The sequence below is a fragment of the Podarcis tiliguerta genome, assembly GCF_965153285.1.
Source record: "Podarcis tiliguerta genome assembly, chromosome: 11".
In the NCBI taxonomy this organism is placed as follows: Eukaryota; Metazoa; Chordata; class Lepidosauria; order Squamata; family Lacertidae; genus Podarcis; species Podarcis tiliguerta.
Window position 1 is genome coordinate 44,946,743 of NC_139544.1, and position 144,179 is coordinate 45,090,921.

The 144,179-nt window shown below is 43.9% G+C and overlaps 3 protein-coding genes across 6 annotated transcripts; 2 read left to right on the forward strand and 1 right to left on the reverse strand.

Annotated features, from left to right (window-relative positions):
- The first annotated feature begins 822 nt into the window (after positions 1-822).
- PRKAA1 (protein kinase AMP-activated catalytic subunit alpha 1) lies at positions 823-36,778 on the forward strand. Of its 4 annotated transcripts, none has more exons than XM_083402950.1 (9): positions 823-994; positions 17,961-18,102; positions 19,864-19,957; positions 22,237-22,381; positions 26,167-26,254; positions 27,404-27,628; positions 28,568-29,051; positions 29,617-29,743; positions 31,668-36,778. In XM_083402950.1, exons 1-9 carry the CDS (start codon positions 892-894, stop codon positions 31,910-31,912), a joined length of 1,653 nt encoding a protein of 550 aa, XP_083259076.1. In that variant the 5' UTR covers positions 823-891; the 3' UTR covers positions 31,913-36,778. The 4 variants fall into 4 exon arrangements, 3 of the variants coding, with proteins under 3 accessions (XP_083259076.1, XP_083259078.1, XP_083259077.1); XR_014502793.1 differs by having other exon boundaries at positions 851-994; positions 29,617-31,358; positions 31,524-36,778; XM_083402952.1 differs by having other exon boundaries at positions 872-994; positions 22,237-24,154; positions 24,666-26,254.
- A 2,398-nt stretch (positions 36,779-39,176) lies between these two features.
- Positions 39,177-66,012, forward strand: TTC33 (tetratricopeptide repeat domain 33). Its single transcript, XM_083403206.1, has 5 exons — positions 39,177-39,514; positions 40,513-40,742; positions 55,462-55,543; positions 59,326-59,457; positions 63,673-66,012. Exons 2-5 carry the CDS (start codon positions 40,522-40,524, stop codon positions 64,027-64,029), a joined length of 792 nt encoding a protein of 263 aa, XP_083259332.1. The 5' UTR covers positions 39,177-39,514; positions 40,513-40,521; the 3' UTR covers positions 64,030-66,012.
- Positions 66,013-67,508: 1,496 nt separating this feature from the next.
- Positions 67,509-87,043, reverse strand: PTGER4 (prostaglandin E receptor 4). Its single transcript, XM_083403002.1, has 2 exons — positions 85,048-87,043; positions 67,509-71,219 (listed from the first exon to the last, which is right to left on the reverse strand). Exons 1-2 carry the CDS (start codon positions 85,876-85,878, stop codon positions 70,638-70,640), a joined length of 1,413 nt encoding a protein of 470 aa, XP_083259128.1. The 5' UTR covers positions 85,879-87,043; the 3' UTR covers positions 67,509-70,637.
- Positions 87,044-144,179: the final 57,136 nt, after the last annotated feature.

The window sequence follows — 144,179 nt, forward strand, 5'->3', positions numbered from 1 at the left end:
ATTCTGTGGGAGCGAGTCCCATGGGGCAACATGCTGCACGAAGGAGTGGATTTATTACGGTCTTTTAGTTGTGCATGTGCTGAAGCAGACTATATATATGCACACACATATACCGTATATCATAGAATTGGAAGGGATCTCAAGGGTCATCTAGTCCAGGGATCTCAACTAGATCATAAATGACAGAAGGCAATTATATGCCTTTCCCCACCGCCATGCACTCAAGTCGGTTCATAGCCCAGGAACCGAATTGTTGAGCTTAATTAAAAGGCTTGCGATCCAAATAGCATCTGCCTGCGAAACAAGTCCCCTTGAATTCAACCAGGCTCACTCTAGACTTTCTGTCGTTTCCTAATTTCCCAAACAGGAAATTACATATCCTCCAACATTTCACCAATGATAATAGGGACTTCCAACATACATAAAAACATAATAAAACATTACAAAAAAACACAAACACTGATTGCCATTAGTCGTCTGGGGGTCGGATAACTCCATACCTTCCAACATTTCTGCAATGAAAACAGGGACATAAAGCGGGACGTTCCGGGATCCTATCAGAAACCGGGGCGGCTTCTCTAAATCGGGGACGTCCCTGGAAAACGGGGACACTTGGAGGGTCTGGGATTATTTGGAATAATGATCCCCCCGAGGCCTGCCTGCCTATGTCTCCCCACCCGCCTCCCGCCCCTAGGTAAAAGCGGGGTAAAAGCAAGAAGCCGCGGAGTCTCGCTTCTGGGCTTTCGAGGCGGGCGGGCGCTTGTGTGGTTGAGGCTCCTCGCACCCCGCACAGCCTCGCCTGAGCTCCTCTCTCCTATTGGCGAGGAGGGAGGGCGCCGGGCCGCCTCGCTCCCCCGCTCCCTTGTGCGCAGGCTCGGCTCTCGGCGCAAGATGGCGGCGGCGGATAAACAGAAACATGAGCACGGGCGGGTGAAGATAGGGCACTACATCTTGGGGGACACGCTGGGCGTGGGCACCTTCGGCAAAGTCAAGGGTGAGCGCGGGGCAGGGAGGGCGGAGGCGGCAGCGGAGTGGACCCCCTTCCCGGATCATTTGGGGTCAGGGTGGCGGGGGAAAGGGGCTGTGTCCTTTCCACCCCAAAGGCTGCTGGCGCCTTTTCCTAACGGGGAGAATTTTTTTTGGGGGGGAGAGGCGATGGTGGGAGGGGGCGTTGCTTAGTAACCTGGGGAGGGGTTGCATCAGTGGTAGCTTTGCCCCCCCCCCCAAGTTTTGCAAAACGGGGCTCTCGTTTTTTTGGGGGGGGCGGGAGGTAGGGAAGAAGGTAGGTTGATTGCACCTTTCAGTCTTCCAGCTAAATATCAGGATTGGGTGTGAAAAGACCCACCCCCCAAAAAAAATCTGCCTGCAAAACCTCCCAGCAACCCATATCTTAGGGCTCTGCTAATGCAAGATGGTCTATGTTGCCTATCCGGATGCAAGTTCACTTCTGTGGAAGGGAGGGTGTAGGATTGCAAGGCTTTACCGCGCAGGGCAGCCCCAAACCTGTGCATGTTTACTCAGAGGTAAGAGCTCAAGTCAGTTCAGTGAGGCTCTGCTCCCAGAGTTTAGGATTTGTGTCCTGACAACCTGATCCTTAACAAACTTACTGGCTCAAGTCACAAGGTCCCATTGAATTCATTTGGGTTTCTGGGTTGCAGGCAGCCTTGCAGTTGCAATCCACTGCACTTTATAGACGGAAGTAAGCCCAACTGACTCTGATATGACTTGCTTCCAAGAAGTGGTATGTTCATTTATGGCTTGGATGACTCATAGGAGTGTCAGCTTGTGTTTTTTCCTAATTAGTTGATGTGGAGCAAAAGTGTGTAGTTTTGTGAACTCACCTTCAGACTTCTTTTCTGTTACTGTCACCTTGCAATCCCTCCTGCTGCTTGCTTCCTTGTTCTTGCCCTAACCAGTTTCAACCAGTCCAGGGCTGCATGTTTTTTTTCCTTCTCTCCTCCCATTCCCCATAAGCAGCTTTTGCTGAGATCTATCCTGAAAGTGATATGTTAAAATAAGAGTTTTGGTAAATATGGTCAGGTAGAGAATTGTGCTCTGTCTGGAAAACTTTACAGCAGTAATCAACAGTCTAAATTCTTTCTAAAAAGAATAGGCTAGTTATGAGTGCTAAAGCCAAGGTGATTGATGTGTATACATGGAATCTCAAGTTCATGGTGTTCTTACTAAAAGCTGGCAAGGGTGGAATTTGTTTCTCTGTTACTTCTTGCCAAAAAAAAAAAAAAATCCCTCTAAAATCACCATTGGAGATATTGCTAATGGGGTCTTGGATCTTACAAGCCAATCTTAATCATGTTTACTTAGATGCAAGTCTCAGGGGCTTCACAAAAGAAATGACTTGGAGGAATAAACAAAACAGATACCGCAGTAATTAACTCAGCATCATAAAATAATTATGCACATTAAAGTAATAAAGACAAGGTAGGTAGTTGTACATTTAAAACTAGCTGAAATAAATGAGGATTTGGTTTGTCTTCAGAATCCTAATAGTTTTGTAGTCTGGCAGACTCACTTTGGGAACATATTCTAAAATTATGGTGATGCCAGAAAGTGTCCAGCCTCATCACCCACTTGTAACAATTAGACAATGATTTGGCCCTTGGGATTGTACTTCAGACTCCTTTGCTCCTGCTTTGCATGCTTCAGTTCCCTCCCTTGCTTCCCGGTTCCTGCTTTTGCATTTCAGCCAGGTGAGCTAGAAGTCATAGTGAGGGTGGGGATCCGGAACATAGGAGTGAGGGTGTGATCCCAAGGAATGGCCCCAACAGCCAGACCATGGTTAGCTGTTCATCAAGATGATGGATTAACCCAGGCATCGCTTTATTTTGATAAAAATTAACTTTATTGCATCACATTCCTCTTTCTTCAAATTGTGGGTGGAGTGATTTGCTTTCCTCCTCAAGGGTGTTTTCAAGTGGAAACATGGAGAGATTCTCTTCCTATAAGGCTAATCAGAGGCTATTTTGTTGTCCCTTGATAGCTTTTCATAACATATTACCTCTTGAATTTTGACTCAATGTAGCTTTCTGTAATGCTGGTTGGCTTGGGCTAGCCCTTATTTAACCTCCCATTAGGATGATACCTGGAGCAGTGCTCCTCCTGAAGCTCATATGGGGGAAAATGTTTCCTCAAATATAGTGGCCCTGCTGATTTCATGCTCTGAAGGTAATCTGAGCTAGTATCTTGAATTAGTCAGTCAAAGTGTAGGTGATCCAAAGTGATAATCACCTGGTTCATACATCACTTTAAACCACAGTTAAGCTTAACTACGGCTTAAAGCATGCTGGTGTACATAGGGAAAAAATTGCTGCCTTTTCATTCCTCCATTGCTCCTGTGCTATCAAGAATTAAGCCATGTCTTGGGTTAATATATCCAAACCCAGGGTCATGGTTTGTTTGACAGAGACTAACCATGTGCATCGGTTCAGATGTCTAAGCCAAACAGTGGCTTAGCTCTCAGTTGCATGGCAACCATAAGGTTAGCTATATTTAAAAGTGATGTGCTAACGAGAGCAGTGTGTCTTCTTTGCATGATTCCGGCAAGCAATTGGATGGTAGAATTTTGTATCTGTTTGCACCTTGGGTAGAGAGCGCTACCTCTACAGGAATAGATCTTGGAGGTTGCAAGAGCCTAAGTGACTGTGGCAAACCATTTTCTTCAGGGACTGGTGGCAGACTGCTTACCAGATGCAACTGAATAAATCTTGCCCAATTGCACATTAAAGTTTTGTTTGCATTAGTAAGTAGCTGTGATCTGTTGGCACCTACTATCTGACAAGAAGAGCTTTCCGCACAGCAGATGATCACTCTTCATTTGCGGGGACAATGTAGAGGAAGATACTCTTTACTGTTTGTCCAAATGTTCTGTCTTGAAAAAGATAAGGTGCAGATACCTTTTCCAACTGCTTGCTAAAATGACTTATTGACCTACTCTGCAGAAGGTTCTGCGTGTATTTGCAAGCAGCGTTAAAAAGCTGTTAATGGATCTTCTTACTGTTGCTAAATTGCACAGAAATATTCAAAACAGCAGTTTGCTCTTTATTATGTTTGGTTTTTGGACTTGACAGTAAACTTTGAACTGGTACTGTTTTGTTGATGAGCGCTGACTGACTTTCTAGGCTGTCTGACAAAGTTCTGTGTCACTTGGTCAGAAAGCATTGGCCAAATAAATGGCTTTGCCTAATTTGGACCCGTGTACTAAAGTGGAATACTTTGTAATCAGTGCTGTGCTAACAGAATTGTAGACATTAAGACTGTATAATGTGTATCAACCAAGTTTAGGAGCTAATGAATTGTGATTTTTCTAGAGGATCTTGTAAGGCAATTGCTAAAAGTAACAATTGTGATGGATTAGGTGATTATCGAAGATGAACATAAAATCAATGTCCTAACCCAGGTTGTTTCTTTTCTTTCTCATTCAGTACTTGCTGTGTATCTGCAATGTGCCGTAGCTACTCTAGTCAACAAGGCCTTGCAGCTTGAACCTCCCATGCACATTTATGTAGAAATTTGGAGAAGTTTGATGACACTTATTTCCAAGAAGGTGTGCATAGGGTTGCAGACTTAGAATAGTGTTTGGCAACCTATTTTCAGTCTTTTCATGAAGTTACTAAAAGCAGGTATCCATTTGTATTCCGGATATATGCAGGTGGGATTAGTTTGATGCCATTAATAAGTCAAATTGGCAGACCTGTTTTAAAACAAACAGAACTGGAACAATGTCTGTAACATGCCCGCCTTGTAGCTTTTAAAATTTATTTTAAAGGTGGTATAAGCTGTTAATGCAAACCTCAGTGGAGAAATTATCTCTCTTGCAGCAATTGCTCTGTGGGCAGTTCGAAGAAATATATTAAGCATCTGCTGTTTTGCTTACTGCTGTCTGAGACAGGATTTTCAGTCGGATGAATCACTAAATGTACGAATCAAAATGCCAATTTCAAATGCTGTTCCACCATCTCTGACTAATACTGGCAGTGCTGAATTGACATAAGAGGGGAGAACGTTGGTGTGGTAATAACTGGGCAAGTTGTTAGTTCTCTTGTGTAAAGGATCACTGAGGGGGCCTTTCTGAAATGTAAGTGTGTGTTGAGGTCATGCATACATGTATGTGTTTGTGGAACTTTTTAGCCTGTCTTTTCCAGCAGGCTTTCAAGCATTTTTATTTTGGGGCTTGAACAGCTGATGGAATCAGAATCATCACGTGAATATTTGGATAGCATGTAGCAGATGCTTTGTTCTTTTCCTGTGTATCTTCACAGGAAATTGCAGCCCAATTACATCTGGGTGAGGTCTTGTTCCGTCTTGCAAAGAAGAAAGCAGTTATCGGCAAGGAAATAATTTTCTCCCACATTGCACAACCGTTTTAATTCAGGTCTTCTCTAAAATGAGAATTTCACTGTCAACCCAGCCCATGTTAATTAGAGCTTGGCAATTACTTAAGTTCTTTGGCCCCAAACTAAATCTTTAGGAGCACTGAGCACCTTCAGGGAGGTGTCCATTGAGTTTTTAGTCCTGTTGGGCCTTGCATGACCGTTATATAGCACTACATTCACTTACAGCCTTAGAAACTTGGATAGAAAATTATTCGCCACATGGCTCCTGGAACCTAGGTTACGGGCGCAAAAACAGAAAGTCTAGTCGCCATTTTGTCCTTTTTACAAGATTGACTCGGGCTGTGGCAGGGAGAGCGGTTCTTCCTACTTTGGAGTTGGACAGGGAGGCATTTCTGACCACTGACCACTGGTCCTGTTAGCTAGGGATGATGGGAGTTGTAGTCCCAAAACATCTGGAGGGCCGAGTTTGCCTAGGCTTGAGCTAGAATCAGGCATGTCCAAAGTCCGTTTCAGGGGCCTAATTCGGCCCCTGCGTCGGTTTATTTCCAACTTTGGGGGTAAAATCATAAAAAAGCTCAACAACTTCAGTCCAAAAAAGGTTAACAACTTTGGTTGGCCCTTGAGGGCCTCATGGCCCTTCACTTCATCAAATCTGGCCCTCTTTGAAAAATGTTTGGACACCACTGAGCTAGATGGACAAATGATCTGACTTGCTATGGCAACTTCCTGTGTTCCTAGCAGCCTCAGAACATAACTGGTAATAAAGTTTTAAAGACAAGATCATCTTCCTTCTGAGTCTATTATTTTCTGTTCTGTACTCCATATCGGAGGTGGCCAGCTTAAAGTCTGCAGGCCATAAAGTGCCTGAAATAACTTTATGAGGCTCCCAGCAGTCCTGCCAAATTTGATTCAAGGTGTGGTTTAAGGTCCCCCCTCCCCCTTCTCTCTCACAGAAAAAGGAGCAATGCTCAGTTAAGACAAGGGACAGCAGCAGATCTACCGTATTTTTCGCTCTATAAGACGCACCAGACCACAAGACGCACCTAGTTTTTGGAGGAGGAAAACAAGAAAAAAAATATTCTGAATCTCAGAAGCCAGAACAGCAAGAGGGATCGCTGCACAGTGAAATCAGCAATCCCTCTTGCTGTTCTGGCTTCTGGGATAGCTGTGCAGCCTGCATTCCCTCCATAAGACGCACACACATTTCCCCTTACTTTTTAGGAGGGAAAAAGTGAGTCTTATAGAGCAAAAAATACGGTACTTGGTGAGCAGAGCTTTGGGGAGGGACTTTTGATCCTTTGCAATCCTGTTGATGATCTCTCAGTAGGGTGTCTGCATTACGTTCCTGTGAAGTTACTTCTGGTTGTATCAGTTTTGCTCAAGACCCTTATCATATGCGTGTGGGTTGGTTATTTAACCCCTGTGCTCTAGGGTAGCACATCCCCTGAGAGTTCAGAAGCTGCCTATCTGCTCCGTCCCCTCTATACTAAAAGCGATTTCAGTTTTTGGAATAATGGTCCTCATGTGATACCATCCACATCCAAGAGGGAAGTGTCAGCAGGTTTGGGGAGCCCTGAGATTTGCAGAAGTACACGTCTGGGTTGGGGAAAGGGGCCCTGTATGGTTCAAATGTGCTCAGTGGACATGGAATACTGACTACTTATACGGGGCAGGGTGGGAAAAAAATGGGAGGAAGGGGAATAGAGTGGAATATCCCGGACCGGCATGTTGTATACGGCAAAATTTTGTTGCACATCCCATTTGTCTTCTGTAAAGTGATTGCCTGGTGGGTAGATGCTATCTCCTGCTGGTGCTTTCACACACAGCCTGAACCTGTGCATATTTACCTTGAGGTGAATCCCACATGTGTACATGTGAATGCAACTTTTTGTAGAAACGTGGAGTCCGTCCTCACCCCAAACTTCCAAAGGTTTCACATTGTGAAATAAGCTTAGAACCCACTGGGGCAGAAAAGAAAATAATCTGATTATTTTATTGCCCTGCTAATCCCTCAGCATGTCAGCTTTCACAGCGGATGAATTGTAGATGTTAAGGAAATAAATGTTTATAGACCTGAAGGTGATGGTCTCTGTTCCATTTGGTAGGGAGGCTTGTTCCAGGAGGGTACATGATACTTACCTTTCCTGTTGTATCTCAGTTTCATTGCAACATCCTCCCTAGAGGACTCTACCTTGCCCTTAGGGAAATGACAGAAGCCAATGCATTTTGCCCGACCTTTGAAATTATTGACATTTTAGCTGCTAGTTTTAGAGTGAGCTGACAGCCTGATAATAATTATCGTTGTTACTGGTTTTATTGTATGTGTTTATAGTCTCTACACTGCCCTGGGCGGTTGCATAACTGGTAAGGTGATCTATAAAATTAATAATAACCTGCTTGAGTTGCTGAAGAACCGTAGCTCACATAGAAATCCTGACTGGCTAATTCATTTTTTCCCCTCCCAAAGGCCTCTTGCTATCATCGTTTATAGCATGCTGTGCTGTATGTTTTATGTTTCATAACAGTGCAAGACCTAGTCTTCTCAAGGCTACTATTTTGACCCGGGACAACAGTACTGCTATGTTTTGTGGTTCTTGAATCATATTCTGCCCACGCTTTGTTATGAGAAATAATACTCATGTTCTAGGATTTCTGTTTTCTCATCTAGTTGTTACGCACAGCTTTTAAACTTTTGTTGAAATTGGGCTTCGTTGTGCAGGCCATGTGCCAGGCTAAACATATTCTCCAGAGCATCATAGAATCGTGGAATTGCAGAGTTGGAAGGCACCACGAGGGTCATCTAGGCCAACCCCCTGCAATGCACAAATCTTTTGCCCAATGTGGGTCTAGAAACCCACAACCGTAAGATTAAGAGTCTTATGCTGTACCAAGTGAGCCATCCCAGTATCAAATCAGACTTTGTTACTGTGCTTTATGTATGGTATGATGAACTGGGAGTAATGTGAATACAGTTCAGTGCTAACTTTCCTCCTCTGTTTAAACTTGGACACAATACCTCTGAAAACTGGCTGTCATAATTCAGTCCTCAGAATCTGCAACTCTCTGGTTCAACCCCCCTTAATCCAGGTTTAGGCCATTTTAAACCACTTGATTCATGTTTTTAAATAGGTGGTGCCCACGGTGAGCTATTAAAAACACACAAAACACCTTCCTGGTGGGCAGGCTTCAAAATCTTCCCTGTTTGTCCAAATCTGTTAGACAGCAATCTGAATCCCATTTACCTGGGAGTAAGCCACAGTGAATTCAGTGAGACTGACATCTGAGTGGACATAGTTAGGATTGCAGCCTGTCAGTATACACCAAATGACCAGCACAGGCATTTGAGACCAGGCAGGCTAGTAAAAATAAAAACGATGACTAGTAACCTTTTGTGAACTTATTAGGCACGCTAGCTGAACTTGCTTCACTTTGGTAGTTAGAATTTTGCATCTGAGTATCTTGTGTTCTGATTTTAGAGAAAAGCTGTGTTTTGTGTCCTTGCTTTGTGTGGGAAATAACTTGATGGGATAAGGAAAGAAAGTCTGCTTTGCCTTTTCTTCCTTTCCCACAGAAACCAAGGCAATGCTATGAACTCTTCAAGCTTGCTTTGAACTTTGCAATTCAGTCCCAGAGGTGGAAGCAGCCAACTGTCTGTCGCCAATGAATTTTTCGTCGGGTCCTTTGAACACTTTCTGCTTACCAGAGATTCTTGTTCTCGCTCTTTGTATTAAAAGCAGGCAATTTAGCAAATTTAGTTTGGCTGCCTGGCTTTCCTTCAGGTTTTCCAGAAACTGAACAATAAAGCTAAATTGCTTTCTGTTTGAGAAACTGTAAGAAGAAATTGTGAAGGTGAAGAGGGAGGAGGTACCAATGATCAAAGAGTGACTAGGCACTCTTTGTTTTTTCCCTTCCTTATTAGCAGTTCTCTCCCCCTCCCAATAATATTTTATTAAGGTTTTTTCATAATACAGTACAAGAAAAGTAACCTAAATAGAAATAGAAAGAGAAAGAGAAAATAAAATGCAGAGTCCTCTCTTAAAGGTCGATCTTAACCCTTGTCTCACATAGAAAGGGGTGAGCTTTCCTTTCTTCTCCCAATCGCCCACCCTGGGAGATCTTCCCTTCTCTGCCCCTCATAAAGGGTCCTTCGCCAACCATCCATCACCTTCCTGTGTATATAATCCCAATAAAACTCCCAGAGTAGAGGACACCAAGAAAAACAAGGGCGGGAGAGAGATGAAGGAATATAAAAAGAATAGAAGCAAAAGGGAAAACAGAAAGAGAGACAAAAAGGACTTCTGATTTTCCATCTGTCAAAGCGTATTAGCAGTTCTGTATAGAAAAAGATATTCCCTTGCAAACGTTTCACAGTCACCCTTGGAAAAAAGCTGCTTATTGATTTTAAGGCATTCTCTATTTATCTAAATATTTGGCCATGCTCTGGCAGTTGCAGCTTCATTTACCAGTGCAGATAATCTATGTAGCATATTTTTCATGCGATCATGTCATAACTTCCTCATACATTTTCTGTCTTGGAATAGGGAGGCCAAGTGCAAATGATTTTTTTTTTTAATCAGGGGCGTTTGCAGAGGAAATGAGTGACTTATCTCAGGACTTGATAGTAGGTCCTCTAGAGAGTGATCTTGTCTGTAAATTAGGCTGCGCCATAGAGCTCCTACCAATAAACTAGAGAGCCCAGCAAGAGATCAAAGTTTGTGGTTGGCTTGCTGCTGTTCATGCTTAAGGGAGAAGCAAAAGGGAAAAATCGGCATTCACAGTAAACGATTGTCCACTGCAAACCAGAGTTTACTGTCCATAGTTTACAGTGATGTGCAAATTGGGCATATGAGCTTTGTAGCTCTAAATTTCAGTTAGACAAATGTTTTTAAATCTTTATTGTGATATGCGTTGAATTCTAATTGTGGTACAGTGGTGCCCCGCAAGACGAATGCCTCGCAAGACAGAAAACCCGCTAGACGAAAGGGTTTTCCGTTTTGGAGGTGCTTCGCAAAACGAATTTGCTATGGGCTTGCTTCGCAAGACGAAAATGTCTTGCGAGTTCCTGTGAGGTTTTTTTCCTCCCCCCCCTTTTCCTAAGCCGCTAATCAGCTGATCCACTAAGCCGCTTATCAGCTGATCCGCTAAGCCCGCTAAGCCGCTAATAGCGCTAATCTGCTAAGCCGCCAATGGGCTTGCTTCGCAAGACGAAAAAAACCGCAAGACGAAGAGACTCGCGGAACGGATTCTTTTCGTCTTGCGAGGCACCACTGTATATATTTTACGTGAGCCTCTATGTTGATTAACATACAAGGCTTTGGGACTTTTTTTGTATCGCAAACAGACACACAAAATATATACACCTCCATGCCAAACACTTGGATGCGTGCATGTGTTCTCAAACGGGAAAATTGAATTGGTTTTATGTTTGACTTGCTAGCGTCCATACTCTTTATTAGGGAGGGGCCATAGCACAACTGTGGAGCGTATGCTGTGCATGCAGAATGTCTCTCCTTCAGTCCCTAGCATCTTCGGTTAAAAAGGGATCGGGCAGCTCAGCCTCCCAATGTTTTGGACGATGGCCTCCACCAGCCCCAGCCAGCATGGTCAAAGGTCAGGGATAATGGGAGTTTTCATCCAAAACATTTGGGAAGATACCATGCTAAGGGTGGCGGAGGCAAGTGTTGATATAAAAAATCTCTTGACTGAGATCCTGCAGGGTTTCTGTCAGTCAGAGAAGGCACCTGCTGGACACATAGCAATCTTACATCAGGTTGTTCAGAATTGATTGTAGCCTTTCTTTTCCTATTCTTTTCTAGTAGAATATTTATCAAATAGGTCATGCCGTTGAATAGAATCTAGCAATATATTGGGGTTGGGAGGGAATGCTGCACATTTGATGTTTTGGGGAAACTTCCAACATGTAGAATAGGTACTGAAAGTTAGGTCAACCTTATCTTCCATTGAAATCAGCAGGAACCCTATCCCCGTTTGAAACATTGAATTCAATGGAAAACAAGCACATCTAAGTACCATGTTCTGTGTGTCCTTGAAAACCACAGTACTTCAGGTAGAACCTGTTTGTTCTTTGAGTGTTTGCCAAATGTGGGTAAGCTTTGGAGCATTTGCTTTCATACATGATACAGGGTTTTATGTAGAGGAAAAATTAATCTGAAAGGCATCAATGCGTCTCTCTCTCTCTCTCTCTCTCTCTCTCTCTCTCTCTCTCTCTCTCTCTCATGCTTGCACACTTATGCTCCTGCTACAGTTGCTCCCCAGAACTCCCAGGGCATGTGTATGTGTGTATGTGTGTGTGCAGTAAAACACAATTTTAGGTGTTAATCCTTACAGGCAAAATGCTAAAAGCCTAAAAACTATATTAATCATGGGTAATATGATTTCTCAAAAGTTTCTGGGAATAAAAAGGTTTTTCAAAGGGAAAGCAGAGCTAACATGATGAATTTATTTAAGAACTTAACACAGCAATGGCGCCACTTGCTGAAAAGACTTTGCTTCCTCACCTTAACTCTCCACACTGAAAGCATATTTTATATAGGTGCTGAATGTATCAACCTGCCTCAGACCATTTTTGCATGTCATGGTAAGCCATAAACCATAGTTTGCTGTGCACAAACAAATCTTCCTTCCTTTCTTCCTTCCTATTCACTCCAATAAGAAACAAACCACAATCCCTGGCTTTGCATTTTGCATCTAAATCTTTTGCCACTAGTGACTTTACCAGTTGTGGTTCATTGGAGCAAAACAAACCGTAATCCCTGGTGTGCACATAACACAGTTAGCACAGAGGAGAGAAAAAGTTCTGGTAAGATAGTTCATTACCTCTGCAACATATAATTATGGCTTATTGTGACATGTGAATGAATCTCTCCTTGTAACTCAGCATTGTGGTCTCCTGAGATCTCAGTTGTGGTATCACAGCACCTTCAGACACCCTCTTGGTCATCTGTCCCGTCAAAAATAATTAAACTGAAGATTGGGTTTTTGGTGCATTTTTTAGTTGTTTGTTGGTGGGTTACCTTCTGTTGGTTTTGGAGTGTGTAAGTTTTGCCATTGTTTGGGGTGTGGTTTCACAGCATCACCAGTATTGCTTTTGGGAAATGGGTATTTTGTGATGCCCACAACAGTTTCTTAGATTTCCAAATGTGCCCGAGGCCCTAAAAGTCTGGGGACCCCTGGTGTACTCTGACACGGAGTGGCTCTCCAGAGGTCTTTCCCAGCACCTACTAACTAAGGTATTTTTCACAGTAAATGTTAGGGATTGAACACAGAGCCCTTTTGCATGGGAATCATGTGCTCTTTTTACTGGGCCACAACCCTCCAGTGTTGTTGTGATGTGAACACTTCACAATTTCTTTCTCATGCTCCATTGCACTTGTTTGCCGCACAAGGCTGTGTCATAGAGACCCCCTGCGCACACCTGCTGACTCTGTAGCAAAACATATACTGAAGGTAAGCTGAAACCAGGCACAGGCATTAAAACCTCACTGGGAAGCCTTGCCTACATATTCCGGGACATAACATAGTTAAACATCTAGATTGTTTGGCTTACCTCCCTGTGTGAAGATGTGTTAATTGATGCTAAATTATTAACAGAACCACCATCCTAAAAGAGGGGCAGTGTCATCTCTTAATGAACTAAGTGTTTCAAAATGTGCTGGAAGCTTTATGTTTCACAGAACTCCTGTCTAAGCAAAATAAGTGGTCAAACATTAAAAGGAAAAAAGCAATAATAGATTTCAATACCTTTGAATAGTGCACTGTTTTCTCTGAGTCATTAAGGACACAGTATCTTTCTCCTTGGTACACTGTGTTTTTCATTTGGCACAGACTTTGGCTTAGCATTATGTGCAAACCAAACTATGCCTTAGCACAAGCAAGCAAACAATGGATTTCCAGAGCAAAGATCATGATCGCCGTGTCTTCCCTGGCTCCTGCTATACTACCCGGGGCTAAACCATGGCTTGGGGTTGTGGTACATCTGAGCCTGGGCCTGTGGTTTGCTTTGCTGCAGAGAAACCATACAGTTTAACCAAGGTTTGTTACTGGTTTGCCACTCATGGTTTGTCTGCAGCAAGACAAACATCAAATCCTGGTTTGGGCATTAGGTTATGTCAAGCCATAGTTTAGGACTGGGTAGCGCAGCAGGATCAGGACTGAGGGAAGAGCTCAAGTGCTCTGATCTTTGCTCTGAGAACCTGCACGTTAGCACAAGCAAGGAAAGCCATGGTTTGGCTTAGAGTTACATGAGAACTGGCCAGTGTTCAGCTAGTAATGTGCTTCATTTAACTACTGAGGATTAAATAACTCCCAGGTTTCTTGAATGAATTTTTTAGCATCTACTCCTTTGCTTCCCTTTAACTAAGCTTCACATTTTACAATTCTTTTAAATGTTTCTGTGTTGGGTTTTTCTGGATTGTTTTCCATTTCCTAACTTGTTACTGCCTCCAGACATCTTAACTGTTGTGTTAGTCAGACACTGCTTTTGATTGGAGCTGGGGGCACTGTTATACAGTGGTTCTGCTCCTTTCTCTTCGGCCGTGCCCAGAAAGTGGTGGTGGGGAATGAGTGTTCAGACCCCTGGGTTCTCACTTGTGGGGTGCCTCAGGGGTCTGTCCTCTCCCCCATGCTTTTCAACATCTACATGCAGCCACTGCGAGAGATCATCAGGGGGTTCGGGTTGGGTGTTCAGCAATATGCGGATGATACCCTGCTCTACCTCTCTTTCAAATCAGAACCAGTGAAGGCAGTGAATGTCCTATGTGAGTTTCTGGAGGCGGTTGGAGGATGGATGGCGGCTAACGGATTGCAGTTGAACCATGACAAGACAGAAGTACTTTTTGGGGGGGACAGGGGGCGGGCAGCTGTGGGGGACTCCCTTGTCCTGAATGGGGCAACTGTGCCCCTGAAGGAGCAGGTCACAGCCTGGGAGTCATTTTGGATTCACAGCTGTCGATGAAGGCGCAGGTCAATTCTGTGTCCAGGGCAGCTGTCTACCAGCTCCATCTGGTATGCAGGCTGAGACTCTACCTGCCTGCAGACTGTCTTACCAGTGTTGTGCATGCTCTAGTTATCTCCCGCTTGGACTATTGCAACGTGCTCTATGTGGGGCTACATTTGAAGGTGACCCGGAGACTACAACTAATCCAGAATGCAGCAGCTAGACAGGTGACCGGGAGTGGTTGCCAAGACCACATAACACCAGTCTTGAAAGACCTACATTGGCTCCCAGTACGTTTCCGAGCACAATTCAAAGTGTTGGTGCCCATCAGATGTCAAAGAGATGATGATGATGATGATGATAATGATGATGAGGATGATAGGTCTTGATACCAAGGTTTGAGGCAGGTAACATATTTCTTATTCTGCTCTGTTGCTGGTTCTCAACATCTGGTTAGAGTAAAAATGTGCTGCTTCCAGAGTGTGCAGAGACTGAGACTTTGGTGAGTCACTAGAGAATTGACTTCTAAAGCTGAGGTTACCTGAAGCACCAGTTTCGTGTCCTTACAGTCCTGTTGTGTTTTTATTTGCATCTAGATTTTAGTTTTGCCCAGGCATTTTGATAACCTCTTGGTGTTTTTTTCATGACTGTTTCTATTCAACAGTAATGCCCCCCTTTATAAGACAGACTGTTCTTTCAGAAACTGAGGCTTTCTGGTTGATTTGTATAATGAACGTTGGAAGGTTTGGGAGTTGAGTTCTCTATCATCTTCGTGCAGCTAATAGCGGCAAGTAACTGTATATAATTTATGTGGATTTGCACTTTCCCATTCCATAAAGACGCTTAAGTAAAACATATATTGACAATGAAGGCTTCCTGATAGCATTGCAATTATATATCTCAAAAACTGCATGGAAAATGAAATATTGTGAAGACTGGAGAAAATTGAGATACATGATTGAATGTGTATAATGTTTGTGGAGTAAGAGGAATACAGTATAGACTCTCCATGCTAATCTCTGTGTTCCAAGCTGCCAACTTGATATGATATGGAAGATCGCTGATCAGGATCTCCCAGTTTTTATTGATTTGCTGTCCCACATGGCTGCTTTGAATACCAGGGGTCATTATAATTTACCCTTTCACATTGACAAAACTGCTAGTAGCTCTGCAGAGAAAAATGGATAGGTGCCATATGAGTTTAAGTTTCACCCCATAGAGCTAATAGCTTTCTTTTTGGGGGGGGGGTCCTCTGTGCTAGTTTGTAGGTACAGTGGTGCCCCGCAAGACGAATGCCTCGCAAGATGGAAAACCCGGTAGACGAAAGGGTTTTCCGTTTTGGAGGTGCTTCGCAAAACAAATTTCCTATGGGCTTGCTTCACAAGACGAAAATGTATTGCGAGTTGCAGCGATTTTTTTCCGCTCCCCACCCCCTTTTTCTAAGGCACTAAGCTGCTAATAGCCTTTTAGCAGCTAATCCGCTAATCCCTTAAGCCTTTAATAGCCGCTAATAGCCGCTAAACCGCTAATAGCACTAATCCGCTAATCCGCTAATGGGGTTGCTTCGCAAGACGAAAAAACCGCTAGATGAAGAGACTCACGGAACGGATTCTTTTCGTCTTGCGAGGCACCCCTGTATGTGATTTAGATTAGAAAATGACACCACCATCTCCACTTCCCAGATCTTTGAAGTAGTCCTACGGGACTGCTAATTATTAGATGGAAAACCACCAATAAACCCCTCCCCTCAGTGGAAAGACCATACTCATTCATTTCCCCCTGTAATTCTGCTTTGGCCCTTTGCACAAAGCAACTTGCATTTGTTAGCCTGTGGGATCTGGCATGTGGGGCAGAATGGCTGCAGTCCTGGTTGATAATCGTGACATTTACTGAAAAAAATATGGCATGGTTAAGTGGGATAGTCACCTGTTTTTGACCAAAGAGAACCAGAGATAGCAAATACGTTGTGCTGCTGTTCTATATTTATTTAGATTTTGTACCCACCCTTCGCCACAAGGTGCCCGAGTGGGTCACAGCAATGCAACCTGCCTCCCTCAATTCAGTATTACAATTAAAATTTGCAGTCAGCATCATAGGGTAGGTCCTACAGATACATCTCTCGGGCATCAATGGCAAATATTAAGTACACTATAGAAGCTTTACAGTGGAAGTTCCAGGTTCACCTCTGTGAACCACCTCATAGGGCTTGCCATAGAAAATGCCCTCCCCCAGGTTGTTCCCAAAAACTTCTGCCAGTGGTGAAGCTACCAAGAAGGCTCCTTCTGCCCATTTTAACACCCGAGAAAGTCTGTAGGGCATTTCAGATATTTGGGGCCTGTGCTGTTTGGGGCTTTAAATCCATCACTGAATTTGGCTCAGAACTGGCCTGGCAGCCATCACAACTGATCTAATATGTCTTCCCACTCTTCCTTTAAATGTTTGTGGAGGGGCATGGTCTTAAATAACCATTTCCTATATTTAACCATAGGACTATACTGTATACTATACTGATGTGACCCTTCCAATCCTGAAAAAATAAATAAATTCTGGAGAGCATATTTACAACTTTATTCAGCGTTGGTCAGAACAAAGAAAAAAACATGACTGCCTGCTTCGATGTCTCAGGCACAGAGAGAGAAACCAAAGCAATAGACAAACAGAAACTTCCTGTCAGCAGGAAATACGTAGGCTGTGACTCACAACAGCCTGTCCCCTTTTTAAGGTGGAATGGAAATATCCTAACATATACCGCCTCCAATCACCTCCTTTCACAGCAATGAAATTTATGACCCTCCGCACCTCTCCCATAACAACACACAACTGTTGCTAGTTTCAACCATAGACTGTCTTGTGACCCTGTTTGCAAGGTACATTCTCTTGCCCTTTTAAAAATTGCTCCTCCGAAGCAGTCTTGCAGCCAAGTCTGTGCAAGTTACTGTCCCACAAAAGTCTTTTGTTTTATGACCCCATCTTTTCCCACTGGTGCCTTCTATTTGGGTTTTGGTTTGTTTTTGCATATCACTCGACCCTCTTGCTGTTTACAAAAGCTTCTCTGCTTGATTGATTGGCAGCAATTCTCACTTGCCGGGTCATTTTTCTTCTTCATTTGTCTGGAAGGCAGTATATAGTAAATAAGAAGAACTGTGTGCGAATGATCAGGAAGCAAGGTGTGTCCTGCTGAATAATTCCTGCAGAAGTAACCAGTGTTGCTTGCCTTTGTTCAGGTGAAGTCATCTGAAAGAAGCCCCCTCCCCCAACCTCTTTTAGGGTAAAGGCACCTGATACAGCATCAATGAAATACAGTCGTACCTTGGGTTACATACGCTTCAGGTTACAGACTCCGCTAACCCAGAAATAGTACCTCAGGTTAAGAACTTTGCTTCAGGATGAGAACAGAAATCGCACGGCAGCAGTGCGGCAGCAGCAGGAGGCCCCTTTAGCTAAAGTGGTGCTTCAGGTTAAGAACAGTTTCAGGTTAAGAACGGACCTCCGGAACGAATTAAGTACTTAACCTGAGGTACCACTGTAGTCTATGAGAGCCCCTTGTTCCCTGGAGTTTTTTGAAGCAATATTTGCCAACCCTGGCTAAACTTACTTTCTTTCTTTCTTTCTTTCTTTCTTTCTTTCTTTCTTTCTTTCTTTCTTTTTTTCAGTTGGCAAACACGAGCTGACTGGGCACAAAGTGGCCGTGAAGATCTTGAACAGGCAGAAGATTCGCAGCCTTGATGTGGTGGGGAAAATCCGCAGAGAGATTCAGAACCTGAAGCTTTTCCGGCATCCGCACATAATCAAGCTGTAAGTTCACGGATGTTTCCGTTCAAGAATAATCTCTCTGACGCTGGGTGTTCCTTGAGAAATGGAGCTCTCCCGTTCAATGGGCAAAATGAATGTTGGCAGGTTTTCTGGTGTGATTCTTGTTTCTTCTTTGTGCTATAAACCAGTCATGGCAAGCAACCATTTATAACTCACAGGGAGCTGGAAGGCACTTGGCTAAAACGTCGAGTGAAGGCTTTTTTAGTCGCACAATAACAAGGATGGAAAATAACTCCCTTGGGGAAGTCAATGGAAGCAAGGCTTGAATATGTGTGGGGGGGGCTGAATTTTAGTACTAGGTAATGCAGTTGCCCCATGGCAAGCGGTTAAACGTCTACCTATTATGGTGTGTATCCTCTTCTGACTACCTGCTTGTGTTGCAACTGCAGTAGGTCTTAGGAGCCAATATCATGATTTTTAATTAAATGTATACCCCACCTTTCTACAAATGTATACAAGGTGGCTTATGCAAAAACGACACAGTACCAAATAAGACAAAAGTGCAACCTATAAACAAGACAAAGTGCAATCTAAAAAGCAAAACCAGCAAGCAGCAGATCACACCGTAGAAGATCAGGGGCCATAAGACTCTCCTCTTTTCCCTTCCTCTGATTCCAGTTTCTTCCGCAAGCCTTATCCAGGGTTCTCTCTTTACCAGGGTTTGCAACCAAGATCTGAAACAGCTTCCAATGTTAAGAAGGGGTTTCTTTAGCAGTAGCACTCAATGCTGATGTAATGCACCATCACGGTTAAGGCAGAGGGAGTCCTGTGAGGTATGGCAAGGGTCAGGGAGATTAATAATAATAATAATAATAATAATAATAATAATAATAAAATAAATTATTTATACCCCGCCCATCTGGCTGTGCTTCCCTAAACAGGGCTGCCTTCAGATGTCTTCTAAAAGTCTGGTAGTTGTTGTTCTCTTTGACATCTGGTGGGAAGGGCGTTCCACAGGGAAGTCGCCACTGCCGAGAAGGCCCCCTGCCTGGTTCCCTGTAACTTGGCTTCTCGCAGTGAGGGAACCGGCAGAAGGCCCTCGGCGCTGGACCTCAGTGTCCGGGTAGAATGATGGGGGTGGAGACGCTCCTTCAGAAATATTGGATTGCATGATCCTGAGTTCCCCTAAAAATCTTGTAACCATGGTTCAAAATACCGGGAGTGGTATATTTGCATTGCTTCTATGTGTCTCATCCTTTTACAACACACAGTCCATCCAAGGTATAACCTAGTTGATCAAGAACCTGCTTTCTCAGAATCTCCTCTCCTTGTTTTGATGGTGTCCCTAGCTGTGGAAGCTTTGGCCATAGTCAAGTCAAGTCATACTGCCTCTTGGGTGATGTGCGGTAAATAGACTTGGTGGTTGAAATGTTTCCCTAGCTCCAGACAGTAGTACTTCATATTTTCTTTGGTCCAGGATAGTCCAAAGCAGTCCCTGAAGACTTTCAGGAGTCTGGGGCATCAATCAAAGCTACCATGGATTCCCTCCAGGTGCTCTGCATTTTTTACTGACTCAGAAAATCCTGTGATAGCTGCATGTGTAAAGGAAAGGCCTGAGGCAAATCTTTCGCACTCTGAATGTGAAAGTAAGCTCCATTGAACCTGATGAAACTTCACTTCTAGATAAGCACATGTATTATTTGGTTGCTCATCCATACACACCCTTTAATTGGAAGAGCTGCTCACTTTGTATGGCTCAAGTAAGTGTATACAGTGAGTAAAATAATATATTTTCTTTCTCAGGTACCAAGTTATCAGCACCCCATCCGATATATTCATGGTGATGGAATATGTTTCAGGAGGTGAACTGTTTGATTACATCTGTAAAAATGGAAGGGTAAGTCTACCCAGTTTTTTCAAAGTCCTCCCTATATTTTTCAACCTTGGGTGGACTGCTGTACAGAATTGTGAGTTTGTTGGTTCAGACTAGATATTTAAAGCGAAGTATGTGAAAAGTATACTTCACATTGGAGTAGTCTGCTTATATGAACTTTCTCTGTTCTAGAACATTGCAGTTTCACAGTTCATGGAACAGAGCAAGTGACTGGACTGTTCTCTAAACCCATGTTACATCATTCCCACAATCACTTTTATGAGCCATGTCTTTGTGCAAAGCAGCCCACCTTGAGTTCTAGGACCCAGTCTCTGGCTTCTTTAGAAATGGCATCAACTCTGGTACTGTGTAGATCAGTAGTGGGTGATAGGATGCATAAAATGTACACATACATGTAAAAAAATACCAGTAGTGTCGTCCCCCCATTTATGTGGTTAACTTTCGAAGAAAGTATCCACAATAAGTATTTCTGATCATTAACACCACTCTTCTAATAGTAGTAGTATTGTATGCCAGTGCTTTTTCATAGAATTGTACACTTGGAAGGGACCCCATGAGAAAGGCATTTGACTCCCTGCATTGCAGGAATCACAGCTAGTCACAGACCAATGACCATCCAATCTCTGTTTAAGAACATCCAGTGAAGGAGAGACCCATCACCTTCCAAAGTATTTTTTTCTCAATGTATATATTCTCCTGGAAGCAGATGCAGAATAATGGACAATGAACTGGAAAGGAGAATGACTGGCATTCCCAGTGAATACACTTAGTCATGTATCTGTGGCTGCAACTTTTTCCTTCCCTTCGTTATTGATATATTTGTATGACGGATGAATGGTTGCACACTGGTAAGAAGCGGCACGGAAAGGAATTTGGATAGGCTTCAGTCTAGCTTGTAGCTTCAAGGATCAAGGCTGATCTTTGGACTTGTAACTCACTGGTAAGAGTACATGTTTTGCATGCAGAAGGTCCCAGGTTCAAATCCTGAAATCTCCAGTTAGACGTGTGAGGCCGCCTTTGCCATGAGACCCTGCTAGCCATATTCAGGCAGATAAAGTCTGGGCAAGATGGGCAGTAGTCTGACCGTATATATGACAGCTTCCATTGTGTTTTCCTTGTGCTTATTTGAGCTCCTGTGAGAGCAAGAGCTTTTCCATTGGTTTCATGGGGGTGGCCTTTAAGTATCCGTTGCCATTGCAAACATGGAGCTACATTCAGTCGAGATGCCCGGGTTCATATGAGAACTGGTCTGATGAAGCTTTGTGTGATCTCTTTGATCTTGGTCTAGTCAGTGACAAAAGGCGTCAATACAGTGGTACCTTGGGTTACAGACGCTTCAGGTTACAGACGCTTCAGGTTACAGACTCCGCTAACCCAGAAGTAGTACCTTGGGTTAAGAACTTTGCTTCAGGATGAGAATAGAAATTGTGCGGCAGCGGCAGCAGGAGGCCCCATTAGCTAAAGTGGTGCTTCAGGTTAAGAACAGTTTCAGGTTAAGAACGGACCTCCAGAACGAATTAAGTTCTTAACCCGAGGTACCACTGTATTTATACTGAACCAGTTTTTTTACTCAAAGGGATGCTTAGTATTGTTTTCAAAACCAAACAATGTTTGGCACTCTTTAGAATGCCACCTTAAGCGGGAACTGATGGACCTCTGGTTTTCTTATCAGAACGATTGATAGCTTTTCATATGTCAAGTTGCATTATTACTTCTTCACTAGAGAAACAGCAAAATCACATATTAGCATTGCTAAAAGTGTGTCGCAGTTTCAAAAGAGTTTGGTTTAGTTGGGGGTCGGAGAGGTTGAGGATTTGTGTGTGTGTGTGTTGACATTTTAACCCATGTTAGATACCCTTATTAAGTAAAGTCAACGTGACAAAGCATCTAAGAAGCTGTTTTTCTGAATCCTGAAACATCGGTTTTGACACAACTAAGCTCTTCAAGGACCAAATGGTTTTTTTCCTCTTTTTTTGGAGACAGCAAAGTTCTTAATCTAGCTCCTGCCACCACCACCACTAAGTAAGCAAGACTTATTTAACTTTTCCAACTTCTTTTGTACCCCAGCATTTTTCTCCCCACCCTGTTTTTGAACAAAACAAAACGGAATATATTTGGCATCCTAATGCCACAAAGCTGACATGCTCTGCCATTAATAAATTGGAAATGCTCAAGTGTCTTGCAGTATCTTTGTGTGTTTGTTTGTTTGCTTGTATGTGTGTGTGTTTGTTTAAAAATGTATCCCTTTCCTTGTTTTTCTCTCTCCCTTCCTCTCTTGTTAGCTTGATGAAAAGGAGAGTAGACGTCTGTTCCAGCAAATCCTTTCTGGTGTGGATTATTGCCATAGGCATATGGTAGTACATAGAGACTTGAAACCTGAAAATGTACTGCTTGATGCACACATGAATGCCAAGATTGCCGATTTTGGTAGGTTTCCTTTGATGAATGTCTCTTATTTTTTGGTATACAATGAACATTTATGTAGTACTGAGTTCCTGGTGCTTGCATTGAACTCTGGTACTAAACAGAGATCTGTGTCTTGTGGTACCAAGGTGTTCCTTTGCCTATTTAGGAAGCAAAAGAAAGAAGGGTTCTTAAGGTCTGCCCTCCCAAGTTTTTTGTAGTTAACTTCTAGAATGCATTGATTATTTTCTTTCTTTGGGGGGGCAATTCTTTTTGTTGGAACACTGCAGAAAAATGCTATCGAGGCTCTGCCAATTTAGGAAACATTTAACTCAGTACTGCTGCTGTTTGCATTATTATTTTTTAATTAACAAAATACATTGTTTGAAAATTTCAGAAAAAATGTTAACTAAAACAAATAAGAACAAAACAAAAAAAATGCCAAACGGTGATTCAACAGCTCAATAATTAGTCTCCCTCACCAGGTGAAATTGGTCTGCGGGATGTTTAATTCTATATAGACTAACAGATGTGGAAGATTAGCTCCTACATCCAGATGATGCTCACATTTTGTATCTAAAAACCTCAGTATAATATACTTTAATGAAAACCAGTGGCATTAAAAAACAGCACTGCAGTGCATTCTGTATACTTGCCTATTGCTGTTTGAAATCAAATGCAAACTGTTTACTTTGGATTTAAATTCGAACGCTCAACATGCATCTTGGTGATTAAACCACCCAAGAGGAAAAGCAAATGTCTTACTAAATCCTATTTACTCTGCCTTCTTTTCTGTTTATATGGGATCAAAGCCCATACTTGCTTTGACCAAGCTTATGTAATGTGAATTTGCAGCCCAATCCTGTGCTTGTTAACTTGGTAGTAAGTCCCACAAGTTCCAGGAGGACATTCCAAGCAACCCTTCATAAGCATTGCATCCTTAACAGTGCAGTCCTATGCATGCTTACTCAGAAGTAACCTCCCACAGTGGGGCTTACTCCCAGGTAAGTGTGTAGGATTGCACCCTCCGTCTTCCCTGCTTCACTATGTGAGTTGGCACCTTACCATCAGCCGCCCACTGTGTCAGCCTGCAGTTCCTTCTTCCTAGTCCAGCCTTTTAGTGAAGAACCTGTTTTCTAGACAGAAGAGCCTGCCCCCCTCACCAATCCCTAAATATATCATATATCCATGCTATTTGCATGCTGCCTTGGCTTTTTAAAAACAGAGTCTAGAGAAAGCAAATCCACAAACACCTGCTCTGTGGATTGTCCTTACAAATAATTTGTGGCATATAAATTTGAATATATGGCTGCATAATCCTGGCCTTGGTTTTGTTCCCATGGTGTTTTAGCACCTGCTCTTGTAAACAGCTCTGAGGTCTCTGATGAAAGATGCTAAATATTTAGGTATTTCAAAGGTACGGTATAATTGGAGGTTCACTATCTTGCCACATCTTTCCTCTGTGGTGGACTGCTACATCTCAAGGCCCAAACGCTTTGGGACAGCAAGCAGCTTTGCTTACTTATTTTTAAAGTAGAATGTCGTTTTAACTTTCCAGTATTAAATACGGTTTAGAACAGCATTAACACAAGGAGCTGCCTTCTCCCAAGTTGGATTGCTGCCCAAGTGGCCAACTGCATCTGCTCTCCGTGGCAATGGCTTTCCCAGGCAGATATCCTACCCCTTTTTTTTGCTGGAGAGGCCGGAAACTGAACTTGTAGACTTCTGCATGCAAAGCATATTCTCTGTTGCTTAATGTATGGCCCTTCCCCTTCTGCCAGCCCTTTGCAAATAAGAGTAAGTAATTTGCCTGTGGTTGGCTTTAAGGGGAGATGAGCTGTCCTTCTCTGGCTGAGGTGGGGAAACTTTTTGGCTCAGTGGGCCAGATCCTTATCTGGCCATAGCCCTGCAGGCCAACTTTGACCGGAGGGCAGGACAACCCACCCGCCAATCACAGAACAGCATCATGCCGTAGGATGATTGACAGGTAGGTTGTCCTGCTAACCTGCCAAAACCCCTTGCATAGTGGTTCCCAAGGGCCCAACAGCCAGCTGGCTGTGGAGGGCTTGGAGACCACAGCACAAAGCAGTTTGCATGCCCTTTGCAGCTGATCTGGCGGGCTTCAACTTTACCACCCGTCAGCTGCTGCTGGGCAGTAGAGCCAAAGCCTGCCTTCCCGTGCCACTGTACAACTGGGAACTACACACCTGTGGACTGGCGACTGCATCTCTACCTGCCCCATACCTAACGTCACATATGACGTCAGGTGTGGAATGGGTGAGTGCGGTTTGGGGAAATGGCTACATAGGTACCTCAGGTTACATACGCTTTAGGTTACAGACTCCGCTAACCCAGAAATATTTTCTCGGGTTAAGAACTTTGTTTCAGGATGAGAACAGAAATCGTGCAGCAGCGGTGCAACGGCAACAGGAGGCCCCATTAGCTAAAGTGGTGCTTCAGGTTAAGAACAGTTTCAGGTTAAGAACAGACCTCCAGAACATAGCTATCAACCTTCCCCTTTTTTGTGGGAAATTCCCTTATTCCAGCGCTGTTTCCCGCTGCTTCCCGCTGCTATCCCGGATTGTTAGATATCCCGTAGACTTTCCCCAGGACAGGTGAGGCTGCTGATCCCTTATTTTCGAGGCTGCTGGTCCCTTATTTTCCAATCTGAAAGTTGACAGCTATGCTCCAGAACGAATTAAGTTCTTAACCCGAAGTACCACTGTACTTTGAAACCCTGGTGAGCCGGGTTTGGCCCATGGGCCAGAGATTCCCCACTTTGCTGTGCTACAGAGATGATCCTGCACATTTGTGCTGTGCCACCATTGCACGTCACCTTAGCAGAGCTGTGCCTTTTGATCTAATTATGCACACTTGAGAAGCATGATGTTGTCTGGGTTGTGGCTACCGTTGCCGCTCGCTTCCCAGTCTTGTCCCCTTCCTTCCTGCAGAAGCGAAAACAAAAATAAGCTACAACTTGCAAGTGGTTGAGGGGTCATGCTGAAGTGGTGGTGCGTCAACTGAAGGAGACTTAGCAATGAACGATAGCAGCATGATATCTTTGTTCTTCTTTATTTGAAGGGTACATGAAATAGCATTTCCTCTTTATGGGTCCAGTGTTAAGTCATACTCAGAGTGGGCTCATTGAAATCATTGGACATCAGTGGTCTACTCAGGGTTTGCCTTATCAGTGGTCCTCCAGCTGTTTGGGGACTACAATGCCCATCATCCCTTGCCACTTGTCCTGTTAGCTAGGGATGATGGGAGTTGTAGTCCAAAAACAGCTGGAGGGCCAAGTTTGGCCTCCACTTAGCTGGATATCATCCTGTGATTTGAAGTTTGGATGTGGCATCTATAAAATATTCTTGTCATTAGTTGCGATTGATTTTCTTATTAATTATATTAGCAAATTCTTAAAACTGATGCAGAGAAACATTTCCTCCGTATCTTCTGGGACACAGCTGCTGTTTTGTTTTCTTAAACTCCCATCAGAATTCTTGGTCTTGCCACATTCTGGTACAAGCCTCAAAATAGCCAATTCAGTTTTCCCTAAAACTTTAGTTTGGGGGGCAGGGTGGGCCTCATTTACCCTGTTGTGTATAATTTCTGTTCAGATTACAACCATAAAACCTATTTCTTTACATTACTGTATGTTTGGTGTCACCACTTTATTTTTTCTGCCTGTAATTTATAAGCCCAGGTAACAGTGTGCAGGTAGGCCAATAATTTTTTTAGCACTGTGAGAGGCTTTAATGTATGTTAGTTGTCTGGGGCTCATCCTCTTCATTTGAACTTTTGTGCATTTTCAGGCCTCTCAAATATGATGTCAGATGGAGAATTTTTAAGAACAAGCTGTGGTTCTCCTAACTATGCTGCTCCAGAAGTAATTTCAGGAAGGTAGTTTCTCTTCTTGGATAAATGTATAATATGTATTGTCAAAAACAAAGCCCTGCTCTTCAGTGTTAAAGCCGCAAGGTAGATTGCTGAACTTCCAGGTTTGGAAACTTGAAATATCTGACTTTAGTGACTTCTTTTGGTTCCTTTCAATGCTTGTTTTGTATAAGACCTTCTCGGGGGGTTGGCATTTGGACTGTCAATAATAATAAGTCAAGATCTGAATATGAGCCTTTAGCTGCACTTGCAGCCATTCCATTTCCCCCTTTTACACAAACCATTTTGTCCAAACTGGGAAAATACAGTTAATTGAAAGACTTCTGGCTTGTTTATGTGAAAGGAAAATGGAGGGGCTGCATGCATGCTAACTTGTATCCTCCATGGAGTCGTGCTGCAAACAGGGGCATCACTACAACTTATTAGAGTGAAGTAGGAGCAGGATAGCAGTGATGTTGGGGATGCACAGGAGCCATTCATTGTGCACACTGCTGTACCCTACCATTCCACTGCCCTAACCATCCACTTTGTTAGGAGGGCAGTCCAACTGGTACAGTCCAACAAGATGCAGTCATCCTAACGCTGCCTATAACTTGTCCAAGTGGTTAAAAAACCCAACAGTTTGCCAATTTTAGTCATTCAGCTTTGCTGGAAATATGCAAGCTCTTGGCTTTAATGAAGATGATAAACTCATCTCTTTGGGGCATGCTTGGGAAAATAATTTCAATGTCTTAAGAACAAGGTGACCATGATCCTACAAGGGTTTTCAGGCTTTGCCATATGAATTTAAATTATTATAATGTGGTTTTGGTTTTATCAATTCTGCCTTAGTGGGAAATATATTGGTTGATATTCCTAGCACTGTGATGCCAACAGAGGCATCCATTTGTAGAAAAAGCAGGGAGACAAATAGTAGCCATGGTTATGAATAACCAGGGCTTGCTTCTAACCAGGTTCTTGACATAGACATGGTGGCTAACTAAAAGTTCACCACACTTTTTTTGGTCCATTTTATAGCAACAGTTAAAAGCATATTGAATTTTACTGTTGTGTCTAGTATTTCCATTAATTGCTGAATGACTGACAAACCAGATCAAGAAGTGCTTTGTGTATGTGTTACCTGAACAAAATTTAATTATGAGCTTCATTTTTCAGGTTATACGCAGGTCCTGAAGTGGATATATGGAGCAGTGGCGTTATTCTCTATGCTTTGTTATGTGGAACGCTTCCATTTGATGATGATCATGTGCCAACTCTTTTTAAGAAGATATGTGATGGTATCTTTTATACGCCTCAGTACCTGAATCCAGCAGTAATTAGCCTTTTGAAACACATGCTGCAGGTGGATCCCATGAAGAGAGCTACAATCAGAGACATAAGGTATTTTTCACTTGAAGTAAAAAATAAAATATAGACCAGGATGCACCCCTTTTAATAAATTTTTATGCTAGTGTATTAAAAATTAGATTTAATACAACCTTCATTTTAATTTCCTAGAGGTTTGAATAACTTCCTACGCTCATGCTTCAAAAACAGTATTTGCAGGATTCATTTCTTTGCTTTCGCATTGTTTTTCTTAGTTATAGTAATGTATTAAGTCCCTACCGTATATTTAGCTTTGTCATATGTTGATTTTAATATTAGATTTCATTGTAATTCAAACGTTTTGCAACCACCATTCAAGTACAGGAGAATAAGCTTTAAATAACAGGAAAATACTCATATTATAAAATATGTAGAAAAGATTAAGTCAGTTTTAAATCAAGTTGTGAACAGAGTATTGTATCTTATTCTAGCTTCACTTTTAAATATCTGTCAGAGATTATAAGTTGTATTCTACATCAGTCATACACAAGAGTAGACCCACTGAGATTGGTGGACATGACTAACTTAGGTCCATTAAATTTAATCTGAATTTAATCTAATCAGACACAATTCAATATGAGATGAAGGCAGCAATGCTGCCCCACTTAGAATGGGGAATAAGCCCCGTTTGAATAGACTTGGTTAGGATTGCAGTGTAAGAGAAGTGCTCATGTTTAGACTCTGTAAGAAGCATTAGCTAGAAGGCGTATGTTGGGTGGAGAGAATACTAAAAAGGCTTATATTGTAGCCTGATAACTACTTTGGCCACAGTTGCAGCAATTATCACAGCATTCTGCTGTGAGCCGCATCAAATTCCACCTGCAAAGTGCGAACTGAAAGTTCTTAAGCTGCTGAGTCAAAGTAAAATCCGTACTTGCAATGATTTGTTGATAAAAGACTTTCTAGCTAATACACCAATTAGCTCTTGAAATGACTGGATCGTTTGGCATCTAGGGAACACGAATGGTTCAAGCAAGACCTCCCCAAGTACCTCTTTCCCGAGGACCCGTCTTACAGTTCAACGATGATTGACGACGAAGCCTTAAAAGAGGTCTGCGATAAATTTGAATGCACAGAGGAGGAGGTGCTGGGCTGCCTGTATAACCGGAACCACCAGGATCCTTTAGCGGTCGCCTACCACCTGATTATAGATAACAGGAGAATAATGAATGAAGCGAAAGACTTCTATTTGGCTACGAGCCCACCAGATTCCTTTCTCGATGATCACTTCTCCCGCCCCCACCCCGAAAGAGTGCCATTTTTAGTGGCTGAAACGCCAAGGCAACGCCATACGCTCGACGAGCTAAACCCACAGAAGTCCAAACATCAAGGGGTCAGGAGAGCTAAGTGGCATTTGGGAATCCGGAGCCAGAGTCGACCCAACGACATCATGGCAGAAGTTTGTCGAGCAATCAAACAGCTGGATTACGAGTGGAAGGTGAGATGATTCCTTTCTGTTAACAGGCGGTGGTTTGAAAAGGAAGTTACAAAAATAGACTTAGGGTTGAATCCCAACTCAGTGGACTTGTCATGTCCATCTTCATTGGCATCAATCTATCCATTACTGTTTTGGGAGTCCCTTAATTAATTTATTTTTTAAAAGGTGGGATTTTAACTTTCAACTATGTTTCCTATGGGACGCGGGTGGCACTGTGGGTTAAACCACAGAGCCTAGGACTTGCCGATCAGAAGGTCGACGGTTCGAATCCCCGCGATGGGGTGAGCTCCCGTTGCTCGGTCCCAGCTCCTGCCAACCTAGCAATTGGAAAGCACGTCAAAGTGCAAGTAGATAAATAGGTACCGCTCCAGCGGGAAGGTAAACGGAATTTCTGTGCGCAGCTCTGATTCGCCAGACGCGGCTTAGTCATGCTGGCCACATGACCCGGAAGCTGTACGCCGGCTCCCTTGGCCAATAAAGCGAGATGAGCGCCGCAACCCCAGAGTCGGCCACGACTGGACCTAATGGTCAGGGGTCCCTTTACCTTTACCTTTATGTTTCCTAGGTGGTGAATCCATACTACTTGCGTGTTCGAAGGAAGAATCCAGTGACCGGCACGTATTCCAAAATGAGCCTCCAGTTATACCAGGTCGACAGTAGGACTTACCTACTGGATTTTCGTAGCATTGATGGTATGTCATGTCGATCATTTGCCAGCAACCTCTTCCTTATCCAAAGTGCTGCTAAACATTTATTGTGCTTAACCTGCCCTCAAACTTATGAGGCAAACCACTATTATTCCGCACGTGGGATCTGAGGATAGCTTAAAAACACCATGAGATTTATTGCAGCGGGTTTGATCCATTAATTCATTATTATTACAGTGGTACCTTGGTTGTCAAACGGCTTGGCTCCCAGACAAATCGGCTCCCAAACCCCGCAAACCCGGAAGTTAGTGTTCTGGTTTGCAAACGTTTTTCTGAAGGCGAATGTCCGATGGGGCTTCCACGGCGTCTGATTGAGTGCAGAAAGCTCCTGCAGCCAATCGGAAGCCGTGTCTTGGTTTTTGAACTGTTCCGGGAATTGAACGGATTAAGTTCAACATCCAAGATACCACTGTATTATTAATTCAGACTTAATAGTTACTTGTTACCTGGAGGTCTCCAAGCAATTAGTACTAGTAACAAAACAACATAATTTTAGTTCTTATTAAAAACCTGGGGAAAGAGATAAATTTTCCCTGCTACTCAAAAGAGATCAACAAAGGTGACCATGCCTGGGGAAATCCTTCCACAGAATGGCAGCCACCACCGAAAAGGCTGTCTCATTGTCCCTACCCTCTGAGTCACCCTTGGTTTAAGCATCTGGGAAAGCCATTCCAGAAGAAATTGGGGTCCTGAGCTGTAAAGAGCTTTGAGCTTTCTTTTCTTCCTTTTAGTTTTAATGCACATAGTCAAAGGCTGCCGCAATGTACACAGAATCATTCAACAATTAAAAGAAAATATATTGAATTGATACAAAAAACTTAAAACATTTATATTATCAAGACATTACCTACTCTAAACAGATCTGTAAAAGTACCTTAATATACAAGTTAAGACATTAAACAACAAAATTTATAAGCTAAAATTATCACATGGCCACTAATATATTAAAAATAATGTTAATTAATACAGAATTAAAGCAATCTGTTCACCTCAAGCCTGTCAGCAGTTGTGCCGCCACATTCTCTACTGTTGCCACATGTGGAGGTGAATACTGGCCATGACTTTTCATGGAGGAAAGGTACCAGGGTATCATAGTGATGATAGTTGTATGAGAGACTCCGATTTAGAGATGGTATACATCTAAGGACCAGATACTGGGGGGCGAATGGAATGGTTCCTGGCTGGCCACTAGTGGAAGCAGAATGGTAGGGGGAGATTGAACAGCAAGGCAGTTCTTATGGCCCCATTGAGTTCATAGGATTACTTCCAGAACCAGATGTCAGCACTTCTTCCACTGAACCACAATGGCTTCGCCTGTGAGCTGTGACCATAATAATCCACACTAAGAGCCAGTGTGGTGTAGTGGTTAAGAGCGGTGGACTCGTAATCTGGTGAACCAGGTTCGCGTCTCCGCTCCTCCACATGCAGCTGCTGGGTGACCTTGGGCTAGTCACACTTCTTTGAAGTCTCTCAGCCCCACTCACCTCACAGAGTGTTTGTTGTAGGGGAAGAAGGGAAAGGAGAATGTTAGCTGCTTTGAGACTCCTTAGGGTGGTGATAAAGCGGGATATCAAATCCAAACTCCTCCTCCTCCTCTTCTGTTAATTCTCCTCAACCTCTCAGCGGCTTTTGATACCATCGACCATGGCATCCTTCTTGAGCGGGTGTCTAAGTTAGAGGTGGGTGGCTTTGAGGTGGTTGCTGTCCTGCCTGATGGTTAGTTCCAGGGAGTGTTGCTTGGGGAGTGTTCTTCAGCCCTGTGGAGCCGCCTTCTTCCTCTTCTTCTTCTTCTTCTTCTTCTTCTTCTTCTTCTTCTTCTTCTTTTTGGTGTTATAACAGCTTCAGCTACCTCATTTGTCATTGTACAGTGTCACTGTGGCTCTTAAATTGTTTTCTTTTCTTGCACCAGATGAAATTACCGAAGGAAAATCGGGGACTACCACTCCCCAGAGGTCAGGCTCTGTGACGAACTACAGATCTTGTCAGAAGGATTTGGACACTGAAGCTCAAGGAAAATCCTCTGATATGTCTCTTACCTCATCGGTGACCTCTTCCCTTGATTCCTCTGCAACCGAGTTAACCCCAAGATCAGGGAGCCACACGATAGAATTTTTTGAGATGTGTGCAAATCTTATTAAAATACTTGCACAATGATTTGTAAGATTGGCTTTTTTTTTTTACAGCAATAAGCATGCCTAAAAAAAGAGGAAAAAAATCATAGTCTGATGCTTCCAGTTATAATCAAGTTGTAGTTAACTTCGGCGCTGAGAAGACTAGCCACATTGCAATTTGCACAGGAATTGAACATACATTTAAAAGCAGTCTAGACCTCTTAACGTAATGAAGCAAATTATGATTAGACAGTCACTGTTGTGATAACAGGTACAAAAAAAAAATATGACAGCCTTTTCCAGCAAGAGTTTATCTTTCATTGTACGCACATTGGGGCTTCATGGAGTATTAACCGTGTGGATCATTTTTGTAGTATGTATTTCTATTGCTGATATTATATACCTGTTACAGTATAAGTGGTCACTTTCTAGATGAGGGGTGACTCTTTGGATCCCAGCCTTCAGCTGCACCCTCCTCTGTCAGTATAAGCGTTCTCTTTGTCAAACAGCTCTTGAAACTTGTGGCACTGGTCTCAGGTTTTTGGCAGCCAGTGATGCACTGGGATGAAAAAGGCTAAAGCAACTTCTACTTTTGCTAGTCAATGTGTTGGCAGATGCAACTAGGTTGTACGCAGAGTAGACCCATTAAAATGAAAGGACTGAAGTTAGTCGCATCCATTGATTTAAAAGTGTCTACTCTGAGTAAACCTTAGTTAGAGGCAACCCAATGTCAGAAACCTTATGCATTTGAATTCTGCATAAAGCATAAGAGTGAAAATTGTAACGCTAAATAGAGTCCATCAAAGCAGTGTTGGGTTAGATATTGTGATAAGAGTGGAAGAAATGGGCCGGGATCTAAAGAATCCCAGAACCTGTTTTTGAGTCTGAGGGTGGTTTTAGGCGTGACTTTTCTTGAGCAGCTACTGCATATGCCACACACATGTTTCAGAAGCATTTCAGGGACCTCTGTTTAGTTGGGGGAGCAATTCAGAATTCTCACCGCACTTAGTGCAGGCTCTTTCTCTGAGCCTAATCGGATGCTTGGATCTTGCTTGTGGGATTTAGTCAAGAACTGCAGAGAGCAGGGATGGAAAATCTTAGCCCCATGGACTGGATGCAGCTCATAACCAGAGTTCATCCAGCCCGTGGGTCCCCTCTTGACCATCAGCTGCTCTGTAGGGTGGGAAAAGGCCTTTGGTGTTGTGCAAAGTCTGCAATTCCAGCTCCTTCCTCTGCAAATAGATCTGCTGGAATGTGGCCCCCAACAGCTAATGTGGCTCTCAGCCCCCCAAAATATTATCCACCCCTGACTTAGGGAAAGGGGCTCTCCAGCCTCTGGTGCTACCGATCTTTAAAGTCAAGAATATACTTGGTAGGTTCACAACTGTGTAGATTCAGCGACCCATGTGTCATACCGGTAGCTAGTGAACAGCTTCCTGCATGCTACTTACAGGATGTGGCTCCTGTGCCTGCACCCAATGAGCATGTGGCTCATCAGACAGTCCCAAGCGGATTGGTGCATGCAGTTCTGGAATCTTGCACTGAGAATTCCTTGGCGCCCTGTTTTCATATGGCTTTCATATACCGATTTTTGGCAGATTACTCTTCTGGTAATGGCCTGTGTTGCATAAATCACTTTTTTTACACAACTTTTTAAATACTGAATTCAGATTTCTAAAAAATAAGTAGCTTTGGTTCAGTTTTGAAATGTACAGGAACCTCTTGATTAAAAAAAATGAGCGAGCAGGTTTGGCTGCTAGAAACTTAAGTGTGCTTTTCAGTAATGAACTGCAAGTGTTGACAGAATGGCCAGCAACAGCAAAAAGCAGCTGGGTGCGCTGTGGGTTTTTTAAATGTTTATTTGATGAATTTACTCCAAAGAACACATTGATTTAAATGTTTTTTTGTGCGTGTTTTTTTAAAAAAAAGAATTGCAGAAAGATATGCCAGTGGAAATGCTACATTTTTCCAATCATTGCCCAGTGCAGACATACCAATCATGATCAACACATAGTTTGGTCTGTTGCCTTAATCCTGGTTAGGATTTCAAGCATACCAAACACACAGTGAAGCTACATCTTAGCTTGCCAAGCTAAGTCCCGCCCCAAATCATAAAGTACAGAAGACTTGCCTTTCACCTTGCAAGCAGGTAGTGGAAACTGCCTTGCCTATGGTGCTTTGCAGGTGTAGCACTTTCACCATGGTTAACGCAAACTGTTTTTGCACCTTAGTTTGTAGCCAATCCTTAACCATGATTTAGGTCAGCCTTCCCCAAACTGGTGTCCTTTCAGATGTTATTGTACTATGACTTTATTATCTCTGACCATTGTCTCCTGGCTGGGATGATGATGGGATTTGGAGTCGATAACAACACCCAAAGGGCATCAGGTTGGTTAAGTATGATTTAAGTGTTCAGAGTTAAGGAAAACACAACCATGTTAAGTGTTATGTTTGCTGCACAGTACCTGCAGATCACAGAAAACGGATCTCTTATTCATTCATTTTGGTGGTAATCTTCCAAACGTATTGCGCCAGCAATAAGTAGAGAACCACCGAAGGGAGCATCCTGTTTGAACTGATACAATATTAATCTGGATCTGCTAATGGGAGAATTTATAACAATAATTTCTCAGCGTAATGAGCTGAGATATGAACAAGCCTTTTATGCTGCCTCTTCGTTCCTTGCTTTGTGATAGGAGCAAACCAAACAAGAAGCCTTCAATTAATTACAGTTTCCTGTTTTGTATGAACAGAGAAACCATGGCTAACAGCTTCAGAACAAGGCACCATTTTCAACCAAATTTAAGCAGTGGTTTAATACCTGGCCTGTTGGGTTATCCATAGTTTTCCAATTAGGACAAAATGGAAAACTATACTTAATGGAAAGCTTCCTGATTTCCTTGCTAGCTAATGCGAAGGGGCTTTGTAACACTTGTTCACAGCTTGCCTTTAAACCAAGGTAATGATTGTCCCAACATAGTCAATATCTGCGCTTGAATATGCACTGAGTTAGAATAAACATGCAGCTGCTTAAGCCCACATCTGCTGCATGAATTCACGCACTGTCGACTGTCGGTAGTTTAACTAGAAGGAAGTCGGACCATTGCATGGCTTATGATGGTGTCAAAAGCCCATAAACTCCAGCTACTTGGGAATCTTGCCATGCCCTGGTCTTTCAGAGCTAGATACATCGAGTGGTCCTCTCACATCACATTTTCTGCCTATTTTCAAACAGTGACATAACTTTCCAGAATGCAGCAATGTCTTTAGAGTGGAACTTGAGCAGTGATCTGTAATTTGTCCTCCCAAAGGAGAGAGAGAGAGTGTGTGTGTGTGTGTGTTGTCAGAAGGGAGGGGGCTTTAAAGGAACAAGGGGTATGTACTGCTGCTGTGATGCCGTAAGAGAGAGAGGTTGTCTTGGGGGACCAAGCAACAGTCCTACCTTTTATATAAATACCTTTTATGTCTAGTTCTGCTGCACCTATTCAGTAATTGTGATTTTATTTTTGCTGTTGTTAATAGTGCACTTGGCAAAATGATATGAACACACTCTTCCCTGCCCCTGCCCCTTTATTTGCTGGGTAGCTTTCCTAGGATGTGTTCAGAAACCAACCTGAAAGCTCTCTTTGGCAAACGTCAGACAATAGTGGGCACAAGCCATAAGCATCGCTGCTGCACATCGTCTGTCTTATCTCTGTGGGATATGCAGCCCAGTTGTATGCATGTTTCTATGGAAGTCCCACTCAGTTCAATGGGGCTTATTCCTAATTCTGCTTGCGTTAGGACTACAGCTTCGGTGAGACTCCTATACAAGCTCCATTGAGAGGGATGGGACTGGGAAGATATATGCCAGCAACATCTGTGGATTGCACTCCGTGTCTTTGCACTGGGAACAATATATGTCATTTTTGGTTTTGTGCTACCAGGTTGTCTGGGTTGTATCCAGTGTTAATTCTTACTTAAAGCAGAACCATTGAAGTTAATGGGCATTAATTTGGGTCCTTTAATTCTAATGGGTCTGTTCCCAAATATAACTTGGTTGGATACATCCTTTATATTATCATGGTCCCTAGAGCTAAATAAATAGCAGAAGGGTACCGTTATTTAATCTTAAATGGCCAGTTTTAATTAAAAAAAAAATAGTTTTTGGCCACGAAACATTCTCTTTCTATTCCATTCTTTTAAAAATAACTTTCCCCTGCCTCCCCAAAGTGCAGGCTATCCAATGTGTATTATTCAAGCAAAAAAGCAACCCTTTTTCATAGTGTTTTGGTTTTTTTACACTTACAGTAAAATATTGATGTTGTAATTACTTCTTTTTTTGTGTGACCCTGTGAGGTCACCTTAGAGTTGACTTTTCTTAGTGGTATGTTAGGATAGGGCAATAGATGGTCATGCAACAAGAGGAACTGCTTTGTAAAAGAGACAGCCATGGAACTGTGAAGAAAAAAAAGGGCTTTCTCAACAGCAACTTCAAAAATAAAGTCAATAGGGAGCATCATGTTAATTGGCCAAGTACCGTCAAATGATTTGTTTTTACTGAAATTCATAATCAGTTGCGAGGTGTGTGTGTGTGTATAAAACTGTCCACGTGCAATGTAATTTAACACTGGTGAGAGGGTAGAAGTCCATCTTTGTGGTGCAATATTTTCAAAAGACCAACTTTTGTATGTGTTCTGACATTTTATGTGTTTCAGTACAAGCTTTTGAGATACTTTCTTTTGTCAATTGATTTTACCATTGTATAGCTTATGACATGGATGACCACCTTCTCTTACAAACAAGATGTGCCTACTTCTATTGCGGATTTCTTTTTTCTTTTTCGGCAATACTGAATGAAACAAAAATGCTTGTGATAGCTGTATATGACTTGTTACTTTTAATAAACATTAAATTGTATGCAAGTAAATCTGTGAAATGTATTTGTGTGCACGGTGTCCTGGCTTTCTTTTTGCTTTATTATGGTTTATTATGTTTACACATCAACAAAACACACACACACAAATTATACATTTACATCATTTACCACACAAGTACAAAGTCACCAAAAAAGAAAAATAAATTTTCTTAAAATACTTCTAACTTCCCGTTTTCTCTGTACTTCATTTCTTGTTCTTTAACTTTTTGCATAAACCTATCCACTCATTCTATAATAAAGTATTCTTTCTCCTATATCATTATTTTTTACTTAGTACAGCTACAGAGGTTATTCAAAACCAGCAACTGAATTCAGACTATCACAGTTGTTCTTAAGAAATGTTTTGCAATAAAGACTTGTTTTGAGTTGTCTTAATTTTTCGGTTAATTTGGTCAACACTGTATAGTCAGCTAATTTCAATAACCAGTCTGGCTTTCCTCATCTCTATAGTCTACATTGACATCTTAACCCTCTGGGAAGCTGTTAAACTTGGATTTTCAAGTGGTAAAAGTATAAAAACTACACCAATGGAATTCCACTTCACTTCTGCTTAATATCCACCATGTGCTTTTCTTTCCCGAAAGCCCAAAGCAGTGAATTGAAATTATCAGTACAACACTATCTGAACAGCCCTTACAACAATATAGTTAACAATAAGTAGAATGTGGTAGCTATACTGAATTAATATAAAAACTATTTTAAAAAATCACAAATGGCTATTAAATAAATGCAACAGTAGCCATTTATTTCAACTTCCTGAGCATTTGCTGGGTTTCTAGACATTTGTCAGATTTTTTAATAAGGTCATCAGTCATGTCAGACAAGGTTCCCTGAAGAATGTCCATTGCTGTTGCGATCAGTATATTCTAGGGGATGGGTTTATGAAACCAAGTGAGGTGGCGTGAGACGTGCAACCAGAAGATGTGCTGCCGTTTCAGTTAGCTGCATCCTTTGTATTGCCCGCCTTGAGAGCATTTGTGCTGAATCATTTTGTCCATGGAGTTTTCTTGGCAGGGATACTGGAGTGGCTTGCCTTGATACTGGGGTGGCCCTGCACGGCATAGCACATAGATTCTCTGAGTTATTCAAGCCCCTTTGCCATGACAAGGCAGTGAGACTTTTGAGAGTCCCATGGACTGCAAGAAGATCAAACCTATCCACTCTTTAAAAAAAAAAAATATTAAGGATTTTCTTGGTCTACAAAAGTATGTGCAATCTCTCTTTTTTTTTAAGTAACATTTTTTACAGGTCAGTTTTGTTTGTTGAGACATTAGGAAGAAAAGGGGGAGAGAGGTGGAGGGGGGAGAGGTGAGTGGGGCTGGGGTCGAGTGGCGATGTTTCTATTTTACTTGTGGGGTTTTGAGTCAGCCTCGCTTGTACAGGTTCTTTGCTCTTCACTTGTGTCATAGTTGTCAACCTTCCCTTTTTTTGTGGGAAATTCCCTTATTCCAGTGCCGTTTCCCGCTGCTATCCTGGATTGTTAGATATCCCGTAGACTGTCCCCAGGACAGGTGAGGCTGCTGATCCCTTATTTTCAAGGCTAAAGGTAAAAGTAAAGGGACCCCTGACCATTAGGTCCAGTCGTGACCGACTCTGGGGTTGCGACGCTCATCTCGCTTTATTGGCCAAGGGAGCCGGCGTACAGCTTCTGGGTCATGTGGCCAGCATGACTAAGCAGCTTCTGGCGAACCAGAGCAGCACACGGAATCGCCGTTTACCTTCCCGCCGGAGCGGTACCTATTTATCTACTTGCACTTTTGACGTTCTTTCGAACTGCTAGGCTGGCAGGAGCAGAGACCCAGCAATGGGAGCTCACCCTGTTGTGGGGTTTCGCACCGCCGATCAACCTTCTGATCGGCAAGTCCTAGGTTCTGTGGTTTAACCCACAGCGCCACCCGCGTCCCATTTTCAAGGCTGCTGATCCCTTATTTTCAAATCTGAAAGTTGACAGCTATGACTTGTGTTGCTTTGGTGGTGAGAGGAGTTGGGGTTGGAAACCTCTCCATTCTGAAGGAAATCAGCCCTGAGTGCTCACTGGAAGGACAGATCGTGAAGCTGAGGCTCCAATACTTTGGCCACCTCATGAGAAGAGAAGACTCCCTGGAAAAGACCCTGATGTTGGTAAAGATGGAGGGCACTAGGCGAAGGGGACGACGGAGGACGAGATGGTTGGACAGTGTTCTTGAAGCTACGAACATGAGGTTGACCAAACTGCGGGAGGCAGTGGAAGACAGGAGTGCCTGGCGTGCTCTGGTCCATGGGGTCACGAAGAGTCGGACACGACTAAACAACAACAACCCCATCAAGCTACCACTGGCGCACCAGGGCTCTGCTGCCTTCCTTGAACTACAACACCCATCATGCTCTTGGGCGGAAGGGTGCGATTCTCAGTTCCGCCGGCTCCTGTAGAGTTAGGAAGGTAGATAAAACATGCAACGGCGAAGGTCGAGCGGCGCCGCTCTATCATGGAAATCTTTATGGTCTCTCCCAGCCCTGAGAGGAAAGGAGAGAGTCGCGTTAGAAGCCCCTGCGGGAAAAGACCGTCAGGGGAGAGCGAACGCCTTCCTGAGTTCTAGACCGGAAGTGGACCGCCATAGACACTGGTTTCCCAAACCGGCCGAGCGCGGCTGCTTCCGGTTCTTCCCTGCCCCCGCTTCCGGGGAGCTGAAAAATCAGATGTGACCCGGCTCGGACTGTGACAGAGCTGTAGAGGGGAGGGGGCTTCAGGTAAATATCGCCCCCGCTCTTCAGTTGGGGATTATGCCTCCGCTCCTCCCCCTGTATTATTATTGTATTATTATTATTATTATTATTATCATTTATTCCTTAATGACTGGAACTCAAGGCGGCTTACAGATAAGAACCGCTAAAAGCATAGCGCTTTGGGGCGAGGCGGGGTGTCATTAAAAAGGCAATTAAACATGGATAGAATATTCTCAAGGGAGAGAAATGGCTGCCCGAGCACCTTGTTCTCTGCCTCCTGAAGGAGAAGCGCCTTCCTAAGCCTTCCACTTTTCGTCTCTGGTTTAATTTCTGTGAGGGAGGTTGAGGAGGCAGTGGAAGTTTGGAGGTGCAGGCATCTTCCCCCCCCCCTCCACCCCATAATAGCCATTGCCATTTACTGATACTTCACTGCCACTGTATTGCACCCCTCTCTGGTAGATGTAGGGACAGAGCTGGCCCACCCATGAGGCAAGGTGAGGCGACTTGGACCCCCAGCCAATCCCAGTGTTGGTCTTCCTTTCCCTACCCCCTTGTTCCTGATGTAGATCTTTCCCTCACCCTTTCAGCCTTTGCTTGAAAGGTGGCCCAAATACCCTTGTAATAGTCGCAATTATTATTACATTTGATGGAACCTACCCTTTGGTCCGTGCGCTGGTCCATGGGGTGACGAAGAGTCGGACACAACTCACAACCCTTTGGAATTCCCTCCCATTAATTATTAGATGGGGCAATACCTCTGTTGCCATTATTATTATTATTATTATTATTATTATTATTCCTAATGTTATTATCAATGCCTACTGAAGACCTTCCTCTATTGACAAGTCTTTAAAGTTTGCAAGGCTGATGTGAAAGTCACACCATGGCCAGAATTCATTTGCACAAATCAGTCTCTTTTGAGCAAGTTAACCTCTGTCGCAACTAATTTCAGTTGCCATTTGTTATGGTTTGTGTTAAAACAAAAGGGTGCCAATAGTTGAAATTACCTTTTTTTCCAAAAGCTTTCTGAAATGGCTTCCTTTGGGTGGAAGAGGAAGATTGGTGAGAAGGTGTCGAAGGTAACATCTCAGCAGTTTGAAGCTCAGGCTGCTGATGAGCAGGATCTTGCTGACAGTGATGAAGCTGAATGGTTCCATGACACTAAAAGAAAAAAGGGGCTTCTCCTGGAAGACTGCGTGGCCAAAAGTAAACATCTGAAGGATGAAGGTGCAATTTTGGCTGAGAATGAAAGGTAAAGATGATGGTTTTGAAAAATTTAAATCTTATGATGGATTTTTTCAGGTGTATAGGTTGTGTTGGCTGGGCAACAAAACTTCCTCTCTGCTGTGTGCCACATAAATCTGTTCTGAGGGTCCCCCCAACCCTCTGGAGCAGATTTCAGGAGGGCGTGGGGCCAGAGTGGGGAGAGGAAGGGGAGGTTCCATTGTACGGATCTAAAAAATATTTTTTTTGCCATGATCTAGTAGTACCCACACACGGGTGGCGCTGTGCGTTAAACCACAGAGCCTAGGACTTGATGATCAGAAGGCCCATGACGGGGTGAGCTCCCGTTGCTCGGTCCCTGCTCCTGCCAACCTAGCAGTTCAAAAGCACGTCAAATGCAAGTAGATAAATAGGTACCACTCCGGCGGGAAGGTAAACGGCGTTTCCGTGCGCTGCTCTGGTTCGCCAGAAGCAGCTTAGTCATGCTGGCCACATGTCCCGGAAGCTGTACGCTGGCTTCCTCTGCCAGTAAAGCGAGATGAGTGCCACAACCCCAGAGTCGGACACGACTGGACCTAATGGTTAGGAGTCCCTTTACCTTTACCTAGTAGTAGTAGTGTTGACTAGCCACTAGATGGTGGTAAAGACCTCTTTAATACAGTGTTGTCTGAGGATTAGAAATACAGTGGTACCTCGGGTTAAGAACTTAATTCGTTTCAGAGGTCCGTTCTTAACCTGAAACTGTACTTAACCTGAGGTACCACTTTAGCTAATGGGGTCTGCCATGCCGCCAGAGCACAATTTCTGTTCTCAGCCTGAAGCAAAGTTCTTAACCCGAGGTACTATTTCTGGGTTAGCGGAGTCTGTAACCTGAAGCGTATGTAACCCGAGGTACCACTGTAGGGTCAATTTTAAATCTATTTCTTGATTAACGAGATCTTTGAAAAGAATAGAAAGTCATCGAGATAGGTGGCCTAGAAATAAATTGAGAGAGTTATTTTAGCTGCTGTGGATACATTACGGACCTACATTCTAACCTCACTTAATGGAGTTCACACATGTAACCTGAGACTTCTACACAGAAATCATTGCTGCACTTCCCTCTTCAAGGCCTTCCTGGTTCTAGGAGACAGTGGGGTGGGAGATGGTGGGGATTCAACCAACCCACCCCTTGGAAGATCACCCTCTTCCTCCACTTCTAACATGTCCTGTGCCCTCACTTATGTCTCTGACTGCTCAGACCCTTCCCCTTCCCCCCCATCTTGCTTCCTGCTTCGCAGGCGGCACCAAACTCCATAAATTGCTGTCCTCCTGGGTCAGTCTTCTGCCCCCTCTGCATCCATCGCACACCCATCAGAGCCCTGCCAGGACTTCTCTCTAACACCCATGGGCAGGGAGTTCCAACATGTATGTGTGGCCACGGTAAAAGATTGATTTCTTGCAAATGTGGAATTTATATTATGCGGCATTTGTAAAAGTGCCAGATCCTTAAATCTATGTGGTCAGGTGGGCACAGATGGGGTGAGGCAGCCCTAAGCCTTTGAGGGCTTTATATCCCTATAGTAACACTTTAAATTTGTCCCAATAACATATTGGCAGTCAGTGTACATCTCTGAGCAAGAGCATCTTGTCAGTGATCATGCTGCACCATGGTTTTCAGACTAAGCTCAATGGAAGCCCCACATATAGTGTGTTGCGGTAATTGTTGGCCTATTGATAGACATAAACGCTGTTAACAGCTTTGCTTCCTGTGTGCTTTATTGCTGCTCAGGTTATTAAAAAATTATCATGGAGGTCAGAGCTGTTTAACATTATGCAATCAGTTTGTATTTGATATAGGAACAGCGTAAAGAACTTCATTTTTCTTGAGATCTGAAGCCATTATGGTTGCTAATTCCAAGCACGTGTTTCCTTCCGTAGAACGTTATGATACCAATAAAACATTATCTCTTGGCTTAAAGGTACATTAGATGCCGGATCATTTGAGAGTAACGAAATTATGTTCTTTCCTGGATACCAATTACTTTTAAGTGTGGGGAACATTGACAGAGTACAAAGTTGTTCGAGTTGCTTAATCAGTTGAGGAAGCTGACACTTCTTGCACAAGTGTAATATGAAAATGTGATATGAACCAAATAATCTCTGGAGAAACGTACTTGCTGTTTAATAGCACATAATAATGTTATGCAGTTAAGAATATGCAGTTGCATGCAGGCTTAAGTGTAGCTTAAGTTGCAATTTCAATAGGATACTGTGACTTGGATCCCAAGTGGTTAAAGCAATCTGGGCAAGCCACTCATTAGAAGAAATGTTACTATGCTTCAGAAAGCAGAGCCCGTGTGTCAAGTTTTGCTCCTATCTACTCCACACAGCGCGGGTGGCGCTGTGGATAAAAGCCTCAACGCCTAGGGCTTGCCGATCGAAAGGTTGGCGGTTCGAATCCCCGCGGCGGGGTGCGCTCCCGTCTTTTGGTCTCAGCGCCTGCTAACCTAGCAGTTCGAAAGCACTCCCGAGCGCAAGTAGATAAATAGGGACCGCTTACTAGCGGGAAGGTAAACGGCGTTTCCGTGTGCGGCTCTGGCTTGCCAGAGCAGCGATGTCACGCTGGCCACGTGACCCGGAAGTGTCTTCGGACAGCGCTGGCCCTTGGCCTCTTTGAGTGAGATGGGCGCACAACCCTAGAGTCTGTCAAGGCTGGCCCGTACGGGCAGGGGTACCTTTACCTTTTTACTCCGCTATATGTTGGAGAACTTTCTCTCCTGACCCACCCCACTTCATTGGGTGCTCTTTGAAGGAAAACGTTGATGATATCTGGAGTAGAAAATGCCATACTACTTTCTACAGAAGATGGAAGTAGATTTAAGATGGAGTGCCATTTTGAGTGATTATTCAGACCTTGTGATCTGCAGAAGCAGGGAGAACAGGCCTGTTAGATTGTTGTATGCAAAGAATACCAAACTGGGCCAGCCCACAAGGATAAGATTGGAGCAGTACTGTAGTCATACATTTGCCTAGAAGGAAACCCATTGAACATATTGGGCTTTGCTTTTGAATACACATAATTCTGGAGATTCTACAGGCCGTACAAGAAATCTCATTTCACTGTAATTTGTAGAGCATACAAAGGTTTCCATCAGAATAATTTATGGATTTATCTTTTCTGATTTTAATAGCTTTCATTATCAGAATGAAACTTGAGTTGAAAATATCAGGCTTTGGACATTAAGTTTTTATTTAGTGTTCTTACAGGAAAACATGGAGCACTTTTAGAAACAACTTGAACATCCTCCACACATCAGCAATTATGTTTGCACAGATTGTTGCAATGGTAACATATATTTATATACATTTTTTTATTTTGCTTAGTTACCAAAATATTTTATTTTATCCCCCAGTGTGTATGTAAATCTCTCACACACAAAAAGTGCCTTGTGTCTTGTAGAGATTTCTGTGCTTGGAGACTGAAGAGGTACGGCCCAGGAAAAACTTTACTATGTCATTTTTACCAATTGTGTAGACTCTTTCTTTCTTTCTTTCTTTCTTTCTTTCTTTCTTTTTTCCCTGTTCATTTACATTTCATTCCATAAAAACACAGCATTAGCAATACCAACAAAGAGCAGTGATGTACAGATTTTTGCATATGTTCTAAATCAGCTGTACAGTATCCATATTAATCATAATGCTTTTTGGACCCTTGTTTCTTTTGAATAGCAGCCCACTTTTACCTCATGGCAAACATGGGGAGTTGTTGTTGTTGTGTAAGTGATATGGCGTAAGGATGGTAGTTTCAGGCATTAAAAATCTGTAAGCCTGTAAACTGTAAAACCTGCAAATTCTTTCTATGGCATAAAATGGGGAGACTGCACAACCTTTGGCGCTAACATCACTGGAGCCCACTAAGCTAGTACATTATTTCTGAAGGCAAACCTGGATATTATATGTGGCCTCTTACATGTCCAGAGAATGCTTGTAAGTGTTTGGGAATTGTTTCCTATACTAGATGATGAGAGATCCCGTCACCTAAGATGTTTCAGAGCAGCACTTGATTAATGAACAGTAATTGTTCATTAGGAGACTCAACCCCCTGATTATTATTTTGATAACAAGTCTTGGTTGTTTCCAGCTTCCGTGATTCTAAGGAAGAGTAAGAATGAGCTCATGCGGTGGGTCCCCAAAGAGCATTTGTCCAGGGTAATAAAGCACAAATGCAACAATTGCTTCTAAGGAGAAATGAAATGCACTTGCAGTGCTACTGGTTACCATGGCAGTACAGTAGTAGAATATAGTCGGGGGGAAATACCTTCTGGGAACTAAGCTATTAAACGTATACAAAAGAGATGAAGGGTGGGACATTTATTTGTGGGTCATCTTTGCAAAGCAGCTGTCCTTGCCCCCGGCCATTTCTTGAAATCAAGAACGAGCCATCTCTCTTTTCAGGAGAAATTAAATGACCAAATCCTCTGTACAGAAGTAGAAGTCACTGAATCGCACATAGCTTTAAATTGCCTGATGATGCCCAAGACAACCATCATTACTGAACAGGAAATGAGCTAAGTGGGAGTGGGGGCATATGTATCTTTCAGAAAGAAGTGAGTGTCATTGTCCAGTGAAAGCCAGGTGTCCCGTCCCCCCCCAATACCACACTTTAGTCTAAACCAATATAAGTTTCACAGCTTTTCTGCAGGGCCCTGGGGATAGAATTCAGGGTCTAGGGCACAGGCTCTCAAATTATAGTCCACAGACCCCTGATGGTCTGCCAGCTCCATTCAAGTGATCTATGGAAAGATTGTGGAGCAATCAGGAGTGTCTGTCCCCTTAGGTGGAAGGAGAAGGGCTGTATCTTAGTGGAAGAGAATCTGCTTTGCATGCAGAAGGTCTCAAGTTCAGTTCCTGGCACCTCAAGCTGGGTGGGGAGAAACACCTTTCTGAAACCTTGGAGACCCTCTACTAATCAGTGCGAATCATCCTGCGCCAGATGGACCCAGTAATCTGACTCTGGATGAGAAAGCATCCTATCTGTGTTGGGCCTCGCATTTGAATCTTCTCCCTTTTTCAGACAGTAGAGGCCATTGTTGTGACTGGCCAGGGTTACACCATCAACATTGGGTTTGAAGACATGGATTATTTGGGATATAAATTCATCTTCTCAGGATTTTCTGATTTTTCTTTGTTTCTGTTTTGATCCAGCCCATTTCAGCAGTTACTATGATATCTCTGGACTTGTTCTTACAAGGTTGTTTCATGCATAAGGCTGGTTTCCATGTGACAAGTGCCTCCTCTGATAATACGTTTGATAGTGTTGTTTTCTGTACAGACTCCATTTGTGAGTTGCAGCTCTTGTCTCCTGATAGATGGGTTCATTGTCATTGTGATGCAGTAATAAATAGGAGAAACTAGGTTTTGAACCCTCCCTTTGTCCTTGGGTCTATATCCTTGATTTCCCTACTCTTACATCTGCCAGTGACATGAAAATGTCTTTAAAACACTAAATATTATAGATTCCAGATGTGTTAATGCATGTGTAGACAGTAGCCTTTTAAAATATGGAGCAGTTTCCATTCAGATTAAAATACTGTTCAGGATAGACTAATGACATTCAGTGCAAGACAGTTGTTATTTATTTAGAATGCTTACATTCTGCTGTATAGCTCCATGAGCCTCCATATAGTCGAGTATCATTGATTTAGTTGTAACTTGCTTTCCAAACGAGTGCGTTTAGTGTTGTTGTGTGCCTGTTGCCGTATTGTAGCATCATTCCATCATTAGATTCCTTGTAACCTATTGCCCATTGTGTATTATAACAAACCTCCAAAAGTGGTGACATCATTTGTGATATAATCTAGCTATGCTGTATCACAATCTGTTTCTGAAATACATGTTTATATATTTCTAATTTTTGCACTACCTTTGTATATGCTTTATGGGGTTTTTTTCTTGTTCCTTAAACAAACAAACAAACATTGCCAGGCCATTTTTAATCAACTGCCACCAACAGCTTAGAAATGGAAGGTGCAGGAAGGATATAAAATCAAAGCAATAAAACTGCCTTTCCTTAGTCCACACAATGTGGGTTGAAACCCCATTTCCACCCAGAAACACACACTGAAAAGATTAGTTTCCACCCCTTTATTTCTTATTTTTTACCCTCCTCATTTGTGAGGTCAAAAAACACATACCCTGATGTGTTAAGTGATCTTGAGTTCACACCTTTTAAGAGAGACCTTTTTCCTGCCCACAATTGAATATGACCAAAGTACCTAGACTTAAAGGTAAAGGGACCCCTGACTGTTAAGTGCAGTTGCTGATGACTGGGGTTGCGACGCTGATCTCGCTTAACTGGCCGAGGGAACCGGCGTTCGTCTGCAGGCAGCTTCCGGGTCATGTGGCCAGCTTGACAAAACCGCTTCTGGCGAACCAGAGCAGTGCATGGAAATGCAGTTTACCTTCCTGCCGGAGCGGTACCTATTTATCTACTTACACTTTGATGTGCTTTCGAACTGCTAGGTTGTCAGGAGCTGGAACCGAACAATGGGAGCTCACCCCATTGCGGGGATTCGAACCGCCGACCTTCTGATCAGCAAGCCCTAGGCTCTGTGGTTTAGACCACAGCACCACCGCGTCCCAAGACTTACTTGTCCATTATTTCAGCGAAGAGACGTCTCCAACAGCACTGTGTTTCTCAGAATCACAGTTCATCCCCGCTGTAATAAGTAATTGTGATTCAGATGGAAGAATGCTGCCAGCTAAATCAGCAGTACCACGTCCTGTCACTTTTGGAACCATTTTTTTTGCTGGTGTTTCATTTTTGTGGTGTGGCCACAGGCCATTCATTCACTGATGTATATAATCTATGGCCAATTAAAAAGATAAGCCCCTTCAGTAAAAACATCTTTTCTCCAAGTCCTGCAGTGTCTCTGTGTTTTATAGAAGGAAATCTGGCTAGATCATTCTCAGAGGTCCTTTTAAAAAAAGAAATGAGTAACAAAAAGGCGGACCTCTCATTTGTGAGAGATAAAAGGAAGAAAACAGCTTCCTTTTCAGGGGGGTCTTTTATCCTGTTCTCTTTCAACCTTTGACATGCTAACTATGAATGTCTTGGTCTGGTTTTGCCAGGAAACCTCATTCCCCACCCCCACCGCCCACAGACATTGTCAGGTCGGACATTTGCAGTTTGATATCTCCTGAGATCTCCTTGTTTATAAATGTTCTGAGAGTAGATTTGACTTGTATGGAAATAATATTACTCTTCTTATCGACCTGGGAAGGTTGTACCAGGATATTCTTATCGTATAGCAGATACTATGACGAGTTCAAGAGTGATAAACTTCACACAGTGTTCTTTGACCCGGCTTTTCATTAATTTATTGTGTGCCTATACATGAGAGTATTGGACATGGAGATTATACTGCAGTTTCTTTGTCAGATAGAAATATAGCAGCACTAGTTTGAAACAGAAAAACAATAGTTCCCTTTAACAAGCGGGACAGGGCAAGCTGCTTCCTTTGGATGCTGTTGACACAAGCCCTGCAATGGTGTCAGGATTGGCTTTAGATTTGCAGACTTGAAAGAGGAGGAGGGGCAAAAAACAGAAGGTGGGGCCTGAATAGTTGGAACCTTACTGGCTCCTCCCCCCAACTTTCCTATGGGTGGAGCAGAGAGCCCAGTGGAAGCTGGTAAAGGTTTGAAGCAGCTATGGGGGCGCAGGGAGGAACTGGAGGTGTCAATAATTGAACAGGAGCCCAAACAAGGGGGTGCAGTCTAGTCACCTAGAATCAGGTGCCACCTTTGCAGATGGGGGCAGACTATGTGAAGGAGCATGGATTTGTTATTCCAACATTCCCACAAGGCGAGCGAGTGTACGACACCTTGGTGGGTGGGGCATGGAAAACTTATTGGGACTGCTTCATTGTCTCTGTCCAGTTCTGAATTTCTTGGCCTGCTCCTGAACTCCTGAAGCAAGGCTCCTAAGCCTTGTGCCTGTTGCTGAGCCTATACCGTTATTTGCCTGCATAAAGATCTCTTTCTTACTTGCAAGAGCTTTTATGTTTGTATTTAGGGGCAGGAGACAGGGCACTATGACCGGCCAACTTCTTAACAATGTGGTACAGAGCCAAGATCGCCACCTACAGTTGTTTGAGTTCTCTCAGAGGGGGCTGTTGTGCCTATGGAGTTTTCCCCCATCTGAGGTGCATCAGACCAGGTGTTCAAAGCAGGTATACTAAATGTCTGAAACGGGGAGTGTATCTCTTTTTTTCTGCTGGATTTTTGCTGTTTTGTTGCTCTACTACTATTATTTTACTTTGGTTGTTTTGTAACTTGGCAGTTTCAGTTTGGAAAACAAAAGCAGATTACAAATTTTCTAAATAAATAAAGCAAACCTTTGTGCCTGCAGTGGCTCCCAACATCTTAAGGCTCATCAAAGCCTGATCATTGGAAGAGTGGAGGAAATGTTTTCAGTTCTTAGTGATAATAACATAATATTTTAGATATTTGGTCTACTTGAGAGCCAGTGTGGTGTAGTGGTTAAGAGCGGTAGTCTTGTAATCTGGGAAACCGGGTTCGTGTCTCCGCTCCTCCACATGCAGCTGCTGGGTGACCTTGGGCTAGTCACGCTTCTCTGAAGTCTCTCAGCCCCACTCACCTCACAGAGTGTTTGTTGTGGGGGAGGAAGGGAAAGGAGAATGTTAGCCGCTTTGAGACTCCTGAAGGGGAGTGAAAGACGGGATATCAAATCCAAACTCTTCTTGTTCTTTTACTTTATTTTAGTTTACTTTAGAAGTTCTTTGTAATAAAAAAAGTGGCATAAAAACAAAATATTCAAAGTGGTTTGAAAGAAATCTTTAAATTCCAGCAGTACCAAAGACTACCAGGCAACTACGATTTTTAAAGTCCACTTGGAGTGTATTTCACCCCCCCCAAGTGAATATATCAGAGATCATTGTTATGTTTATCAAAGTTGTTGCTATAAACATAAAGTGTTATGTAGATGAATCATAATTATGTAAGGTTATATATCAGCTACATCAATATAACTGACTAAAACATAATATGTAGTCCAGTGTGCGCTCATGGAATTCTGCAATATTAGGTCTATGGAACTATGTGTAAATGGTTTGAAATGTTTGACGCCGCTGGAGTTAAGTAGATTGCCTGTATATTTATAAGCACGAGAACTTCAGGCATTCCAGATATAGTCTCCAGAGATGTCTGTTTATCTGCTACCTTACTTTAAAGAAAGAAGATTAATATTGTGTATCTTAAAATTTAGCAAAAAATGCTGTCTGATCTGTGTTTTTTAGTCTGCTTGCTGTTGGCAGTGTTCCACCATGAATGCTGATGTGTGCTTGAAACATTTTTTTTAATCATTGTGCAGATGTGCATCAAGCAATCTACCAAAAACAATGGTCAGCATGAAATATTTGGTTTGGTGCCCCATCAAGATTGAACTGGTGCTTATATCTATTTTTTTAAAAAATCAACTGTTTTAAAGCCAGGAGGCACCAAAGTATGTACACTACATTTCTTAGGATTTACTGTCGTGTAAGTTAGAAAAAAGGGACACGGGTGGCGCTGTGGGTTAAAGCCTCAGCGCCTAGGGCTTGCCGATCGAAAGGTCGGCGGTTCGAATCCCCGCGGCGGGGTGCGCTCCCGTTGTTCGGTCCCAGCGCCTGCCAACCTAGCAGTTCGAAAGCACTCTCGGGTGCAAGTAGATAAATAGGGACCGCTTACTAGCTGGAAGGTAAACGGTGTTTCCGTGTGCGGCTCTGGCTCACCAGAGCAGCGATGTCACGCTGGCCACTTGACCCGGAAGTGTCTTCGGACAGCGCTGGCCCCCGGCCTCTTTGAGTGAGATGGGCGCACAACCCTAGAGTCTGTCAAGACTGGCCCGTATACGGGCAGGGGTACCTTTACCTTTAAGTTAGAAAAATAACTCACGAGAAGTGGGGGGCTACATGATAGCAAATATCCATTGTGCAAATTTGCAGTAGTTTAATTAAAATGTATACTTTTCTCTTAATACCTCTTTCCCTAAAAACAAAGAGGGCACCACTTGATAGTATGATCATTGTGTCATGTAGTATGACATCAGGGGCACTGAAGGCTCCAAATTCCCTCAAACATTTTCCAGCAATAGGTCTGAGTATGTTTCAGAACTGCAGTCTGCCTTGGTTTTTCAAGATTTGGGTTATCTGGTGAGCTGAGAAGAAGTGAGAGTTGCTTTTGCTATGTTCTTTGTCATCCATCCATGACTATCAGTTGTCTCTCATACCAGACCAGCGTTCGAAATTCACCAGGCGCAAGGCTTGTGACTAAGTGATGGTACCCGGGTGCCAGGATGCCACTTGACGTCTCTACCATCTGGAGGTGCATGCCTGATGGTGCATGCCCAGCAACACATCCTGTAGAATTCAATCTGTTATATTTTATCTGTGCAGTCAGAATGAGTTTCAGGAACCAAAAAATTGTATTGAAAAATATAGCTTTTGAGCCATCTAGTCCAAAAATGGCAACTAGACATTCTGTTTAGTTGACTACAACCCTGGTTAAAGCAGCCATTTGACTCCTATGTATCTGAGTTTATAACACTATGTCAAACACAGTATGCCTCTAAATACCAGTAGCTGGGGATCATGAGTGGGAGAGTGTTGTTCTTGTGTCCTGCTTGTGGCCTTCCAACAAGCATATGGTTTTCTACTGTGAGAAGAAACTGCTAGACTAGCCGGGCCTGTGACTGGATCTAGCAAAGCCATGTTTTCATGCATCCACAAATCTTAATGGACAAGTTGCTGTTTGTGTGTGTGTGTGTGAGAGAGAGAGAGAGAAATTGGCCTTTAGAGAGAGTTTTTCAGGCTTCTAATTTTCCAGCTTGCTGGTAGAGGTGGTAATTGGTTCTTATTCACAAGGAAATGTTATTTCATGTTTCCTTTTATGTAAGAGCAAAGCCAATTAATGCCCTTTTCATAACCTTCTCGTACTACTTCCTTGCAAAGGAGTCTGAATTCATCTGTGCACATCACAGAGGTAACATTCAAAAACTCAGTCCAGATGGAAGGACCTCTTTCTGAATTAGATGAGGCTGGCGCGGAGAGGAGCTTCATGTGTCCTTTGGCTTCTGGTATTATCTTTGTGGCCTGGGAAGCAGCAGCACTCCAAAGACGACTTGAGTTGATTCCATAGATAGTAGGAGAATAACTGGCACAGTTTCCCCCCTTGCTGCCTTCTTTTTTCATGTGGGGCTAGAACACTGTTGGCATGAGGTTCGCTTCAGTCGCACAATATCTCCTTGTGTATGTGTGAGGTCCCTCAGACTGTTTCCTTGATCTTCAGCAACAAAACGGAGACATAACCCATTTGCATGTCTCTGCTGCCATGTGGGGATTTCTGGATCTGGTAGTGATCAGATGGTAATGTTACAGAGGCATGGAGATGGTATTGTGGAACCTAAAGGGTCTTTTCTCTAAACTTTTCCAGCATTGTAATCAGAAGAGGTTCCATTAGAAAGCAGAAATAAAGCGAATAGGTAGGGTTTGGAGAACCCGCCAACTTTTCTTGGTAAAGTGTGCCTTTAGCACCCCGGAAACAAGCATAAGGGAAAATGCTATTGTATTACAGATTTAAAGGCCATTGTGATATCACCAACAAATAAACCAGTCCTCTCCCATCATTTTCTTCCTCGAAATAACAAGTTGGGCAATGATGTAGGTCTCACAAACCCCTCTGCTAGTTCTACATAATGGCTGAGATGTGAAGAGTCAGTGTGTGCATATGCAGCAAAATCGTTGCATGCACCATTAGACATGTTTGTCCCATTATGGGTGAACCACGCTTGAAATTTAGGGTTAGAAAAGATAGCTTAAACCTTTCCTTACTTTTCCATGCCAGTCTTTCTCATACACATCTCTCAGTGGCGGCATGTGAATTCCCCCCCCCCCCCGGCCGTGTTTGATAAGCTTTGGAATTGGAAAATATGTGGGGACAGGGCTGAGCCTCCCCCCCCCCCCACCTTCAGGGCCTCCCTGCAGTGTCAGCAGGCCTCCTCCCAACACTCATGATATCACATGTATGATGTCATGCACACACAATGAGCCCCTCCAATGTTGGGCAGAACTCGGTGTCTCGCTGAGGCGCCAAGGGTTTTCAAAACCCTATTTTTATAATATGATTCGGAGGCAGCAGGGAAAGGAGGAGATGCTATGTCAAGTTCCTTTCACAGTCTTAGGTTCCACATCATTGTGGTCAGATTCTGACCTGGAAGGGCTGCACTTCATTCATTGTGCTGAATTTGTCCTTGTTTAAAAGTGTATGCAAATATTTTTTTTTCCTATTCATGGAAAAATACTTTGTCTTCTTGCTTGGCATGGATTATGGCCTGCATTTTTTCATTCATTTTGCTGACTATATAAGCCCCCAAAGAGTTTAACTTTTATTACAGCTCAAAAGTCATGGTTTTAATCAGCCATTGCCCTGACAATTTTGCAGCCTTGTGGTGTTTGTTTGTTCTCCAGATATTTTCAGTAGCACGTCCAACATTCAGTTCTCTACGTGTTCTGTCCTTTAAAAAAATATATATCTGTTTTTCCTGTGGTTTTTTCTTTCTTTAAAAATAATAATTGCATGTTTTGCATTTGAATGTGAGATATGATTGCGAGGCAGCTGTTATTAAAAAATGTAAAAGTTGTACAATTCTGTAAAAAAACAAACTTTCAAAATAGAAAACTCACTTTATAATGCATTGTATACTTCTCATGAAACTGTATACCGTATTTTTCGTCCTATAGGGCGCACCGGCCCATAGGACGCACCTCGTTTTTTTTGGGGGGGGGAATAAATAAAAACAAGGCAAGGCTTATGGACACTAGCCCGAAGCACGGGGAGTCCTCCGGAGGGCTCCCCGTGCTTCGGGCGGCAAGCTGCCACCCCAAGCCTCGCGCGCTCGGCGGGACCTCCCACCGGGCGCGCAAGGCTTGCGGACACTCGCCCGAAGCACGGGGAGTCCTCCGGAAGGCTCCCCGTGCTTCGGGCGGCAGGCTGCTGCCCGCAAGCCTTGTGAGCCCGTGGGAAATCCCGCAGGGCTTGCAAGGCTTGCGGATAGCTTCCTGAAGCCTGGAGAGCAAGAGGGGTCGGTGCGCACCAATGCCTATCGCTCTCCAGGCTTCAGCGAAAGCCTGCATTCGCCCCATAGGATGCATACACATTTCCCCTTCATTTTTGGAGGGGGAAAAGTGCATCCTATGGGGCGAAAAATATGGTAATTATTCATTTTGTAAGGTTTTTCCTTCTCTTTAAAGTAAACAGCACTTGTGGAATGTTAAGATGGGCTATAAATTAGTTCTTATTTATACAGTTGCTACAGCAAAAAGTTGTATAGGATGTCTTCATAATTTTAAAGGTGGTGCAGTACCACACTAGCACACTTTCATTGCCAAGTTTCGGAAAGAACTACCTCATTAAAATCTTGTTTCACCATTCTGACTAAACATCAGGAAGAGCTTTCTGACACTAAGAGCTGCTTGACAGTGGGACAGACTCCCTTGGAAGGTGGTAGACTCTCCTTCCTTGGACATTTTAAAGCAGAGATTTGATGTCGAATTGTCACGGATGCTTTAGTTGAGATTCCTGCATTGCAGGGGGTTGGACTCGATGACTCTCGGAGTTCTCTCCCAACTCTACAGTTCTGTGATTCTATGATGACAGCTTGAAGCTAACAAAATGCAGTTAAACGATGGCTCCCTTTTTCCCCTCTAGTGCGTATTTCCCTCAGACATAGTCATCCAGATTCTGCTGCCCCTTCTGAAGATGGGGTTTCCAAGGTCCAAAAGAAAGTTTTATTCATCCATCAGGGCTTCTCTGTGCACTTTATCATGTGCATAGCTCCACAGGTTCAGATTTTCACACATGAATCACAGAATCATAGAGTTGGAAGGGACCACAAGGGCCATCGAGTCCAACCCCCTGCCAAGCAGGAAGCACTATCAGAGCACTCCTGACATATGGTTGTCAAGCCTCTGCTTAAAGACCTCCAAAGAAGGAGACTCCACCACACTCCTTGGCAGCAAATTCCACTGTCGAACAGCTCTTACTGTCAGGAAGTTCTTCCTAATGTTTAGGTGGAATCTTCTTTCTTGTAGTTTGGATTCATTGCTCCGTGTCCACTTCTCTGGAGCAGCAGAAAACAACCTTTCTCCCTCCTCTATGTGACATCCTTTTATATATTTGAACATGGCTATCATATCACCCCTTAACCTCCTCTTCTCCAGGCTAAACATGCCCAGCTCCCTTAGTTGCTTCAGTTGAAAGGAAGACATGAGCATAGTTGCACAGGGATTCTGTGCATACACATGAGCAGGGGAACAGTCACTTATTTTCTGCAATGGGCATAGGAGAACTTGCTATTGCATTGGCCCCAGGAATGGCTAAAACATGTAGAGTAGGCTCCAGATTTGGCTGAGAGGTCACATGCGGAGGCCTACTTTATTCCCACCAATTACGTGCATCTGTTCAAATGCATATTAAACTATGTTTGGCAAAATACACAATAAGAAATTGAAATTGCGCTGTCTTTTTTTTTTTTAATCCCCTGTGTCTCATGGGATGGTGGGATGTAACATTAATTTATAATTTGTGAGATGCTTGGAATGAATATCTAGTCAAAGCAATGTTGGTCCCTTAATGAAAAGGTAAGAATACCAGCCTTTGAAACACCCATAAATCTAGTAAGAATGAACTATTGTTTTAACAACTTGCAGGTACCGGGAGGCTATTCAGAAGTGGGATGAAGCACTTCAGTTAACTCCAGAAGATGCTACCCTCTATGAGATGAAATCACAGGTAATGCATGACAGAGCCTCAGCAGAGTAAGAATTTGTGAGTTTATTTTTTCTGACCATAGGCCGTGATGCAAGTAAAACACAGAGCAGATAGACTTTTAAAAGTAGCCCACATAGTCTGTATGCGTTTTCTGGGTTAATTGCACATGCAGCCCCCTCTCTACCCATAGTGTGTGTAGGGCAGGAGGGTGACAGGGACTGGTATGCTGCCAGTGTTTCCCTTAGGAGCCAGCTGGATGCATGGCACATGGTAGTGGCAGGCAATTGGTTTCTGTGCTTAGAAGGGATGGTGGGGTGAGGGGACAGTGGTTAATCAGAATATGATGGCCCTGAGCTGCCTCTTCCTACCTTATTTGCATGGCTGTTTTAATCTACAAATGACTCCTCTCACTACTCACAAACTTGGAATAGATCCCTGAGTACACAGGCAGCTTCTTCAATTAATAGCTGGTACCAGCATTGAAAAATCATAGAGTCCAAGATCTTTAAATCTATGTATGAGCGCTTTCACAGCCACCTCAACGGAAGCCATGAGACCCTTTTTAACTCCCTGACCACATCTCTTGATGTCTGACCACATCTCGATTGCTCAGGCGATGCTGTATCAACTTTCTGAATCAAGCCAGTGCTCAGCCATAAACATTCTGGCTGCCTCTGTGTCTGCACTGCTTTGGCTCCTGCTCTGTTTTAGTAAACCTGCCAGATGGTGTCATCCTAACCTACTTGTTTGCCCTGCCTGCAGTTTTAATTTATGAAGCATTTGTAATGCAGCAAGTGCTTTTATTGTGCTATCTTTCATCATAACCATGTAGGCATGTAGCTGTGTCCAAGGGCGCACATATCCAAGTGCAACTCCATACCCACTGAAGCGCATTTTCAGTGCCTGCACCCACACATTATTGTATTCACTGCCTTCTCCCTTACCAATCTCATCTTGGGGGGAAATAGGTTCCTCGCTCCTGACTTAACAAGACTGTTGGCAACTGCATTAGCATCAATAGAATTTTGAATCAACAGGATAAATATGAATGAGTTGTTTCTCCCAAGCAATATGCCACAATAGCATTATTTGTCACTGACAGCATTAAGGTGACTGCTTGGTGTGCAGAAGATCAAATATAGAATTGTTGTGTCCAAGGCTGCATCTGTCTCATGGGAGATATAATCGGAAGGCAAAGGTGAAGAATCAGCAAAAAAAATTATTGTTGCAGACGGTGAAAGTTTTATTGTAGCTGCTGGTTTCCAATTTTGGCTTTAATGTAGAAGGACTCTGATTCTGAGCTCATTGTTCTGACCTAGATGATGAACAAACAAGTCCTGGGAAGAGCTTCCCACATTCCAGTTTTTACAACCGGCAGTATCCTGCAATTGTTCCCATTTGTTCCCATTTCCCAATGTTTTGTGGGAAGAAATAATACTTGGCAGAGACTTGGATCTACTACACGCTCTGCAAACATCCAAATGAAATAGAAGCTTCTGTTAAGTCTTTTCTACTTGACAGCTGGTGCAACGTTCCTGCGCAAGTCCTCTTTGCACAAGATGAGCAAACAAAATGAGCCTGAGTGAAAGTGACAGTGAATCTGATAGGGTTCGCTTCTTTCCTCATTGCTGAATGAGACCAGAACTTTCCAGAAACAAATGGTTGAACCCAATTAGGACATTGTGGTCCCTTGTTGAATTTCCTGTTCCTCTCCTCCCCCTGTACACCTATCTTTGCTCCAGAGGGTATGGGGAATGACTTAATTGGATAGAACTCAAGGTCTAGTAGTTACTGGGGAGATATAGTGTTTTTGTGTGAGATGGAAATTATATGTCCATGTTGATAACAATCCTAAATATTCAAAAATTTAAAAGCTGAGCATATTGTAGAACTTGAGTAATGGAGTAGTTTGTCTAAAATTAGGACTATGAGTTCAACCAATCAATCCTGATGAAACAGAGGATGTTGTCTTGTAGACCCAGGAGCTTAATCCTAATGCTTGTGAGGACTAGCTAATTCTCGGACCACGGTAACATCCATAACATTATATATGATCTACAGTGGTTCCTCCAGTTACGAACTTAATTCGTTCCGGAGGTCCATTCTTAAGCCGAAACCATTCTTAACATGAGGCACGCTTCCGCTAATGGGGCCTCCCGCTGCTGCGCGACTGGTGCGCGACTTTGCTTGCATCCCGGGGCAAAGTTCTCAAGTAGAGGCATCTACTTCCGGGTTAGTGGAGCTCGTTATCCAAAGCATTTGTAAGGCGGACGGTACGTAACGTGAGGTTCCACTGTATTGTACAATACTGGTGATCATGCTTGACCTCAGCATGCAGATTTCTTTGGCCAGCATTCTTAAGCTCAGTGAGTTTGATTGAAGATTCCGGATTTGATTTTGAGAGAAATCGTTAAGATAGGCAGTAAGCAACCAGCTTCCTCAGGGGCAAAAGTAGCCCTTAGACAAGTATCCATTTGATTTTCAAGTTGCTAACTTAGAGGCAGGAGAGATATGTGTAAGGTTGTGGTGGTTGTGGCAACAGGACTTGCACTCAGTTTTAAGGACTGGGGACTGAGGGGCTGACCCTCCGTCTCCTTTGTTTTTGTTAACTGCGATGTAGATTTCCATATGGTTGTCTTACATTCAAATTTCATTTTAACTGAGCATATATTTAAGATGTACAGTATAATCATCTTTTTTTAAAAAAAAATTGAACTCCTGGGAACCACTTAATATCTGCTTTATTCCACTTTAGTCTTCACTAATCATTCATATGCTGTCAGCCATGTGTTCAGTGCAAGAAAAGCAAGGGTTAATCTGTTACTTATCTTGAATATACTGATAATTTTTGGTTCTTTCCTCCAGGCTTTATCCAATTTACTCTGGGTAGGTGGTTCATTCTGATAGTCCATTGTTCAGGCTAAATACAGAGTTCTCTGTGAGTGGTGGTCATTGGAATCCCAACTGGTATTTGTATTGGTATGAGTTTGGGTTTACGTTGTTTACAAAACTGGTTAACAAAGCGGATCATCAAACTGACTACCGTGTTGCTTTTTAAGAAAGCATTTAGGACAAGAGCAAATTGCATAAGTATGACTCCATTTATGTGCTTTTAAAAATCAGTGCAGTTCAGAGTCAACCCTTTTCCCTGTGGTGCAGTGGGCCAGTGCATCTTACTGAACCAGAAACTTGGTGGTTCAAGCCCACTCAGGGATGGCTGGGAGCAGGATTCCTGCATTTTAGGGGGTTGGGATAGTTGAGCCTTGGGGTACCTTCCAAATCTAAAATTCTAGGATTCTGTGACAGTTCTTTTGGAGGTAACTACCTAGCTCATAAGGGTGGCGCTGTGGGTTAAACCACAGAGCCTAGGACTTGCCGATCAGAAGGTTGGCGTTTCGAATCCCTGCAACGGGGTGAGCTCCCATTGCTCGGTCCCTGCTCCTGCCAACCTAGCTGTTCGAAAGCACATCAAAGTGCAAGTAGATAAACAGGTACCGCTCCGGCGGGAAGGTAAACGGCGTTTCCGTGCACTGCTCTGGTTTGCAGGAGCGGCTTAGTCATGCTGACCACATGACCTGGAAGCTGTATGCCGGCTCCCTCGGCCAATAAAGCAAGATGAGCGCCGCAACCCCATGACTGGACCTAATGGTCAGGGGTCCCTTTACCTTTTACATAGCTCATAACTGACTCCAGAACCATCTACATTGCAAGCCCTCTGCATACTCGCCTTTTGAACTCTTTTTGCGTTTTTACAATATAATTGGTTAGTTTACGGTTTGTTCTGTTGTGTATCCCCTTACTAGGTGCTGATGTCTCTGCATGAAATGTTCCCTGCAGTGCATGCTGCAGAAATGGCTGTCCAAAGAGATCCCCATTCTTGGGAGGCATGGCAAACTTTGGGACGTGCCCAGCTTGGATTAGGAGAAATCACACTGGTAAGTATAAAAAAAGGAGAAAGGCTCATCTTCCATTCCAAATTGTTTACAGACATACAGCTATATCTTGCTGCGACCTTCACAGTGCATGAAATCATCTTTAAACTTCCTTAGATCAGAATACCAGATATCCCATAGAGAACAATTAAAAACTTTAAAAGCAAGCAAGTTTCAAACACATGGGCTTGAGAACTATAGATAGATGATTTCACTAATCAGCCTTGGGCGACAATGGAGAGGGCTTTTGATGTTTTTGATGAAATGTAGCAATTTTTCTCATTTTTATAAATAGCCAAAAGCTTTTGGGACTATGGCTGCCTTTATGGGAGAATTCCAAAAACAATCCCAGAGTTCTCTGCTGATCATCTATTTGAAAAGTAATAAGAAAATATCCCTTGTGTTTCATAGAAGCACTTTGCTTCAGCGTAATTTATGCATTATTCGAAGAAATGGATGCTATTTGTTCTGCCATTTGTCAGGCAAGCAGAACAAAGGAAATTTTATTCGTTTCAGCAGCTTGGAAATTACCCGAAATAAAAATGCTTTCTCAAAATACGTCAGACCTGTTCTTGGAACAGATAGAGATCAGCTTTAGCATCTTGTGATTTTTATAGTAATATCGTTGACGAACCCTTTTGGATGTTTTTGTTTTGGGGGAAAGCTACTCAGGTTAGAAAGAAACAGATGTAAAGGCAGTCCTTTTATTTGCATTGGCTCTGCTGTAGAAGAGCTAAAGGAAGAAGTGTGAAAGTAGGCCAAAAGAAAAAGTCAGCATAAACCAGGAAGTTGAATAGCATCTTCACATCAGTTTGAGTGCAGTTCCCTAGCAGCAAATTTGGAACATGATAACATGAGGGAGGCCTAGTCAAGTTATGATTTCCAACTATTATCATTATTAATATATATTGGATGTTAAGTATCGTTTTCTGGTCCCACACTGGATCTCACTGAGAAGGAGGAGGCAAGGCAAGACAAAAGTTGCAGTACCATGGATAGCTCCAAGTGAGCCACTCACTTAGGTTGAGACTAAACTGAGACCCTTTAAAACCACATTATCTGCACTGCCTCATTTGAGCTCCACCCTTTAAAGGGCCAACCCTCAGGTCTGAAGACTGACCATCCTGCTTCTTTCCATAGCCTCCCTCCCAGTGTGTTCCCTGCCCTGCAGGGACTAGTGAAGTGTGATGAAGAGGCATGTGGTGGCGTGGGAAAGTTCCTATTTGGGTCTAAACCCTAGCCCTACAGCCCCTGTTGGTCCAGGAGTTTCCTCTGTGGGCTCCTGCCTGATAGTCTTAGGTGCAGTGCTCTCCTGATCTCCAGCAGCTGGTTCAGAGTCTTGAACTTGATCCATTTGCCTAGCTGGTGTCTCTGGATTCAGAAATCTTTAATTTCCCATGCCATCCAATATTTCACAGGTGAAAATAGGCACACAGGCATAACAGTCAAATTTGATGCCCTGGATTGATGCCCAAACCACACATGCATATTACACGTTGCAAAGATACCGCAGGAAAACATAATTGTCTTAAAATCTGTTGTCTGTGCACAAAAGGGACTGTCTTACTATCTATAAGCAAGCTGGATAGCTCAGTTGGTTGGAGTGTGGTGCTGATAATGCCAAGGTTGCGAGTTTGATCGCTGTTTGGCACAAGTTGCATATTCCTGCATTGCAGGGGGTTGAACTAAGATGATCCTCAGGGTTCCTTCCAGCTCTACAATTCTGTGGTTCTGTATTTGTAAATATAAATGAAAACTCTGAAAGGTGTGTGTGTGTGTGCGTGCGTGCGTGCGTGCGTAAAAATAATAATGATTCAGATCAAATGTTCATGTTGTAAAGTTTTGCTAATCTGACAGCATGATAAAACCAATCATACTGATTGGGGGATGAGAGATTACTCCAACCAAGTAACATAGAGAACAGAAAAATTGCTTGGCCGTATTACGATTGTATTGCAGGGAGCCATTTACTGATATATCTATAGCCACTGTACAGGTTATTTGGGGTCCTACAGAAAAAATAGTTTACTAAGGTGGGATATAAACATAATAAACGAATAATAATGAACAGTACATTAAATAATCTGAGTTGCAGATGCAAGTAAACATATTGTTGTAAGTGATGCATACAAAGCCATTTAGTAATCAGTCTCCTAGCTCTGTTTACACTGTGCGAAAGAAACTCCCTATTGAATACATTCTATGAGGTATCTCTCATGCAGACAGGTGTGGCCCTTTATGTGGAGCCCAGCCTCTGACCCAGCCATGCGGGTCACACACATTTGGAACTGTTGGGGAAATGGTGAGTTGATAGCATTTCAGGCAGAAAGTGGGGGGAGATAGAGCTGCAAGGAGGTCGTCTTTCTCCCTATGAAATAGGTGACTAGTGTGACTTCCGATGGATTAGTAGTGCCAAGTGGAGTCCTGGGTGCTCAAACACAGATGTTGCATCAGGCCATGTTATATAGCTTTTCCCTTCCTATATTATTCCTGAAACTGAAAGCGGGTGTTGTGTGTGAGAGAGAGAATTGGCCATTTATTTTTAAGGATTCTAAATTCCATTAAATTATGTCAGGAATGAATTCTGGAACAGATAGCAATTTTACCATTCACGTAGTCAACCCCACCAAATTTGTCTCTCCGTTTTCAACCTTTGGCAAGGATTGCTTTTGCCACGGCTGGTAAATTTGCAATAAAGCATCTGGCTCTTCTAATTCATTCTTATAGATACCCTGTCAATATAATTTCAGGATTTCTCTCAAAATGATGCCCAGTTTTGATTTTGTAATCAGCCCTTCTCTGTGATGTATCTTAGCTTTCAGGCATTGCCCTGAAACAAAGTTTCTTCATTCTGAAAATTCAGATTTTTACAGGATGTTTTTGGCAGGGGCTAGAGTTAATTGACTCGTGGGAGTCAGGTTGTTTAATGCTATGCTAATCCTGTTACATTTTAGCATCCTTGGCTGAATTACATCTGACTATGGAAATGTCCATTTATCCAATAGCAGGCATTAGTCTAGAATGTGCTGTTAGAACAAAGGTGCTTAGTAATACAATTTATAGCCTCATAAAAGCAAATGGTACTTTACTGACCAAGTTATACAGTGACAAACCTATGCCCTGAGGAACTTTAAAAAAGAAAAAAATCAAAGCGTTCTTGAGTTGTTTTGTAATACTTCGGATATTTTCATATTTACTCACAGTTCCGCAGCCTCTTGATTCTAACAGCTGTTGACTGGTGCTACATTGAAATAATTAAGCTACACTGTTTCAAACATTTGGCGTGTCAAGCATGTTCAGAAACTTGAGTGCTGGCAAGTAGCCTTCAAATGCAAATCCCTGCCGCCCACTTTTCTTCCTTTCTTCCTTGGAAACCAAAGGCAGTTGATCAAGACGAAAAACAAACATGCCATAGTTATTATCTGGGATTCAGCATTTCATTCACAGAAGTCACAAGGTTCACAGCTCTTTTCTGCTGGGACCAATCCATCTCCATATGGAATGCATATGTTGCAATGACAACTGGGGCAGGAATTAGTTGGCTCTGTTTTCCTGCCTTTGGAGTGGCAGAAGGAAAACTCTGTTATAATCAGTTCCAATAGCTTTAACAGAGGCCTGTACAATGAAATACCTTCTGTCAATGTCTATGTGTGGAAGCTTCTGAGTCACCAAACAGTGTAAATCTGCTGAATGCCAATGTACCAACACGCAAAACAATGCCTTCTTTATTTTGCATTGTAAGGAAGTATCTAAAACAGCTGGTGCTTATACCCTAAAACTGGAAGAAGCAGATGCATGTGCAAGATGTGCTTATTTTTGTAATGCATTTTTAAATTTTTCATTCACCCTTGCTGCTTTATTCAGCTTTTACAGGTAAGAAGTGCAGGTAGTGGTTTCCCTTCTATGATCTGGGAAGATAGCAGATTTCAGAATCACAGTGTCACACGAATTTGCAGCTCTCCCGTTATTTGCAGCTGACCTTGGGCATCAGCCCTAAGACTGGAATTGCACTTTATAAATGTGAAGAATTATTAGTACACTTATCCAAAGCCACCAGTGAGCTTGTGGCAAGGATTTGGCCATATCCCATATTGCTATTGGCATTTATGAAACATCACCCGTGTTTTACTCATTGATGTGACTTAGTCTCTTGAGCCCAGAGTGTCTGTTTCATGTGGGCAAATTCTCACTGTGCTGTGTCCCTGCTCATCATTACAGGCCATCCGAAGTTTCCAGGTTGCCTTGCATATCTGTCCACTAAGCTCCGAACTGTGGAATGAAGACCTGTCTTGGGCGAGGAAATTACAGCAGCAGAAGAAAGCAACCAAAGCTGAGACAGGGACGCAAAGCACGGCATCTCAGGGAGAGACTTCAGAGGAAGCAATCCCGGATTACGATTTTGAAAGTGACGAGATATTAGCGGTGTGTGCAGCCATTGCCGAGAAAGAGAAAGCCACATTGGCCTCTAAAACTGTTGTCATCGTCTCTGCTTCCGGGGAGGTTGAGACGGTAACTGAAAAGAAGGAATGTGCAACAACAACCCCTGACGGTACCGTTTTTATCAAAGCACGGTAAAGGGCACCGACTCTGCTGATTGACAGCCGTGCCTTTGAAATCCTCTTTTCCAACTTTCCCCCATGCTGTAGCCTGTTTTTGGATCATCTTGCACTGGAGTTCGTCTGCCCCCAACGAGTTAAGCTTCAGTAGCTGCAGTTGTTTCACTTTACTTCCTGAACCCCTCGCTACCGATATCTCAAGGTAGGGGAGAAAGGGCCTAAGGGCCACAGCAGTGCCCTGGAAGTATGACAGAGCACTATGGAGACAGAGGTGGCTTCTCCTGGACATGTTGGGTTTCCTGAGATGGAGATGATGGTTTTGAGCTGGAAGTTGGGAAAATGTGCATTCCTGGTCCCATAAACAACCCCTTGTTAGGTTTTCCTCCTCTGCCTTACTTTGTCGTTATTCGTGTCACGAGCAGGAGGGAAAAGGAGGCAGCACCAAAGGGACAGGAACACAAAACAAAGAAAGGGGAAAGGGTGGAGGCCGAGCCTCAAAATGATGCTTAGAAAAAAACTTACTGTAGTACGTGGTATGCCAAACACGTTTCAACTTAAAGCCTCTGGCGACAAGATCTGATTTAATCAGATTCCACTGTTACTGCAGCAGTTTATGGTATCAGATGTTGTTTCTGATACAAGATGCTTCAATTCTTTTCTTTTTAAAAAAAATCCAGTTACAGAAGAATTCCCTGTTTGCAGTTGAATGGATACACGTGAGGAGTACAGGGTGCAAATTGTTCCCTTCCTTTCCTGCCAAGAAACAGGTCTTGTTTCTTCACAAAAAGTAGTGCACCATAAAGTAACGGTCAGCAGAAGTTTGGAGTACATATATTGTAGTTATGACTACCCAAATATGTTCATTAACTGGATTGCCCTGCTCATCTTCTTGTTTCCGGGGTGTGGAACAAGTTGGGCACTAGGTTGTAGAAACAACTAGTTTTTACTACTGCAATTTAAAAATGAAATGAAATAGAATCTGCAAAGAAACAAGATAAAATGCAATGCCCTCCATAATATTTGCCCTCGCGTTCATGCCATTTGTCCAAGTTGTTGGGTCAGGTTTGATGCAATTCTAGTATATTGAATAAGGTATATGTGTAAGTGTGCTCTTTTTCTGTAAATTCCCTTGTAATCTCAAACCAAATTTCTTTGTAAAGAGCTCTGCACCACAGTAGCACTTCTCAAGTCATCCCATGAAATCTTGGTAGCTACGCTTAATTTAAAATTCTTTTAAAAAGCAATTGTTGAGAAATTGTTTGACAGTAAAATTTGGAATAAACTCAGTTACACAAACCTGAATTAATAATCTTTTGAATCAGTCCATAACAGGTTGAAAAAATTGCTTTTGTAAGGTCCATTGATTGTCATAAGATTCATATGAAAGGTTTTTCATATAGTTTCCCACAGATCAATGAAGTCTTTGACTCAAATCACCTTGTTCCCATAATAGTTCCACGTTTCTAATTTACCTAGCCATCACTTTAATCCACCTATTCCTGTGCATGATCACTCAGAGTAAGTCACATTGAGTTTAAAGGGACTTATTTCCAAATAAAGGTGCATAGGATTGTACCCTATGAGAGACTAGGAACCTGGGAGCTACAGTGACATTTTTCATCAACAACCTCAGGAGAATCTAAGCTGCTGCTGGTGTCCTTGTTCCTGCCAGCTTGAACATGGAAAGTGTCATCCTGAATTCATTTAAGCTTACCAGAACTTTTTTGTTTCAGTGTTGTGACTTTCATATATGCACCACAGTATGATAGCAATTGAATTAAAGAAGATAGAAGATCAAGACTTCCCTCTCAGATATGTAACTTCATCAGATAGTCTCATGAAGAAGTAGCCGTCGGTCACTTTTCTTTAGCTACTGATATTTTATCCATTCTACTGGCTTTATTCGTTTTATCCTAATTTCATATCCCTGACTATGCTTTGCATGCCTAGGTTTGTCACTGAATATTCCTGTGTTGTAATTAAAGTTTGCTTACTATGAGAACGAAGTCTTTGCTTAAAATCTGAGTTGTCATTCAGTAGTCACTGAGTGCTGTGCCCCGGGGTGTGTGTACTCCACACTAAATAAATTATGTATCCAGGCAGTTCTGAACCATGAAGAGCTGAGTTCTACGATGTAAATATGCAAAACTACTTACGTTTTGCCTGCTTAGTTTGTCAGTGTTTAGCGTTTTGCATAACTCATTTTGGTTTTCTAGGCTGGGAGCAGGGAAGGGACAATGAAGAGCACTGGGGTTCTTGTTTACCCGACTGTTGTGCCTTGAGAGATGGCCAAGCATGCAGATGTTCGATGCACCAAGGAGGATGACTCTGTTCCCAGCACTACCAGGTCCTGGCCAGACAGGCTGTGCCTTCCCCTTCTGGTTCCTTCATTCCTCTCAGTGGGCTATTGCCATTTCCTTATTGCTTTGCTGTGCAACTTTCCCAAGCAGGAAGAAGGGAGCTAGAAGTCCTGTTTCACCAGCCAGATCTGAAGAGGTATAAATACCTGCCTTCTTCAACCTCTGTTCCCTGGTCGCAGCCGTATGTCATCCTCCTTTCCCCCCTCCTTGTTTGGCTTAGCCTGCCCCTCCACACCTGAGCCTAGTCTTATGACAATAGTGCCACTGTATTCTGCTCTGGTCAGACCTCACCTGGAGTACTGTGTCCAGTTCTGGGCACCACAGTTCAAGAAGGACACTGACAAACTGGAACGTGTCCAGAGGAGGGCAACCAAGATGGTCAAAGGCCTGGAAACGATGCCTTATGAGGAATGGCTAAGGGAGCTGGGCATGTTTAGCCTGGAGAAGAGGAGGTTAAGGGGTGATATGATAGCCATGTTCAAATATATAAAAGGATGTCACATAGAGGAGGGGGAAAGGTTGTTTTCTGCTGCTCCAGAGAAGCGGACACGGAGCAATGGATCCAAACTACAAGAAAGAAGATTCCACCTAAACATTAGGAAGAACTTCCTGACAGTAAGAGCTGTTTGACAGTGGAATTTGCTGCCAAGGAGTGTGGTGGAGTCTCCTTCTTTGGAGGTCTTTAAGCAGAGGCTTGACAACCATATGTCAGGAGTGCTCTGATGGTGTTTCCTGCTTGGCAGGGGGTTGGACTCGATGGCCCTTGTGGTCTCTTCCAACTCTATGATTCTATGATTCTATGACAATTCTTTAGGGCAATAAATTTACATGAAAACTATCATGTAATCAAGAAAAGGACTGCTTAGCTATGTCTTGCATTGGCTGTCTGGACATAGCTTAAAGCAGGGATGGGGAGCCTGTGTGCCTTCAGTAGTTTCAAAGACTCCAACTCCCATCAGCCCTCCTCTCACCCCACCAGCCAGCCAAGTGTGGCCAATGATCAGGGGCGATGGGAGTTGTAGTCTGGAGGGTCACAGGTCACCCACCTGACTTAGATGTGTGCATTTATACTTGTTGAATGTGGTGTTTGTGTTATAAAAGGCGAGATAATCAAAGACTTGAGTAGACAGACACAGACTTCTGTACTCCAGTGGCATGCCTGCATTTAATGGTGATTGCCAGAAGAGATTTTGTGCCAGTACAAACAGTTTTGTAAAACATATCGCTGACATTCAGGCTCAGAATTCTAATTCCAACAGAAAGCAATGCACATGAAAACATGTTGAGCAACATAACATGCTTAATATTTTCCTTGACGAAAACCAGGCCTCCCAACTAGCTGTACAGGATAACACCAGGAGGCAAAGTGTAACCCTTTGAACATGGCACACAGACATAAAATCCCCTCTAGCTTTACCTGTTATTTCTAGTGAAGTGAAATCTTAAGGCTAATAGTCCCCCTAGTATTTTACTGGTCATTACTTTGTGTCTCCTCCTTTTTTTGTTGAGGTCCAAAAATCAGTGTATTGGTTTTTAAATGTGAGGCACTCTTCTTTTCCCTATGTATTAGTGCAAACTTACTTTCTCCCATGTAACAAGTGGAGTGTATAAGGCCAAACTGAGCAGTCTAACTTCAGATGAGCTGAAACTTCTTTTCTTGCATTCTTCTTCAATCATGGAACCCAAGGCTGTAGACTGTGGTTCCCAGGCACTCACCCATCCAGACACCAACCAAACGGAGACCTAGACCCTCTTAGCTTCTGCAAGGTAGTGGCCTCATGTACCTTTAGACCAGTGTTTCCCAAACCTGGGTCTCCAGCTGTTTGGGGGCTATAATTCCCATCATCCCTGACCACTGGTTCTTTTGCCTAGGGATGGTGGGAATTGTAGTCCAAAAACATCTGGAGACCCAAGTTTGGGAAAGACTGCTTTAGACCCACACCCGAGCAGGTGTTGAGCAGGGATGGAGAACCACAGGCCTGCAAGCCTCCCTTGTCTGGTCCTCAGGACTCCTCAGGCCACACTTCTCACTATCCTGCTTCACATCCTCCTCAAGTCCCTTCGCTTGTCAGGAACACGCCCTTGAATTAGGACGGTGCCTCTCGCTTGCTTGTTTGCTTGCCTGCCTGCCAGATGGAGAAATGTGTGTGGTATCAGAAGCCTCTCACATTCCCATGGGTGGAATATAAAACTACTGTACAACAAAGGTAAGACTTGCATCTGTTGTTCCAACTATTTTTGCCCCCAACCCCACCCACCTCTGGCATGCAGCCCCACACCAAGCTGCCAATGGTGGAATACCGATCATCTCTACGTTCAATCCTAAAACATGCACATGGACTCAATATGGCACCCGGTCCTGTGTTTCCTTGCTGCTCCACGTCTCGTACAGTGGGGCAACCCATAATACAGAAAGCAACGGTAACTAGAACAGTAGAATTGGAAGGGGCCGTCTATTGACAATCGAAAAGGTATTCTGTGCAGGCAACTGGCAATAGTACACTCCTGTAAGCCAAGGGCACTGTACAATGATAAAACATTTAACAAGTCAAAATATTTTAGCAGCTTGTTTCAAGGCTATGCATTTCTTTGTGCACTTGGTCACCTCTAACTGATGATGTGTTCATGGCACGGCTGTATGAACTTCCATGGTAGGATCTACTGCCCCCAAATACTTGCAGCCCAAAAAATATATGCAATGGCAGTGGCCTTTTTTTTTTTTAAGCTGCCACAAAGCACACACACAGCAGCAGCTGCATATACATATCCCATGTGGAAGCAGCACTTCCACAATACTTGCCACTGTACAATGTTTGTTAGACCACTGACAGCCCTGCAACCTCCAGCAAAGGAGCAACTCGCTGCATGAGCTGGTCCTAGGATTACAACCCTAAACATACTTGCTTGGGCTCCACTCAGAAGCTGCTTCCGAGGAAAGAAGTTTGAAGTTGAGCAAAACGGACAGGGGCCAGAGATGGATGTTTTGAGCCATGATCCGGGAAACGTTTTCCAGATTGCAAGAATTCCCACTATCATAATTAAGGCTGCGAAAGCTTCTTCCTGTTTGCCTGAGGCTAAGCTCCGCTGAATACAGCGGGACTTACTTCTGAGTAAACCTGAGTAGGATTGTGCCAAAAGTTCGGATAAAATTTTTAGGGGACTGGATTGTTGGCCTACATTGAAGCCGCTGCATTTTGAGAAGACATTCACAACACATAAACTCTGCTTTCTTGCTCGCTTTCTTTCTTAGTACACACACGGACACATACAATACAAGGAACATTTTAAAAAACATAAAAGCCTTTTCCTTTATTTCCCCCAGTGGTTTCATAACATTTTCCTCATTTGATTCCAAAACCCTCCCCTCCTGCCTAAGGAATTCGCTCTGCTATGGCCTGCTGAGTTTGCATATCCGAAAAATAAATTTAACGTAAAACTATCTATCAGCAGGCGTAAGGAGGAAGAGAGGGCTGGCAATATTTCTTTTTATATACTTTGTATTAATAACGAACCTTCTCACAGAGAAGAATACAGCATTTTTTAAATACATTCAGTCACGCTATACACAGCCAGAGAAATTCACATTTTTTTTTCACGCCACAGGAGAGATTCTCAATTTCACCATTGACCGGAGCAGTTTACACAGTTACCAGCAACTGCCTGAATTAGTTCTCTCGAAACCTTATTAAGTAATAAGGGAGGGGAGAGGAATAGGGGGTAAGTATGCTTCAGTCATGTCTGGGTGGGGAAAATCAGCAACTCTTTCCAAATCCTGGATCTTCTGCAAAACAGTCCTGTGTCGCAGGGCAAGGAAAGGCAACAAGCAGCAGCCTGCACACCTGCCACCGCCATACATTCACCTGTTACATCAACAGAGTCTGATGCGTTTGTGGGGTGATCCTTAGTCACCTGCAAGAACTGTGCTTATCACACTCAAATGCACATCCGGTCAAAGTTACAGCTCCACCGCCTAGCTTTTCAGGAAAGATGGCGTACCATCTTTTGCAGCCAGGATGTTTAATTCCACCCCATTGCCATTTCATACCCCAAAGGAGCTCTCTTACTAGATGCCCATTTACAGCTCACCTTGCCCTAAACGGCTACACAGTCCCATTAGATCAGCAAGGCGGCCTTGTTCGGCCTCTGTTGTGCCTTAACCACAATGGGCAGAGCAGACCGGATGGCAAAGGCCAGACATTTGCTATGTCCGCTGTACGAGTTCCTCTTCCAAAGGACCTTCTGCACCTCACAAACATCCTCCATTCCTTTATATACACTTCTCTGACAAGTTCAGAGTCTCACTGGGGAAGGTGACCTGAAGAGAACTGCCCTTTTGAGCAGCGCCGGGCCTGAGTTCGTTCACCAAAAACACCGTCTCTGACTCGTGGCCCTGGGACGACTCCGAGGTGTTTGAGCTCCTCAGTGTCCTTATGGACGTAGTGTCTGACTGGGCCGGGCGGCTGCTGGCCCCTGGCAACAGCATCCGGTCCCCAGCGGCCCCCTCGCTCGGCTCCAGTGGGTACAGAAGCGTCTGCGATGTGCTGCTGACCTCCCTCAGCTCCCGGGAAATGAAGGAGGGCGAATGGGTGGCCGTGGCAGAGGAAGCCCGGCGGCCGTCCGCACAGTTGAAGTTGCTTCCCGAGTGCTGCCGGTGGCCTCCGCCGATACGACAGAAAAGGCACTTGACCTTCTCGATGGCTTTGCTCAGCACCGTCTTGCGAAGCAGGATGTACACCCAGGGGTCCAGAATGGGGTTGACCGATGCAATGCGGATGGCTTGCAAGTCAGGGTTTTGCTGAATGTCCTTCACCAAAGGCGGCTGGTACAACTGGTTCACAAAGACACGCACCTGAAGAGAGATTGCGGGGAGGGAGGGAGGGAGAGAAATATAAAGTTGATGAGCGAGGGCCAAGCTGACATTTCAAAGTTAACAGCTGGCTTAGCAACCGCATATTAAGCAGGCAGGGTGATGGGCAGAGTGAAGGTTTGTGTCATGTCAAAAGAGAGCTGTTTTCAGAACCAGGGTGGGGGGGGGGGGAGAGAGATTTCCAGTGCAGAGAGAAAAAGACCTCTGTGCCCCGCCTTCCGTGCCATCTAAAATACTGGCATATAAGCAGGCCAATGAAACATGTTATAAGAAAAACTGCTCCCTTTCCCTTATGGGGTATTCCAGAGCCTGTACAGTGGTACCTCAGGTTACAGACGCTTCAGGTTACAGACTCCGCTAACCCAGAAATAGTACCTCAGGTTAAGAACTTTGCTTCAGGATGAGAACAGAAATCGTGTGGCGGCAGCGGGAGGCCCCATTACCTAAAGTGGTACCTCAGGTTAAGAACAGTTTCAGGTTAAGAACGGACCTCCAAAACGAATTAAGTTTTTAACCCGAAGTACCACTGTACAGAGTCTTTAAGTGGGTTCCCTATCAGTAGGAGAAAGTAAGAGGCCAACCAGAGTATATTGAGAAGCAAAGCGGCTAGTAAGCCTGATCTTTATGTTGCAACAGGGTCCCCACTTATCGCACGCAGGAGGGAGGAGAATCCTGAACAATGGTGTGCAAGCCCTTATATAGACTTTTGAAATTGCCCACCCTAAAACATCATACATACATCCCAGAAGGAGGCGGTCTACAGCAGAAATCCTGCCTGCCAGGATACCTGATAATGGTCACTGATTGCATTACCTAGGCAGCCTGGCCATTCTTTTGTGATGGTTAATACTTTAGTTCCTGAATCCAGGTCACAGGCTCACCCTATTCATACAAAAATACACCCTTAAGACAGGATTTGCAAGCAAAAAGACAATCGGAAGGCTTTCCCTCATTTGCCTCCCTTACTGCAGAAGAATATTTGAGGTCATTTGGAGAGTCAAAATGGCTTCAGGATTGCTCTCCATTACTATTTCAGACGCATGGTTCATATATTCAGATATGTGTGCATTTATGAATATTTATTCTATATTTGAGACCTTAAAATTCTTATATCAAATATTTTGTGAATTATTTCTGACGTGCCTGCTCTCTGCACTCCCTGGCGTTTCGTCTCTCTTCCCTAATTTAGAGCTCACAATTAAGCCTCTTCCCAGTTTTGTTTTTGTTATTTCAGCCGCCTTCTTTTTCTCTCCCTTCTACAACCAACTCTGCTATTAACTGTTCTGGGTGCGTAAGAGCTGCAGAATGTGGCCTTGAGTCATTTCGGGAGATCCAGCCAATCACCCTAATCCAGCCAGCCTCCTCATAAATATATGTTTCCAAAAACAAAACAAAAAAATTGGACCCAAACTTCCACCTCACAGGCAAATTCTCTTCCAGGGACAAGCCTGGAACTGTATGCTCTTTGAGGTTAGAAGTAACTCTTGCTAGTATCTTCCAAGGCTTGAGTATTCCAGGATTTTTATGGGTATATACCCTCCAAATTTTGCCTGTAGAAGCTTGTCGGAGGATATTCTGCTTTAACGACAGCTTGCCTGGAATGAACCTTTTCTTTTAATAAAAAAGAAAGAAATGTATAACACTTAAAATGATGAACTGCATCAAATTATGCAGCTGACATCTTCCCATGTCCTATTTATAATGTTTTACACAAATCCTGGCTGCAATTGGACAGATAGTTTAAAGTTGAACAACAATGGCATAGGATGATGGTCAGATACTTAAAAGGTGTTCATAGGTCTTAAAGACTATGGGCTGTACTTCACACAGAGCTAAGCAAAATGTTTGGTCAGTGCAAGGATTTATCCTTGTGCAATGTGGTGCTCTCCCTCTGGGTGCCCCCCCAATCTGTTCTGGGATTTCCCCAACCCTTTGGAGCAGATCTGGGGGATACCCCGAAGGTGGGGAGGAAAGGGGGACTATCCCATTGTGCCTGTGCTAATCCATATGCAAGCACAATCTTTTTGTTGAATATCTCCCTAAGGGCATGAACCAGCCAAAGTTAATCACTTTGTAAAGTCCTGCTTGGCTTTAACTGTGAAGTGCCGTATTTTTCGCTCTATAAGACACACCAGACCACAAGACGCACCTAGTTTTTGGAGGAGGAAAACAAGAAAAAAAATATTCTGAATCTCAGAAGCCAGAACAACAAGAGGGATCGCTGCGCAGTGAAAGCAGCGATCCCTCTTGCTGTTCTGGCTTCTGGGATAGCTGCGCAGCCTGCATTCGTCCCATAAGACGCACACACATTTCCCCTTACTTTTTAGGAGGTAAAAAGTGAGTCTTCTAGAGCAAAAAATACGGTAATTATGCATGTGCTGAAAACTTTTATTCAAGTCGACAAGACCTGGAAGCGCTGAACTTTGGGCTTGGGCTACACCCTAAGCCAGGCATGTCCAAAGTCCGTTTCAGGGGCCAAATCCGGCCCGCCGGTCGATTTAATCCGGCCCCTGTGGCAGTATATGCCCTGGAGGGGAAACCCTTAAAAAAGCTGAACAATTTCAATCCTAAAAAAAGCTGAAGGTTGGCCCTCATGCATGTTCACTTCATCAAATCTGGCTCTCTTTGAAAAAAGCTTGGGCACCCCTGTGACCTACACGATTGCACTTTTCATTTAGGAATGAGCTGCTAGAGCATAGCAGCTAAGAAACTGAGCTGCAAAATCACGAAGTCTGCAGTTCAAATCTCACCTCTTGCTATAGAGACGAAGTCACTCTCAGCTCCTCACCCACCCCAATCTGCAATGTGGGGGTAAGAATACTGCCCTACCGTACAGGCGGGATTTGCAAAAAAGTTGAAGCTTTCAACACTCAAGAAATGCTTTATAAATGCTACATGGTGTTAGGCAGAGCTGCAAACTTCCATTTGTCAGATTAATAAACTAAAGTTTCAGTTGACTAACGGGTGGGTACAAAAATTAATAAAAGGGACAGAGAGTTAAGGACATTTTGGTGGTGGTGATTGAGAGCAGATTCTAGTATCTGACTGCAATAAGTAATGAAAGAAAATAGTTAGCGCTTTCTTCTAATAATGAGTAATAGCTGATTAATAATAGTACTTAGTAACAGCCTTTGTTTATTGCACTGTAAATTATCTTACACTTCCTGCAATGCCACAAAAGGCTATTATATCGAACTTTTGGCGATATGGAGATCACATATTGTACATAACCTTGTAGATAAAAGCAGCCATTCCCCACTATCATAAACTTTTCTTAAACATCCACCTGAAGGGATGTGGCTCCATGGCTGGGCATCTGCTTTGCCTCAAAAAAGTCCCAGGCTCAATCCCTGGTATTTCCCTGTTTTAAACTCTGTAGAACTGCTGGCAATCAGTGTAGACAGCACTGGGCTAGCTGGTCTAAGGCAGCTTCCTAAGAAAGTAGCAGGCTCACATCTTACGCCCTAGGATTTCACTCGCTCTGCTTCTCATTCTATGGAGCCAAGGATGCTTCCAGACAAATGTTTCATTGTGGGATTGGTGCTCTTTGCATACGCAAGGTGGGGTTTTGTTTTTTCCCCCTCAGCGTCCACACAGCATTGTTGGCATCAAAACACTAGCCCAAATTTCACCCCATTTAACTGGCAAATCTGTGCCAGTATTGCATTTGCAAATTCTCAACGACCTGTTTACAGAATAAGCCCCCACCAAGAAGCACGTCAGCTCTACTGGAGCGTAGTTTCTTTGACCTGAAGGTGTTGCTGGTTGAATTCAACTGGACGCATTCAGTTCAAACCACTAGGTGGCAGAGAGACTATGCTTCCAATGCTGCCTTTAGAATTTGCTTTCGGCTTTGGAGGGCTGTAGCCCAAAATGAAAGCTGGTTTAATATGAAGCAAGAAAGTGCGGCAAAAGTCAAACAAAATTAGATTGTGAAAATTAAAGTCACAGGCATCGGATCTGCACCCAATGAGGAGCTCACCACTTACCTGCATAGGAGTTAAAACAACAAAAAGTCTTGTGGAAACTTAACCTTTAACGCTTGGCATGAGCTTTTGCGGACCAGCCTTCTATTTCATCAGATGCTCTAGTCCACAAAAGTTTATGCCATACTAAAATGTATTCGTTTTTAGGGTGCCCCAAGACATTTTGTTGGTTTTGCTGCCAGAGACTAACACGCTGCCCCTAATTATTTAGGAGCTGTTCAGGGACCTCTGTATTCATTACAGTGAGAAGATCGGCCATTGTAGAAGATCAGGGGCTGCCCACCACTGCTGATCTTTGCAGTAAATTCAAGGGTGTCTCAGGTGAGATCTGGGTGTGCACTTTCAAACCAACAGGGCTGGCCAGCGTAGTGCAGAATGTGAGCTTTCAAATATTTGCAAGTACCTATTGCAATACAGAGCAGATGCAGAAGAAATCCTTAGCAGACAAATGGATGTGGAAAGTGTTTCCTGAAAGAAGAAAGTCTGAAAGCTGATGGCTTAAGGCAGCCTTGTAAATAAGCCCACAAAAGTTACTAGCCTACAAAAAAGAAAAAAAAGCAACCTACCAGGAGGAATAGGAAGCTCTGTCCTGCTTATGGAAGGGCCATGGCTCAGTGGCAGAGCATCTTCCTTGCATGTAGAAGGTCCCAGGTTCAATTCCTGGCATCTCCAGGTAGGCCTGGGATAAACCCCTGCCTGACACTCAGGTGAGCTGCTGCCAATCAGTGTAGACAATACTGAGCTAGATAGACCCAATGGTCTGATTCTGATAAACTGATAAGGCAGTTTCCTATGTTCTTCCAAAATGGAGGAGGGGCTTCCCTCTCTGGCAGGACACAGGGCACAGAGGACGGACCCCCAGCCCCCTCACTCGCTTGCATTCAATGCCTTGTTGCACTAGGCAAGTGTTTAAATACAAGGCAGGCCGAGGTGAACCATATTTCCTCATCTGTGCTACCTTGCATTTACCATTTTACAGAGTGAGAAACTGAGGCAAGCTATGCCAGAAGTCCACAAGAGAATGCAGATTTGAAACTCAGGTGCCAAATCCAACCGCAGTGTGTTGGCTGTCCAGTTTCATACTGCTAAGGGAGAAGAAGAAAATCACCATCCCATAGGAAATGGTAATCAACCAGGCTTATTCCCTTTCCTCCAAAATACCTTTCAGGTACTCTGGATCTCTCTTTCCTTGGTGACTCACCAAAGGATGCATCTTGGCATCTTTTGGGAGCCTGCAACAATTTTCTGTTAAGGCTGAATTCTGAGTATCCTGGTTATAGGTTGTATAGGGGTGAAGTCACTGCATATTCGCTGCTCTCTTTTTTTGCATATGCTTTAACGTGCTGCAGTCTTGCAAATAAAGCCCACAAAAATATTGACTGAGCCTGCCTGCCTGCACATGCCTATGTTATTCATTTGTGGTGGGAAAGGAAAACAAACAGCCTGGATCCCCTAGAGCAAATCTCGCTCACCACAGGTGACAAGCCAATGACCACAGCTTTTCCTCAGGTGGTCATCTACGGTTTAATTTTTAAAAAATTAGCAGAAGTAGGCAGGGCCCTAGAGAGCCTGGACCCTAGAGGGCCATCACCAGTCACAGTAGGGCAATACTGGGCTAGAGGGACCCTGTATACAGCTTTGTACATTCACCTCTAAATAAAGAAGAAGTATATTTTATTATTTGGTAACAAATATCTAAAGCAAGGGTCTCCAAACTGTTGTCGTTCACGTGCTGATGGATTCCATCAGCCCCAGCCAGCATGGGATAGAATTAGAGAATTGTAGAGTTGGAAGGGACCCCAAGGGTCATCAAGTCCAATGCCCTGCAATGCAGGAATCTTTTGCCCAACCTGGGACTCGAACCTATGACCCCGAGATTAAGAGTCTCATGTTCTACCAAGTAAGCTACCTCTGCTGTTGGATGCTGTAGTGCAGCAACAAGCAGAGGGCTACAGGTTAGCCACCCCTGAGCTAAAGAAACTTCAAGATAAAATTAAGAACCATTTGGAGAGCAACACCCCCCCCAAAAAAACCACACACCCAGCCAGACCAACAGCCACCCCTGCCCCCAAGGGAACCTAGAAGCTTCGCTGTGGTACCAAATGCATGACTACATTCTAGGACAGTCATTGATAAATGTATCCCACATACTCTAGTGAATCTACCTGTTGCACACATAGTTGAAGGCATCCATTTCACCCACATAAAATATGTTACCTGTAGGGCTGGGGGATATGTAAATATATCATCTAAAACCCAAGTTTGAAGTCCATATTGTGATATCGATTCCATTATTTTTGACCTGGCAATATATTGTGAATCATGATGTGTGGGGGCTATGCAGAAATCATAATGTGGGAAAAACTGTGAAACCAGCCAGTGCATCTCTCAATTCCTGCAGCCCCCATTAACTCTGCCGGCTCAGCTCCCCCCCTGTCTCCTTCTGGGGGCAGTGAATCACTGGCAAAATCACAAAGCGGGGAAAACTGCGGAGCCTGCCGATGCCTCTACATAGCTGCATCCTTATTTCAGACATTGTGATATATTGGTACATTGCGATGTTCAGCTGGTTACATATCACAATGTTGAAAACCAGGTATTGCTCAGCCCTAGTTAAATGTACGAGGGACGCGGGTGGCGCTGTGGGTTAAACCACAGAGCCTAGGACTTGCCGATCAGAAGGTTGGCAGTTTGAATCCCCGCGATGGGGTGAGCTCCCGTTGTTCGTTCCCTGCTCCTGCCAACCTAGCAGTTCAAAAGCATGTCAGAGTGCAAGTAGATAAATAGCTACCGCTCTGGCGGGAAGGTAAATGGCGTTTCCGTGCGCTGCTCTGGTTCGCCAGAAGCGGCTTAGTCATGCTGCCCACATGACCCGGAAGCTGTACGCCAGCTCCCTTGGCCAATAAATCGAGATGAGCGCCGCAACCCCAGAGTCGGTCACTAGTGGACCTAATGGTCAGGGGTCCCTTCACCTTTTTAGTTAAATGTACATCTTACAAATGTTCTGAGATGTGGTGCCACTTCTACAGAGTAGGCGTGAGTTGGCAGCAAGCTAGATGTCCACTAGATGTGGCTGGTCCACAAATCCCAGCGGTCATGGCTAATGGCCAGAGACAGCCAGAGTTGTAGTCCAGCAACATCAGAAGGGCAGCAGGTTAGAAACAGCTGTCCGACGAAGTTCTGGACAACCCTCTCAAAAAATGGCCATCTGGCCATCTACAACTGCTGGTAGATGCCAAAACCTTTGTTTCCAAGCAGTTCCTATGCAAGTATAAGTGCAAGACACAACCAGATAAGCTTATCTGAATTCACAAATGTCTTCCCTCCCTGTAATTGCACAAATGAAGTTGCTTCTTGCTTTAACACAGCTACTCCAGGGAAATGCAGTCATGGTCTAAATTCCACTCTCAGACGAACAGCTTGTTCGGATAAAAGCGTTCTGATGCAGAGACCGCTGCAGGGAAATATTAGTGTGTATCCAGCTGTTCCTAAAACTCGTACGAAGTTGACACAGCATGCCTGACTAATGCCGATTTTTTAAATAAAAAGCAACCCAATCAGTCACTAAGCAAACTAGGACACTTAACTCAATAACCTTCCTTTTTATCGCAAAGCTGCATTAATTGCTGGATATTTGTAGGGGCTGTGTGCTAGTGATACCTGCCAGTCCTAACTCTTTGCACACAGTGAAAGGTGCTCATATTTTGGAACCTAGTCGCAGGAGACAACAAATGACTTCATTCCCAAAGGAAGCTCCACCCAGACCTCTTTACTAGCAGGGCTGCTGGTGGAAATCAAACTCAAAACAGTGCAATCCAACCCATGTTTGACTCAGAAGCAAGTTCAGCTGAGCTCAATGGGAATTGCTTCCATTGAAATCCTTTCCAGCAGAGGTGGGGAACCTTTTCCAGCTCGGGGTCCAGAATGCCTTCTAGACAACCTTTTGGAGGACACATTCCAGTGGTGGTTTAGCCTGGAAAAGAGGAGACTGAGAGGGAGATATGAAGGCCACCTTCAAATATCTCAAGGGCTTGTTTTCTCCCACTCGGGAGGGTAGGACTCAAACCAATGGCTTCGAGTTGCAGGAAAGGCACTTCCGGCTAAACACTAGGATGAAGTTTCTGACAGTAAGAACTGTTTGACAGTGGAACCGTCTCCCTCCGGAGCTCAAAACAGGAAGGCTTCTATGCCTCAAACATGCTTTTAGAGTTCAACTATGAAGACTCCCATGCGGTACAGCCCTCCACATGGCTGTGTCACCTCAGAATGCACATGAGAATGGGTGACAGAGTACGTCTCCATGTCAAAATCTCCCTCCACGTGGAAAGCTTCCATATCCAGATAAGATATTCAGCTACCGGTGTGATTCTGAGGTTTGGCAACGCTAAGAAAAGACAGTATTGTGAGCCAGCCTGGAACACTGAGCTTACATACATACGAGTCATTTAAAGCACATTCCCTCTCCAAAGAATCCTGGGAATTTTAGTTTGTTAAGGATTCTGGAAATAATAGTTCTGTGAGGGGTAAACTACATCTCCCAGTATTCTGTTACGGGGTGGGAGGGATGTCCTTTAAATGTGTTGTGTGCAAGCACGGGCTTTAGTTTTTATCCAATACTTTGAGAGAAGGGGTGGTTTTTCTTTTTTCCTGTCCTGACTCAAGGTAAACATTATTTACGCCTTACCCAGCAAAGCTTACCATAAAGTGCCCTTTTATAGCAGTTACCTCCCACAACAAACAAAGGAGTCTCCTTCCACCAAGTCTTCACCTGTGCTCATAAAAGTCCCTCTATCACATTCTGATACACGGCTATATATAGCCAGCCAGTTAATATTAAGTGGGAGGCTGGATTTACGAAGTAACCTTTGCCTAGAAGAACTTGGTACTTGTCTTACGCAGCCTCCGTGCACTTCCAAAATCTGGGCTGCTATCTCACCAGTGCCAGCTGAAACCAATCTAAAGGGAACATGGGGAGCTTTGTTCAGAAACCCCAGGTGATCATAGATGAACAGAGCGGGGATGTTGGTAGATTCCCAGCTCCCATCAGCACCAAGTGCACAGGGATGATAGAAGTTGTTCGAATCTGGATGTGAAAAAGGGAAAGACTGCTTGCTCTAAAATCAGCGCAAGAGTCCAGCTGACAGTCAGGGCTTCTTTTGAGCCAAACTTCAATAAACACTCACTTTGGTGGAGGGAAATCACTTGTCACCACAGTGTAAATCACTGAGCTGCTTTTGGTCAAACCAAGAATGGCTCGACAGAAGATCAGATCTGCTCCTTCCAATGCAAGATACTGTTATTCTTAATACCTCAGCCTAGTGGGAGAAAATGCCTGCCTCTCACTGGGCAGATCTGGGTTCAAATTCCTGAGTTGCTCTTAAGCCAGCTCTCTCTTATGGGGACCCTGTGGTCCTCCGGATGTTGTTGGACTTCAACTCCCATCAGTGAGCTCTGCTGGCTGGGGCTGATGGGAGCTGGAGTCCTAAATGTTTGGAAGGCACCAGGTCGAAGATATAAATCACAAGAAACTCCTTGTCATAACTTACTAGAGTGAGGACATAATGCAAACACATTGTTGCTGCTGTTTCCAAAAAAACCCCACATGTAATAAACCCTAATATGATATGATCTCATTCAGCAGGGAATGTGCTGTTTGCTAAATATACACCTCCTTGGGTTTATTACTTGCCTCTTCATTTTAAAGGTACGCTAAAGGCCTTCATTCAATGTTTGACCATGAATATACAACAATTTCAAATGTGTGGAAGCAACATGCTTTTATTTGTCTGTGTGCTCTTTTTAAGTGGCTGGGGAAACCCAGCCAGATAGGAGGGGTATAAATAAGAAACAACTTATTATTATTATTATTATTATTATTATTATTATTATTATTATTATTCTATTCTTAATTTCTTCCAGTTTTCTCTCAGATTTTAGCCAAGCAACTTGACTCTTCCATTGCTTCAATAAATATAGGGCACTAGTTTCTGAAATAAGTTCAGTAGGGGGGTTCTCCCACTAATTACATGCATTTACCATTAAACTACTTTCATATTCATTAGCCAGTTTAAATTGCAAGGCATAACTTAGTCTGGTGGTTTTTCGTTTAGTTACCTATTCCCCATATTTTTTTTTATTCTTTTGCTACAAGCATTGTGCGCTAGACTGCCTGTGTCAGCCTTGTGAGGGCAGAGTTGTCCTCCGCTGTGGGACCGCTCCTCACACAGTAAATAATTTCACCAAACTTCACAGCTATGTAGTAACCATTGCATCACCAGTGCCACAATCAGCCTCAACTTTCCCCAAACACAACATACATTCAACATGCATGAGTGTTGGGTTTGGACCAGAAATACTTAATTTCAAAGCCATACTCATTCATTAAGCACACGGGGGGGGGGGGGGGGTCCTTAGGTAAGTCACTTTCTCTTAGCCCAATAGCATAGACAGATGATAGAGATAGATAGACAAATGGATGGATGGATAGATAGATGATGATGATAGATAGATAGATATAGATAGATAGATAGATGATAGATAGATATAGATAGATGATAGATAGATATAGATATAGATATAGATATAGATATAGATATAGATATAGATATAGATATAGATAGATCGATAGATATAGATGATAGAGCTACCACTGGAGTAAACTCAGGTCCCCTCTAAATCAGATGCAAACATTTTCAATCAGTGCATCTTTTCCTTAAAAAAGAAAGAAAAGAAAATATGCACCTCCAAACAGTTACTGGGAAGCAAACCCTGCAGAATTTATGTACCCATGTTTAGAACTCACCGACTCTTACACAATTATCCCATCTTTGTATCTAACTGCTGTTTCCAATTGACAATCTGGACAACCATGTCACATGTCCTGTTTCATTTTGGAATCTCAGATGGATTTAATAAGAATATAAACAGCTTTGCTGGATCAGAACAAAGATCCATCTAGCCAAACAGCCTGTTCCCACAGTGGCAAACCATCAACCTTCAGTGCTTCCTGAAGCATCTCTCTTCCCTGCCCCTGCCCCCCATACTCTGTATCCTGGTAGACCCACCACTGGGCTGCCAGGGTTTTGCTATCCACTAACTTGTGGAACTCACCCACACCCTCCCTTGCATCCTACGGCATGCACAGAGGGCTTGTTCTCTTGATTTGTGTGGGATATGGAGAGAGGTAAGAAACAGTGGGACTCTGCTGTCTCTTACCTGCTTGAAAAATGCAGTAGAAATGAGACCTGAGAGGTAGGCATCAGTGTGGTACCAGTTGTCTGCAAGAGGACACTTGCCCTGGAGAACTGGCAAGCTGGCAGATGCCTGTTAAAGTACAAGCCTATACATCTTAAGAGCTGGTACAGTTCTGAACTGTTGCACATCAGGCTGCAGGTCAGATTATTGAATTTTTGATACAATAGGTATCAACAACATCTTCCAAGAGATAGATAGATAGATGATAGAGATAGATAGATAGATAGATAGATAGATAGATATAGATAGATGATAGATAGATAGATAGATAGATAGATGATAGATAGATAGATAGATAGATAGATAGATAGATAGATAGATAGATGGATGATAGATAGATATTTCTTAATATCTTTGAAACAAGAACACTAGTTTTACTAGTTGCAACAGAGCTTTTGTAGAGCGATTGTATCCAAAACTATAGCGGTCCCCAGCATGCAGTCTGAAATGGTACAGTCCGGAATTCTCTCATCTCAAAATGTGTAGGAGGCACCAGCACGGCCCACTCACTATAGCTGAACTTCTAGGACCAGCCACTGGCATTTAGAATATGTTTAGGTGGAGAAACAGGCATTCCAATTAGGGCCTATTAATACACGTTGCAACAATGTCAAAATGCTTGGGTTATTCTATTGCCCAAGGAGTCCATCTGCTGCTGAAACAAAAACAGGCTAGTGCCTGGGCAGTAAACAAAGTCTATTTTCACTGTTCAGAGTTTGCTTTTTGTCCCAAAGCACACAACTCGGTAGGCTCAGATTCCCTCTGTTTGTGAACGTATTCTACTTGGAATACCCTATGACCCAAGATGTTTTTGACTCAATCCATTCCATGTTTTCAAAGGGTGCTTCTTCCTACACACAGAGACCATCTCCGCCCACGAAGGTAGAACGCACATGTGTCTCTTCTGCTGAGGCAACCTTTGCAGAGCACCGACTGCATGCCTCTCCTATGTGTCGATTGCACTTTCCCCCCCTTAAATGGAGATGGTTTCGGTGTAAGAAAAAGACTGTGCAATGCAGCCTCTGGTACAGTCCCTGTAAACAGCACCACATGCAAAGGTGTCCAGTTACACACCGGAAAACACCAGCCGGACAGCTTGTCAAGTGCTAGTAACCCAGACCACAGCTGGATTATGCTAGTTATGTAGCAAAACTGGCCTGACTTGTAAAGGTATACCATTTACCTGAACAGTTCAGGATTGTGCTCAGCCCAGTCCTCTTTCCCTCTTAATTATGAGCCTTCCTGGTTTTGCTACACCCTCGAGAGGGAGTTATTTCAGAACGATTATCGCCTACAATAAACTCCATTGCACCAAGCTGGATTCGCCATACTTCTTCCCTAACAACGACGGCTTAGCTCCCGGGGTGAAAGGGCGGGGCGATAAGCAAGTATGTGCTGTCAGTTGTTTGTTTAATGTACCCTTGCCAAGAAAGAAGTAGTTTGCCATGTTTCATTGGTTTCTGTTTTATTGGTACAAGTCTCAGCTAAGCTCACAACTGGTTTTCCCCACCCCCCCGGCACACACCTTCACCCTCCCCACCCCAGTCAATGGGGAAAGGAAGACAGGCACTGGTCTTTCTTTAAGGGTGTGCTTTTTCTAGAAGTTGAAGGTTTACCTCCTGACATCAAGCACTGTTACTGAAGCAATCTGTGCAACAATAACATCTCTGCATTTCTCAAAGGGAGATCTTCTTTTTGGAACCAGCTAAAACCAGCAGACTGTAAGGCGCAGACTGTGAATGTTTCAGCCTGAAATCCCCATCCAGAAATATTTATGCAACGCATGTATCACTAACAGCTGGGAATTTTAAAAAACACCTCAGCAGTCATTTTATTCTCTGGCATGTGAGTGTCTCTGCAAATTTCATGCTAGCCCTATAAACATGTAGAAATTCACCCAACTTCCCGTGCTGGCCACAAACTTTGTAGTTTCAGTAAGTCTGAGGTTAGGAAGTATCTGTGTGTGCATGTATGTTTCTATGAGCTTTAGTTCAAGCAACGCATTGGTATAGAATTCAAGTATTATATAACTACTCCATGTGCAGGGCTGCTTTTATATTTGGGGAGCTATTGACAATTCATGGGGCACAAAGGGACTTTTCAGAAACTGGGCTTCAGTTAGTTTCTCCCATACACCCACAGACACACCCACCACTTAACTTTGAGTGCAATGTGTATTTCACATTTGGACTGGCCCACAATGTGCATTTAATGTCTCTTCTGCATCCTGTCCCACGTGAGAAGGTGACAAAACATTAACATGTGACACAAAGAGCAAGTTCAAAGGTGCTTCTTAGTTTCTTTACGAAAATGGCCACAGCCTTCTCCTACCCCGCCTAGGAATAAACAGTGTCAAAGAAGAAGGCTGGGACAGAGTCGCTTCCTTCTTTTCCCTTGTGGCAGTGGGGGAGGGGGCATTGAGAGAACATTTTAGATCACCTGCATGGAAATATCACCGTTAGGAACCTCCCTTTCCAACCACAGAAGCAACCTTTGGCTTTTTCTGCTGTGGGGAATCTGTAGCTGCAATGACGAAACTGGGAAGAAAAGGCTAAGCCAACGTTACTCACCACGAGAGGAATGGAGCAGATCAGCACAACCAAGGAGGTGGCAATGAGCAAGATGACCATTTGGATCTCTGCGCCGGCCATGCGCCGGAAGCTCCTGCGCCGGCGGAAGTCCGACAATCGGCTGGCGGTATTGTCCGTCCCCAGGGAGGTGCGCCGCATGAACTGTCGGTGCATGCGGATCAGGGCCATGCACACCAAGACATTGGAAACCACGGTGACCATGATCAAGAAGGAACTGAAGCCGGCATACATGTAAGAATAGGCGGCATGCGTGGAGACGTTGGTCCGCCAGTCTATGAAGCACCAAGTCTGGGGGTACTGCAGCTTTGTGCTGCCCAAGCCCATGCTCGGCAAGGCACAGAAGAGGACGTTGGAAACATAGATGGCAAAGAGCGTGAGCGCTGCCAGCTTCTTATCCACATAATGGCTGTAGAAGTACGCGTGGTTGATGGCTAGGTACCTCTCAATGGACATGGCGCAGATGATGCTGAGTCCAGACAGTCCAAAGAAGAGGAGGATGAAGGTGCTGTATTCGCAAAGCGGCTGGCCGCCCGGCCACTCATTCTTCAGGTAGGTGGCGATCGTGACCGGGCTCACCAGGCAGGTGCCCAGGAGGTCCGTGACGGCCAAGCCGCACACCAATGTGTAGAAGGTGGTCTCTTTCTGCTCCTTCCTGGACTTGCAGAGCACCACAATGGCAATGAGGTTCCCCACCACCCCAAAGATGAACATGACAGCAGGGATGGTCAAGGGCTTGCTGCCCTCAGGTGCCCCTCCCGTCCCATTGGAGGAGCCGTTGGCAGAAGGCAGCATGGTGGGGTTGAAAGACATGGTGAGGCTGGGACAATCGCAAGGAGCCAACTGGGTCAAAGAAGAACAAAACGGCAGCAAAAGTCAAGAGTCCCAGATTTCAGCCGGAAGAGGATGGAAATCCAAATCGGAGAGAACTGAAGAATCCTGCATTTCAAAGGCAGAGCTAAGAGAGCAGATGGTGGAAAGGCGGTAGGCTTTTTCGGAGAAATTCATAAAGTAGGGAGATTAGAAAAAAAAGGTGGCCAGTAATAGCAAAAAGAGCTCTTAGAAGCCGAGTGCAATTTGGCTAGCCAGCAAAAGATGCCTTTTCTTGCATAAAAGCGTTCTCGGTTGTCTGTTAGGCTGGCTTTCTTTTCTTGCCAGGTCTCGCGCTTTTCAAAGTTCAGCTTGCAAACTGGTCTTTGCCTTCTGCCTCAGTGGGACTTTCCATCGCTCTCTTCTAGTTCGGCCAGTCCCCGCCCACCTCACTTGTCACTCCGATGCAAGTCTTCACCTACGTATGCATATGCAATATGTCAACATGAAACGAATCCCCTCCTCTCCAATATATATATATACACAAAAATAATAATAATCCGAACTGTATCTCCTCCAAACGCTTTGCCAAGTTCAAAGCCGATCGCCGATTCGAAAAGCTTCGACGCCACCTAGAGCCCTTCGGTGGCTTCGGAAAGCCCGTCTGCCGTTAGCAGCGGTGGCGACTCAAGTGTCCGCTGCGCGTCTTTTTCTCTTCAGCGGCACGCCGGGAGCGGAGAGGCGCAGCCGGGGCGCCGGGCGTCTCTCTCTCGGGAGAATTCATCAGCCGCCTTCCGAGGGCAGCTGGGAGCCCGGCGTCCCAGGCAGCCAAGCCGGACCGAGGAGCAGGAGGAGCGCGGGGACGAGAGAGACGGACAGACTCGCTACCCGGACCCGGCGCCCGCGCGTCCTTGCGCCGCTGCTGCCACCATGTGCTCCCGCCGCCTGGCTCGCGGATTACTCACTCGCTCGCAGCGCCGTTTGCAAGTTCGCTCCTTCGAGCTCCTCCAGTCGGGGAGGCAGCTCGGCCCGGCTCCGCCCAGCCCGGCGCCCCATTGGCCACGGGGCAAGTGGGTGTAGCCCAGCCGCCTCGGGAAGTGCCCGGAGGGCCTTTCCCCGCGGCTGCGAAGGAGCGAAGGCGGCGCGCTCGGGCTTGCCAAAAGCGCACGGAGAAGGCGCGGAAGCTGGTGGACGCCGGAGAGCGAAAGGGCGCCTTCCCTCGACAGCTGGGAGGAAGGCGGGTGGGGTCCTCCCTCTCCCTCCAGCTAAGTCCCCCCCACCCCGATCGCCATCATCTATCCTGGCAAAGGATGGGTGCAGCCCTGCCGTCCCGCGAGTTCAGCTGAGCGAAATCGGTGGTGTAGGGCGAGCAAGGGCCGTGGCGCGCCTGAGCCTCTGCGCCTTTACTCTCAAGTAAAGGTCGCGTCGATGATGCAAATAGATCGGGTGCGTTCCTGCTTTTTCCCTGTGGCCTCCACTCAAACGAAGTTTTTTCGGCGCCCTCCCCCTCCGCAGGTCTGCAGTTGGGAGTTCGGCACGTGCGCGAGAACGTTTCGTCCCCGTCCAACGATACTTTGCGCGTAGAAAGCTAGCATGTCAGCAAGAAAGGTTTAGGATCTTATTTAAAGGTTTGGTTCTTTTCTAATCATGCAAAGGGACTATAGCCTACCCGCAGCAAAGAACCTTGTTTGCCATCCACCAGCATCTGTAACGTATAGTTCAGCCACACAGACTTAGCTGTGCCCGCAAACTAATACACAAAGGGAGAGACAGGACGGGGAATGGAGATTTCACGCCACGTTGAAATGCACAGACTCTCGCCTAAACCTAAGGCGGTGCAGTCCAGAGAACATACTGGATACCCCTTTCCCTGTGCCCTGGTGATCGATTGAACAGTCCAGCAAAGGCAATGCAGCCAGCTTAATCTTCTGCGTGCTGACTCGGAAAGGCAGCTTGCAAGAGAATCAAGCGGCAATACTGTCTCATACTGCAGACCCAAGTTTGTTTTTATTTCAGTACTGTTCTGTGAAAAAGTTTCCTCATACAAACACTAAGCTGAACCTTTCCCGCTGGCAGGCTAGTTTCGCACATAATCGGAGGTTTTTAACGTCACTGCAATGCCTCCCTCCCCGATCCTGTGAAATACTCAAACATGCCATCCTCCCCCTGCAGGGCGAAGTGGTATAGTCCAAGGAAAGTGTTGCTGCTTGATTCTCCTCCTGCATATATAAGCAGGACTTAGAATTACAGAATTGGGGAGTTGGAAGGGACCATGAGGATCATCTAATCCAGCACTCTGCAACGCAGGAATCTTTTGCCCAACGTGGGGCTCGAACCCAAAGCCTTGAGATTAAGAGTCTCATGCTCTACCGACTGAGCTGTCACAGAATTAGCTTGTCTTAACTTGATTCCGCTGGACTTCTAAGGAAGTACAGATACTGTAGGACTGCAGCCTTATAGTCACCATATAGAATTGGGGGCATTTAGCAATGGCCTCCGGTTTTTTAAGTACTGAATATGGAAATAGGGGTTGTTATATTTAGCGCAAGTCCTACTCTGAGTAGACCTATTGAAGTTAACAGACATTGCTGATGGAGGTTCTTTAATTTCAGTGTGTCTGACTCCAGGTAGGACTTAGCTGACTACTCTGGGTTCTTCATTATTATTATTACCGTCATATTTCATTGCAATATCCCCTTCGGACGAGAAGAACAAAGTAACACCCCAACACATCTCTGCAAACATAAGAGGAGCCTGATAGATAAAGCTCATCTAGTTCAGCATCCTATTTTCACAGTGCAGAAAGTCTTATGAGCTTGACTCAAACACAAAAGCACACTCCCCTTCTGCAATTTCCAGAAACGGGACTCTTTATTTTTACAAGGAATACTGTGCTGCGTTATGGGTCTTTGCTGCCTGCAGCACCCTCTCTTAATAGGGCATGATCCAGCCACAGATAAGCACTTTTGATTGATTCTTTGTCCTGTTGATTTCAATAGAAGAGTTAGGCATGCACTTAAAATCTTACCCGCTGAAATAAATGGGGCTTAAAGTTGCTGAGCTTTGGGTGTGCGCAGACTCCACTCACCCCAAGCTTCGCACTGCAAGAGCTGAACCTGAGACTTTGAGGGCAAAGGCCGCAGCATATACCCTGCATGCGAAAGGTCAGTTCTCAGCATCTCCTGTTGAAAAGACTGAGGTGCACAGGATGTGAATGCCCTCGGGGCCAAACTAGAAGCTCTTGCTCTGGGGCCAGCAAAAGGTTCAAATCCAGGAAAAGGGATTAGGACTAAGGCTGCATACACACAATATGTTCAAAACATATTTTCTCACACTCAGAAGGAATCCTGGGAATTGTAGTTTGTTAAGGGTGCTGGAAGTGGTAGCTCTGTGGGCAGTAAACTACAGCACCCAAGGATTCTTTGGGAGGGTAGATGTGCTTTAAATGCATGGTCTCTATGCAGCCTAAATTAGGTGTGGCTAGCCCTTCCCTGTTCTCGAAGCTACCAGCATGAGTTTGACCAAACTGTGGGAGGCAGTGGAAGACAGGAGTGCCTGGTGTGCTCTGGTCCATGGGGGTTACGAAGAGTCGGACACGACTAAACAACAACAACAATCATTCATTCCTAACCCCCCCCCCCCCCGACACACACCGATCACTGATCAAACATCTCCATTCTTAAGGAAATCAGCCCTGGGTGCTCACTGGAAGGACAGATCGTGAAGCTGAGGCTCCAATACTTTGGCCACCTCATGAGAAGAGAAGACTCCCTGGAAAAGACCCTGATGTTGGGAAAGATGGAGGGCACAAGGAGAAGGGGACGACAGAGGGCAAGATGGTTGGACAGTGTTCTCGAAGCTACCAGAATGAGTTTGACCAACCTGCGGGAGGCAGTGGAAGACAGGAGTGCCTGGCGTGCTCTGGTCCATGGGGTCATGAAGAGTCAGACACGACTAAATGACTAAACAACAACAAGCCCTTTCTTGACCCAAGGATCATGTTCATCTTCGACCAACCCTCTGGGGCCTACATGTCAGTGGGTGTGGACAACACACACACACACAAACAAACAAACATACAGGACCTACAATTCTCCCTTGTGCAGACCTTTTTGTTTCATTTCTTTATTAATATTTTAGTAAGAAAATCCCAGTTATAGAAAATAAAGTGCAAATACAAATGAAGTAAAACACGAGAGAGAAAAGATACAGCATGGTGCAATAAATAGAATCAGTTATACTACCATATGTTATTATATAAATCTAGAAGTACCGTTGTCCAACTCTGGTGAGTGAGAAGGGGGACATTTGCAAGAGTGCAAGAGAGAGACTTTAAACCTAACGCAGATCTGATGGTGATGGAAAACCATGAATGAAGAATTCTGATCAGGTGCAAAGTAGTTTTGTTTTTTTAAATGCAGCCAGTGATGGAGTGCCACACAGCTATTAAAAGGACAGGTATCTTGACAGATACCAACAGATGGCAATTTTGGCTGTAGTTACATTTTACAGCCGTGTAATTTGCATAGCTGATGAAGGGAGCGTCCCTTAGAAAGAACACTCCTGATTATTATTTATTTCAAATGTCCCATTGCATTTGAAGCAAGCTCTGGGGCTGAGGCATAGTTCAAATTACGTAAGCCTGATCCACGTGCAGTTTCGAGGGCTAGGCTTGAGCGGATTACCTTTGAAAACAAAGCGGATATTTAGGGAAGGGGTGGGAGGGGGTGGGAATGGCAGTCATGTAATTCCTCCAGGGCAGGTATATTTCTGGCCAGCTCACTGGTTTGGCAAAGTTTATACATCAAGAGTGAAGCTACCTGATGCAGCCACATGCTCCCTATCTGTGTACAGTGGTAGCTCGGGTTAAGAACTTAATTCGTTCTGGAGGTCCGTTCTTAACCTGAAATTGTTCTTATCCTGAGGTACCACTTTAGCTAATGGGACCTCCCGCTGCTGCCGCACCACCGCCGTGCAATTTCTGTTCTCATCCTGAACCAAAGTTCTTAACCCGAGGTACTATTTCTGGGTTAGCGGTGTCTGTAACCTGAAGCATCCATAACCCAAGGTACCACTGTATGTGGTCTGAACCTCCCACCCCGACTTGAGTTTTCTGGAATTCGGTTTCCCAGCAATTTTTCCTTTTCTTTAATGAGTTTCACTTCACCAATAAGTTTTATTTAAATAGGACGCCATCCCAGATGTGATGTAAAATGCTGCTGAATCCATAAAAATAAACAATGGCCCCAAAGTGGAAACAGTATATGAAAAAGATCTCAGTACTGTTGCGTGCAACCCATTAAATTATTAAACATGTAATAATGTGAGCACATAAATATATTATCGTTCTTATATTGTTCCCAGCAATGCATAAGGTTGCACTGTGTCCCATAGCTTTGCTGAGAAGTTTTGGCTTGGCCATAGCCTGCCCTGTACCCAACAAGTCTCAATAGCCCTGCTCACACATTAGGTTGCTGACATGCTGATAGCTGCCTGCCTTGTTCATAGTTTCACTTGTTAGCCTGCAATTCTATGCACTCTTACTTGAGCCAGAGCTGGGAAGAGCCATAGCTCAGTGGCAGAGCATCTTTGCACCCAGGCTGCATCCCTTGCATTTCCAGGAAAGATGCTAAGTGAAGATGAGTCATTGGTTTGTCTCACTATAAGACATCTCCCTGTGTTCCTACGGTTGAATTCAGTGGCATTTACTTCTGAGTGAGGGACGCGGGTGGCGCTGTGGGTTAAACCACAGATCCTAGGACTTGCTGATCAGAAGGTCGGCGGTTCAAATCCCCGCGACGGGGTGAGCTCCTGTTGCTCGGTCCCTGCTCCTGCCAATCTAGCAGTTTGAAAGCACGTCAAAGTGCAAGTAGATAAATAGGTACCACTCCAGTGGGAAGGTAAACGGCGTTTCCGTGCGCCGCTCTGGTTCGCCAGAAGCGGCTTAGCCATGCTGGCCACATGACCCGGAAGCTGTACGCCAGCTCCCACGGCCAATAAAGCGAGATGAGCGCCGCAACCCCAGAGTCGGCCACGACTGGACCTAATGGTCAGGGGTCCCTTTACCTTTACCTTACTTCTGAGTGAACATGCATATAAGGATCGGGCTGCAAGGCCCAACATTGCCCCAGTTCCCCTTCTACTGGGGTCCAGGTAGTGCGCTTTTGCAGCGTTGAATAAAACAAATGTCATAGGGCGATGCTGGAATAAGTCCCATTTCCCTTAGGGGGAATGTGTGCTGCTAAAGGTGTGTACAGGTAGCGATGACATGCCTTGAAATTAGCTAACGAGGAGGTGGGGAGGATGCCACTTCTGCGGGTGCCATAAAAGGGAAAGACGGGCATGTGGAAACCGAGGTTGCTCAACGTTTCCCAAGAGCCAAAAAAGTGATCTCAGCTTTCTAAGATTGCCAAGAAGAGAAGTGGCAGAACTCCTGGCAAAAATAGTCAAAGCCCCAAGCAGTCGACTTTGGTGGTTTCTGTTGCTGAGATGAGATCAGCTTCCCACTGCAGAATGAGCATCTGCACTCGATGATCCCCTTCATTTGGCAGAATCTCAAGAATATTTTAATTATTGTAAAGTGTTGCTAAACATGAGGAGGGTGGATGTGCATGGCAGAAGAGAATCGAGACTTTTGTTCGAGTAGGAACATCACTTACTGCACTCCTGATAAAGGTAAAGGACCCCTGGATGGTTAAATCGAGTCAAGGTGACTATGGGATATGGCCCTTATCTCACTTTTCAGGCTGAGGGAGCCGGTGCTTGTCCACAGATGGCTTTCTGGGTCATGTGGCCAGTATGACTAAACCGCTTCTGGTGCAACAGGACACCATGACAGAAGCCAGAGTGCATGGAAACGCCGTTTACCTTCCTGCAGCAGCAGTACCTATTTATCTACTTGCACTGGTGTGCTTTCAAACTGCTAGGTTGGCAGGAGCTGGGACAGAGCAACGGGAGCTCACCTTGTCATGCGGATTTGAACCGCTGACCTTCCGCTTAGAAAGCTCAAGAGGCTCAGTGGTTTAGATTTCACACTCATTGCAGCTTTACAACACCAGACTCTTGGGATGAAAAGATTGCATTGAGTGTAGAATGCTGGTGGTGGCTCAAACTTACCCACATTTCTAAGGTGATTTGCAGCCCAATCCTGTGCATATTTGCTTGGTTGGAACATAGCCCCACTGTGGTAATTCCCATGTATGTTTGCATAGCAGGGCTTCAACCTTATGCACACATAGCTGGGTGTCAGCCCTATTGACCGTAATTGGGTGTTTACCTTAAGGCCAGAGATGGGGAACCAGAAGTCCTCCAGATGTCATTGGACTCCAGATCCATTAGCCACATCCAGCATGGCCAATAGTTAGGGATGATGGGAGTTGTAGTACAACAGTGTCGAAAAGGCCACAGACTCCATCCCTGCTATAGTTAATGGAATTCCTGGATATAACCTGCAGAACAATTAACATAGAATCATAGAATTGTTATTATTGGTCTTTATTGGCAGGAGGAATCATAGAATTGTAGAGCTGGAAGTCAATGCAGAAATCATTGCTAAGGCCTTGCCCAGAAAGCAAGGGCCTGTTCCTGAAAGATAGTTGGGGATCTATCCCACCTATACCTGGAACTTGAGGTCTACCAGGAGGAGCCCAGCTCCCTCTCAAACACTCAAACATCTTCCACAGGGACAGATGAGGCAGCAAGGCAGGCAGGAGCTAGCTGCACATGAGGCTACTCTAGAGGAGGGGGAAGCGCATGGAAGCACCTGCCTATATCAGGGCCTGTCTGACAACCGAGAAGAGGTGGAACCTGCACCTCCTATATAAAATTCCAGTCTGAGCTTTTTGTTTATTGAAATGTCAGCTTTCTTTCCAAACTCCAGCATTCCTGAGCTGGGGAAGTGGACAAAGCTGTGGATCAAAGGATTGATTTTAATTGTCTGGGCTACTTTGCAGCACCGATGGCTGTCCATTATTGCAAGAACATACAGGCGTTGGGGAGGAAATTTACTGTTAATTGTTGTGGAATCTTACTGGTGGAAAATATATATCGTTTTGACTGTGGTTCCAATTTTCATGAAGAAAAATAGTTGTTCCTTGGTTGTCCATTTACCTGTGTTCTTCTGGTGCTCAGAAGAAACAGCATGAATCATAGCCAGAAGGCACATCATAGGTTATTGAGTCCAATCCCTGCCTCAAGGCATGCTACCTAACCATCATTTCCTGACCAGGCGACTGTCCAGCCGCTATTTGAATGCATTCATGGAAAGAAGAATAGCTTCTGACAAATAGACTAGTACTATTATTTGCTTTGTCTACACCCCTGTAGACAAGGCATTCCTGAAAGATGGTTCATCCAGGCTCCATGCTTCTCAGCAAACGTGCTTTGCTGAGTCCACTTCTGTGTTTGCAGAGAATGAGAGCATAGCAGAGGGAGGGGGTCTAGACCTCCTTATTGCTCAATCTTTTCCAATTTCGCAAGGAAAGCATCTGAAGAACTTGCAGAATGTCAGGCTGGTAGATGACTGTCCGTGAAATCTCCACTGAATCTTCATGTTGCATTCATTAAGATGTTTAGTGTTAGGTTTGCTTAAACATTTTCAAATTGTACCACTTGATATTATGAGCATTGACGGGACAATCTCTTGCAAGCCATCTTGAGTGTCCCTTGTTATTAAACACAGGTCGGGAGAGACAAAAATGGAAAGGGTAGTTTATGCCATCTGTGAGGAACCTGTGGCCCTCCAAAGTTTGCAGAACTACTTCTCCCCGTATCCCTGGCCATTGGCCTTAATTGCTAGGGCTACTTGTCATGGGCCAGGAGTCAGCTTCACCTGCTGAACAGCAGCCTGAAGAGGAAGAAGGTGGATTGACTCCACCTGCAGCTGATCTGTCTTCAAGGACACAGAGGAGAAGGCGCTGATGGGGACCAGCTGGCTCTAGCTTTCATAAACAGAGCTCTCAGCAGCAGTCAAATGCTGGTAACAGCACCTGTAGTTCCCGGCACTACCTTGCTGCTTCCTGCACTCCATCGGGACCCTTGGCTCTGTGCTCCTATGGATTCCCTGACCTCTAGACTGTCTGACATTGTATGTGGAGCCTGCTCTCAAGTTACTGTTCCTTGTAGACTCCTAGCCCCTCCTTGCTTGGAAACGGGACTCAGATGGGGCTATGACACTAATGGGAGTTGTGGCTCAGCAACAACTGGAGGACCAAAGCTGGTGCAAATTATTATTATTATTATTATTTATTTTATTTATTACCCCTCATCCATAGATCTCACGGCAGTTCACAGCATAAAAATGCAAGATAAAAACACAAAATGCATAACAAAAACAAGAAAACAGACAAAACAAATTATGCTGGTAAATTAAGCCATGAAATCCAAACTCCATTCAGGAGCAGGGCTCCCAGTGGCGTAGCGTGGGGGGTGCAGGGGGGCCCGGCCGCACCGGGCACAACATCTGGGGGTTAGGGTTAGGGGGCGCAAATCCACGGGTTAGGGGGCGCAAATTACTTGCCTTGCCCCGGGTGCTGACAACCCACGCTACGCCACTGAGGGCTCCTGCTGGCTGAGCTGGCCTAAGCCTGGCAGAGGGAAAGTAAGTTTATGCTGAACAGGCTTGGGACCCACCCCGACCCTGACCCCGGCCCTACTCTGAATTCCCCTTTTCAGGCCATGCCAAAGAAATACTCAATTCAGACATCAAGCTGAATAGACCTTCTGATAGGATCGCACCTATGATTTTATGGAGGTTTTGAAGCAGAGATTGGCTGGCCATCTGTCATGCATGATGTAGCTGAGATGCTCGGATTGCAGGGGGCTGGACTAGATGACCCCCTGGGGTTGCTTTCAACTCTGCAATTCTATGATTTGACATGATTTCAGAAATACTGAAAAGAAATATCTGCTAAACACTTTGGCCCAGCACTAATTGGAATTTTTAACTTTCAAGCCATAACGTTCCTTTAAAAATAAAGACTTTTTTTTATTTAAAAAAACCACAATGGATGAAAGTAAATGTAAAATGATTTATTTTAAGGGCAATGGTTACAGACTGAATAGTTTGATGGATACAGCAAAACAAATTCTTATGAATCATAGTCTTAAACGAATCAAGAGAATTCTAATGAAGTTAAAAGAAACTAGGTAACAAAAAAATGATTCATAGTGTAAATAAACATGCATGGACAGTCATAAGATTAAAAGTAGCACTTTAGAGATTATGCTGGCTGTTAGCAAATACGAATTAAAATGAGGAAAGTAGACTGAGCTTAACATAGAGGAAAACATTTTCCGCTTACACTGAAGATTCATAAAGATTCTGCCTTCTCTTCGCTCATACTCTATCGTTTCCTATACAGTTGTGTTGATTACTCTTAGAGAGCGTCACTCTTGGAAACCAGGCAGTGTGAACAGGGCAGCTACTTCCGTTATTATAGCACAACTGGTATTGCAGAATGCTAAAATGACAGCAACACCGCCAGAGAACTCAAATTCATCCGCCTTCCTGGAAATGAACCAACAGCTGCCTATGGAACATTTGATAGCTAGGTGCCCACAGATGTTGTCGCCAGCTTAGCAGTAACAAGAATATTTTTCAGTCTAGGGAGAACTCCCAGTCACTGAGCCACATGCCATCTACAATGCATAATAAAGCATGCAACAATTACATTATGTTCCCTGCATTTGTTTAAAAAATATATATGTTTGCCCAGGCATTGCATAACCATTAATACTGATTTGGCAGAAACCATGGTTTACAGCAGATGAAATCCTGTACTTTAGTTTTGCATTGGTTTTTCTAGTGCTTTTCTAGTGCTTTACAATATATATATATATATATACTTTATATATTTTCGCGTTTTGAATGAATGAATAATGCACATTGAGAGTAATGTTCCCCATGTTGAAACACTTCTAAGACCCAACTCTTCCGCCTTAAAGTTCTCTGCACCCTGCAGCCACTCTGCACATGGTCAGTGGTACTCTGCACACAGCAGTCGTACTATTCTCATCCTTACTGGTTCTAGGGGTGAGCCCATGGATAAATTAAGTCATGCTCATGTCACTGAGCTTCTTGCTTCAATAGCTGGTTTGGGGTGTTTTCTATTTACACATGTCTTAAATCACCCTTCGGTTGCTTTTGAATGGATTATTGCAACTCCTGATTTTTCCAGTAAAAGCAGAAGCCGAAAGTAGGACAGAGGCATTTCTAATGTTGATGTGCGTTCCGGCCAACATATAGGATAGGAATGCACATTACAGGCCCCAGTGCAGCAAAGGCTGTTCTCGGCTTCTTGCCTGTAATTGGCCTCTTACTCTAGGGCTCACTTTCCACCCACAAAATCTCTGGGCTGGGCACTACAGTTTATCCTTTTGTGGAAAAGTCTAATCCAATGGGAGCCGTGAGTTGCAGAAGAATTGCGCCACCCACCGTGGGCCTCAGAACTGTTGTGGCTTTCAGCGGAGTGAGGGATGATTCATGCCTGTTGGCTCTGGAAGACGTTGGCAGGTGAATGCCATGCTGAAACTGACAGGAAATTCAAAATGTGTCTCCCTTGCCGTTTGCGGCACAGGGCTTCCATTCAGAGGGGAGGAGCACAATATCAGATCAAAGCCAGCATCTTGCTTTCAATATAAGCCAGCTGTTAAGTGCCTCTGGGAAGCCTACAAGGCGAAGTCAACATCTCTCTTGTGTGTGTGTGTATTTGTTCGTATGTGTTTGTATGTCCTTGGCCCTGGTATCTTATATTCAGAAGTCCACAGCTTTTGAACACAGTGATTTCATTTGGCTTTTGTAGCCAAGGATTGTTGACAGATGGCTTCACCACACGTTTTCCTAATCCTGGGTTGCCATCTCACCCTCAGGATTGTGGGTGTCCGTCACTGCAATGCGGGAGTGAGATGTCACATGAACACGGCTGCATGTAGTGAGTGTGACATTGCATGTCTGCGTTGCGGCAGCCGCTGTTGGCAACTCCTCTTCCTCTTCTTCCTCCTTTTCCGCAGGGAGGGTCTCAGAGGCAAAGAGACGGGAAGGAGCGCAATGCTCAGCCTGGTTGTATTTGCTGCATTTCATCAAAAGCGAGGCAGAAATTTTTGGAACAAATAAAATTTCAGATTTTCTTTTGTTTTTTTAAAAAAGGCTTGATAGTTAAACAATGCCCAGTACGGCTATTTTCTTGCCCACCTGTAAAATCTGCTGCCAAAAAAAGAGAGAGAGACTTGTTTGATATACGGGAGGGAATGTTTGTGTAATTTATAATCAGAATGGCAGAGTTACGTTTTAACACACCCTTAGCTTGCGAAATCATGGACTTGCAAATCTCAGAAAGAATTCCATTTCTTTTTCTGAGGAACACCTACCGTGTGTACTTTGGCAGGCTATCTTCCTTTTTATTTACTACCAATAGTTATTTGTGATACTAAATTGCACCTGGATATCACAGGTTTCTGTCATCGCCTATACCTCTTCCTGGCAGAGCACTTCAAGGGATAGAGCTACTGAGTTGGAGCAGTAAAGTGAACAGGAATAGTGCTGAAGGCTTGAATTACTTTCAGTAAAAACAAAGAGTTAGGCCTGCCTGACATAATAATACCTTTCAAAGACCGGTTGATTATCGGAGGCGGGTTGCCAGCTCTCCAAACTACTCAAGAGCTTGGATTTAAGCCAATTCAATCACCTTAAATCCATTGGATTCCAGTTTAACCAGTGGATCAAGGTGTGAATTACTTCCTAGGAAACCTCATCTGCAATCTTCTAATAATTCGTTTGGTACCGTATGGCTCATTCCTCCCATGTATGTTCTTTCTCGAAAACTGTATAGTCTTTGTGTGCAAATGTTAGGGCAATGGGGGAAGGTGTGACAGGTACCGCATTTTTTGCTCTATAAGACTCACTTTTTCCCTCCTAAAAAGTAAGGGGAAATGTGTGCGCGTCTTATGGAGTGAATGCAGGCTGTGCAGCTATCCCAGAAGCCAGAACAGCAAGAGGGATTGCTGATTTCACTGCGCAGCGATCCCTCTTGCTGTTCTGGCTTCCTAGATTCAGAACATTTTTTTTTCTTGTTTTCCTCCTCCAAAAATTAGGTGCGTCTTGTGCGTCTTATAGAGCCAAAAATACGGTAAGTCAAATTTTACCAGCTCTTTTGTTTCCATGATCAAATGAAAAAGTGGCTTTTCTTACTATATAGTTTCTGCTTCTCACTTCCTTGAGTGGTGATGGTGAGATGTTCTAAGGCAGAAGTTTTCAACCTTTTTGAGTCCATGGTTCCCCTGACCCCGGACATTCTTTCTGCGGCACCCCTGTGGGGTTCAGGAGCCCAGTTACGTCATTCCTTGCCCGCAGAGTTGGCAGCCTCTCACCCTTTTCGAACAGCCTCCCTTGTGGAGTGTTCCCTCAGCCTCCTCTCCTCTCCCTTCTCCTTGGCAGTCCTCTGGGCAGCCACTGCTGCCACCCCTTGTCTCTGAGCTGCTTTCCCCTGCCCCAGAAATAGATGCCTCCTCACAGTGCCCCCACACGGGCCTGGGACTTGTCTGTCCATTCCCCAGCAAGAGCTGGCAGACTGGTTGGCTGGGCTCCCTCGCCCACTTGCTTGCTTACTCTGAGGCCATCTCAGCTCCTGGCACCAGCAGGCCCTGGCCAGCCCCAGAGGCACCATTTGCCTGTGGAGTTTGTAGCCAGGGCTGCTGCAACAAACAGCTGTGCAAGCCTTTGGGAGGCAGAGATGCGAGAGGGCATCAGAGGAGGGAGGGAAGGAAAGAGGGACAGAGGCCAGTGCTGCCCGCAGCACCATCATTCAAGGCACCCCAGGATGCCATGGCAGACTGGTTGAAAACCATTGTTCTAAGCCAGGGGTCAGCAAACTTTTTCAGCAGCGGGCTGGTCCACTGTCCCTCAGACCTTGTGGGGAGCCAGCTATATTTTGAAGAAGAAAAAGGAATGAATTCCTATGCTCCACAAATAGCCCAGAGATGCATTTTCAACAAAAGCACACATTCTACTCATGTAAAAACACACTGATTCCTGGACCGTCCGTGGGCCAGATTTAGAAGGCGATTGGACTGGATCTGGGCCCCAGGCCTTAGTTTGCCTACCCATGTTCTAAGGCAATGTGGCTAGGTTTGGTTCCCTTTGCATGAGGAAGTAGTGGAGATTGAGAGTGTCTTTGTAATGTTTCCTTTACTTAGAAGTATAGAATCATAATATGAATAAAGACAAACCGGAATCTCAGCAAGCAGGGCCCACGCTCTCATGAGAGGGACTGAGGCAGTTGCCAAAGAAGTGGCAGTGGTTTCCAGCAAGATCTTGTGAGATCTTGCAGAACTTCTGTGGCATCTCACAAGTGTTTCATGAGATCTAGCTGGCAGAGCTGGTAAATGAGGCTTACCACACACCACTGGTAAGTGGGGCTTCTGTGGCAGGGCAGCGAGGGTGGCACCTTTTCGCTTCGCCTCTGTTTTAATCTGCTTTTTTAATTTTTCAAAAATAATTGCTCTTTTTAACCATTTTTACTGATTTTTTAATTTTATTTTCGTAAACCGCTTTGAGGTTGTTGTTGTTTTACAATAGGTGGTGTATAAATTTTATGAAATAAATACATAAAGGAAAGAAAGAAATGTCCGAAGAAATCCACAGACAAACCCAGGATTTTAGCTGGTGCCCACCCAGAACCACAAAAAAGGAGTAGTGAAACCAGCAGTTCATGCTCTCTTTTTTTAACTCCAAACTTCCTGTGGTTTTAAAACAGTTCTTAACAGCACTGCAATGGAGAAGTGATGGGCAAGGAAGGAAGCGCCAACATCTATCTCACGGCAGGGAGATGATGTCATCTTCTGTGGAGCAGTTAGCCAATCTTCTGGATGCCACATAAATAAGCTGTTCTCAGAGAGGGAACCCACCAAAGAAGTTCAGTAGAGGAAGAGGCAGTAGCATGCATGGTGAGCGGTTAAACATGCCACTTTTATTTTGGAAAAAACAAACCAAAACCCCTTTATAGTGACGCAACGAAAATGTCACAAGATGGTGAGCAAGCTTTGGAGTTCACCACAGCCCTTCATCAGGCTGCATGTAAATCAAAGCTGTGCTGGAGGAATGAGAAATATCTGGCTTACCCGTCTGCATTAGTCAAAAAGTTCATTTTTGTTGCATAGACTTAGGACAGGGTATGGCTCTGTGGGTTGTCGTGAAGAGGATCAGTACTTCCTAGTTTACCACTACACTGTTATGTACTGAGTTGAATAGGATCCAAAATGCAGCAGTCTGATTGGTCCCAGAACAATAGGATTCAGAATGCAGCAGTCTGATTTGTCCTAGAACAATAGGACCCAGAATGCAGCAGTCTTATTGGTCCAAAGGAGCCACCCAATCCAGCTCCAGGTGGAAGTGAATCCTCAACCTGATTGGCCTACAGGAGAATCCCGGAATTAGCCAATCACGTGGGGCCCATTGTGTAAATAATGTATATAAAACAGACATTCTGGGGGAACTTCCATTCCTCCTCACCACTATGAGCTGAATAAAGAGCATAAAACCCACCCTCGACTCCGAGTATATTTCATACACCTGCTGGTTTTTAAACATAATGCACCTGCATTCAAATCAAGGGAACAAAAAACTTCATTCAATTAAGCTGGCAGGACCGGGCAGGGCTGGGACACGAGGCAGTCTGAGGTAGCTGCCTCAGGTGGTGGAACAACAAGGGTGGGCACCCCTAGGGGCATCCCTATCCAGAAAAGGAGATGGGTTCTTATGGGTCCATTCTACCTTGCTGAAGAATGCCTAAGATTTGGACCATATAGAGCAGCCTGGCTTGGGGCTGATGGGAGTTGTCAAAAACATCTGGATGAGATTATTGTGCAAAGGTCTCCCTCCAGGGCTATCAAAACAAAGACAACACATCACATGAATATTCAACATTTGGAAACAAACTAAACTGATTGTGTTGAGCTGTTTTGAAAATACAATCCTCATTCTACCCCACCTCCCGGCATCTTGCGATAACATCTCCTTTGTTGGGGAGAATTTCAATTTCTCTCATCCCTCACCATTGGCCATGCTGGCTGTGGCTGATGGAGGAGCCCAGGTTTCTCCCACTTCTTCCCCAGATTCCACAGTTGTTAGATTTAACTTGACCCCCAAACCACTTCTACATAAAAGTCTGTTTCTGAAATACTGTTTTCATTCCCAGCCGTTACAATCTGTTCCAAAATGAAGTCATATTTTCATGTCTGTCATCAGGGTAAAACTGCTGATGGGTTCAGTATCCATTCCAATCCCTGAAAAAAAAATAGAAATATCTTCTGTGGCTACTATTTGTAGATATCAGACTTTCCCCCCTGTTTCCTGTTGAGCAATAACTGGGCTTATGAACAGAGCTGTTCACAGATCTTTTCAAGTGAAAGCTTATGTTCACCCAGGGCTTGCGGCATTTTGTTGAACAAGGTCGTGGATGAAACGTTTTCTATCAGTAAAAATGTTAAAAATGTCCCACAGGGGTTTCCATTATAGCACTATCAAACCACAGTTACCAGCTGGTCAACATGTGTCCGGTCAGGCGCAGAGTCAACAATAAATATCAGGATCTCCTCACAGTCTGGCCATTTTTAAAACGTCTTTTTTGCTCCTTGTAAACCCTGCTTGATTCGGCATATACAGTGGTACCTCGGGTTAAGTACTTAATTTGTTCCGGAGGTCCGTACTTAACTTGAAACTGTTCTTAATCTGAAGCACCACTTTAGCTAATGGGGCCTCCTGCTGCCGCTGCGCCGCTGGAGCACAATTTCTCTTCTCATCCTGAAGCAAAGTTCTTAACCTGAAGCACTATTTCTGGGTTAGCAGAGTCTGTAACCTGAAGCGTATGTAACCCGAGGTACCACTGTACATCTGGTTTTTTATTTTGGAAAAACACACACACAAAAACCTACGTCTTGCATTAAACAGTTTTGTATAAAATCATTATCAACTGTTTTGGGCCAGTGCCCATGGTCATTGTATTCTTTGAAAACACTGGATTTGCTTCCTGTTTCATGCTTCCTCTCTCCCCCACCCCCGGACATTTTGCTCATTCGGCAAAATTCCCACCAACACCATTTTTACACCCGAAAACCAGGAATTTTCCTGACAAGCCTAGTGCTCATCATCTGTATCAAAAGCGGGTTAAATATTCCTAGAAAGAGCTGCCACAGTTTATGCACTGCCACTGGCTTGGCTTGTTTCAACGGTCGGTGTTGACACACTTGACACTGCAAAATAGTTTTCGACATTTAGAAATTTCGACAGATCGCTTCCCCCTGAGTTTGCGTTTTTGGCATCAACTTACTTGGTGCTATTTCTCTAGAAAAAGCGGTGCTGGAGCTCACTATGAGCTCTCCCCTTGTTCTCTTAGAATGACAATGGCACCCACCTAAGAGGTGCCAGAGCGGAGCTCCAGCTGAAAAAAAAAGCCCTGCACTTACGTCCTTTCGTGAACTCATCGCTATTCGTCTAGGGTCTTGACCTCTGTTAAAAAGGAGGGAAGTACAACCTCTGTCCTACTGACTCTCAGACTTTGGGATTGTTGATACACACACACACACCAACAACAAAAAAAGCTAATCAACTTGAGTTGTGTGACTCAGATTGGGTCTACTAGACCCCAAAAACTTCAGTGGGCTAAAGTCACTTCAAGGGACCCTCCGGAATCAGGGGCCCTGAAGCTTAAGCTTCATTAATTTCACAATACATCTGTCCCTGGGGGAAAACTCAGGGCAGATTTTGAGGAGGAGAGGTCATCTCACTGGGGAAAAGAGGGGAAGTTGCACTGTGCTTGCGCAATGACTTTGTAGGACCCAGAAATGCCCAGAAAGAAGAAGAAGAAGAAGAAGAAGAAGAAGAAGAAGAAGAGAGTTTGGATTGGATATCCCGCTTTATCATTACCCGAAGGAGTCTCAAAGCGGCTAACATTCTCCTTTCCCTTCCTCCCCCACAACAAACACTCTGTGAGGTGAGTGGGGCTGAGAGACTTCAGAGAAGTGTGACTAGTCCAAGGTCACCCAGCAGCTGCATGTGGAGGAGCGGAGACGTGAACTCGGTTCCCCAGATTTACCGCTCTTAACCACTACACCACACTGGCTCTCAATCTATGCTTGCCAAAAAGTTTGGGCACCCCTGAGCTAGATATATATCAGCAGCTCCCAACCTACCTTTTGAACACCCCAGTTTAAACAAGTGTATTGCTCAGGTTTAAATGATTATTTTAGAAAGTTTATTGTTTTAAATTGCTGATTTTAAATGTTATTCGCTTCAGGAGCTCTTTCAGGATTGAAGAGCAGGGTAAAAATATTCGTAGATAAAGAAGGATAAAAATAAGGGGCTGCTGATAAAAAATGATTATGTTCATCCTGGGCAATGATGCTTTTAGAACATCGCATCCAGCTGTCCAAAAACCACATTCTGTACATCTTAATGTTTCATAAAGTACTGTAGCTTGCTTATTTTTGCCAGTGGCAGATTTGTGCAAGCATAGCCACGGCTACGGAAATAAATGTTCTTCAAGCTTTTGGACTATGCAGCAAGCACTGGCGTGATTGAGGTCATAGAGTTGCATTCATTTAATAAAAAAATATTTTGAAGAGTTAACATCATGTAATTTTATCATGTGCCAAACCGTAGGTGCACCTTTAGAAGACATTTTGATGACGACTGGATTGCCAGTGGCCTTAATGAGATCTTTTCATTAGTTCTTAATGTACTGGTGTGAGATTGGTTTTAAAAATAGTCCTCAGGTGTTAAGGTTAACAATTGTTTGAAAAGAGTGTTTTACCAGAACATTGTGGAGGCTGATGAAGACTAAGCTGCTCCGTTGAGGTTCTTCTTACAATCAAGCAATATATAATTTTTAAAACGTTGGCTTCTACCATTTCAGTTTTAATTCCATTTGAGGAAAGGCTCAATCTGTGACTGCCAGCCAACCAATCTCTGAAAGTGGAGTTACCTGAAGCAGAGCCTCCACCAATGGTCAGTGTACAAGCAGGTTGAAATGGGAAGAAGTAGCTGCTTTGATATCACAGTCCAGTCTTCTACAAGGCATCATCACTGCTGATCAAATTTAAAGCATCATTGTCTTGTGAGAAGTTTCCAACATAGAAACATCCAACAGTGGGCATAGTCTATGGTTAAAATTGGCAAGTACTGCTGTTGCATGCTATCCATCAACCTCGGTGAGGGTCTTGAAATGAATGTTGCAGGCTGGTGCAGGATGCTTGATCTTTGTTGATTCTGATACCAGCTGACCTGATCTGCACCTCCCAAATGAATGATGTTGTTGTTGTCTAGTCGTTTAGTCGTGTCCGACTCTTCGTGACCCCATGGACCAGAGCACGCCAGGCATTCCTGTCTTCCACTGCCTCCCGCAGTTTGGTCAAACTCATGCTGGTAGCTTCGAGAACACTATCCAACCATCTCGTCCTCTGTCGTCCCCTTCTCCTTGTGCCCTCCATCTTTCCCAACATCAGGGTCTTTTCCAGGGAGTCTTCTCTTCTCATGAGGTGGCCAAAGTACTGGAGCCTCAGCTTCACGATCTGTCTTTCCAGTGAGCACTCAGGGCTGATTTCCTTCAGAATGGATCAGTTTGATCTTCTTGCAGTCCATGGGACTCTCAAGAGTCTCCTCCAGCACCATAATTCAAAAGCATCAATTCTTCGGCGATCAGCCTTCTTTATGGTCCAGCTCTCAATTCCGTACATCACTACTGGGAAAACATTAGCTTTAACTATACAGACCTTTCTCGGCAAGGTGATGTCTCTGCTTTTTAAGATGCTGTCTTGGTTTGTCATTGCAAATGAATGATAGAAGTTTATAAAATTATGTGTGGAATGGAGAAAGTGGATAGAGAATTTTTTTCCCCTCCTCTTGCTCTCATACATCCATTGGAAAACAAAAAGAAACAGCTCCCTGCAGTGCTTGATTTATAACTTCGAACACAACTACTTTATAATAGGATCATGGGACATCCAGGAAGTATAAAACAATGCAGTTACATGAGCACATGAATCATTTCAAAAATGTAATATTGATGGTGCTTGAATCTTTCTGCCCTGCTTGCCATAGTTTCCTGCCACACTATTGTGGCATGCCATGCCCTTTGAAAGCCAATTTTCTGTGTCCACAGCTGGATACAACAATGATTCCAAATGCCAGCTGCTGGAAACCAAAAGAGGGGAGAAAGTTGGGTTCATAATTTTGGGGGTCCTTGGGACACAGGTTGCTTCCTCCTAACTTATGGGTGGCCTGACCCTGGATGTAAAATAAAGAAATTTTAATCTGATAAAGAGTGAGTTGTTGCTCCAAATATTGGGGCATCTTGAGCCCTTCTTGTGTGTAGATCTCCCCACAGAGTATGGCAGACATGGTCAAACTTGGCCCTCCAGCTGTTTTGGGACTACAACTCCCATCATCCCTAGCTAACAGGACCAGTGGTCAGGGATGATGGGAACTGTAGTCCCAAAACAGCTGGAGGAATTATGGCAATGCCTGGCATATGGCATTCAGAGTCAAAAGATGTGATAATGGTCCTCAACTTAGATGGGTTTAAAACAGGATTACTCAAATTCAGGAAAGGCACAGATTCAAGCTGGTCAAGACTGTCAATAGATCTCATCTAGGAATGAAGTTGTGCACATATTTTTCACCCCAGGTGCTATCTGATGCACCATTTATTATTTCCTGGTCCGTGGCTGTTTGCAGTCCACAAAGCTACAGCTTCAGAATCCCTCCCGTCCAAGTTATAATGGCAGAATTGAATGCTGATGTCTACCCTAAGGATAGCTCAGTGATTTCTTACATATGTATCTAACATAACTTCCAGTGCTGCCGGTGCTATCTCCATATGTTTCCAGATTGTTTCTATTTGCAAATCAATGAGCCAGCTAATTGCCCATCAAGTAGCCATCTGCTTGCAGGGTTATTGTCTGTCAGGGGCATGAGTGATGAAAGGACAGCAAGCGCCATACAAGGTTGGATTCCGCTGCCCCAATGGTGATGAAGATGAAAGATGAGCAGAGCTGGACAGAATTATTTTTTAAGTGTCCTGCAATGGTGAAACTCTAAACCCTAAGCTATCTTGTAGGTTTGTGGCGACACTGAAAAAGGGGTCAACTGGAAAGCTTACGCCAACTCCAACTTGATTATTATCATCATCAGCAATTCTGTTGTCTTTTTATGACTTTCCTAAATATGTAGTTCAATGTTTTGGATTGCAACCCCTGCACTGTATTCTTCTCATCTAACTCTTAGAGTGTGTGACACACTTACTGGTCTTTGAGCACCCCAGCGGCTGCCACACATCATTCACAACAAACCAGTGAGGTAGACACACTTCAAATTTTTAACCATCACAAGGTAGTTGAGCTTCATGGCATAGTCATGACTAAAAGATGGGTTATGGTTCCAAAGCATACATTGATTTGGATTTTCCTAACAATAGAATGTACATTATCTGAAAGCAATACTCCCTCAAGATCTAGAGAGAGAGAATTTCTCTCACTGACAAACTGGAACATGTCCAGAGGAGGGCAACCAAAATGGTCAAAGGCCTGGAAACGATGCCTTATGAGGAATGGCTAAGGGAGCTGGGCATGTTTAGCCTGGAGAAGAGGAGGTTAAGGGGTGATATGATAGCCATGTTCAAATATATAAAAGGATGTCACATAGAGGAGGGAGAAAGGTTGTTTTCTGCTGCTCCAATGGATCCAAACTACAAGAAAGAAGATTCCACCTAACATTAGGAAGAACTTCCTGACAGTAAGAGCTGTTCGACAGTGGAATTTGCTGCCAAGGAGTGTGGTGGAGTCTCCTTCTTTGGAGGTCTTTAAGCAGAGGCTTGACAACCATATGTCAGGAGTGCTCTGATGGTGTTTCCTGCTTGGACTCTATGGCCCTTGTGGTCTCTTCCAACTCTATGATTCTATGATTCTAATTTATCTGGTCTTATGAGCAGTTAGATAATGTGGATCAGACTTCCTCAGGAGGTGGTGGACTCTCTTTCCTTGGAGGTTTTTAAGCAGAGGTTAGATGGTCATCTGTTCATGATCCTTTAGTTGAGACTCCTGCATTACAAGGTGAGTTTTGGGGTCCCAGCCAGCTCCAAAAATTCTACAACCCATTTTTATTATTGCTTGTATATAAATATTATTATTATTATTGTTGTTGTTGTTGTTGTTGCTGTTGTTATTCCATGTGGGGAGAACCAGTAGAATAAAAAACAAGTTAGACTGCAACCCTTAATTGACTTAAATGGGAGTTAGCTCAATTGAACATAATGGGAATTACTTCTGAGTAAATATGTACAGGATTGCCCAGTTAGCCATTATGGAAAGAAAGGCATGTTCAGGACTAGTACAATTAACTAGAATTATAAGGGCATGCACTTATCTTCTGTTTTATTGCATATTGTAATTATGAATATTCATATTTTAATGTTTGTGTAATTGTTATTCGTGCTTGTAAACAGTTTTAAAACACGCAGTCCCCCAGCACAGATGAACATTTCGTTAATTGTTATGCTTCAGTTTCTCTCAGTCCAATTATGCAATGGCCCAAGCTTCACACCTCCGCTACTTCCACAGTGCTCAGGCTTCACTTCAAGTACCACTTTTCTAAACAGCGCTATCCTTTTGTGACGTTGTGACAGAAACCTGGAGAAGCTTATGAAAATGGAAGAAAACCAACATTATAACAGCTGATTTTGTTAATGAGGTCATAAAGTCTGCCAACCTTTTTTAAAAAAGCAAAACCAAAATCGGTGAGAGTTTTGAGTGCTTGTGTGAAAGTCGTCCGGTCTTCACACAAGACAAATATGCTTCCTGCTGCAGAATCAAGTCGAACTTGAGTGGATTTCGCCCCTTCCCTGCCCTCAACCATGCTAGCTAAAGGAGACCTCCATGTTTAGAAGCCGTTTGGCTTCAAATGTAATTTACAGGTAACTACCATGTTCCCTCTGCCAGCAGCTAGTAGCCACCAGTAGGACCTACAGCAAAGTGAAGCAGTGTGGAGTGTTTCTTGTGCCAGCCAGTCATGCCCCTCTCCACAGTACTCCATTCCATTCAAGCATTCTGCAGTCACTGAGCATGGTCAGTCCATACAGGACTGTTTTTGAGATTCTTGGAGTTCCCCTCCGTATGAGTTACTCCATAGGATTGGTGATAGTGCTGACCTAACACTCTCTCTTCCTTCCTCTCCGGCCCTGAACTGCTGGAACATGTGAGCTGTAGCGAGGTTTGTGGGTCAGTAGGAGCTAATTAAAGCTTCTTGGAATTCCTCCGGTGATCTTCACAGTTGGGCTTTTGCATTCTTAAGTTCTGACTAAGGGCCAAACTGCACTCACATATTGAAACAAGCTCTGTGCCACAAGACTTTCTGTGCTGTCATAAGAAGAGCCTGTTGGGTCAGGCCAATGGCCCATCTAGCATCCTTTTCTCACAGTGGCTGATCAGATGCTTGTGGGAAACCAGGAAGTGGGACCTTGGCACAAGAGCCACTCTCCCCTCCTTTGGTCTCCAGAAACTGGTATTCAGAAGCATTCCTGCTTCCATCCATGGAGGCAAACCATAGCTATTGTGGCTAGTTGCCACTGATGGTAAAGGGTAAAGGGACCCCTGACCATTAGGTCCAGTCGTGGCCGACTCTGGGGTTGCGGCGCTCATCTTGCTTTACTGGCCGAGGGAGCCGGCATGCAGCTTCCGGGTCATGTGGCCAGCATGACTAAGCCGCTTCTGGCGAACCAGAGTAGCGCACGGAAACGCCATTTACCTTCCCACCGGAGCGGTAGCTATTTATCTACTTGCACTTTGACGTGCTTTCAAACTGCTAAGTTGGCAGGAGCAGGGTCCAAGCAACAGGACCTCACCCTGTCGCAGGGATTCGAACCGCTGACCTTCTGATCAGCAAGTCCTAGGCTCTGTGGTTTAACCCACAGCGCCACCCGCGCCCCTACCACTGATGGTACAATCCTCTTTTAAAGCCATCCAAGTTGGGGCCATCCAATATACACATTTTTTTGCAAAGCATACTTTCCTAACCTAATGTATCTTTGTATGTTACTTTCACTAAGGTATGCATTTTAATGCTCACTTTACACTAGTATATGTATTTCTGTACACACAACTTGACTGGAGAACTGCATTGCAAAATTCAGAGAAGTGCAAATTTTAAAGGATGGTGGTTTTGGTTCATGTATTGTTTCAGGAAAGTGTAGATTACGTAGATTCACCTATAAATGAGAAATTAACTACATACCCCCGCCCATCCCTGACTGTAGTGGTTAAGAGCGGTAGTCTCGTAATCTGGTGAACTGGGTTCACTTTCCCGCTCCTCCACATGCAGCTGCTGGGTGACCTTGGGCCAGTCACACTTCTTTGAAGTCTCTCAGCCCCACTCACCTCACAGAGTGTTTGATGTGGGGGAGGAAGGGACAGGAGATTGTTGGCCGCTTTGAGACTCCTTTGGGTAGTGATAAAGCGGGATATCAAATCCAAAGGTACTGTTTGCAGTAAGCAGCATGTTTGGGAGCTAAAAGCAGCCAGGAAAGAGAGTGGCTTTTCAGCAGAAAGGTGGTGCAGGGCCTAATTTGCTTCAGGGCTATGTTCCAGCTCAGGGGCTTGTGGCTTCTTTCCCTTTAAAATAAAAAACGGGCATGTTAAGCATGCTTGCTTTAACACGTTACTTGCATCACGTGCTGTTTGTCCCTGAAGCAGATGAGATGGTGCAGGCTGTTCTTGAGCTATTGTTACAGAGTCAAACAAATAAACCTGCTGATCAAATAAACCTGCTAATATCAGGATTTTGCCAGTCTCGCGGCTGGATCTCCCCACATTGCACAATTAGTGTATGTCCCACCTTGGGTGTGTGTGTGTGAGGGGACCCGTATCATCTTACTGTCCAGCTGCACACCTCTTGTTGGCTTACTAATCCAAAGCAAATACATCCTAAACGCAGATCAGGAAGACACATTAAGAGAATAAGCCAGGAGTCATATCTAGATCAAGCCTCTTTTACCCAATTGGTATCATCTGAGCCAAAAAACCACCCCACCCTATAAACAGGGGAAAAAAGAGCCTGTTAGCTTTTTAAGCAAGGCTTAAAACAAGGGAAGTGTTGCTAAATTGTTCAAAGGAACTTGCATGCTTTCCAAGAACGCTAGAAGTGTTTTTTCTTGCTAACGGCTGATTTAGTCACAATTCAATTACGTTAGGCATATCGTCCTCAATTAATTTTTTGGTCAATTTTTTAGAAGGGCAGTCTAGGATACTTAAAATAGTCTTTCCCCCCCCTTGCCCCAATGCTACAATGACAAGGGCAAAAAAGGAGACCAAGACAGTCAGGTTCGGTCAACATTTGCTTCTGTTCTGTGTCGCTGCTTCTGACTCAAGGGATAGACCCCACCTTGTCTGGAGATGCTCCTTAAAAAGTTTGCAGCCATTGGCTTTTTTGTTATACACATTCATTTTCACCAATTCAGGGGGCAGTCCAGGGGTCTCTGGGAAGGCATCCCAGGGGGCACAGAGTACTGTGGAGGGAGGTCTTCCTGTGAAGAATGGAGACCCCACTGGTTGGTGGCAGGGCTTTCTGCTGCTGTAGTCAGCCCCTGGTGGTGTGGGAAGGTGATGGAGGCATGCCAGTGGCAACTGAATCTTAAAGGTAAAGGTAAAAAGGTAAAGGAACCCCTGACCATTAAGTCCAGTCGTGACTGACTCTGGGGTTGCAGCACTCATCTCGCTTTATTGGCTGAGGGAGTTGGCGTACAGCTTCCGGGTCATGTGGCCAGCATGACTAAGCCGCTTCTGGCGAACTAGAGCAGTGCACGGAAACACCGTTTACCTTCCCACTAGAGCGGTACCTATTTATCTACTTGCACTTTAACATGCTTTTGAACTGCTAGGTTGGCAGGAACAGGGACCGAGCAACGGGAGCTCACCCTGTCGCGGGGATTCGAACCGCCGACCTTCTGATCAGCAAGTCCTAGGCTCTGTGGTTTAACCCACAGCGCTTAGTTTTAGCTAATTCCGTTCCTTTGGAGGCAGTAGGAAGGAATCAAAAGGGTATGGAGGAGCCCCACCACAATATTCTGCCCTAGCTGTTTACAAAACCATTGTTCTCTCCTCTCCGACCCCATTGTTTTGCTGAGAATTTACAGCAAAAGCTCGCCCCATAAGAACTGTCTCTAACTTTCAGGAGCAAGAAACAAAATGTGGTCCACTGTCAAATGATAAGGGTCCTTTTCTCTTGTAAAGAGCTAAGCAACCTGTGGGAAGTGTTAACATGGAGATTAGAAGCGAATTGTCACAGTGCCAATAGGTGCTAAAAATGCTTCCTCTAGCAGACATTCTTTTCTTTTTAAGCGAAGGCTAAGGTATAGATATCCTGTTGTGAAAAGCGTTGGTGGATGAAGTGGAGCAGTTGATTAAATGAGAAATGCTGAAGTTAAGCAACATGCCCTTTCCTAATCCATTTAACTCTCTGGCTTGATGAAATACAAAAGGCTTCTCACAAAGAAAGCGGACAAAAGGAGACAAAGTCCAGCCCTGAATAAACAGCCATTGTACTTTAGGTGTGCTAGATGCTTTTCCAGGGGCATAAATCGGTTCGAAGCCTGCCTTTATCATGTTGCCAAGGTGGCTTCCACAGGGAAAGAATCCATTATTAATACACAATAAAATTACTACAGAGGTACCTCTACTTGCGTTCACCTCTGGTTACGTATCCTTCAGGATATGTACGCAGCAAACCCAGAAGTATTTTTCCAGGTTTTGCCGCATGCGCAGAAGCGCTCTATGTGCTGCACGCATGAGCAGAAGTGCTAAACCGTGCGCAGAAGCGGCACCTCCAGTTGCGGAAACCTTGGGATCCAACCACAGCTCTGAAATGGATCCTGTCCACAACCGGAGGTACCACTGTATATATAATAATTAGGGAACCTTGGCTCTTAAGATGCTTTGAAAATGTGTTGCTATGTTTTTGTTTTCTCACCCCATCCCAATTTTATATTGCATTGTCTGCCCGCTCGCCAACTGCAGCCAGCAATCGCATGCACAATTGTCACAGCGGCAGCCAGTTCACAGCAGCCATTGCCACAACTCCTGGCTGCAACCAATCACCCGTCCCCCCTATGCACAATCTGTGTATAACACGACCCCCATCAATTTACAGTAAAAAAACCCCTCATCTTATACATGGAAAAGTACGGTCATTTGCATTATATTTAGTTTTTCACCACGCACACACAATTTGTTAGAGACCCTCTTAGTATTAAGCAGTATATAAAAAAAGGTAAAGGTACCCCTGCCCATACGGGCCAGTCTTGACAGACTCTAGGGTTGTGCGCTCATCTCACTCTAGAGGCTGGGAGCCAGCGCTGTCCGCAGACACTTCTGGGTCACGTGGCCAGCGTGACGAAGCTGCTCTGGCGAGCCAGAGCCGCACACGGAAACGCCGTTTACCTTGCCGCTAGTAAGCGGTCCCTATTTATCTACTTGCACCCGGGGGTGCTTTTGAACTGCTAGGTTGGCAGGCGCTGGGACCAAGCAACGGGAGCGCACCCCGCCGTGGGGATTCGAACCGCCAACCATGCGATCGGCAAGTCCTAGGCTCTGTGGTTTAACCCACAGCGCCACCCGCGTCCCTTAAGCAGTATATAAATGCATGCAATATTAAATAAATTCACTAAAGTCAGTGAAGCACAGCATATAGCATATATTCCTTCTTACAAGGTGGTGTGACAGAAATAGAGACAAGAGAAAGAAGAGGCAGCATAATCAGGGGTTTGCAGACAAATCTTTTGTTTTAAATCAAAACCCTGAAGTGACAACCCAGCTCCGAAAAGAATCATAGAGCCCAACAATGGGTTGAGTGTCTCCATAGGCATAGGATGTTGATTGCCAATTGGAAAAGAAAAGTGGAGAACTGAAAGAGAGGAAATGGAATGACCTGCAGAGGTAATAGCAGCTGGTGGGGTGGTGTAGATGGGGCTGCTCCCTTGCACCTCCTCCTCCTCTTGGTTACTGGCAACAGCACATGGTGTTGGAAAGCTGAGTGGGCAACATAACACCACCTGTGCCTCCCCACTGGCTGCTGCTAAGGTTCTGGAGATGAACTTGAGGCTCTGCCTCAGGCACCTCTTCGCCCGATGTCATCTAGATCCATAAAAATGGATCCAGGTTCCTCGCAAGTGCTTCCCCCCAAGTAGTGCTCATCCCACACCATTATGTCCGCCCAAGAGTGCAGGGAACACACCAGGTGGGGTGGCACAAAAAAAGAGATAAGTTTCAGTTTCTCACCTTCACATGGATGCACATATGCCTTTCTGTACACATTCCTCACTGCTTGGCTGGAGAACTGCATTGCAATATTCAAAGAAGTGAAACTTAACAAAGTATCTGTTTTTTTCCGTTTGCATATTGCTTCGGAAAACGTGTGGGTTCTCTTTTGATTATGAACTGCATTGAATTTCTCCTGCATCCACAACTCCATATCTAGATTTAGGTTTCAACTACAGCAAACGTTTCCCTAAGCCGTTTTGTAATGAAATGACAGGGTGGGAAATGAGTCAGTAATGGGTGTTTGATTTGGCTCATAGGCTTTGATTCTGCCCCCCCCATCTTCTTTTTTTAAAATTCTCAGTAAAATATTATTTTAAGTACCCATTGAACTTATTCTCCTTTTCAGTGCTTGTGTTCAGCCTTGGTGATTTGAATCATCTCTGCCAACATTGGCTTGTCGGTCTCCATCATGCAAGAAGTGGTTACTTTCACTTTACAAACGCCAATCAGCACGAGACTATTTGCAAAGGCATTTGGTAGCAATTTGAAAAGCAGATTCAAGGGTAAGGTCACTGGAACCAGGCTCATCATCCAATGACTCCTGCAATGTGAATTGCTCAATTGCATATGTGAAACCACCATCACGGACCAAGCACCACAGATACATATATATATATACATACAGTATATCTATATCTATATCTATATCATCTATATCTATATCATCTATATCTATATCTATATCTATATCATCTATATCTATATCTATATCTATATCTATCATCTATCTATCTATCATCTATCTATCTATCTATCATCTATCATCTATCTATCTATCTATCTATCTATCTATATCTATCATCTATCTATCTATCTATCTATCATCATCTATCTATTCATTATTAAAAAGGAAAATCACATGAAAACAATATTTTTCAATCAGAGCAATTCCAAGGATGCAAAAAATGTTGTTGCTGTTGTTGTTATCAGTGCCAGATTTATGTATAAGCTAAACAAGCTATAGCTTAGGGCCCCACTCTCTTGGCCGCCCCCCCAAAAAATAAAGAAAAAAACCCCCTGGATGTACAAAATATAAGATAAAAAACAAATAAAATAAAACCTACATACAGCAACAGTGCTTTGTGTGTGTAGGCTCCTATGATGTCAGTAATGGGCCCCGCCTGCTAGCTTGCTCTATAAAATATCACTGGTTTGCTCATTTCTATATATAGAGTGCCTATATATGGCTTTAGATAGCTATTAGGTCCATAAATTACCATATAGCATATATTCAACACAAAAACAGTGACAATTTGTTGTTGACGAAGGACAGCTGGACCTATAAAGGGCCCCATTACCTTCAGTAGCTAAGGGGCTCATCAAACCTAAATCCGGCCCTGGTTGTTACGGTTGTTATTAATTAGATTTTTGCATGCCCTTCCCTTAAGCATGAGGTTACAGGGTGAGTTGCAGCAACTTAAAAATGCAATATTTTACAGCATTGCAAACATGTAAAACAAATTACAGTTAAAGGAATAGGGTGGCCCTAAAATATATCTCTATGAAGGTCGGGGTAAAGAGGTGCAACTGAAGCTACACAATGAAGGTGGTCTATGCAACTTTGGAAGGACGGCCCTCTCTTGCTTTCTGGATTATCCCTTTGGGAATCGCTGCCTCCTCTGCTTTCAGTTTCTTACTTTTCCAATCAGGTCTGCACATTTCCATATCAATTGGCTTAAAAAAAACAACAACCATGCCTGAAAATTCATCAGCATTTTATTGCAAATGTCTCCTGATCTATGAGTTTTTGTATGCAACCTTGTTGAATATAAGACATTTAAAAATGTTGTTTTTGCTAATATGTACATTTTAATGACTGTTGTCTTTGTCCATGGAGTTTTCTTGGCAGGGATACTGGAGTGGCTTGCTGGTTCCTGCTCCAGGTGGATCACATTTGGTCAAAACTCTCCACTATGACCTGTCCATCTTGGGTGCCCTGCTCGGCATAGTTCATAGCTTCTCTGAGTTATTCAAGCCCCTTCGCCATGTCAAGGCAGTGATCCATGAAGGGGTGGCTCCCCATCGGGGAAACTCCAATATTTTGGCCACCTCATGAGAAGAGAAGACTCCCTGGAAAAGACCCTGATGTTGGGAAAGATGGAGGGCACAAGGAGAAGGGGATGACAGAGGACGAGATGGTTGGACAGTGTTCTCAAAGCTACGAACATGAGTCTGATCAATCTGTGGGAGGCAGTGGAAGACAGGAGTGCCTGGCGTGCTCTGGTCCACAGGGTCCTGAAGAGTCGGACACGACTAAACGACTAAACAACAACAACATTTTAATGCACATTTTACCTTAATGTGTACACATTATTGGGTTGGAGAACTGGATTTCAAAAATCTGTAGAAACAAGAATGTTGAAGGATGACTGTGTTTCAGTTTGTGCGTTGTTTTGTAAAATGTGTGGGTTTGGCAGGGCTGCCTTTAAATGTGAACTGAATTGACTTTCTCTCCCATCTCTAGTGAGAAATAGGGAAAGGGTAGGAAAGAACGAAGGTGGAAAGAACAGGTCAAGCCTACAGTGCTGAAAACTCCATTCATCTTTGTCTTTGGCTCCACCCACTTTTGAATCGGGCGCCTCCCACCAATAGCTACAGCCCTCTATTGTAATGTTCATGCTGGAGGCATGGAAGGGATCCTCAACAGGAACATTGATGATAGAGAAAGAATTCTCTGCAGATAAAAAGTTTATCTGCGGCTTTAGGGTATCGTGACCAGTTTGGCTGCATTGGGCACTGGCGCCACAACAATGATGTAGAACGGAGTGCGAGAGGTGGGAACATGCCAAAATTTATCATTACAGAGAGCGCTGCTAAAATTTGAGAGCCCCAAGTCTGTCCCTTGGAGGTAAAGTTGTGATGCTGGATTGGAGAAAGTCTATTGCTGACTTTTACTTATAATAATAAATAACTGGAGAACCTCTTTTAGGATTTTTTTTTTCTTTTTTTGCAATAAAATCTTATAAATACAAAAGAGAGAGATTGATTCCATTTGCATTGTATGATTTAATGTCCTTTCTTTTTGCAACATAAACATTCACTTTATGATGCAGCCGAGCTCAAGTCTAGCAGGTGAATTAGTCATAAGTGAGACATAAATCAGTTACATAATACACACCACCCCAGAATTAGTGTCATTCTTTGTACTCACAGTTGTGTTGTAAATTAATTTCACACTTCTCAGAATGGAAAGTTTGGCTGATAGATTTGTGGGTTTTTTTTATGTACTATTTTTGGAAAGGCTGGAAATTTACAACTTCCTTTCGGCTGAGCTCGGTTTCCAAAAAGAGACAGGGAAAGTGATAATTCATGAGTTGGCTTCATATGAATGTAGCCTTAGCGAAAGAGAATGTGGACTGAAAGCAGTCTGTGAAGGAAAAGACTTTAGCTTGAGACCCTTGAGAACCAACTGTCAGCCAGAAGAGAAGTGCAAATAATTTGACCTGGCAATAGTTAGTGTTATGTACTGAGCTGAATCCTAGAACAACAGGATCCAGAATGCAGCAGTCTGATTGGTCCACAGGAGCCACCCAATCCAGCTCCAGGTGGAAGTGAATCAGCGACCTGATTGGCCTGCAGCCAATCAGGCTTCTGGAAGAAGTGATTCTGCAGCCTGATTGGCCTACAGGAGCAGCCTGGAATTTCCCAATCACGCGGGGCCCATTGTGTAAACGTATAAATAGCAGATGTTTTGGGGAAAGATTCATTCATTGCTATTACAAGCTGGATAAAAAGAATGAAAGTCACACTCGGCTCCAAGTATATTTCAGGTAGTTTCCTATGTGCCTAATTCTCAAAGCTGGTCCATGGGGTCACGAAGAGTCAGACACGACTAAACAACTAAACAACAACAACAATTCTCAAAGCACACAATCCATTTGAAGCGGAGACTGGTGCGACACTCTCTCTCTCTCTCTCTCTCTCTCTCTCACACACACACACACACACACTATACATTTAATGTGCTATTATTCCACTGTAACAGTCATGGCTCTCTCTCGCTCTCTCTCTCTCTCTCTCTCTCCCCCCCCCCCCGATTCCTGGAGAATAGTAGTTTGTGAAGAGTGCTGAGAGCTTTTAGGAAACTCATCTCCAATTTGTAATGCTTTTGTGATTTTAGAATAAGACAGTTTATAGAGGGAGGCATTTACAGTGTAGTTCTAGCAAAACAGAAATCAGCCAGAAAGGATAGGTGGTTGGGTTTTTTTAATGCCAGAAAAGATTGTTATGCAAGCTTCATGTCACCTAGAGATGCTTCAGGTTGCGCAGTCCTCAGCATGACTAGCAAGCATGATAGAAATCTCTTATTTGTTTAGCATAAAAGCCCTTGTCTTTCAGACTGCTCAATGGCATCACACAGTCACCTTACCATATATAAACATGTAATATTATATTTATGAATATAAGCCATTAAAACAAAGCATGTTTCTGCTTGATCTTCCTGTTTGATCAAGGCGAATTCTTTCCCTTCTTGTGCAATGCACCGAGATGAAATGTCGTTCTGCTACTGGAACATTTCCTTATTGAAATTTGAAATGCATCGGCAATAGCCAGCCATAGAAATGACTTTCTACTTCATGGGAAGATGGGAAACCTGTGGCCTTCCAGGCGCCATGTGATCTGCCTTACACATAACTTGCTGTGCTTGGGTACAGCAAAGGACCCTGCTTCATTGCCTGTCAGACTGTCTGCCTGGGTTTTACGCAGGGAATGGAGTTGAGGAGGCACCATCTTGTGCGGAAAAATATTTTTGACTAGTTCTGAGCTTCTGACGTGTGTCGAGGACCTGCCACCCACATGGAGATAAGAAAGACAAAAGAACACATGTATTTGGGTTAATGGGCTAAATAAGGCCACAACTTTATTGGTTACCGCATGTGAGAGGTATTGGCTTAGGCATTGGATCAGACAATTATACAGTGGTGCCTCGCAAGACGAAAAGAATCCGTTCCTCGAGTCTCTTCGTCTTGCAGTTTTTTTTGTCTTGCGAAGCAAGCCCATTAGCGGCGTAGCGGATTAGCGCTATTAGCGGCTTAGCGGGCTTAGCGGATCAGCTGATAAGCGGCTTAGCGGATCAGCTGTTAAGCGGCTTAGCGGCTTGGGGAAAAGGGGGTGGGGAGAAAAAAAACCCCAGGAACTCGCAAGACATTTTCGTCTTGCGAAGCAAGCCCATAGCAAATTCGTTTTGCGAAGCACCTCCAAAACGGAAAACCCTTTCGTCTAGCGGGTTTTCCGTCTTGCGAGGCATTCGTCTTGCGGGGCACCACTGTACATGACACCACCCTGCTCAGCGGGGGGGGGGGGGGGTTCAATCGAGGGTTAACAGCCAATGGTAGGAGCTTGTTGATGCAAATACAACTGAAAGCTTCCCCAGACGTCACTGGGGGTCGTGCCATGGCCCTAGCCACTAGCAGGGCATCGGCCGGGATCCACGACCACCGGATTCCTTTAACGGAATACCCAAATAAGGGGAGGGGTAGGCGATGGCCACAACCTGCCCTCCAACACAACGCACAAATTCCAATGCCTAACCGCCAATACCCGAAAAGTTGTGATGATTTGCTATGAGGTAGGCGAAAACCAAGAGGCTGGTGCCAATTTACCAAATGGATAAAATTCCTACCAGGCCCCCTGGGAAACCAAGGCAACCAACCGAAGTCCATAGCAAGCTCAAAAAACACAGAGGGAGGGTGGGAGATCCAAAGGAAGCAGGAAGCCAAATGGGGCCCCAGCGCCGCCGCTGCCACTTAAGCGCGGCTAAACCCCGCCCACAGCCAGCCCTATTGGCTGTCAGCTGGACTTGGCGCGGCAGCTAAGGGAAGGCTGATGCAGGGGGCCGAATACGCCTCCCTGCTGACTTGGGAGCCGGTTCCCGCACACAACTCCTCCCGTCTGGGAGGAGGAGGAGAGGTCTTCTCTGAACCTAATTATGATACTGATCCATCTGCATCTCTTGCATTCCTCCTGTTGCCTGCTGCACCATCAGCCTGAACCAAATATGATCTCGGGAGTGATAGATTACTCAAAACATGTTAGCAGGTTTCTGCACTCTTAAGTTACAGGTGTTAAACGGATTCCCCATGGAGATAAAGGCTTTGTTCTACTAATGTTTTTATTGTCTCAATTTCAGATATGTGTCTATATCTCACAGCTTAAACACATAACAACAGTGCTGGGATAAACAGTCTTGTTCTCAAACATGCTCTCAGTAAAAGATTGGCAGGAGATCCTGCCCAGTCACCTACGAGATTTCTTCAGAAACTTACTTTGTGCTTGGTTCACTCTGTCTGCCTTGGCACTGAAATGAGGAAATAGTGGAGCTGAGATAAGATAAACAAAATCCTATCCTTTTGCAAATATTCGGAGATCTCTGGAGCAAAACTCATGTCTGTTGTCACTCGAAATTTCTTCTGGGATACCATGTCTTGGAAATAGAGATTGGCAGTTTTTGATTACTGAGTTACATGTGATACCCTTAAGCAAACCAGCCTTGTATATTTTGAATAGCAATCAACCAGAATAAGTCTTTCCTCTAAGGTAAAGCCCTTTCCAGCTTCTAATTCCACAGTTCCAGTAAGCATGGGGATTTTCTAAAACTTCCACTGAAATATGGGGTGGTGTGGGTGCCATTCCAGATGAGAAACTATTGGAGTAAAGCATCCCTCGCCCAAAATGCCTCACTCACAGAGTCCTGCACTTTAGCATATCCACCACTGGGAAAACCCTGTGTGTATGTTCAGGGCCAGATTTAGGTTTGATGAGGCTGTAAGCTACTGAAAGTAATGGGGCCATTTATATCAGAGAGGTTAGGCTGGCCTCAACTAGAGCCAGAGCTTTCTCGGCTGTGGCACCAATCTGGTGGAACGCTCTGTCACAAGAGACTAGGGCCCTGCGGGACTTGACATCTTTCCGCAGGGCCTGTAAGACAGAGCTGTTCCACCGGCCTTTGGTCAGGGCGCAGCCTGACCCCCTCCTCTGGCAATCTGCACAGGGTCTTGCTTGCTGGTTGCCATCAATTTGTTTTTGATTGATTTTATGGTGAAAAGTTTTTAGAATGTTGGATTGTTTTGACTGTTGTTAGCCGCCCTGAGCCCAGCTCTGGCTGGGGAGGGCGGGGTATAAATAAATTTATTATTATTATTATTATTATTATTATTATTATTATTATTATTATTATTAATGTCCAGCTGTCCTTTGCCAACAACAAATTATTGCTGTTTTTGGTGTTGAATATATGCTATATGGTAATTTATGGACCTAATAGGTATCTAAAGCCATTTGCACATGTTGCCATGCAACAAATCCATGAAGAATGTAGGCACCCTGTATATAGAAATGAGCAAACCACTCATATTTTATAGAGCAAGCTAGCAGGCGGGGCCCATTACTGACATCATAGGAGCCTACACAACACAAAACACTATTGTTGTGTGTAGGTTTTATTTTTTTTGTTTTTTATTTTATATTTTGGAAATGTACATCCAGGTTTTTTTCCTTTAATTTTTTGGGGGCCCCCAAGAGAGTGGGGCCCTAAACTATAGCTTGTTTAGCTTATACATGACTCTGGCACTGAGTATGTTACTGACTGCTTTGCTGCAGTGGAAAAGTGGCAATGGATGGTTGGCTGGTAGTTGGGCAAATGCAGGAAAAACCCGCTGCTCTTTCCATTATGCCACCTGAGGTAAAGGGCTAAGAGTGGGCCTGGGCATTCCTCCCTTCATTCTTCAGTGGGGCTATCCACATTGTTCTGCGTTCCTTATCACGCATCTGCCCATTCATCTGCTCAAGTATGTCTTCAGCCCTCTGTGTTTCTTCATTTTAGCTTATTTTTAGTTTTTATCTTTTGAGTAACCATCAGGTACGGTTTATCCTCTTAAACAGGCCTTTGTACTAGTAGGCCTGAGCTAACTATGAATCTCAGATGTTTCAGCTGCATTGGCCTTGCCTATCTATTTTTGCCTCTCCATAAAAAAGTAGAAGAATCCTTTGCTCACTGGAGGCAGGGAAATAAACATGTCCTGATCTGTTGGCTCCCACCCTTTCCCACTCTCTCTCTCTCTTAGCTTTCCTAGTGGTGATGGCGCACAGTATGAATGAATGTTCAAGGAAAACAGGAAATTTTAGGGTCTGCAGGCCTGACTGGAAGCGGTAGAATAATGAAACATGAACAACCTAATTTCTTAGGTACCACAGGTTTTTCTGTCTTCTCCCACCTTTCCATACCTTGACATTTCTTTGGCATGTCTCCTGTTTTCCCCCGCTCCCTAATTTCTGAGAACTCTGCTGAAGAAGAACAAAAATATGCCCACTGGCTACAGGTAGAATGGGAGAGGCTCAGCAAGCCTGAATTTGTTTACCTGTATTTGGCATCTTTATCTAACTTTTTTTTTTTAATACAATAAACCACCCAGCCACAGTACTCTTCATTAACGTGTTTCTGCAATGCTATTGCCAATTTTTTTTTCTTGCAGAGCCTGTTGTTATAGGCATGTTTTTCAGATGCAAGGGGCACAAGTGGAGTCTGAGCCGTCTCCACTGCTATTTATGTTAAGACAGGCAAGATTATAGAGGAAAGGCTTTTGTAATGCCAGTGAGCCCTTCTGGTCAAAGTATTTGGGTTTTTTTTAAAAAAAACAACACAAACTGCAAACTGACTGAAACAAGAGCCCCTTTAAATCTCCTGAATGGGGCCCAGAAACGACGCTCCTTGAATTGCATGGAGAGAAGAGGCCATCTGGATCTCTTGAGGTCAGGAATTCCATGCCTTGGGCACCACCACTGAGGAGACCTTAATTTCCCCCTTTCCTAGTCCATCTAGCATACTAGTGGAAGTAGCAGGCCACATGGTGTCTATGTTGTGTACAGGAACTGGTACATTTTGGGTTTCAAATATATGATTTGTAATAGTCAACAGATTGTGGTTTTGACTATCTCAGGAAGTGTCAGCTGCAGTGGCCTTGCTTATCTAAACCTCTAATTTGCCACCTCGTTCCACTTCCTTGTTTCTTAACCTTGGATTTGACAGTGCACTTTTGGGAAGTGGCCATAGATTCATATCTGGTTCCAAAGATCAAACATGTCTTTGTTTTCATAAGGACACCTCCTGTCTCCATGGCTGTCTCATCCAGCTGGCTCCGATATCACAGCTTACCCTGAAGACAACTTCATTGCTATGTGGTCTAGAACATGACTGTATAGCACACTTTGGCAGTTAGTCATGAAAGAGAAAGGAAAGCTCTCTGGTGATTTGCTAAGGATGGTGGATGGTTGTGCTGGGAGCTTCCAGAGTTTGGAGTGGTGAAGTTCTACAACATTCTCATTCTCTCTCTCTCTCTCTCTCTCTGTGTGTGTGTTGCCTTACCATAGTGTTATACAAGTTGGCTGAAGGGCCCTTTCTCAGTGTTAAAAAATGCTTTTTAAAAATAATCATTGAGGCCACTTGTAGCAGGTGACAAGAGAAATTCCCCCAATGTCAGGTTTTTTAAAGTAATGAAACTGAGCTGCCATCTTTGCTATGAAATATCTACACATATTTATGAACTCGGAGTTATTAAAAGTTTATATGAAAAAGCTGAGTCTGAAAGAAGCAGCTAATAATTGTTTTTAGTATGTTTTTAAAGATACATATATATTTCTTGAGACGACTCTAAACTTGAAATAACAATAAGGCCCGGACATTTATCAGCAGCTTTGAAAGCTTATCTGCTTTTAACAAGATGAACTCTGAGCCGTGGAAATGCCGTCTGAAAAGAAGAAGTGGCTGTAAATTAACATCTCCTGAACTGATCTGGACATGTTTTGATAAAGACCAGCTGTTTAGGGAGGGAGAAATGAGGATGGTGTCATGTTTCTATGGGGACATGGAAAAATATTTAAAATGAATGAGTCGTTTTCCAATACTTGTTCTGATTTTTGTTTTGGGACATTCTGCAATGTTAGATTTTGGAGTCAGCATGGACATTTTTGTGGTGTCCCACAAGGAACATTAAGCGCCTCCACAAAATCCGTTTTTAAAATTTATTAACTTTTTAAAAGCATTTTCATTTTGAAAACAATAAACCAGCATCAAACACGAACACTCGGGAAGTAACAAACTTTTTGGACGTGGTGTGCTGAAGTTCATTGGGTGTTGTTTGAACGCATGTGGATCACAGCCGCTGGGCTAGGCAAGAGAAGACATATAGGAGAAATATGCAGAGAGGCTGTGAACTGAAACTCAGTCATCTTTTCTTAATTTTGTAGGGCAGTTCTCCAGCCAAGCCGTGTGTCTGAAAATGCATATAAAGTGTGCATATAAATGCATATGTTAGTCAAAATAACACACAAAAATGCATTCCATCCCTGCTGGTGACTCAGCCAGCACAGGCTATCTATAAATAAGAAAACCTAACTCTATCTAAAGATAGAGAGAATTGTTTATACAGAATATCTCCCAGGAATCTGATAGGAGCTGTAAGTCTTGTGGGATGTTGCAAGGCCATGAATGAGATACGGGCAAAGTAAAAACCCATGAAATACCATCAAGGCAAAGATCAGCAAGGAACTAAAGACCTGGACACATGCACAATATTTTACTGGAACCTTCTGATGCATCTTCAGTAGGTAAGGACCGGTCCATTGGTACAGATACTCTTCAATGATCCAACAGGACAAAGATGCTTCACACGGTATGTTGTGATTGGGCACTTCTGTCTTAAAATGTGCCTGGGCCTTCACTTGTTGATGAAGTACTCAAAGTCCCAGCTCTGTTTCTGCTAAAGACTTTACTCTGTAAATCAGATGAGTACCCAGGGAAGGCACAGGTTACAAGGTCCATGCATAGCTAAGTATGGTGGCACCTCTGGTTAAGAACTTAATTCATTCTGGAGGTCCATTCTTAACCTGAAGCAGTTCTTAACCTGAGGTACCACTTTAGCCAATGGGGCCTCCAGCTGCCGCTGCACAATTTCTGTTCTTATCCTGAAGCAAAGTTCTTAACCTGAGGTACTAGTTCTGGGTTAGTGGAATCTGTAACCTGAAGCATCTGTAATCCGAGGTACCACTATACAAGCTAAGATGTTGACCCAACAAGCAACATGTCCCCAGAACCTTCCTTTTGAAGAGTGGCCATAGTTCATAGAGTGGCAAGGTGCCAGAGTCCTGCGGCTGGACAAGCCAGTGAATTCTCCTTCTAGTGGGTTGGATCTGTGAGGTTCATCTGTGCTGCGGTCTCTATGTCCTTGGAGACAAAGACAGGGTCAATGCTGATTCAGCATCTGATGCACTCTCTGTTGCCTCTCCCGAAGGGTCGGGTTCCTCACTGACAAGAGAAGGCACTGCAAGCAGCAGCAGGAGGTATCTGACATGGGGTGTCTGATGTTATAGGGATGGTATACTCCTCTGCCAACCCACTTGGTCCCTTTCCCTAGACTACTGTGCTCTTCCCTGGGCCCAGACACTTCTCAGGGTCTGGATTTCAACCCCCTCATCCCACTAGGACCCTCCCCAAGGTCATCCAGATCTAATTATCTGAGCTCCTCCCATTCCTCTTTAGGACCTCCCCCTCTGAGACATCTCCATGGGACTCATGACAAAATGTACCTAGTCACCACCAGACAGATGTGTTACCTAGAGGGCGGCATTTGAGTCATTTGCTGCTCCTTGGCCATACGGAAAGCCCGCAACCTGCACACCTTTAACTTGTGTGCATTCAGCTTTACGCGGTTGGCAAAAATAAATAGATAAATCTTGGAGCAGATGTCTGGGGAGAAAGACTTTGGCAATCCCACTCACCTTTGCACCCAATGTGTTTTGCTTATATGCGGTTTTGGCTTTAGGCGCAATGCCTGGAAAACACACACACACACACACACACACACACACACACACACACACCTCCCTGCATAAGTTGAAGGCTTACTGTAGTGCGTAAACTCCATAAAGGTTAATTCTAGGCAACTTCTCCATCAAGCCTCCCTCTCATTTTGGTGGATGTTCTTATCGGCGGTGCCTGGGGAGTTACGCATGCTATCTTTCATCGCCTCTAATGGGAGTTATGTGCGTAAGTCCCTGTAATCATAGTGAGGCTACCAATATAGCTTGTAATTTGGAGCTGGCGAATGCTCTTGTTAATATCGGCGTCACTGGAGATATTGATCTCCTGTGATTTACGCTTTATTTTAGAATTTTGAGAAGTTGTAAAAAGCAGCCTAGGAATAGATGCCATTTGACTTCCTCTTTACAGTGGTAGGTGCAGATAAGGAGATGGCTGCTTTGAGGTTTCAGAATAAGTTGCTCCCTTCAAAGAGCAATTTATTACTTTTGACAGCACCCTGGAAAACGCACCAGGTAATGTTACTGGATACGGCATTAATACAAGGACTGCATACTATAGCTGTGCACCAGGAGCAATGCTTTTAGAACACCTAATGTCAAACTGCAAGCCAGAGAATCCAGGGTTGTCTACCATTAGCCATGCACAAGGCTCACAGGCTTGAGAGCAATGAGATTTTTAATGATTGGCACAACTGAATGCCCATTAAACAAATGCAAGAGATCAATAGCCCACAAAACCACACTGTGTTCAGTGCCTGTTAACACAAACCAAAGCAAAAATAATAATACTATGTATATCAGGGGTGCAGATCTGCCAGCCTACAGGCTGGAGCTGGTCTCCCAAGCATTCTTTTTTAAAGTTGCCCAGGCAACCACCTATTTCAGTAGTGGTGGCATCTGCAGCTATGACATACAAGCAAACACGCAATTGCCAGTAAACAAGTAAGACTGGAACAGTTTGTATCACTTGGGAAATAAGAAGACATATACTGACCTGCTAATCACTGGCACTCAAACACTGGAGGAGACTGGAGTGGGCTTAGCACAGATGGTGCCTGTTCTCCTGAAGGAGATGATGCTTTGTTGAACATTCTGAAGTGCTTCACTTTGTCGGTCAGGTGACCCAATTGTAGAATGACCCTCTCAAGGAAATTCATATATTTCCTGCACAGTTGTCTTTCAGACACCAGTTGAAGACACTTTTATTCTCTTGGGCATTTTAAATGAACTAATTCTAATTTTATTTTGAGATCTGAGAAAAGTGGAGCTTATATTTTAGCCATTGTAAATTCAGGCTACAACCCTGCCCAAGAAGCCCTCAAATCAAGTGGAGCAGGGAGGGTTACAGCTAAGGAGGGGGAGAGAAAATTGATTGTTACCATTTAAAGGAGAACATACCACTTTCATCTTCTTGAAACAATATGCAAACTGAAACACAGTCAGCTTATAAATTCATACGTCTCCAAATTTTGCAATGAGGTTTTCCAGCCAACGAATGTGTACAAAAATGCATATAATGGAGTAAAGTGTGTGTAAAACGCCATAAATTAATGCAAGTAACTTACAAAAGTGCATATGGGGAAATTGCTATACCAAAAAATGTGTATATTAGGCAAAATTGCAAACAAAAATATGTTTATCAGGAGAAATTTGCAATATAATACTGCTGAATTTTCGAGGGATTGGTTTTTTTTAATGAAGAAATCAAAATTGCTGCCTAAATGTAGAGAAGATGGGAAGCATCCTTGAATCTTGTTCTCCCAATTTTACTCTGGGGAGTTTGTGGGGCAGTCCTCTTTGGCTGTTCATTTCCTCCTTGAACCCCCTATTCCAACCACTTGTGCTTTCTTTGTTCCCTGTGAATACAAGTGAATGCAAGAGTTTATTGTACCTAGCCACCAGGTGATCAACTATTTGTTTCAGTAACCAACCAATGCTTTTTTTCCTGCTAAAGCTTCTTGTTGCTTGGTACCCAGCAATCCACCATCTTCCTTCATGCTGCTATCAATGGCTTGTCCAGAACTGGGGATAAGGTCGCCCATATCCCTTGAGCAGAGAGTCTGACACCTTCACAAAGATACTATAATTAGAACTTTCAAATGAAGAGAACAACCTTGCTTTATTTCCCTCCCCCCTTGTTGAAATAAAATAGCAGGCAATTGATCATAATCACTGATGAAGAAGGTAGAGGAATAGTTTAGCCTTCAAGAGAGCTGCTGACAGCTTTACTGCAATAAATTAGTAATATTTAGTTTTCCAATCTGCATAAAAGCCATTCCGCTGACATTTATTTAACTTCAGATTGGAAACTGTGTTTATTTCAGGACATGGTGTTTGCGTTCCCTTTCCATCGTCTTGACATTCATCTAGTGACAGTTCACTAAGTAGGGCTCTTAGTCTTGCAGGAAAAGTGTTGCCAGGAAGCTTGGAGAAAAGAGATTCATTGATTCCGGGAAAAGGTTGGCTTTGGGTAAGGAACGGAAGAGGGCAAAATACCTAGATACAGATCTGCATGTGCCATTTGCAAAAAGAATTTATCCGATGCCAGTTTACGTAACCAGTAATGCAACTACAGAAGCTTATAGTTAGTCTACGGTTACCTAGTACTCAACTGGCAGTACTCAACTGGCAATGATCCAGCAATTTAAGTTTGGAATAATGACCAGCATATGACATGCATTAACAACTGATGATCTATTTGCAATTTTACTTTTGCCTTGTGATGAACGCTTTATTTACAGGGATGGGAAGCCTGTTGCCTTCCAGATGTTGTTGGACTACCACTCCCATCATCCTTGACCATTGGCCATACAGTATATGATAGAAACCTACCAATTTGTTTTGAGACAGCTGTGGGAGGAGACTTCTTTTTTCCAGAGTCATACAATTGGGGAGGGGGAAGAATCAAATAATTTGTTCAAATAAAACACCGCCTCTTCTAGCTGTTACGAAACAGATGAAGGGGTGAAACGTTTTTAAATCCCAGGAAAATTACGAAGGAAATGAACAGGAAGGAGGAACTCTGATGGGATAGAAGAACAGGGCAGTTTCAGCTATGGTCTAAAGTATGTCCTCCTTGCAGTTTTTAAATTAAAGTTGGTCATCCTTGCCCCATGCCAGTGTTCCTGGACTTGCCCTTAAATTCACCTTAAATAAATAACTGGAAGACAGATTTTTTTAACAGATACAAAAAAGTACCTTCATGTAGTTACTGTCAAAAGTCCAAGCTGGCAAAGGAGCAGCTTTTGAATAGGTAAGATTTAGCCAAGCCACAAATTACTCTGTAGTGCCGGGATTCTTTGTGATCTGGAAGTTAATAAAGAAGGAATATCCCCAGTGAGATGCAAGAGACGGGAAATGACGGGTGAGGTCAAATAGGCAAACCTCACAGAAGACACATGTAAACAAATAAAAAATAAATTCCAGAACACAAGGCCTAGCATAGATTTGGAAGGGACTCCAATATTCATCTAGTCCAACCCTTTGTAATTCAGGAATCTCAGCTAAAGCATCCATGACAGATGACCATCCAACCTCTGCTTTAAAACCCCCAAAGAAGGGGGTCCACCAACTCTTGTGGTGTCCCAGGGTGTTGCCTATACTTTGTGCAAAATAATTCATGTGAGAGGATATGGCCCTCATGGAAGTCATGAGCAAGAGTGGCTTTTGGTTCAGAGTAGAATGGCTGTGAAGGTGTGAACAGGTTAAAGAAAGAAGCAACGTATGGATTAGGAAATTAATATGGCCTGGACTACAACTAGAGTAAACCAGAACTAGAACTAGATGAAGCACCAGTGTTTTAGCTAGAGATGGGGAAGAAATTGTCTGCTCTTTAATGAGAAGCTATTTAATTTATACTTCTTGAATCAGTATGTGGACCAATAGACAATCTGATATTTGCTTTTCTCTGAAGTGTGTGATCCAGTTCTCCAGCTGTACAACGTCTACAAAAATGTATATATGAGGAGAAATTGTGCACCTTCATTATACTACTTTTGTCATTTGCTGATGACCTCTTTACCCTAGCCTTTGACACTTGAGAGATTTATATTTTAGGACCCACTCTAGTTGTGATTGTAATTTGCTTTTAACTGTTTTTAATGTTGTATTTTACATTGTTGTGAGCCGCCCTGGGGCTGTCATGTTGAGGGCAGGTAATAAATTTACTACTGTTAATAATGATCATTCTAAATAGCACATATGTTAGTGAAAATGATGTACAAAACGCATTCTACTAGGGAAAATTGTTTGTGAAAATATGTGTATTAGTCAAAACGGTATATTACAATGTGTATATTAGGAGGAATGGGCACTACAACGTTGATACATTTTTGGGGGGATTGAAAGAGAAAGAGCGAAATGGAGAACGGAATTCAATAATGGAAAAATGAGAAACTGAGAGATAGCGGATTTGGCAGAGTCTTCCATTCCTAGCAGCAGCCAAAAAAGTCTGAAGAAAAGGAACGTATGATCCAAAGTTTAGTCTCTTTTTAGGCTGCATTGAGCTCAATAGGGATGACTTAAACATGTGCAGAGGATTGTGACCCAAGTTCCTTTCCCAGAGCACTGAACTTCACATGAGTCCTGATTTATAACCATGCAAAACTATCATTTTTTTCAATGCCCAGATGTCTTCAGTTTCCAGATTTCAAAATCGTTATCTTCAGACTAAGCTGGGAGTTCATGAACCACATCTGTCCCCTAGTTTTTCCACAGAATTGCTCTGCTCTTTCCAACTTTCCCCCTTCTTTCCTCTTGCTCTAGATAGTAAAGTGGAATGGCTCCATTGGAAACACAAATCTGCTTCCTCAGGCCTTAGTTCCAGTGGTTGAAGCCTCAGTTTGCCACCATGACTGTATGAAATACAGAAGTTTACAGAGGTATTAGCTTCTTTTAAAACTTGATATATTCTGAGAGGGCAGAATCATTGACGAGCACCAGCTAAGAGGTTTATGAAACAGAGCCAAGTCAGGTCAGCTTGTATTCTGCATGGCTATAAATAAAGCCCTTAGTTTGATGCTGAATGCAGAATTCAGCATAAATCTCACAAAAGACTGAAGAGAGGAGATGGGTTGTAATGGAAGGGGAACAAAAGGGACTGCATCTTGGGACTTTTTCACAGTAGGTTTGATGACATCATCTGCCAGAGGAATTAACAGACCCTCCTGGCACTGGCAAATGACTGAGGTGATACAGATTAGCGCAGGGGAAGTAACAGATTACTGAGGTAATTAGCGCAGGGGAAGTAAAGAGGAAAATAATCAAGCAGAGGCTATATACTTCTGTCCTTTTCTTTGATGGGGTCACTGTTTCATGCTAGCAGTTCAAATCATTACTCTTCCTTGCAAGGCTGTTCACATTTCTAACCAAAAGCTAAAACTTTAATTTAATAATAATAATAATAATAATAATAATAATAATAATAATAATATTTGTACCCCGCCCTCCCCGTCCAGAGCCGGACTCAGAGCAGCTGACACCATATAAATAATACAATATGCATAAAAACAAGCAATCAATCGATTAAAATGCACCCCAAAATTAATTCAAATAAATTAAAATTAAAACTGAGAAATGACAATCCTCAGGTTAAAACTGAAAGCGGTTAATGCTCGTCAGGACCAACTGTCTCCACTGATATTATAAGAACCTGTGAGTGGGCTGGGAAACCGCATTCATGCTTGTTTTTATACAAAGAGAAAATGAGTCAGACGGAACCCTGACCAAAGGCCTGGCAGAACAGCTCCGTCTTCCAGGCCCTGCGGAAGGGTGTCAAATCTTGCAGGGCCCTGGTCTCTTGTGAGACAGTGTTCCACCAGGCCGGGGCCATGGCTGAAAAGGCCCTGGCTCTGGTCGAGGCCAGTCTAATCTCCCTGGGGCCTGGGATCTTCAGGATGTTGTTATTTGTAGACCGTAAGGTCCCCCGTGGGGCATACATATTTCACATAGTTCATTGGGTTTTTATAAGATGAACCAGTGCAGCCAGAAGTAAGAACTGTTGCATTCAACAGGCCCAATAAACTAAGCATGGAATTGCTAATTCTTAATCATGCTCAAGACATTGGGTCTTATACTACTTAGTCATGCTTTTGAAGGGATGTGTGTGTAATTGGATCAACACAACTGTTTGCATTTGTGACTCTTCCTGGGAGCATGGTGGTGGTTATCTTGATGAGCTCCTGTTCTTCAAGATTTACCCCAACATCACTCTCACTGGTGCATAAGATCTATGTTCCCACAAATGAAACTGTTAGTTTTGTCATTCTAAGAATTGTTTTTCATGAAAATGGAAATCGTCGTCAAGAACCTGATCCAAATTCCACATTAGCCATCAGAAAGACTTCCACACAGTTTCCAAAATATTTTGATTGTATCCTCTTAATAACAGAGAAAGTTTTTGTTGGGTAGCTTTTGAGGAAACACTGTTGTTTGATGACACTCTTGCCAACCACAGAGATGATCATTTGGCATGATTCATTATCTCCTCTGTGTTGTTGTTGTTACACACTGGGAATAAGGAAGAGGATTCTGACCTGTTATTCATCCATAGAATGAGCTTTACGGATGTTGCAACCATTCCACATGGCCACATTACAAATCTGATGACTTGATAGTGGCACGTTAATGACCATCTTTGTTTAAATGTTGACTTGTTGGCACTCGTCAGATGACACAAACGTGATCTTTGATGGGTACTTCTCCCCGTTAGAAAAATCTGATATGTGGAATATACAGTGGTGTGTTATTAATGTGTGTTGGTTTGTTGTATAACAGATTGACCTGGTTTGCACATCACATTAAACCAAATCTTGGCTTCGCTCAGCACAGCACAGATGTGAAAAAAGTCTGAGGAGGAGCAATGTGGCTGCAACCGCCACTCTGTGAGCCAACGCATTTATGTGGTCTCAGTAAGCCTTAATTTTGGCTCTCCAAACCAAGAGATGGATAAATTTAGGCAGATAATCCATTATATAAATGCTCACTAAACAGCTAGTCATGATACCTCCATCCTCTAAGCAAACCCTGTTTGTTCATGCATGTGCTATGCTGTCTGAGCATAATTTATGCTTGCAGGGGAGTCTTTAGCATATGTGTGGCTGGGGTGCAAAGATCTGCCCCGCACCCCCAAGTCTGACAAGTGCCGCCATTGTGAATGACAAGCACCGCTGCTGGCGCAGCGCGGCTTTGGTAACTGAGCACACAAAGTCCTTTAGTGAAACAGTAGGTATACATTTTGGTAATACCTAGGTATATATGGATTTTGTTTTTCTAGCTTGATCAAAATTATTTATTATTTCATAACAGGTAGATAGTTAAGAGCTTAGGCGGCTGCAGCGGCGGGTGCCTGGTGCCCCCCAAGAATTCGGCGCCCGGGTGCCCTACACCCCTTGCACCACTGGGTAAAGATGGCCCTGTATGCTTGGTCAGTGCATGCTCTATAGTAAAGAAGGATGGTTGGTTTTCAAGCAGCCAAAATTACCACACTGGGGAATTATTTGAAGGCATATTAGCTATGCTACGGATGTGGACTGGTTTAGCAGTGCACTCATCTCAGTTCCTCTGGGAACCTGTGGTTTTGTGAGCCGGCTACATTTCTCTAATGGGATTCCCAGCACCCAGAATAAAAGAATAACCACTTTGGTTTGGTACCCACTTAGCTTTAGCAATGCATCTCTTGTCTCAGATCATTTCCTGGACCAAATGTGCTCCTCATCTTCCTTGCATAGTCCAAATGCAGACACACATTCCCAACTCTCTCTTGCAGTGGATGGGACTGCTTATTTTCATATGGAATTATTTATCTTGCGCATAGCTTTACCTGTACCTTACTAGTAGTCATGCGCACCACTTTATTGCAGTCAGTTGTTTTTTATTGTTACTTTTCCATTATCTTAACAGTCTCATTTATAGCAAGAAACAATGTCACATTTCAGTTGATATCTAGATGTGGCAATTGACCTGGTTTGTTTTTTTTTTTTTTTTTTTGCACAAAAGAATAATGATTTGATACTACTACAGATTCTGATATATTTCAGCCTCGTTGCATAAATACTTTCTTCACTACAGAGAGAGGGGGTGGGTAAGGGGAGAGAAAGAATACCATAGAAATAGCTTATCTGTATTTAGATATTTAACAACTGTCTGGCCTGAATTTGTTTTCCCATAAGCGTTTCAGTTCAGTGCATTGCTACTTGGCTTAGGGTAGGGAGAGAAAATCATCAAAGACGACCAGAACTTCTTCAGAATTCATCATGACAACCTTAAGGCACTGAATTCTTCTCTTTAGGCCATGACCTCTAGATGGAGGGTTCGATGTAACCAAATCAAGCTGAAACAGAAAACTTTTCAGCAGGCATCCAAAAGAGGATAGGGATGGTTCCTGCCCCGTGTCAATAGGCAGGGAGTTCCACAGAACAGGTGCTGCTATACAAAAATAAATGACTCTATACAGACCTTGTTTCCTGTGACCATTGCAAATGAGGGCCCTCATCTGGAACACTTTTATGACTTCCCTAGCAACCACTAGCAACTGATGACTTATGTCCCCCCCCCCCCAACTTCCTGATGTCCTTTCCAGGTTAGCAACATTTTCTTTCTCTCCATCTTTTTGGACTACAATTTCCAGCACATCATTATCAGCCCATTAACCAACAACACAGGATGTTTGATTTTGGGCTGTGACAAACTGCATTAGTAGAACTGCTGTCCTCAAATAGATTGTGGCCTGTTGGCTTTCCCCCAACAACATATGTGCCACATCAGTTAGTTACAAGTAAACAGTGGCCTATTCAGAATAGGTCTAGTGCAAAACTCAGCATGATAACCAAAGCGAACAAGTTAAGAAATGCATGCATAATATTCATAAACCTTCTGCAGGAGTTCTGTTTCTTTGTTTTGTGGTAGTTTTAATGTGCTAGAATCTGGAGGAGCTGAAACTTAAGATGCAGAAGTTGCTGCTGCAAACCTGCCCAGGAAGCTATGAATGACTCTGCTATGAATGAGTGAAATGTAGGTTTCACTCTACATTTCCAGTTTGTATTGAACCCTTTATAGTCATCTTTTTCTCTGACTACCTCTGCAAATCCCTGGATCTGATAAAGTGCAGAAATCATGTATGATTTCTCTGATGCCAATTAAAGCTCCTGTGCACACACGGTGCTCTCAGGTAGCCTTCATAGAAGGAAAAATGTTGGAAATTTTGGTGGAACTCAACTTGCAGGAGAGGGTGTTACATGGGGTTAAGCAGTGGGGGACTTGGACACGATGGCACCCCATGCGAAGCCAAAATTGGGTGTTCCTCGCCAGCCCTTGTGCTACCTTCCCAAAGGCGGGTAAGGAAGCACCTGGCTTTGAAAGGAGGGCTCTGGCAGGGTCCTAGAGCCCTTCCGCCTCCTTCCCAAAGCACTAACTAGGCTTTTAGGAGGCAGATGGAGGACTCTAGGACCCTGCCAGAGCTTGACACCTCCTTCCCAAAGCCCAGCACCTTGCTTACCGGGCTTTAAGACGGCAACCCCTTGGCTCAGCACCCAATTCATGCACACTATCACACAGCCCTAAATCCACCCATAGATTAAGACAGATAGTGAAGGACATCTACATAGTATCTTTAAAACTAGGGTTGATGTGTGCAACGATTATTTCTCCCGTGGGTTGCCCTTTCTCTATGAACTTCAAGATGACTTGAGGTTATCCCATTTTGTTTTTGCAACAGCCTTGTGAAAGACAGAATATCAACTTTGGATCAGGAGGAGACAAGCACAATCGTGGTATGTTTCAGGCAAGTCTATGCTTCATCGTCACATGGTTGTGTCTTCGTGTTTTGTAGCTCTGGTAGCTTGTAAGCTTTTATGAGCTTTGGGTCCGGGAATGGCATTTTATTATTTAAGGATTTTTACTGGCTGGGAAAAAGACCTAGCTGGAAAAGAGCAAAACAAGACAGATCAATTTAAAACAGATGGGATCTTCACAGACTATGAAGTACACCAATTTATATCTCTTGAACATCTTCCAACAACTTTGGGTGCTTAGGCAGAGAGTGGACTTCCATTACAAAGTCATTATTTTGTCAATATGGGTTGCTGAACAGTGGTGTCTCTTAAAAATTTTTTAACAGGGAAGGAGGGACGATGAATAGCCACCAATGTATTGTTTTTCATGCCAAATGCTATAAATGCACAAATAAATGAGCTTGTGATTCTTTATTATTTTTCAGCCAGGCTGTTTCGACAGTGTTTATTGTATAGAAGTGCTAAACTGAAAATAATGCAATTGTGTTGTTTTTCTCTTACTCTGTGACACCACCATAGCTTATTGCTCACTTCTTATTTCAAATCTTCACCTTCTGCTGTGGAGCATATCCTTTACCCTTTCCTATAAATATTCTTGCAGTCTTTAGTGCCAATTGCTGCTTTCCGTATGCCAAACATATATACCACCAGATTATCAAGGCAGCCTACAAGATGATGGCTAGAAAATATGGATCTTTAAGGACAATTTGCCCAGACTTTCCCCAACCCAGAATATTGGATGCTGGTTTGAATAAGCTTCATTTGCTTTCATGTATTTTTATAATCTTATTTTATTGGTTTTAATTTGCATTTTTCTTTTAATGGAAATTGGGTTTGTTTGTTTTTGTAATGTGCACACTGCTTAGACATTTTGGAAATATTCATTGGTTTGGCAATACTTTTAAGTAAATAAATAATGCAACCAAATATAAAACACCTTAAAAACAATACAAAGTAATCATTTATATGACCAACTAATCAAGAAAATCTAAACCGTTGCATTGACCTGTTGCCACGGCAAGGTCTTCAGAATATCCCCAGAAGTCAACAGATTGGATCACTGATTAATCTCTACTGGAAGAGTGTTCTATTGCATGGGACCAGTGACAATAAAATCCCTGAATTCTAGTTGAGGCCAGTTGGCCCTCTGTAATGCTCTGTATCCCCTTCCCACCGCTCTAGCACACAAATTGCGGGCGGTGCTGTGGTCTAAACCACTGAGCCTCTTGGGCTTGCCGATCAGAAGGTCAGTGGTTCGAATCCCCGTGATGGGGTGAGCTCCTGTTGCTCTGTCCCAGCTCCTGCATTCGAAAGCATGCCAGTGCAAGTAGATAAATAGGTACCACTGCAGAGGGAAGGTGCTCTGTGTGCTCTTGTTTCCATCATGGTGTTCTGTTGCACCAGAAGTGGTTTAGTCCTGCTGGCCACATGACCTGGAACGCTGTCTGTGGACAAACACCGGCTCCCTCGGCCTGAAAGCGAGATGAGCACTGCAACCCCAGAGTCACCTTTGACTGCACTTAACCATCCAGGGTTCTTTTATCTTTTTACCTTTCACACCACTTAGATACTATGGTATTCAGTGGGCTTTAAATGAGTAAAATATTGTTTATCTATTATTGCATTTCTCGTCCCTTCCATCCTTCCAAAGGAACCCAGCATGGCAAGACCATGCTATTAAAAAAACAAAATAAACACGTATTTGCAAACAATTAAAACATATTTAAAAGCATTAATTTTTTTAAAAAACAACAACAACACCCTATGTGAAATAAATAAACAAGAGCATTGGAATGAATGATTCCCACAGTATTCTTTAGCTACAGAAATGGAGATTACTAGGAAAATACTTGAGATTCCCAAAAGTGGCTCTGGGGTTTTTAAAAGTACAAACTGTTCAAGATTCCTTCCTGCTGGGATCTTCCTCATATTCAGGTGGGGACTTTCCCTACCTTCCTTGTCTATAATAATAAACGTTAAGCAGCTCAGAGGTCAGTATATAAATTTTGCTTGCTTGTGTGAATTTCGTAAGCGGTTCTAGGGATTATACACTGAAGCCTTGGCAGAGTATTCAAAAGTGATAAAGCGGGCTATCTTTATCCGGATGGCGGAAGGAATCATGAATGCTTTACTCCAGAGGAAGACCGTGCTGCAATTCACAGCTACTAATGCTATGTGGGAAAGTGAGCGTACCAGCTCTTCCTTCTATTCAGACCAGGCATCTAAAACAACAACAACAACAACAATAGCAACAACAAGCTATTAATTTTCAGACCCTCCAAGTGTCCCTATTTTCTAGGGATAGTCATGGATTTGCAGAGGTCGTCCTGGTTTCTGAATGGATCCCAGAATGTCCTGTTTTTCCTAAGGACCTCCCTATTTTCATAGGAGAAATGCTGGAAGGTACGAAAACATCTGAAGGCAGCCCTGTATAGGATTTTTTTTTTAAAAAAAATGTTTAATGTTTTATTATGTTTTTTATATATGTTGGAAGCTGCCCAGAGTGGCTGGGGCAACCCCGTCAGATCAGTGGGGTATAAATAATAAAAGTATCACCATTATTATCACTAATAGGATGTCCCTCTTTTCAAAAGAGAAAACAGGCTCACCTGGTGCCTTCATTATACACCTTTAGGTGCCAGGTGAAAAATGTTCCTCTTCGACAAGGCCTTTGGCATCTGGTGCCCTTTTAAATGTGTGTGTGGGGGGGGGATTGTTGAGTCCTCTTTGTTTTCATTTGTATTATGTATTTTGCATTTTTTAATATTGTAATTCTGTGTTGTGAACTGCCATGAGATCAATGGGTATATAGGGCAGTATTCAAATTTAATAAATAATGGTAATAATCTGGGAGCATCGTGCAAACATGGTCATTGGAAAGGGCCCAGGAAAATATAACTTTGAAAAAGCTTTTGCCCGGCTTTTGAGCAACATATAATGCAATGCTAGGTGCACCTCCCTGTGGAGAGCATGCTATGAAAGGAGTGGGTACAAAATCCACCGTCGGGACCTCTTCTCAAGTTGGAGTTTGATGCAACTCTAATGGTGTCTCACAGATATGATGGTGACTAGTTGCATTACTGATGCTCTCAGTTTCCCGGTGTGTTGGCCTGGGATTTGGACTCGGATGCTGAACCTGAGGGATCCCAGCCTACACAGGATTCCCCGCCTCCAGAACCAGCTGAGCCGGGGCTGGGGCATGAGCCTGAAGGGTCCTCACCTGTGCTGGAACCTCAGGTGCAGGCACCAGCTGAGTCTGCTCTGGCTCCTGAGGTGATGGAGGACCCATTGACTGCAGGTGCTCCACTCTCAGCCCCATCAGAGGAAGCTGAGGTTGCCTTTGGGTCCGGTAACCCTCCAGCCTCTCCTGAGCTGCAGAGGCTCAGGGCAGAGGGAACTAAGTTCCCGCAGGAGGAGTGCTCGCCTCCAGGCCAGGAGAGGCGAGTCACCTGAGGATCAGGGCCGCCCCATGCCTTGGGGCAGATAAAAGTTGGCCAGCCCCAGTCCCAAGTTGTGGGAGCAACATTGTTGGTTGCTAGTTCCTGCCTGAACCCTGTCCTGCTTTCCTGCCTGAGCTCCTGACCTGCCCTGGCTCCCTGCTTGCATGCCTGTTCCTGACTTCACCCGACACCCTGCCCTGCACCCAGCTCCAGCTACTACGGACTTCCTCCACGTTGCACCTTTGACCACGGACCGGACTTGGACCTCGCCTCTCGGGTAACCCATGGGACCAGCACCCCCCTTTCTTCTTGATTTGGAAAGATTACTGGCATTCTTCTGCATACAAAGCATGCGCTTTGCCACTGAGCTGCAGTCCATTGCGGTGGTGAGGAGCCTAACTATGGCACGTTTGAGCAAACTGCGGGACACACATGACTGATACTAACAGCAGGGTAATGTGGCAAACTGTTTTATAAGGATGAAAATGTCATAAATTGAGCAATAAAATAAATATGTTTCGCATTGCCTCTCCAGATTAAGTAAACTCTGGGGGCTCAGTAAAAAAACAGACGAGTGCTGCCAGACCAAAATATTGACAATAATAGATGCTTTGGAGCATCAACATCAGTAAGGAATGCGTCATTCACCATGTGGCTGACAGTTCTTCCATTTGGGGCCCCAAATGGCTGATGTTTCTCGCCATTTGGGAAACTATTGTACAAGTTAAGTCTCCATGTAATGTAGGGTGTTGTAACAAAAAAGGGAAAGGACAGTTTTCATGTACAGCAGTCTTGAAAATGATCCCTTAGGCCATATAGGCCTAATTACACTTACGTATGTTATGGCCTCCCCGTATAATAATATAATATGGGGCTGTGAAATGAAATGTTGCAGCATGAAGTGCTCTTGTTTGGAGTCCCACACTTTCCCACCTCCCCCAGTCTTTCATAAGTCACTATGTCATGGCCCACTTAGCATGCTCAGTTTTCATTAAACAGTTTCCCCCATTCTGCTGTCAACTTCGTTGGACTGGTCATGTTGTGCGGATGCCTGATGATCGTCTTCCAAAGCAACTACTCTATTCCGAACTTAAAAACGGAAAGCGTAATGCTGGTGGTCAACAAAAGAGGTTCGAAGACTCTCTCAAGGCAAATCTTTAAAAATGTAGCATAAACACCGACAACTGGGAAACACTGGTCTATGAGTGCTCCAATCGGAGAAAAGCCTTTACCAAAGGGGTCATGGGTTTTGAAGACGCTCGAACTCAGGACGAAAGGGAGAAACGTGCTAAGAGGAAGGCACGCTTGGCAAACCCTCACCATGATCACGTCCCGCCTGGAAACCTTTGTCCACACTGTGGAAGGACGTGTGGATCCAGAACTGGCCTCCACAGTCACTTACAGACTCACTTTTAAAACTGTGTTTATGGAAGACAATCTTCCTCGGCTACGAGTGATCGCCAAAGAAGAAGAAGAAATCACTTGCCCAATCCCAGCTACATTAAAAGGCTTGATTTCAGCCTCTAAAGAATGCATTTGGGGGCTCATGGGATTTGCACCCACCCAGCAGAAATCAGAGCAGGCTCTCTCTCCCCCCTCCCTCCGTGATGACCCTTTGATTCCCACTTCCACCATTGGGGAAGGTTTATTTCATCCCCACCCTGTTCTTGATGTAGATCTTCACCCACCCCTTCTTCCAGTATGTGGGGGGGGGGGCATTTTGTGGTTTGCCTCAGGTGCCAAAATGTCTTGGGCTAGCCATGCCTGTCTGAAATGAGGGGGAGCCTCAGCCAGTCAGCATAAACAATACTGAGCCGGATGGACCAATGGCAGCTTCCCACGTTACTATGTGAACCATACTGCAACAATGGAGAGGTGAAGTCTAGTGGATGCTAAGTTTTGATATGTACATGTGCCTAGGAGGTTTGGATCTGGTCGATTCATACCAGAATGAAATCCTCAAGCATCTATAGTGCTGGCCAAAAAAAAAATCCAAGCAGGCTTCGATTTACGTTAGAGTCACCTAATCCTTTGCATTGTCACTCAGAAGAGGCTTACGTCCAAACAAAACTCGCTGCCCCAAGATATGTAAATATGTTTGCCTGTTACTTCTTTAGCCTCAGGTTTCACTGGGGAAATTAATATCCCCTTTCTTTGGTGGGCTGTGACGGACATGGCGAACATTTCCTGATCTGTGTGCCAAACCACACAAATGGCTTGCCATATGGAGAAACCTCCAAACTACCACCATTCTGTTGGATTTAACTGTTTGCTCATTTAATTGGACTCGTAGCCTGCCCCACCTAAAAGACTTGGTGAATTGGCAGATTTTTTGTTTTATTTTAAAAACGCAGTTAATCTGAATATGCCTTTCGTTTTTCAAATGGAAAGGTCAAGCAGGTGGAATTCATAAATCGCTTGGCATGCACTGGCTATTTGTTGGAAATGTGGTATTGATGCGTTTCTGTTGTCCAAGAAGGAAAACAAGCAAGCTGTTTTCATTGAAAAACTCCTCCCTTCATTTAAAGTGCATTTGTAACTGGATATTAATTTTGGGAAAGTACAGGTCCTAATTCAGTGGAAACCAGAGTGATTCAGTGTCTGCTGTTACAAAAGGAAATGCTTCAAAAGTAAAAGCGCTAGGAAAATATTGAGAGGGGGAAATTATTGACTAATCCCATGTATACATTATGATTAAAATCCACTTAATGTTTAGACCATGAAGATGATGATTTATAGGAGTTACCCTTTCCCCAAGGAGCTTAGAGCGGGTTGTGTGGTTCTACCTCTTGCCTCATTTTGTCTTCACAACAGTCCTGCAAAGTGGGTTAGGCCGAGAAAGAATAACTGGTCCATGGTTACCCAGTGGGCATCACGACTGAGTGGAGGTTTCAGTGCAACTGAGCACCATGCTGATAGTATTCTAAAATGCCTTTAGTGGCTTCGATGTACAAGGGATTTACAGAACAGCATAAAGAAAATACAGGTTTAAAAGAGCTTGTAATTTCATGTTAGAGAAGAGAATGGGAGAAGGGGTGGCATCGGGACATTTTGCCTATACAGTGGTACCTCGGGTTACAGATGCTTCAGGTTACAGACACTTCAGGTTACAGACTCTGCTAACCCAGAAATAGTACCTCGGGTTAAGAACTTTGCTTCAGGATGAGAACAGAAAGCGAGCGGTGGTGGCAGCAGCAGCAGTGGGAGGCCCCATTAGCTAAAGTGGTACATCAGGTTGAGAACAGTTTCAGGTTAAGAATGGACCTCCAAAACGAATTAAGTTCTTAACGCGAGGTCATAGCTGTCAACGTTTCCCCTTTTTGTAAGAGAAATTCCCTTATTCCAAATAGGATTCCTCGCAAGAAAAGGGAAAAGTTGACAGCTATGCCCGAGGTACCCCTGTAGCAGCAGGATGTCTCAGGCTGATCCTGGGGGAAAGTGAGGCGAGGATAAGAGTAGTTATATGAGGAGAACAAAAATGAGCCAGGGAATGCAACACCTCTACTATGAGGAAAGGTTAAAGCTTTGGGGGAGTTTTAGTTTAGGGGAGAAAAAAAGGCAAGTTAGGTGGAACATGGGAGAAACGTGTAAAAGTGTGCTTGGGCCCAGTGGCGTAGCGTGGGTTGTCAGCACCCAGGGCAAGGCAAGTAATTTGCGCCCCCTCTGCTGCACTGTCCCTCCCCCAGATAGTCCCTCGCTCTCTCTCCACACCGCACCGCACGCCTGGCACCCTCCCCTCCACAGTGGGCGGCGACCCGGTGGCTCGGCTCGGCTCGGATTCGCACAGCCAGCACTGCAGTGAGAGAGAGTGAGTGAGCCAGGTAGGGGCAGAGAGCTGCGAGTGCGCCCCCCCAGATGTTGCGCCCGGTGCGGCCAGCCCCCTGCACCCCCCACGCTACGCCACTGCTTGGGCCCAGGGAAAGTGAATAGTGAGAAGTTGCTGCACCCTCTTCCATAATACTAGAACCCAGCATTACCCAGTGACGCTGAAAGTTGGAAAATTCAGACCAAAGGAAGCGCTTCTTCAGAGAGCACCTAGTTAAATGATGGCATTCCTTGCTGGAAAATGTATTGACGGATGACAACTTGGATGGCTTTAAAAGGGGGTTAGATAAATTCACGGAATATAAAACTATCGATAGCTATTAGACATAATGGCTATACTACCTACAAGATCAGAGGCAGTCTGCCCTTACCTATCAGTTGCTGGGAGGCAAAACAGGGGAGAGTGATGTTTGACATTTATGTAGGTTTCCCATAGATGTCTCATTGGCCACCATGGAAACAGAATGTTGGACTAGCTAAGTTTTCCTAGAAGCTGTATGATCCTGCAAATGTCTCCAAAGCAATTCTTGCATATTTAATAGACTACCATATCCAGTATTTTTTAATTATGTCCACAACATCTTGCCAAAATGGTTTGATGTGAGAAGAGAATAAAAAATGTGTGTATTAAATATGGCAACTTATATTCTGTAATCCACACTTTTTTTTCCTCCGAAGAGAAAAAGGTATCATTGAAATTGCATTTTATGAAAGTTTTAAGATTAGCAGATAAAACCTTTTTGTCTGTGTCTACATACATTCTGATGCATCCGAGCTTACTTTATTGAAAGGATTATGTTATCCTAAAAGGAGACAGATGGAGACCCGCACGATCTGGTACTTAATTTGTAAATTTGGGTTGAGTGCTGTTTTACTTTTCCCACCTCGCTTGCTTTTTCATGCCTTAGGTTGTCTAGGGATGAGCAAAATTTGAAGAGAGCTTCTGTTAGATGGACTTGTAATTGCCTTTTTATGGGTCAATGAAAGAAAATAAGCCACAACGTATTACAAAAAGCCCTGTGGAATTCAATGTGCTTTAGTTTGTTTTGTGCCAAATTCGTGTTAATTATGAATGTACTGGGTA

Bases quoted from the DNA above. Each gene is read 5' to 3' on its own strand.
- PRKAA1 (XM_083402950.1), top strand. From the start codon at position 892: ATGGCGGCGGCGGATAAACAGAAACATGAGCACGGGCGGGTGAAGATA. The intron at 995-17,960 runs GTGAGCGCGGGG...TCTTTTTTTCAG, and splicing joins CACCTTCGGCAAAGTCAAGG to TTGGCAAACACGAGCTGACT. The intron at 22,382-26,166 runs GTAGGTTTCCTT...GTGCATTTTCAG, and splicing joins TGCCAAGATTGCCGATTTTG to GCCTCTCAAATATGATGTCA.
- PTGER4 (XM_083403002.1), bottom strand. From the start codon at position 85,878: ATGTCTTTCAACCCCACCATGCTGCCTTCTGCCAACGGCTCCTCCAAT. The intron at 71,220-85,047 runs GTGAGTAACGTT...ATCTCTCTTCAG, and splicing joins TCTGCTCCATTCCTCTCGTG to GTGCGTGTCTTTGTGAACCA.
- TTC33 (XM_083403206.1), top strand. From the start codon at position 40,522: ATGGCTTCCTTTGGGTGGAAGAGGAAGATTGGTGAGAAGGTGTCGAAG. The intron at 40,743-55,461 runs GTAAAGATGATG...AACAACTTGCAG, and splicing joins ATTTTGGCTGAGAATGAAAG to GTACCGGGAGGCTATTCAGA. The intron at 59,458-63,672 runs GTAAGTATAAAA...TCATCATTACAG, and splicing joins GATTAGGAGAAATCACACTG to GCCATCCGAAGTTTCCAGGT.